Genomic DNA, 121,896 nt, shown 5'->3' on the forward strand with positions numbered 1-121,896 from the left:
TGTGTTTGTAGCGGAGTGTGTATAGTGGAAGGTGTGTGTGTCGTGGAGGGTGTGTGTGTAGTGGAGGATGTGTGCATCGTGGAGGGTGTGTGTGTCGTGGAGGGTGTGTGCGTGTAGTGGAAGGGTGTGTGTGTGTGTAGAGGTGAGTGCTCTAACCACTGAACTACAGGAATCCACCTAGTGGAGGTGTGTGTGTGTAGTGGAAGGGGGTGCGTAGTGGAGAGGAGGTGTGTAGTGGAGGGAGTGTGTGTAGTGGAGGGGGTGTGTGTAGTGGAAGGTGTGTGTGTGAGTGTAGTGGAGGGGGTGGGTGTGTGTAATGGAGGGGGTGTGTGTAGTGGAGAGTGTGTGTATGTGTAGTGGAGAGGGTGTGTCTGTAGTGGAGGGGTTTTAGCGGATGCCACACTTTTCTATTGGCCCAGTTTATAGGCCTTTATTGCCTTCACTTCACATATGCATCATGTTTTTCTCTTAAATACATTGATGCTTTTTGCTTCTACCATAGCTTCTGGGAGCAAGTGCCAAATTCGTATCACCATCTGCGTGAAGGAGTTCATGCTGAACTCCCTATCAGATTTACTGCCAGCTGTCTTACATTTATGCTTTCTTGGTTTGCATTTCCTTAAGCAACGCAATCTAGGAAGCTTCACATATCATTGCCACCGTAGCTTCTGCACTCCTCCAGAGCTAATTAATAATAAAAAATAATCCTTAGATTTATACAGAACCTTCCACTTCAGAAGGGATGTCTCAAAGTCCTTCACAGGATTTATTCTAAAGTGATTTTGTATTTTGTAGACAAATGAGGCAAGTGGTGCAGCACAGCCCCAGCATTGCATTGGAGGGTCAGTCTAGATCATCTGAGTTCAAAGTCCCAATGTGGGCAGTAAATCTTCTGAAGCTCTTTAAGATGTCTTCTTATCTCATTTCTGCCTATTAAGCATCCATTTTCACTAATCAAATGCCTCAGATTGTGCCAGTGATCTAATGTTAAACATTACAAAGAACTCATTGCAATGGTTTATTCTCATATTGTAGTTTTGACAGCTCATAATTCTTGAGTTTGATATAGCACCTTAATCACATTGTCAAGATGTCTCAAAGCCCATCACAGGTTTTAACTGTGAAGTGTAATCACTGTACATTTGTAGATGATACCATAGGCCAATTTGTGCACACAGTAATGTCTCACAAACAGCTAGGAAGTGAATATCCAATTTTATTTAATTTGGGGGTTTGTTGGGAGAAACCTTCTATAGTGGTGTGTGTGTCGTGGAGGGGGTGTGCGTCTAGTGGAGGATGTGTGTGTGTGTAGTGGAGGAGGTGTGTGCAGAAGCTCCCTTCTCTTTTCAAATCATGGCAGGGAATCTTTAACGTCTACTTGAACAGGCAAACAAGGCCTTGGTTGAAGTATCATCCTAAGAATAGTGCCTCCAACAATGTAGCGCTCCCCCAATAGTGCACTGGGTTGTCAGAGTCAATACTGTCGGTACTATCAGTTGGTACTTTTAGTTCACAACTGTGCCAAATTTGAGTGTGTTCAATAATAATTATAATAATCCTTGCATTTGATATAGCGCCTTAGCATATCTTTGAGATGTCTAAAAGCGCTTCACAGAATATACTGTTAAGTGAATTGACTGTATATTATGTGGGCAAAACGCGGCGCACAGTTATGTTCCACAAACAGTCGTGGATTGAGTGACCAATTTTTTTTAAAAAAGCAATTATTACCCCCGGAAACATGATCCGCCAATTGACTAACAGCCAAGTTCCTACTTACTGCTGGGTAAACAAAGGCTTGTGGTGTAAGGAAACTTGCCCATCGATTTGCCCTGCCGGGAATTGAACCCAGGTCTCTCGTTTGCGAGGTGAGTGCTCTAACCACTGGGCTACAGGACTCGGTTTAACAACAACAACACTACATCTGTATAGAGCCTTTCACGTCAGGAGGACGTCCCAAGGTATTGGACAATCAGTGTTTCGGACCGAGCTGGGGATCAGGATTGGGGAGAGTGGGGGAACGAGGGTGATTGAAGGCATGGTCGAAGAGGAGGGTCTTGAGATAGGTCTTGAAGGAGGAAAGGGAGGTGGCGAGTGGGACGGCCTGCGGGAAGGAGTTCCAGAGGGTGGGGGCAAAGTGGCTGAAGGCCCACCCGCCAATGGTGGGGCGGGCAAGGCGGGGGACAGGAGGCAGGCCGGAGTCCGCTGTTCACTCCTAAATTCGTCAATTGCAAGGCAGGAATACAATTTTCATAAATGTGACAACTTTTGTTGATGAGGGCTGGGGTAGTCATGCATTAACTTAAATGAGATTAGATGCTCACAATTATTCTTATGTCACTGATCCACAGCGTTACAGAATTTTGTATGTGCTGCTGCTCCTCTCACCTGTTGCTGACTTCTGTACTGTTTATCATAAGCATCTTTTTCTTTCTGGAAAGCAATTCTAGCTTGATTAAGTTCTGTTTTCTCACTGTGATAATAAAACACAATACGAATGTTATTGGTAAATCTGTACCTTGTTTTACATGACAACAGAAACATTTTTCTAGTGTTTATTACAAAACTGCTCAAATTTAGGCTTTTGCAAAGTTTTCAATTTTCCCCCACTTGTTTTACTTGTAGATCTGGTTTGCTTTTAAACCAGTTATTTGATGTTTTCATTTCAGGACCCAAATCTCCTGCCTCAGTTGGTAGCACTCACGTTTCAGAATCCGAAGCCTATGGATTCAAACCACAGGTCGGGACTCTGAGGTTGTATAATAATAATAATCTTTGCATTTGATATAGTGCTTTTCATGTCTTTGAGACGTCTCAAAGCGCTTCACAGATTATACTGTGAAGTGAATTGACTGTATATTTTGTGGGCGAAATGCGGCAGCCAATTGCATACAGCAGTGTCCCACAAACAGTTGTGGATTGAGTGACCAAATTATTATATTTTTCTTTTGTTTTGTTTTTTTCTTGGGGGATTATTATCAGGCATGTGGTGTAAGGAAATTTGCCCAAGGTTTCGCCCTGCCGGGAATCAAACCCAGGTCTCTCGCTTGTGAGGCGAGTGCTCTAACCACTGAGCTATAAGCGTATCAGCCTTGAGTATATATACTCCAATACAGTGCTGGGGGATCATGGCATTTTCAGAGCTGCTGGCCTTTACACAGAATGTACAGCAGAGAAACAGGCCGTTTTGCTCAACTAATACTATTATGTGTGTCAACCTATGTAGTGGTAACCGTCTAGCCTCTGAATCAGAAGATTGTGCGTTCAGGCCCCACATCGGACTTGGAATCCCATCATCTAAGATGACACTCCAACACAGTGCTGGGGGTTGTTGCATTATTGGAGGCGCTGCCCTTCAAATGTGACGTTATACCGAGGTCCCATCTGCCTGTCCAGGTGGATGTTAAAGATCCCATGGCACTATACGAAAAGAGAAGGGAGTTTCTCCCTGTTTCCTGACCGATGAGTTTCTAAAGCTTTTCATGATTTTTATGGCTTCTTGCTCCTTGAAGGGACGACTGCCTCATTATAAATTGTCATATATTAGACCCTTTTGACAGAAAGATGGATGAATAGTTGTTGTTCAATTAATAGATCAGTCATTAAAATAATTCAATTAATAGATCAGTCACATCAGACCGCTGAAAGACGACACTCTTACAATGCAACACTCCTAGACTGTGAGCTCAAAGACCTGACATGGGGCTTGAACCCACTTTCTGACTCAGAGGTGAGAGTGCTACCAACTGAGCCAGGTTGACACAGTTGTGTATATTTTAGAAGTTCAAGCTGCAGTAATTTTAGGCTTTTTATCTGAGTGCATTTATCTCTATGACTGAAGTCAGTTTTGGACTCACAACAATTCCACTAAAACATCATTGACATCACATACGTGTTCAGGTTTTGAAACTCAATGTCCAGCATAGCAAAAGCACGAGTGATCATTTCCACAGCTTGCTTGTGAATAGAGCTCAGATCCCGGGGTTCACTTGCCTACAAATACAAAAAAAAGAAAAATGGTAGTAAACTTTTGCTGTATTGTAGAATTTGATTTGAATGACAGATTATTTCTCTTATTTCGCTGTAGCACTGTTGTGTATTGGGTAGAGCACTCGCCTTGCAAGTGAAAGGACCCAGGTTTGATTCCCGGACAGGGCAAAACCTGTGTAAAGTTTCCTTACACCACACGCCTCTGTTTACCTCGCTGTGAGTAGGAACCCGGCTGTTAGTCGATCAGTGGATCACCTTCCGGGAGTAATAATCCCTTTAAAGAATAATTATAATTAATAATCACTCAATCCACGACTGTGTGTGGGACACTGCTGTGCTCAATTAGCTGCTGCATTTCGCCTACAAAATATACAGTCAATTCACTTTATGGTATATTCTGTGAAGCGCTTTGAGACATCTCGGTGACATGATATGGTGCCATATCAAATGCGAGGATGATTATTATATTATTATGCAGCTACTTGTGATCTTTTTGTGTTCTCCCGGAATCCCGACTTGGTGAGTTTGTGATTCCGCCCAGTTCATCACAAGGAGATACTTGGGCATCTCTGCATCAGTGGAGGAAACAAACCTATACTGCTCTAAGGTGCTTTCCATTCAGCTCATAAAGTGCTGAAGCAGTAGAGTGGGCAAGACAAACACTGACTTGTTATAGCATCAAAACTTCTCAAAGCACTATGATTTGTTCAACATGAGTTCTTCGCAAACGAGAGGACCCAAATTCGATTCCCAGGCGGGCAAAGCCTTAGGCAACTTTCCTTACTCTGTACGCCTCTGTTTACTTAGCAGTAAATAGGAACTCAGTTGTTAGTCAGTTGGCGGATTGCTTTCTGGGGATAATAAATCTCCCCCCAAAATTTGGGATACTCAATCCACGACTGTTGATAATTATTTTGGGAGGACAAATTTGCAGGGCTATGGGGAGAGAGCGGAGAAGTGGGATTGAATTGGATAGCTCTTTTCAAAGAGCCAGCACAGACACGATGGGCCGAATGGCCTCCTTCTGTGCTGTATAATTCTATGATTCTATGTTTGTGGGACATTGCTGTGCCCATTGGCTGGCGAGTTTCACCCACAGAATACTCAGTCAATTCACTTTACAATATATTCTGTGGAGCACTTTGAGATATGATAATGTGCTATTATTATTATAGAATGCACATTTCTGCAAGAGGGTAGAATAATAAATCACACTGGCAATTGAAAACAACTGTTTTTTTTGTTGCCACTGTGTTGAAAAGTGAAACAATCCATCTTTCTCTCCACAAAACTGCTCATTGTTCTCCTTTTCTTGTTTTGCATCCTCCCCCATCCTCTTGACTACTTTCACAGTTAAAAAGGAAAACTGCCCAGTTTAAATAAATAAATGTCCACTTTAACTCCATTCACCTACAAAATACACAGTGAATACGGTAAAAAAAACTGTGAAGTGCTTCAAGGCGTTTTGATGATTATAAAGTGCTATATCAAATGCAAAGATTATTATTATTACTACCACTATACTATTATTATAATTATTATTATTACTAACCCAACCATGCATGGACTTTACATCGTTCTCATTTTGCTCAACTGAGCTTTAACAGAGTGATTCTTTAAAAAAACTATGGTATTAAATAGTAGTATTGTAGTATGTTCTGCAACATTCACCCAGAGATAGTGAATCAGTCATAATGAGCTGTACTATCAACGTCACCAATGTAAATTTCCACTGGGTGGCAGTGGTAAGTGTGGGCTGTCACTTGTTTTTTGACTTTTTCCCCCTCTGTGATTGTAGACAGTAAGTGCAGCTGATCTTATCATCTGATTTTCCCCTTTCTTGTTTTGGACTAATGTTATCAGAGATCAAGGCAAGGCACATAACAGGCTAATCCCAACCACTACTAGGAAAACTGAACACAGCCGTACACAGAATTCTGGCTTTAAAATGAGAAGCTTTCAATGTGGTATCTCATTTTAAAATACTATCTTACACAATAGGTGGAAATGCAGGGTTCCCCAACAAAATATATAGTCTGATAGAATGCTTTACAGTATATCCTGTGAAGGACTTTGAGACGTCCTCCTGATGTGAAAGGCGCTATATCAAATGCAAGGATTAAGATTACTAAAGAGACATAAATAGAGTATTTACAGAATAAGTAAAAACACACTAAAACAACAACAACTTGCATTGATATAGCGCCTTCACTCAGGATAGTGTCCTGGAGTGCTCCACAGTTGCGGAGTCTGACCTTGAGCCGGGGGAGAGGGAAGGGGGAGGTGACTGTAAGTACGATCAAAAAGGAAGGTCTTTAGCTAGGATTTCAAGGTGGGGAGGGAGGGGACAAGGCAGAGAGATTAAGGGAGGGTGTTCCAGAGCTTCAGGGCATAATGGCTGAAAGCACAGCCACCAATGGTGGAGCAGAGGGGGCGAGAGAAGAACAGGAGGCTGGAGACAGCCGAGCGGAGGCAGCAGGTGATAGAGTGGGAGGTAAGCAAATCAGATAGGTAGGGAGGTGCAAAGGCATAAAGGGATTTCATGGAATACAGCATAGAGAGAAATACAGCATAGATGGAAATACAGCAAAGCACCTTTCTGGTGTGTTTTCAGCAGCAGAGAGGACAATCACAATTTCTCATTCATCAAGTTCACAATTGTTTTTGTCATTCATGTGTCTGACATATACAGAAACGTATTACCAAACTGTGAGTTCCATGCCCACTCTCAGTTTGGGTTGGACGCTCTGAAGCGTGGTGATGGCTTTCCACGTGTCAGACACTCGGCTGACAAAAGAAAAAGTTCAGAACATTAGAGTCCTATCAAATAGCACTGATAATGTACAGGGAGGTACAGGTAATGTAAACTGAAAGCAAAGTTCATTGACTGTTCCTTCCAAACAGCCTCTCCAGAAAAACACTGACTGCTGCCTGTGTTGCCTGCCTGGCCTCTCAGATGGGTAATGGTATGTGGCACAGCATAAATTCTTTCCATTTAGCACTCTTGCCAAGGTACCGGTGGCTCATTGTCCATCACTCCCATAGTCAGTAGAGAAGCCTGCTTGTTGTGTCAAGTAGACAATGTTGTTCAGCAGAACTGATAAACGGACGAGAAAATACCATGAAATATCTGCACTTATTTTTGTATTTTCCTGACCATTTCCATATAATTCCTTTTAGGGGCTAATTAACATGACATCAGCGAAAACAACCTACTGAATTCTGACAGCACCTTCAATCATCTTCCGCCTAACCACCACAGCCATTCTCCACCCAGCTTAGGCTCCCACCTCGCCTCCGTAAAACTGTCTGATACATGCTCCAATGCAAAAGGCTCTACATGTGTAAATTGTTGTTGTTGTCGCGGGCCAATGAGCTTGGAGGGCAAGTGGTCCAGGAATGCTACCTTGCATGAAGGGCGCTATATAAACGCAAGTTGTTATTGTTGTAGTTTGGGCTGAGTTTGGTAGCCTGGGTTCTACCAGTCATGATTTATGGCATTGTCCTGACCATGAGGGAGGATTTTTTTCAAAGTGTTGCTGTACTCACTTTTGAATTAATTTACTTTAAAGCTGCAGAGAATGCCCCTTTGCAAGTACTGTAGTAATTGACATTTCTATTGTGCTAAAGTATAGATTACACTGTTTTGATCTACAGCATAATAAAAGATTTGTTGCAATTAACAATCTTTATCAAAAGGCAACAGTTAAAGTTTCAGCAAAAGCGTTCCATGCAAAATACCATGTTCGCTGTATATTTCCCATTCAGCATGTTATTGTTTCTCCTGGCTGCTCTATCATCATCATCATCATCATCATCAGTGCCTGTCAGGTTTCATTTCATCTGTGGAGTCCTGTAGCTCAGTGGTTAGAGCACTCGCTTTGCAAGTGAGAGACCTGAGTTCAATTCCAGGCAAGGCAAAACCTTGGGCAAGTTTCCTGACTCCACACACCTAATAATAATCCCTCCAAAACCCAAAACAATAATAAATTGGTCATTTTCAATCTACGGCTGTTTGTGGGACATTGCTGTGCGCAATTGGCTGCCGCGTTCGCCCACAAATATAGTCAATTCACTTTACAGTGTGTTCTGTGAAGCGCTTTGGGACGTCCTCCCGACGTGAAAAGCGCTATATCAAATGCAAGGATTATTATTATTAATATTCATCTGGCTCAGTTAGTAGAATTTTCACTTCTGAGTCAGAAGGTTGTGGGTTCAAGCCCCGCATTGGAACTCGAAACTTGCACCATCTAAGATGCCACTAGGTGCAATGCTGGGGAAGTGCTGCATTGTCAGAGGTGCTGACTTTCAGATCTAATGTTATACTGAGGTTCTATCTGTCTGTCGAGGTAGATGTTAAAGATCCCAGGGCACTATTCAAAAAAAGAAGGGATGTTCTGCCATTCAATTAGATAGTGTCATCTGCAAACTTGGATATAAAACTTTCTATTCCTTCATCCAAGTCATTTATATATATATATGGCGAAAAGCTGAGTTCCCAGTACAGACTCCTGTGGGACACCATTTGTCACGTCCTGTCAATCAGAGAATGTTCTTTTTATCCCTACTCTCTGTTTCCTGTCTCCCAACCAATCACCAAGCCACGTCACAAGGTTACCTCCGACTCCATGCGCTTCTATTTTCGCTAATAATCTTTTGTGCAGAACCTTTTTCAAATGCCTTCTGAAAGCCTATATATAACTGCCATCCATAGACTCTCTCTTATCTACCATTTCAGTGACCACCTCAAAAAATTCAACTAGATTAGTCAGACATGACCTACCCTTCACAAATGCCTTATCCATGCTGACTCTCTTTGGCTAGCTCATACCTGCCCAATACGTTTAGGAAAAGATATTTTTCAAGACTTTACACTGGGCCCAAGTGTCCGACCTTCTCCCGATGTCCTGGCCAACAATCTCCCAATTGTCATTCACTTTATGGCTGTTTGTGGCACGTTACTGTGCGCAACATGGCTGCCACTTCATCCACTAAATACACAGGCACTACACTTGATAGCATATCCTTGAAGTGCTTTGAGCTTAGGGGTTGGAATCCCAGGAATCCCGAACCCAGGATCCCACATGATAAACATTATGCCAAAGATGGATGAGACAGGTGGTAGCTATTTACATTACAACATAAGAATTGCTGGACGAAAGAAGACCAAGGTCAGTCCAGTTTGTCTTCCACCATCCTGGCGGTTGCATGCACATGTTATGTTCCAAACTATATATTACATCCCAAGAAACTATTTCCTAAAAGAATGTTACAAACATTGCATGGTCTCAAAATAGTTTCACAAATAACACCCAATTAAGGTAAAACATAATATCAAATTTTACAAACCAATGATCTTTTTCTTTAAACCTCTATTTATTAATCCTGAAGTAAAGGAGATGGGTAGAAGAGAACCAGTAGCTTGTGAAGAAGTGCCACAAAGTGGATTGATTCACTTACTGGTACTTGGGGTGGAGAGTCTGTTCTGGCGCTGCTCAGGAGTTCTGTCAATTCATATCTCACCTTTGGGATCTTTGTAGGCGAAAACCTTTAGGAAAAGATATTTTTCAGGAGTTTAATTACATTGGCCCAACGAATTGCTCCTTCTCAAACACCCATGAAGATAATACCATATAAAGGCATCTCAAGCCCACACAATAACAGGCCAGTTATTTAAGTCTATTATAAGCAGGCATGTCTAACATCAAAACGCTTTAAGCTAGACTAATTCAAAAGTTGCAGAGAAGCTGAGGTCAGGCTGATTTTTCCCTGCTCTAATCCAGGTAATGTCTTAACTGCTGCCCCAATTGAGATCAGGCAGCTCACCCCAGATTAAGATACAATACTGCCTCCCTTCTATTAGTGTGGCTGAGTGCTCACCAACCAGTGCTTTTACACAACCAAGCCACCCAAAGAGCTTCTTTTAAATTTCCAAAGGCCTTAACAACCTGATGATGATCAAGTCATAAAATCTCCAGTTTAACTACGTAAACAGCACCAGAAGTACACCTCCACAGTTAAGAGGAGTAATTTTTTTAATTTTCATGGAACTTGTGAGAGCCGTAGATGATGAACGAAAATAAAGCATTGTACAAACCTCGCATCTCATTTCTGTCTCCGGTGGTGGGAGGGAGGGGTGGTGTGGGGGCAACACGCTGCTCTGGAACCTCAATTATCAACGGCATCAATGGAGCATGAAAAGTGCTACAATAAGGGTTTTCTTGTGTCAGGAGTGGGGAGGGGGAATGCAAAAGCTCATATTCCTGTCCGTTCACGTTGCCACCAAGGAGAGATGCGACACTGACGTGATGTTCCTATTTACAGATTTTGTTTTTTTAATTGCAATTAATTGGAGTTGGGTTTCCCAACAGACTGAGGTGCTGTTGTCTCTACTGGTTGTTTGTGGTTGGGAAACTGGGGGAGAAAATTGGCCCCTTAAGCTTCCTGTAGCATGAAGCCATTTCCTCACTTGTTGCTCACAAATAATTGCAGCACACCAGTATGAAAGCATGAAGGAACACATTAAATAAGTGTCTGAAAAATTATTCAGTGGGACAAACCTATGAATCACGCTGCAGGAATCTAGCTGTTTTTTTTCTTCCTTATTGTCCCTTCCTCCGCTCTCCTGAAGGGGTTTGCTTTTATTGGGCTTTGGTTTCATATGTAGTTCTCTCCTCCTCCCCACACTGGTGTGATCCCCAATCTCATCATCTGGCACCTCATCCATCCTTCAGAAGAAATGTTAAACTGAGACACCGTCTGCCTGTTCAGGTGGATTCCATAGCGCTATTTGGAAAGAGGAGGGAGTTTCTCCCTGTGTCCTGGCATTATTCAGAAAGGGAAGGGTGAATTGCAGCAGTCAGTTTGCGCATAACAATGTACCACAAACAACCATGGAGTGAGTAACCAATTTTATTGGGGGATTGTTGGCCAGGACACCTGGAGAAATTCCCTTCTGTTTTGGAATAGTACCATGGGATCTTTAACAGGACCTCGGTTTAACATCTCATTCAAGGATTATTATTTGTTTACGAATAGTACCAAAGGATCCTTTGGGACCAAAGTTTAACATCTTAGCTGAAGGACAGCTCCTCTCTCAATGTGATGCTTCCCCCAGTACCTCACTGAAGTGTCAGCATGAACTGTGAGCTCAAGTCCTAACATGGGGCTTGAACCCACAATCCCTGATTCAGAGGCGATAGTGGAACCAATTGAACAAAGCTGAGACCATGAAGCAATATGTTTTCAATGAGTCGCCTTGGACACAAGATTGGTATTGAATTTGGCACACACTGGGTAATAATCCAGGGGCACTATTTGAGAACTGCTGAATGTGTATTGCAGCTGGAGCAGTGCTGAGATAATTCCAGGCTCTCCTGCAGAAGGTCAGGGACTCCTGTGGATGGTCCTTGGGAGGAACCAAGAAGAAATTTAAGAAGTGTTCCCACATCTAGAAAACCATGAGATTGGGGTACAGGGAGCTGCCATCCTTTGCTGTGGGTGCTTCAACACACAGTTTATCTGATCTATTGGAGTAGAGCCTAATGAAGTCGATTTGTTTTCTTTACCAACTATGATTGGCGTCAACTGCTTCCCCCGTGACACTCCGGTTCCCCACCTACCTCCCCATACACCATACTGTGGGAATTGACATAATGCAAGCTATCCAAAGCCCATGAGGAAAATAGTGTAACCTGATCACACTTAGCAGCCACAGGCAGGAACTTTCAGTTCTGATAAACAGAAGAAACACGGAATATATGGGGACAAAATTGCCATGTTGTTATGTGTTACTTAACACATGCATGAAAATTTGTGATATGATAATTGGAACATGGGATGGTTCCCATGTGTGCCCCATGTGCCCCCATCTCCACCACCAATTCCCTTCGCCACAGTTCCTGTGAGAAGCTGGCTGTGGTGTGAATTGAACTTCTGTCTCAAGGCTCAAGGGCACTGGACTGCCAGTTAGTCAGATATCACATCAGCTTTACTTTGTTTTTGTTTAGTTAAACTGATATCTTGTTAACACTGGCTGGGATGGGATATCATCTTAACTAAACAAAAACAAATGTGAAATGTGAAAGTACAAAACACTCCCAACTCTGTTGCAATTTACATGTGCACCCTTGTGCATTAATTTAACTATGTACCATAATGTTAGTTAACACATCACAATTTTCGCCTCTCTTGTTTCTTAATTTTCACCTTCTTAATTGACAAATTAAAGTGGGACCAATTGCTTCATGCTGCATTTGGATAAATTGACTTTTCAACAATAATTGAAACAATATTTATTTCCTTCACCTTGTAGGTTGCTCTTCCTGTACATACCACAAAGGATTCTAAGCCATGAGAGATTAAGTGACCTGCTCTTAGTCCTCTCTTCAGCTAATCACTAAGTTAGTTGGTGAAAAGCTACTAACATTTGGGTGAAATTTGCAGTTTTAGATGGTTAAACACCACCAGTACCACACACTCTGGGGTCCCCAAGCCTTGGCTCTTGCCAACCTGCAATTAATATTCTCTGGAATTAGGTAAGCAGGTGCATCTTTCTGGGGGAAGAGTGCTTATTGCATGCTAGATATACGTATTGCCATGTATAGGTGGCATGCATGCAACTCTGTCTGGTCTGGATACTCCTAAGGATGTTGATGGGTTTCTGCATGTGTCAGACTGTCCAAAAAACAAAAGTGAAAAGTAACTCAAGCTAACTCATGATCTGCCTTTCCTGAGGGAGAGTACCTGTCTGCTGCTCTTTTGTTTCAAAAGTCAAATGGGAAATGTGCAAGTTCAAAACACTCCCAACTGCCTGTGGTGTTGCAATGTTGCTTTAATGACTTAATTGGCAATTGGACATTGACAATGAGAAGCAAGCAAATATAAAATAATTCTTGAGAAAGTGACTGGGCAGATTGTGGAAGTGTAACGTTTAAATAAAGGAACTAGTGAATCTAGACTGTGTTCTGGATTAACAAACATTACATGGAGCAAAGTTCCTTTCACACTAAAGTAACTTATACAGAAATGTTTAAGAATTACTTGATTCCACAACAACTAGTCCATCTCTTCACTCTCATATCTTCACACCTAAAATGTCACTGAGTGGAGTGAACCAGGAACTCCAACTGTTTTTTAGTTTTTTAAAAAAATGATGCCAAATTCTTTTTCTAATTTTCTCTCCTTTGGCATTGGCCTCTCTGCTCGCAGTCCCCATCTTCCCCTTTCTGTGAAGTAGTTCCATGGCTATGGTTGCTCTCTGGTACCCTGCACATGGCCATTGTTCATGTGTGAGCCTTTCTTGGTTAAACAGGTCAGTCTGTTTAACCAAGAATCACACTCGTGTTTGTTACCTGCACTCAGGAGTGAGACAAAAATATGTTGGCAAAGCCTTTGGCATTAACACAAATCCAGTGTCAAATATCCAGCTTTGCCTGTAATTTGTCTCTTATAAACACAGGAAACCCAGTTAATAGGTACATCTGGTCATGGAACTGAACTGAAAGCCTTGCCACTGCAATCTATAGATTGAACCACATGAATGGAATTCTGCACCAGCATCCACCACACTATACAGAATAAACCATATGGACTAAATATTGGGTTCAGGTTGTGCTCTACCCTGTACCAATAGATAGTGTTAACACATGTGCAACCCATGATTTTAACTTTTTAAAAGTTAACTTTTTGAGTGAGGGATTTGTGGGTTGAAACATACTGGACCAGTAATTTTGATGTCCATTGCGGGTAAAATTATGGAGACTTATTAAGGATAAAATCATGGAGCACATGGACAGAAATAAAATCATAAATGATAGCCAATATGGGTTCATGAAGGGGAGGTCTTGCCTCTCTAATTTACTGTTTTTCTTTTTCGGTGTGACAAGGGAGCTTGATAAGGATAAGGCTGTGGATGTTGTATATCTGGATTTCAGTAAGGCCTTTGATACAGTTTCTCTTGAGAAGCTGGTACTGAAAGTAAAGAAAGCGGGAATCAGTGGAGGTATAATTACAATGGATATTCAACTGGTTTACCAGAAGAACCCAGAGGGTGGTGGTACAGGGATTGTCATCAGACTGGCAAAATGTTACTAGTGGAGTTCCATAAGGGTCTGTTTTGGGACTTCTTTTGTTTAATATTTTTATAAATGATCTGGAACTAGGAGTCACAAACACAGTGGCGAAGTTTGCAGATGACACCAAGCTATTGAAGGTGGTAGATTGCGAAACTAAACAAGATAGGTTATGGAGGATTTGAACATAATGGGAATTGGGCAGATCGGTGGCAGATGAAATTCAATGTGGAGAAATGTAAAGTACTTCAAATGGGGACAAAAATTCCTGGAAGGGACTATTATTTGAATGGAAGGAAAACAATATGTATGGAAAATGAAAAGGACCTGGGGGTTCTGATTGACAATAAATCGAAGCTCTCCCAACAATGTTCTGTGGCAGTGAGTAAAGCAAACCAGATGTTGGGATGTATCAAAAGATTTATACAGTGGCAAGCCAAAATAGTGGGGCAATCCTACCACTGTATAAATTATTAGTGAGACCACACTTAGAGTACTGTGTACAGTTCTAGTCGCCGTAGTACAAAAAGGATATTGGAGAAATCGAGTAGATACAGAGGAGGGCAACCAAAATGAGGGAATGGAGGGACTGGACTATGAGGAGCGACTAAGTAAATTGGGCATGTTCACGCTGAAAAAGAGAAGATTGAGAGGAGATATGATTGCTGTCTATAAGATTCTAAAGGGGTAAAACAATATAGATCATGAAAGGCTGTTTCAACGTGTTCAGAGTAGTAAAACCAGAGGACAAGGCCTGCAATTGAAGGGGGGTAAATTCAGAACGAATCTACGCAGTGAGCGAATAGTAAACCTGTGGAACAGGCTCCCTAGGGATACGGTTGAAGCAGAAAGTGTTGATTCTTTCAAACACAGATTAGATAACTTTTAGAAAATAACATTATGATATATAGTACTTGGGTAGCTTGGGACATGTGTGCATGCGACCACCAGGAAGGTGGAAGGCGAACTAGATGGACCTTGGTATTTTTTTATTCTAGCATTTCTTATGTTCTTATGTAAACCCTATGTTGGGCCTTTGAAGTCGTGACCAAGGCTAACAATCCAATGCGGTGCTAGGGGAGGACGTTAAAGATCCCATGAGACTATTTGAAAAAAGAAGGGAGTTTCTCCCAGTGTCCTGGCCAACAATTCCTCAAATAAAATTGGTTATTCACTTTGGCTGTTTGTGGGACATTGCTGTGCGCAAATTGGCTGCCGCTTTCACCGACAAAATACACAGTTTCTTCACTTTAAGTAAATCCTGTGAAGAGCTTGAGACAATCTTCCTGATGTGAAAGGCACTATACCAAATGCAAGAAAAAAAATATTTTTGGTGGATGTGATCATTTTCACCTGTGATAATATCACATGATGGAATTCTGCCACTAACCCCACCCCAGCCCCACCCCCTTAATAACAGATCAAATAGTGTTAAACCTCAGCACACATCTTTTACCCTGTGCAGGGTTTTTCTAGGCAATGGAAGATGTAAGACTTGCTTGATTTCTACTTTGTGCTCTCCCAATCCACGGAGAGCTTTTCACTCAGCGAGTTGTTCGAATTTGGAATGATCTGCCTGAAAGGGTAGTGAAGTCCGACTCGATAACAGCTTTTAAGAGATAACTGGATAGGTATCTGGGAAAGACGGGTTTGCAGGGTTATGGGGAGAAAGCTGGTGATTGGGGTTAGTGAAAGTGACTTGCTCTGTCAAAGAGCCGGCACAGACTCAATGGGCCGAATGGCCTCCTTCTGTGCCGTAACATTCTATGAATCTTCTATGAATCTATGAAACATACATTGAGGAAATATTGAATTCCAACTGCAAAGAGTGCATGCGTCTGCGACCTTGAGACTGCTGCATCAGATTAAATGAGGCGCAGCGTGAATCTGATCAACAAACACAGTCAGCACCCAGGCAGAGCATGGAGCAGAACCAGGGCACTCTTGGTTTGACTGTGGTTAGGCTGGTGCAGCTGCACTTCCTGATGAGAATCTGGTGCTGAACTAAGCTCTGAACCTCTGTAATGATTTCCTCTCAAAATCCTGTTGTTTCTGTGTTACTCGTAATTGAATCTGCTCCTCAGTCGGGCCAATCTGACCGAAAGAGCCCTGAGACTGACTGAAACTGACAAGGCAATCGGTGGAGAGCTAACTGTGATCAGCATGAATTCTAAGCAGACTTCAAGAAATATAAAAGACATTTCAAGACTTGAATTATGTTTGCAGAACCAGGTTGGGCGTGTTATAATTACTTGTACAGGTCTCTCTACTGCTCTGAACGAAACAACTGGTTAACAGCCGCTATAACAGAAACTGAAGCCACAAAATACTTTTAATTGAAAACATGTATCCGTAAAATTAGTCATTTGTTTCATAGCTGTGTGCAATTGGACTGCTGCATTCGCTTACAAATATACAGTCACTCCATTTCACAAAAATCCTGTGAAGCACTACAGGACATCCTCCTGACATGAAAGGCACTATACCAAATGCAAGGATTATTATTGTTGCCTGCAGAGCATAAGGAAGTTCTCGATTCAAGGAAGGGGAAAAGGCCTTTAAGACCAGACTTAAGGCATAAGGGGTGAGAATAGCACATAGAATGTGTGGTGGAGCGACTTAAAATGTGCAATGAATAAGTGAATTTATGATTAGTACACGGGTCTGGTTTTTTGAACCCCTCAACTGCCACCGGTCTCTATGGCCACACAAAGCATTGAATTTCCCCTTGTAGACTGTGTTATTCATTGGTCTTCATGTTCACGGGATGCTGATTTAAAGGTAAAGCGGTGTCTTACTAAACAGCAAAGTTAATATGCAATGAAATGAACGCCACCTACCTATTGCTGACTTCATGGATGCCAAATTCTGAGAGAATCTCTTTCATAACTGAAATTAAAACAGAAACAATAATTCATACTCTCAGAACACATTGACCACTTTGAAAACTTGAGCATCTTAGAGGGGAAACACAGCAATAGTTAAGGTTGTGCACTTAGGCGATGATTGGCATAGCAAAGAGCAATAGGAAAGTTTGAGCAAGTACAACGAACTCCAGCACTGTTACAGCCACAAAGATGCTCTGAATATTATTATTCTCTAATATATAGAGTTTAGTTTGCTCTATTTTTGGAGCTTTCTCACTCGAGTGTTCCCATCGATGCTTTCAATGTCCCATCATCTCTAGGCATTATGTCACATCTTGCCATGTAACAGCTTCCTCCTAGACGGCAGGATCCCACACTAGTTACACGTGCCAAAAGCGCACGTGAGTGGATATGGGATAAGCTGTGGTGTCTAAGTTGCTGAATATCCTGCAGATACATCCTGTCTAGGTCCACACACTAAGAATGACCACTTGAGTAAGGTGCTCCTCAGTTTGAATCAGCGCTATGATAATTATAATAATAATAATCCTTTCATTTGATATAGCGCCTTATCAAGTTATTTAGATGCCTCAAGAGCTTCAGAGAATATACAATGCTGTAAAGTTAATTGACTGTATATTTTGTGGGAGAAACTTGGCAGCCAATTGCGCAAAGCAGTGTCCCGCAAACAGTCGTGGATTGAGTGACCAAATTATTATTATAGTAAAAATGTCTTTGGGAAGAATCATTATCCCCGGAAGCGATCTGCCAATCGACTAATAATTGGGTTCCTACTTGCTACTAGGTAAACAGAGGCTTGTGGCGTAAGGTAACTGGCCTAAGGTTTCGCCCTACCGGGAATCAAAACCGGAACCTCTTGCTTGCGAGGCGAGTTCTCTAACCACCAAGCTACAGGACTCCACATAAGAGAGGAGGGGAGCAATTGAAAGAAAAAAAAGAAACATCATAGAAGACTTAATGATCCATAATAAAGACAAAATCAATAACTAGATAATATTACAGGGTTCATCATGTAATCCAATATAGCCAAAGGTCCAACATTGTACATCTAAGTTATCCTTGTTTCCTAATTTGTTGAAATAAATAAGATTCATTGTCCTCAAACACACTGTTACAGATGGCTCTATGTCAGTATTCTCCACCTGTCAGTAACTTTACAGAGCATGCAAGTTCACATTTGGGATTTTCCCATTAAACTCACTTGCCAAGGTCTGCTAATTAGCAACCAGTAGCATTCAAAGACAGTATATTTACCAATAAATGCATCAGCCTAAATTTTAAAAAAAAATATGTGATAAAAAGTGCATATTGATTGAATTTAAAGGATTAGTGCAATGATAGAGATCAGATGTAATTATTAATTGCACGGGTATCATGTCTCTCTGGCTGGTGCTGTATCTGAGCTCCTCAAGGTCAGTACTGTAACACTGTGCAAGTCACTTGCACATGTTTGGAATCTTCCGCACAATGCAGCGAGCAGCAGACCTTGAGAATTACATTACAGTCACCAGATATTGTATCAGCCTCCTGTTGGCTTGACTTATTGTCCTTCAGGCCCAGCAAGAGAACTGTAGCGTGTACTTCCAAAGTGGGAGAAGCAAAATCTAAACGTCAATGTGGGTCTCTATGGCAACTATTATTTTTAAGAAGAAAATATTCTCATCACCAAGCAGACTTATCTCCTTTGAGGGATGTGTGATCATTTCAATTTATTTCGAAACAAACTGTTCCAAAAAAGACTCTACATGAAGTTATGTCATACCACGTACATTTTTCCGTATTTATGGCTGGGAAGTGATGGGCATCAGTTTTGAAGATGACACGGTTGGATTGGATGAAGAGAGCTCTTTGGCTCATTTGGTCTCATCCTTCCAGAATACTGACCCCATCACCTTCCCATCACTGTACCAAGTTGTATTTTTAAATGAGTGCAGCCTCCTGGCCTCAGCCACCCTTCCCTTTAAACTTGTTTCATTCATTAATTCCCCCTGGATAAAGAAATACCCAGAGTCCTTACTAAAATTGTCCTTTGCAATTCTGTACCTATGTCCTCTTGTTCAACTGTTTTGTTGCATCTGAAAATATTATTCTGGGTTTCGTTTATGCAAAAAAAAAGTGATGTGCATAATTGTACAAAATGTTGACAACACAAAGGACTGTAATCTTTCATAGATGGGCCACATTAGAATTTACAAAACATATTGATCCTTTTTTTCCCCTCTCTAACACACTAATGTTTAAAATCAGTAAATGGCTTAATAATGGGTTACTACCATATCTGGGGACTTTTGCTCGAAATTGTGTAGATGTGATCATGTAAACAAGATCTATGCATTCTCATTCTGTAAAGCTCCCATATTTGGTTGAATTAATAATATTATTATTTGCTTCTTTTGGTGCAGTAGTTTGAAAGGTTAAAGTAGAATCTTTCATTTTGTTAGTGAAAATAGACATAGCTATATCATAGCTGGCTGCCCAAGGGGAATGAATCACTGATAAATTAAACAATTTCAGGGGCTTTTCTAAGTCAATGAGCTTTAACGTAAAATAAGTGTTATAGCAAGCATCTTTATAATCATTCTGAAATATTGCTATTGTTAATGATGAGCATGAAATAGGTCTCAATGAGGCAGAATGCCTACTTACAATTATGAATTAGCTTGGCGATTTTAATCATTTTAGTTTTGACATATTGGTACTTCAACATTCCCATCACAACAAGGAGACTTACTCGGCTGACGGTCAGATGGATTTATTAACTTCATCACCCTTATATCATTGAATTCTTCCTCTTCATTGACTCCACCAAAAATGTAGAGCTGAAGAAAAGTTAGGCACAAGTTAGTCTTTCTTTCATTTCCATTTATATACTTATCATGGCAATGGCATGATATTCAATCTTAAAAAGTAATGACTCTGTGCTATTTGCTGAGAGTTATTTAGATGCAAATACCTCTTGCCATTATGAGTGTTATGAATGGAACACCCATTAAATCAAGGTCATCCAGTTATTGAAAAATATTCAACAACAATAACAAATTGCGTTTATATAGTACCTTTCACATCCAACAGAATAAAGTTCCTCTCATTATTAAGTGACATGTGCTTGAAATCTCGTTTTAAATGCAGATCATCATCACACTTTACAGCAAAGGGAAATTCTCCCCATGTTTTACCAAGAGCTACAATCTCATCGAAAAGGGTTGAATTTGTGGAATTTCTTAATATATTTATTAATAAGAACAGCTTGGTTATCAAATTTCAAAAGCATTGTTTATGCTGAGAAATGTTCTTCAGGCCATTTAAGTTTTTAGAAAATTGATAATCATGTATTTCATATTAAGAAATCTGTGGAGATATACCAAAAATTAGATGGACGATCTTGCTTGTCAAGGTTACAAATGACCTCTCTCTCTGCGACTAGGGATACCTCTGTCTCCTTGTCCTCCTGGACTTCTCCACTGCTTTTGACACAATGGGCCATGCCATCCACCTCAACCATCTCTCCTCTTCACCTCCCCTTCATCCACTTCAATGCAACCTTCCTGTTCAGGTTAAGTCCTACTTGACCCACCACCCCCATTATGACTCCGCTAATGGTTTTGTCCTCACCCGTACCAAGCTCCACAATCCCATCGCTTCTGGCATCTTGCCTGGCTCCACTGGCTCCATATTGTAGTACAGATTGATTTCAAGATCGGCATTCTCACTTTCAAATCACTTCACGCCCTGGTATATCCCTACCTCTCTGATCTGCTCACACCCACCACCTTTGTTCAGCTGGCTCAGGTCTTATGGATGTCTCTTGTCCCCTCTGCTCCGCAATTGGCAGTTGTGCTTTCAGTCACTATTCCTCGAATCTCTGAAACTCCCTGCCTCAATCTTTCCATCTTGCCCCCTCTTTGCCTGTCTTCAGATCACACCTGAATAGTTTCCTCCTGGACCGAATGTTCGGTCACGTCCCTTCTCTTTCCAATTCAGTGATAAACAACTCCGCTGTTAAGCCCTCCAAGGTGCTAACCACGTGAAGGGTGCTATATAATGCAAGATATTGTTGTTGCTTGAGCAATCTTGGCCTTCATTGGTCACTCCCCACACACTGTGTTCTTGATTTCAAACTTATCACTACAAGTAAATATCCAATGGAAGAGAGAATTAAAACTTAATTGGGCCTTTTCACCCTCCAAGTTGCATTCCTTATCTTCTCTTTCTGAAGAGCAAAGATGAGGGAACAACACAGTTGCTGTGGGACATTGACTGAAATGAAATTCATTGGAGTCCCAATGAGGGCCATAAGTAAAAGGGGAGGCAGATCCAAAATAGTTCCCAGGCTGCATAATGATTGCACTAAACACTGCTACCGTGTAAGTTGAAACCGATCTCCTAGTGTAGCTTTTATTGCATTGAGCACATAATGTGCTCTATTAAGTTACTTATATCACTGTGTAAACCATGTCAAATGGGTAACGCTCACACCAGTGTGATCACTTCACTAACACCACTGAGCTCTGCTCACTGAAGGTGGTCTTTCTGTCTGGACTGGCAACATTGGAACACAATCTTGACAAACAACAAATAAATAAAAAATGAAGACTCATTTCTGAAGTTAAAAACAAGAACCTCAGAATCACTGAGGGAGATTAAAAAAAATCTGAGCCCCATCCTCCTCATTGAAAGCAATTGTATTTAAAATATTTTTTCTCTCCATTGGCGTACACCTCCTCATACAGAGGTCAGTTCCAATGCACTGATTACCCTGTCCATGTAGACTTGAAGTGAGTGTTGGTAGCTACTCAGTACAATACAATTTATACAGTGCCTTTCAGGAGCAGGCAATCTCAAAGTGCTTAAAAAGCTGTCAAAGTGCCTTTCTATCTTCACTTGGTTGTTATACATGTGCATGGTGGTGAAGAGGGACTATAATCCAGTTGAATTTAAGCTTTCAGACCCAGGGAAAGACAAGGGCTAATTTGACCTTCCCATGCAGTCCCTGGTGATTGTGAGAGATTTTGAAAGAAAAAGAAAGGAAAGAATCTTACAAATAGTCGGTCAATGTACTCACATGACTGTGAAGAATAAATGCTGCATGGTTGTGCCTGCATGCAGGGGAAATTCCAACGTATAAAGGCACCTTCCATTTCATTTTTGCTGCAAAATAAGCAGTGTTAAACAACACCAACAACAACGTGTGATTCGGGCTTTTCACATAAGAAATTGTCTCAAAGCATTTTGCAGGGATTGAAAAATATTTGCTGTACCTCTTAAAATAGGCCATCATTTAAACCCTAAAATGGACTGCACAAAAGAAACTGAGGCCTGCAAATTCTGATGTCTTATTACCAATGTCTTGAACCTTAACTTTAAATTTGAATTCAGTCTTAATTTGAAAGCCGATTTCCATAGTTCTTAAAATACATTTTCCAAACTTCTGCATGACAATGCATGATCCTAAGGCTAAGAAAAGGATTTTCACACCTTGAGTATTTCGATTTCAGATATTGATTTAGTCGTCGACTGGGGAAAGACGAATGCCCAGTGCAACGATCAGAACGGATCAATCAGACAAGAAGGTTACAGGATCATAACTTGGTTGGTTCTAGGTTAGCTGATCACAGCCGAGCAACTGAGAAGCAATAATGGACCTCAGAGCCCCTGAATTAAGGAGGGCAAAATCAATGAGGAATCCTGCTCCTACCCAGAGACTCCTTTTGGAAATTGTAATATCACCTATGATACCTCTTTTGGTTACCGTTATTAGCTGCCAATCACTATCAAGGCTCGATGGCCATTTGCACGAAGTACTGGGGGGTGATTCCATGTCCTTTGGAGTACATCAAACTCTTTCAGACGAGGAAAATGTAGAGAAAAAATTGGCAGGAGAAAACTTTATTGACTTGTACAGCCACATGCTCTGAACATTCAAATCAGTTTTTAACATATTTGTATTATTTATCTATTATCTACTTAACTGAAAACAAATTGTACCATTGATGTATATTGTAACCAGGGGCCTGTTGACTAAGGAGGTATCCCACTTAATACATAGTCAATCCTCTTTCCAGTATATGTTCTATGAAGCTCTTTGAGACGTCTCGACAATGTGATAAGGCGCTATATCAAATGCAAGGATTATTATCCTACAATTCTATGGCTGTTACATGTTTACCAGTAGGGGGATAAGATCCTATTCTTTGCTGGTCAGAAAAATGTAGCCGTTCCAACCTGAGGAAACAATGGTAATTTTCCAGACAATCAGAGGATTACCTCACGTGGGAAATCTAAAGTTTGAATTCCCATTCTGTCATCTCATGACACCAGCACTCATCCATTCCCAATCACTTCAGTTTGTGAAGCACCACAAACAGCCTGTCTCCAATGAGCAGCAGTTTCAGGGATTAGAATATTGTATTGTGTTTCATTCACAGAAATGTGCTCACACGCAAACTATGCAGGGTTATGACAGGGTAAATAGTAACAGATTGTTTCCACTGGTCTGCGTGTGAGTAACAAGGGGCCACACGTTTAAGATAGGATAAATGGGAAGGCAAGAAAAATATTTCTATACACCGAGGATGGTCAAAATGGGGAGTTCTCTGCAATGCAAACCATTTTTGAAGCAGAGACCATAAATTCTTTCAAAAGAAAATTAGATTGATGCCTGGAAAGGATGCATACTAAAGGGTTCAGGGAGTGAGCAGGAGAGCAGTAGTAAATTATATTAGCTCATGTGGAGAAAAACACCAGCGCAAAGTTAATGTTTTTTGTATTGTAACTTTGTCTGATAGTTGCACAAGCCACCTTTTCTGGACTTCAATTTAAATAGTGACATTCTTCAGGTTCAGGCTCCTTATCAAAGTAATTAGGTTTGAAATAAACTAATCATAAAATTGTATCAACCAGGCGCTTACCAAGGCTCAATTTCACAACATCATTTAACGTTGTTTTGCTGCTCCCCTGGCAAGTGTAAGATCCTCCAAATGTGTAGATATCCTGCATTGAATAGCATTGTTACTGTAATTTTATAACATTTAATAATTTAGTTAATAATCTGGAAAAAATAACACAGGATGGAACAGTTTTCAATCTACCTTGTCGTGGTGAGGAGTGAAAGTGTGGGATACCCTGCCACAAGGTGCTTCACCTTTAATGTCACACTGGCTCCAAGTCAAAGTTACTGAAATTACAGAGTGCAATTTATTGACTGATGAATTGAATGTAAATATAAGTGGAAAAAAAACTTGAAATTGTAAATAAATTACTCTTATAGATGTTATACGTGTCTTAAATATGAACCCTACAGATTAAAAATTATATTATAAGATAGCTTGCTAACATTGGGTTGAAAGGATCAACTCCCATTAGAACAAGGTTTAGGCACCTAGCCAAAAATACAAGTAAGCTTGATCAGAATTTTCCATAATAAGAAATATTCTGTGGCTTGGTACATTTCTCTGATTCTAGACTGCAGGCAGAAGTACTAGTTTTCAAAAATATTTCCATCCTGTCAAAGATGTGAAATCTTTTGGGACAGCAAGGATACACAGCAATCACACCTGAAGCTGTTCACAATGTTTTATTAAGGAGGATAGATACTGAAGCCTGATGTAAGGTAGCAATCACCAAGGAATTCAGAGGATGCTGCTTGCCTCAAAACAAGTAGTGTCCCTGAAAGCTTCTTTAACCTGCACAGGGCATGAGGGAGAGGCATTACTCCATTATTTAAAACACTTTTTGTAGCATTTTTTCATTGCAATCATACATTGCTAAATATTGTTTTTAAATTTGACAGCACACAGGATAAGTATTCAGTGTTGTACGGAGCGTGTCTTACAGAGTGGCTGGCTTCTGTACAACGTTGGTTCTAACTCCAGAAGGTGGTATCAATGTTTGGAAATGTTGCTAAAACTATCTATCACCTCGGTACCTCGCCCTGCTGTTCACTCTGATGCTGTTCCAGGCCCATGGAGAGATCATTTCCAGCCAGCATCCTGTTCACATGCTTTTTTTTCAACTCGTATTTTCAGTGTTTCCAACTCACACTTGTTGATTGTGAGGCCAGATTTTGCTTGTCCTAAACTGACTACTTTTCATCCTACCTTAGAGCAGGTTCTCGGGCCTTTTTTCTACTTGCTCAATCTCATGGACCACTTTCTGTCTGCTTTCCTCCTTACCCCATTGTGGTCTTTCTCCCACTAGGCCCACTCTTTGGCTTCTCTCAATTTGCTCAGATCTCCACTCTCCTAGGACTGATAAAATCCTTTACCTTCATAGTTACCTCCCTTCTCTGTAATCATAGTTATGAGCTAGTGTTTTTTCTATTTTAAGGGGATTAACAGCACACTTAGGGATTTGTCCTAAACTAGGAAGTTTAGTTTGTATTGTATTATAAATCAATTAGATTTTTTAAAAAACTCACTTTGTTCCCTTTTCCTCAAAATCTTTTTATTCAGAATATCTTTTAAACGGCAAATGGGTGCCTGGAACCTTAGTGACCATGAGATCCAAGCTTTTGAACTGAAGTGATATCTCATTACTTTCTTCCAGAGGAACACTGCGCACTATATATAAATCACACAGCACCAACACACTTGGTAATTTTACTGCTGAAGAACAGCATTGAATTGAATACCTGTGTCAAGCACTTGGACATCTTTATAATATACATTCTCTCCAGCAGTGCCTCCAAATAAATATAGAAGTTCTCCCACTGCAGCAAATGTATGGCTATGTCTGAAAGAAATAAAGATGTAGGGGTAGAAATTCCAGTGAGGAAACATAAACAGAACTAAAGCATATGATGCATTTTTTAATGCAGAATCAGTTTATCAAGCAATCTGAACAGCTATTGAGTTCCAGCAAGTGGCCCAGGGGAGTGACTTGTTGTTATTTTCACACTTTGGCAGCTTTGGGAACAGTCTGTCTGTTCAGGATGACCGAGGAGGTTGAAAATAGCACTTCACACTTTTACGAATATTGCAAATTTTTAGACCCCAAAGACTAGGATGGTAAAAACTGCATTCCATGATAGTTGACCTGAGAAAGCAAAGACTAATGAATGCAGTTTGTTGTGCATTGCTTGTAACATAAGTAACCTTCTCTGCACCTTGACAGAGGAGCAGAGTATGAGCACACAATTTAATCAGATGAACGACAGAGATTTTCACATATTTCTGGGTTTAGGGAAAAGAGACTCACTCACGGTTCTGACTGAATAAACCCTGGCACATGAGGAATTCTATAAACTCTAACAATCCAACATTTGCAAGTCCAATTAAGAGTGAAGTGACAGTGAGGAGATGGAAAGGAGATAAAAAAAGACTTGTGAGCCTGAGTGTTTTTTATGGCCTTGACAAACAATGGATAAATCTGTTTGTTTGATAAGAGTGGTTTCCTACTGAGTATTTATTTTGCTGCTTTTACAATTATGAACTCGCTTCCTGAGACAAGCCTGGACTATCAGGTTAAATCCTGATGTGGAACGTGATCGCACATACTTCACACAAAATGTCAAGCATGTTTCCAATTAAATAAGTTGGTTCTTGTTACACATGGAAGGTTATGTGATCCAGAATCAGATGCAAGGTTAGCATGATTGTTAACAGGCATTTGGTGACTGTAGTTTTTGTGCCACTTTGCTGTGCCTGCAGGATCATATCTTCATGGAAGTGACATTGATTGTTGTGAGTAACACCTCACTCCAACAGGGGGCATAATGCTACAGCTAAAAGCTGATACACACCATTCTCTTTTAACAGCATCGTAATGTGACAGCTGGCTGCTATTTCTCCCCTCCCCCACCCAGATCAATATGATTACCTTACCTCATCCGATACCTCCCCCCACATTCAAGTAAATCCATAATAATAATCCCTCCAAAAAAGCAAAACAATAATAAATTGGTCATTTTCAATCCATATGACTGTTTGTGGGACATTGCTGTGCGCAATTGGCTGCCGCGTTCGCCCACAAATATACAGTCAATTCACTTTACAGTGTGTTCTGTGAAGCGCTTTGGGACGTCCTCCCGACGTGAAAAGCACTATATCAAATGCAAGGATTATTATATTATTATTATTATAAATCAATCAGATTAAATGGATATATTTCTACACTCTCTTACTCCCACTGAACTATTTCAGTATTAGGAACACCAGCCAGATACATACCTCATTTTGTCAAAATGATGTGCTTTGGGATGTGCTCAACACAGCAAACTCCGGATATCTCGACCTGGTTTAACTAATCACTATAACTTGTCATCATGCTGTAAATATCCCAGCTACTTCCTTATAAACTATTAATAATGGACATCATTCCACTTTACATGTAACTCGTCGCATGGTAGAAATTCTTGTGAGCACTTACAAGAATTGATTTTATTTCAAAGTTATCAGATAACTCAGCTTATAAGATGGTGTCTTGCATTGTAGATGCCTCCTGCACAATCCTTCGGCTTGTGTGGGCGCTCATCTTAGGTTCAGCGCACACAATGCCTCCGGTCTATTGGAGGGCCAAGTGCTGCTGAGTGAGCAAGAGGGAGCAGTGCTGAGCAGCCTGAGAGCTTCAGGTGAGGATCAATGGCTAACTTGATACAATCGTGCAGAATAACTTCTGATTTGTGAGCCGGTTCAGCATTTTGGTTTTGGATTTCACGTGGGGTAATGTCTTTGGGTGGTTTTACAAGTATGGGGTTGGACACCTAGCAAGGGAAGGGGAAGGTAGCCATAGGCACATTTGAAAAGGGAGGTTTTGAGGCAAGACCTAAAGAGAAAGAACGGGGCGCTGGGCAGCGAGGCAGAGGGATGGAGTTCCAGAGGTTGGGGCTTTGGACCTGATGGTGGTTTGGAGAGAGTGAGGACACACAGAAAAGCTGAGTTAGCCCAGCAGACAACTTGAATTTATAACAACTTGAATTTATATATTGCCCTTCTCCATATATCCATGTTGGATAAGGTCTCGAAGTGTGGAACAAATGGGGGTTCTGAACTCTAGCAAAGGCCATTTTTCAGGATTTCAGGCCTTTTCTCGACCAAAAAAAATCCTAAAATAAAATGCTGCTCGGAAGCGATTCGGCACGATTGTATTAAATAAATGGCCAGTTTTAACTTCACTGCTACTTATCATTTTAGTTAGCCTCTAACGTGGCGTGATTTATTCTGTCTTCAGCGAAACTCTGTTACATTATAATATATTCTTGCAAATACGGCCAATGATTTTCAGCGAAGATGTCCAAATGAACGTTACCATGGTAATGTGTCAATTAAAATCATTTTACCCTCCACGAAAGAGGCATAAAACGTGACTTGTAACTGATGGATGTGGCTGCGTTCTGGGCCTGAACTGGGGGCAGTGGCTCACTGCCAAGTAGACAAATACAATTAATTTCATGATTAATATCCATTCACTTCTGAGAAACAGGAATCATGTGTCACACTATTTCATTCGTGTGATTTGGCCAATAGGCTACTCATGGTTCTGCAGCCCCCTGGAACATAGAAACTTTTCTTAGCATTTCAAGTAGGTGCAAATTTTGAACAATTCTTAAATGCAGTCTTAATTTTGAAACTGATTTTCTGGAGTTTTTTAAAAGAGCCTACGGAAAATCACACTTCAAAATTAAAATTTAAGGATTGTCCAAAATTTGTACACTCTAAAATCCTAAAAAGTCTAAGTCTTGACCCAGGTTAAATTTCTTCCCCCAAATCCCTCCCTCAAGTTACCAGCAACTATTCAACCTTAAACATAGATATGGTGCCTCATTGAGGTCTTGTCCAGTCACAAATCAGGAAGTGTTTCTTCTATGAAAGCCTCCTCCATTGCATTACAGATCTAAGTCAAGAATTTGAAAACAATAATTGTCACTGACATATCATTACACCAACAAGAGTAAAATCTCCAATAGTCAAATATTGGTTGTGTTTCCTTCTCACCAAATTTCTCCTCTCCTGAAGGCATTTTGTCTACCTTTTCCTTCTGTTACATTCTAAGGTCACCTCTGGTATCTTACCCAACTAGCTATTATTTATATGTGAGCCTTAACAGGGATGGTTGATAGGCTATAAGACTGAGGGGGGAGAACAGATCACTGCTGATCTATAGTCTAGGGCAAGAGAGGTAAATCTTACCCAGAGTATCACCCCCCATCAATTGGCATGTGTGAATGTTAAGAAAGGACAGAAGCAGACTGTATTATAATGTCCATCCCCTGCATTGCTGCACAGCCTGCCAACATCCACAGCGCAATTTTCACACATGAAGGACAGGTATTTTAGAGTGATGCACAGGAGAGCTGCCAGAGCTTACAGAAATGTAACCCAGCCTGAGTCCCCACCTTCAGGAGAGGGTGAAAGTGCAGGAGGAGAGCAAGGAATGTACAAATCTAATGACCTGCTCACTTCTGGCAAGACTGCCCTATTTCATTCTGTAAGTGAGAGAGTCTCATTGCCATTTTTTAGGATTCGTCACTGCATGCTCCACATGTCTGTTTATTTCATATGAAAAGCCAGACACCATGTGCAACCGTCAGAATGTGGTGGAGGCTGCAGGGATGGTACAACCACAAATCCATCAAAAGCATTCAGACTGTTCAGTCTTGAAATTGCTCCCATGAGAAGGGTTTGCTTGACTGGTTCAATATACAGAATTCATTACGATCTTGACAGGTGATCAGTCATATGGTGAGATGTTAGGAGCAATTGGAACTCCAGATTTCACAATGAAAAGTTTTATATCTCAGCATTCTTTAAAATCTGCATTGTTCCAACACCAAACTCAACAACAAGGCAATCAGATTCTCTCAGCTTAAAAAAAAAGGCAAGAGTGGTGGTACAAAACAGAATAGGTGTTGTTTTCAAAATACTACTTTGGGAGCCACATGGCCCCAGATTTTCACTCTCTGCTCCGTGTTAAGCAAGCTGAACGCAGATGGAACAGTAGTGGAGTGACCTTGGTGCCTTCTAGGTTAAATTGGGGAGGAATAAAAAAATCAACCAAGGTTCTCCTTCCTGATGACCATATATAGAACGCTGAAAAAAAAATGTCTTAAGAACACTGGTCAGAGAAGTGGATGTGAATAATAAAATAACAAAAATAATCCTTACATTTGATGTCTTTCACATTGCGAGGATATCTCAAAGCACTTCCCAGGATTTACTGTAAAGTCTAATGACTGTATTTGCAGGTGAAATGCGAAGGCCAATTTGCACACAGCAATGTGTCACAAACATCCATTAAGTGAATGATCAATTTTATTTGGGGTGTGGCGTAGGGAGGTGGATTGTTGGCCACGACACCGGGAGAAGCTCCCTTCCCTTTTCAAATACTCCCATGGGATTGTTAACGTCCACGTAAAGAGGTAGACAGGTCCTCGGATTAACATCTCATCTGAAGGACAGATGTGCATCTTGATTGAATACCCTGCCAATGTTTAGACGTACACATTAAGAATAGCGATTCAGACGAGATGCCCATGGGCTACCGGCAGCTGTGAAGCCACATCCGAGGAAGGAGTCAGTGCTTGCGGGAGAGTAGGTAGGGACATAGTTGGCACTGAAAACAATCAGATTGGACTTGAATCTAGTGGAACAACAAACAAACAGCTCGGCTGGTGCTCAGCACTTAAAGAGTTCATGAGCCCCAGGTGAAATACCATCTGTATCACTCTGTGACTAATGAGACTCTGATACTATAGGTGACAGATGGCAACAAGATTCATTTTCAGATGAAACGGTAACTCCGCTGAGCCATCTAATAGTGCACTATGGCAACGTGTGATGAGACAGTGCACAATGAAAAAGGCAAGAACTATTTTTATATTCACAGCTGAAAAATAATTAACCACATGCAAATTATCAATTATAACAACATATTCAACAATTATACTTCAGGCACATTTCTAGTGAATGTGAGGAGTAGACTTCACAGAATGGTGGTGGAGTCAGATTGTGTCAGCAAATTCAAGACGGAATTAGATAGCTATTTGGCAAAGGAATCAATTGGACTGCATGACACAATAGTGCAGGATTATTATGTTTTATTTGGGGACCAAATGATCCTTCTGGTCTCATACATTCCTAGTCTCGTGCTTACTCCTATCATCACAACATCACAAAATTGGCTCAATTGAAGAAGGCCCTTCAGTCCATTTGATCTCATCCTTCCACGATAGGTTTCAGCCTTGCTTGCTTGGTAGCATTCTCACCTCAGGATCATAAGGTTGTGGATTCAGGCCCCAAGCTGGGCTTTGAGCTCATTTTATAGACTGATATTCTAATTGTCAGAGGTGAAAGGAGTGCTCTACTTAGACTCTTATTAAGAAATCCCATTAAAAAAAATTGCATTCTTTTGCAGGTTGCTTTTTATTCAAACTAACTGGTCTGCTTGCCTATATAACATGCATTTCATTTCTGATTATTATCATTTTGTAAAGCCCTTAAAGACAATCTTTTGAGCCCTATGTAAATGTAAATTATTATTGCTGCACTTGTCACATTTTGTCCAAAACATTTGCTATTTCTTCCCAGTTGCATTTTTTACAGCTTGGAAATACTGTGCCTGTTTTTTATTCTCTTCACTTTTCATCTGCCAGCTGTTGGCGATGCACTGAGGTTGTCTGGTAGTTGTTCTGGTAACAAGCAGGTGAGCTGTGAGCTGAAACCCATTTGTCTAACTTTGCTCTCACCCTGTCAGTTGCAGACAAACAGACATTTTCAGCGCATTAATGAGGCCTTTTAGCCCATCAATTCTGTGCCATTGTTGGCTACATTTCCAAATCAACTTCCTTTTTATTAATCCCACTCTCCACTTGCTTTCCACATATCCCCTATTGTTTTTTTTTAATCACCCAGCTGCTTAAATTGCCTTTTGAGTAGTTCTATTCATCTAACCTCAACAGCCGCTTGTGGCAGTAAATTCCAAACCCTATCAGTCCTCTGGGTGCAGAAATTCTGTCTAATCTCCCCCTTAATTTTTTTTGAGCAATCCCAAGGCTCCTTGTAACTGAATGGAGGATATGAAAAACTGCTGAAGTTATACAGAGGATTTGGCGGTTTGCATCCTATAAATCACTCAGTTATGCAATTGAATGATTCTCCCCCACTACAGGACCAATTGAGTTCTGTCGGCCAAAAAATCTGGATTTGTTTTCTTGTAAAAATACTCATCACAGAAATGTGTGCAATTTATGCATCTAATTCATATATATTTTTAAAAAGTTTAAAAATTATTTTGAAACATTCTAGCTATTGGGTGCTAATATTGTTGGTTACTAATGTAAGAGCTGGAGACACAGGGAGAATTGTGCAGAGTTATTGAGCAGAGATGCACATGTCTAGCTGAGGATGTGGATATAAGACAGAACTGTGGGGATGGTGTAGTTACTGAGCAGAGTTTGTTCACGTGTGACTGGGGACTGTGTTGGTGATGCATATTTCCTGTCATCAGGTTCATGACTCAATTGACACCTTCATCTTTACTGACACAGTTGGAGGCCCCATGAGTCAAGTAAAGTTCCAATGATCACTCGTGGCAAGCATAAGCTACCACACAAACAAACCACTAGTACAGGCCACAGCTATAATTCATCTTTTATAAAACAATTTCTGAAAAAGATAAATGCGTTGAGACAAATGAAATCTTGAGCATTGTATATAAGCCTTTCACAACAGTCATTTTTTTGTCAGTTTTTCTCTCATCCACAGTATCTGGAAGGATGAGATCAAATGGTCTGAAGAGCTTTCTTCATCCAAATCTCTCTTGTGATCTCTTTCAAAGGAAGGGAGGCAAGATCGAAAAACATGCAGACATCTCCAAAAGCACCATCAATAACACTCTTCATAAGTACTTCCACCTTATTAAATCTCTGCATTGTAATCATAAGTCCCATCAATAATTAATATGTTTTAAAAATATCACTTAAGAAATGTGAATCATATCATAATCTTTGTGAAACAATAACAACTTTTATTTACATAATTGCCTTTCATGTGAAAGAACCTGTCAAAGAGCTTGACAAAGGTAGAGGTGGACTCTAAGGAAAGCAAGAGATTTAAAGATATTGACTAAAGGCAAGGTTGAATCATAGAATCATAGAGTTATACAGCACAGGAGGAGGCCATTCGGCCCATCATGTCATACCAGCTCTTTTAAAAGAGCTATCCAAATCAATCCACTCTCCCGCTCTCCCCATAGCCCTGCAAACTCGTCCTCCCCAAATAATTATAATAATAATCCTTGCATTTGATATAGCGCTTTTCACGTCTTCTAGACATCTCAAAGTGCTTCACAGAATATACTGTAAAGTGAATTGACTGTATATTTGTGGGCGAAACGTGGCAGCCAATTGCACATAGCAGTGTCCCACAAACAGACATGGATTGAAATGACCAATTTATTATTGTTTTTTTTCTTGAGGGATTATTATCAGGCGTGTGGAGTAAAGAAACTTGCCCAAGGTTTCACTCTGCCGGGAATTAAACCCAGGTCTCTCGCTTGTGGTTGAAGTGACCAATTTATTATCATGTTTTAATAATAATAATAATCCTTGCATTTGATATAGCGTTTTTCACGTTGGGAGGACATCCCAAAGCGCTTCACAGAACACACTGTAAAGTGAATTGACTGTATATTTGTGGGCGAACGCGGCAGCCAATTGCGCACAGCAATATCCCACAAACAGTCGTAGATTGAAAATGACCAATTTATTATTGTTTTTGGTTTTGGAGGAATTATTATTAGGCGTGTGGAGTAAGGAAACTTGCCCAAGGTTTCGCCCTCCCTGGAATTGAACTCAAGTCTCTCGCTTGCAAAGCTCAGTGGTTAGAGCACTCGCTTTGCAAGTGAGAGACCTGAGTTCAATTCCAGACAGGGCGAAACCTTGGGCAAGTTTCCTTACTCCACACGCCTAATAATAATCCCTCCAAAACCAAAAACAATAATAAATTGGTCATTTTCAATCCACGACTGTTTGTGGGACATTGCTGTGCGCAATTGGCTGCCGTGTTTCGCCCACAAATATATAGTCAATTCACTTTACAACATGTTCTGTGAAGCGCTTTGAGATGTCTAGAAGACGTGAAAAGCGCAATATCATATGTAAGGATTATTATTATTATTAAATATAGCGCGGAATCCCATGTATTCTGTGTATCATCAAAACGACACCAAATTGTGCTGTGTTTTTATACTTTTAACATTACGGAGTTTAACAAAAAGGCAACCACTAGCTGAACGAAACTTTAAAGCTAAACATATAGGATTTTTTTTAAAAATTGAAAACAAGTTCACAGGAAATTTTCTGCAAGTGAAGGTAAGAAATCTTGTTAAGTATTATTTCCAAAGGTGCTGAGATATTGAAGGAAACGAGTTAAAAAGATCTCTTTGCTGCAAGCTCATGATTTTGAATTCTATGCACAGTATCGGCTAATGATCCCAGTCTGTCACAAATGCCGTACAATAAACCAAAAACTTACCTTGGAGCTGGAGTCAAGCCTGTGGTTTTGACGGGGGTCCAGGTCAGAGATACTAAACAACACAAACCATGCAATAGATCATTTAAAACCTAAGCACGAGGAAACAACGTTTTTTACCTGAATTTGACAGGAATATACTTTACTTCAACTTGGATTTATATAGCGACCTTCACGAGGGGTAGCATTGGAGCACTTAACAGGGGCAAAGCCTGATGTCGAGCCGAGGGGAGGGAGGGAGTAGGTGACTGTAAGCAAGATCAAAGAGGAAGGTCTTTATGAATGATCTGCAAATGGGGAAGGAGGGGGCAAGGCGGAGGGATTGAGGGTGAGCATTCCGAAGTTGAGTAAAAAGTTTTAAATTAATCTAAATAACATACACACACACACACATACACAATCATAGTGTACACGCAATAGTAATCAGGAGCATCATGATGCTTTCCGCATGTGTCAGACACCCAGCTGATTACCCGGAAATTGGCCATTTTTCAGCGCTTTGCTTATAACACAGAATCTGAGACATTGGACATGGACAACTGTGTTATAAAGGGGTTTGCTCTGTACACACATATAAATTTTTTTTTACTATTTTGCTACACCAACCTGTGCTGAACATGAAGAGATCATTAGAAACTGCTCCATTTTGTATTCCACCAAAGACAAAAATGTTGTCTCCAACCGGAGTGGCGCTGTGGCACAAAGTGCAGGGGGCAATGCCATTTAGCTGAAGCTTCTCCCAGGTTAGAGACTCTGAAGAATTCAAGAGAAAAAGTTTGTTTCTGGAATTGTGTAGCAGTTTATTACAAACCATGATGTATTTTGGTGTGTCCCTATGGCAGATCTTAGCTTCACAGTAACATCTGTGTGAAGGGAGCATCCTTTTCTCCTGGTCCATTTTCACCCTCATTCAAATTATTAGAAAAAGAAAACAGATTATATATGTGGGCATTGATCTCCTTGCTGTTTATAAAATATTATAGGGGCAGATTAACTGCTGCATTTGTCTATCTATGCAACAGTCTCTGCACTTCTAAGTAACTCATTGTGCACAGTGGTTTGAGATATCTCAGTGTCATAAAGTGCTACATCTTTCTCATTTCAAGCACAAGGAATCAAGTCGGAAGAATCAGTGGAAAAGCCTTCAATAAGCCTTCAATGTGTCTGTTTGTGTGCGCGTGTATTTGTGAGTATAAGCACATAGTCATGCTGGAGGCAACATTTATAATACAATAACAATCCTTGCATTTGATATATCATCTTACTTATCACATCGTTGAGACATCTTAATACATTTCATAAGAATTAACTGAGATTTGTAGTGACTGTATTTCTAGACAAACATGGCAGTGAAATTGGGCACAGCAATATCCTGCTTTGGTAAGTTCCCCAAATGCCAGCATCCAAGTGCCCATTCTTCTTGTATAAGCCTTGACATTGAGTGTCAGATGATTATTCAACCATGAAGTGCATCACAGTCGAGCTCAATACTGCCAGACACACATACACATGGCTTCCAACAAGAGTTACCATTGATAGTGATAAATTCTCTGTGGATTTTTAATTGTTTCTTCTTTAGTTGCTTTTAAGTCCCTAATTTGAAAAAAAAACTACATATGTTCTTTCCCCTCATTCAGATTTTGTAGCTTTATACCTCAACCAAGACAATGTGCTTGCTGATGGGGAACAGGACTGTGCTCAGCTGTGAGATACCACATGACTAAATAGCCTTCCAGCACTCACTGTACAGCTCACACATGAAAAATAGCCAAGGTGCTGGAGATTTGCTAGTAACAGTGGAAATCTACTACATAATATGTCACTGCCTCCAGGAGAGAAAAAGTAAAAAATTGGGGGGAGGGGGGCGCGGGAGGTTTGGAGTCAGGAACCTGTTCACAAGAGACACATTTTAACTGGCACCATCTGCCACATGAAAGTATTTAATGCGCTTTTCCTATCTAAGCTGTGTCATTTTATAAAGAAGTATATGTTTGATCCTTCAGTTACTTGTTGACTGAGATCATTCTGTGAGAAGATCATTAGTGTATATATATGTCAGCCTCTGGATGTTTGCAACTTTTAATTAGTCATTAAACTAAACGGATCTTGTTTACAGGGTAAAAAAGTCAGAAAATCTAAATTTATGTTTTAAATTTGTAAAAAAAATGAATATAATGCAGACTCACCTATGTCAAAACAATGCATCCCAGGTAAACATTCTTCTGCATTAAGTTGCCAACGGCCTCCAAACAAAAAGATCTTCCCTTTCACAACGCTTAAAAATAATATATATTTTAAAGTGTGTGGAAAACATTTAATTCTTAACTACTGTGCTTAAATTTGACAGATAATAGCGCACAGGGAGTTAGTGCTGCAAATGAAAGTGACAGCTTCAAACTAAAATTTTGAACTCAAGAAAATTAAAATGGGTGGAGTTCAAAAAGGATTTAAACATGTGCATGTGTGTGTGCGGGCGTGTGTTTGTGATCTGGATTAGCACAGGATAGGGTGGAATGGAGTAGGATGGAATGGAAAGAAGGGAGAAATATTGTAACTCTGTGTGTCACTGCTACTGATTCTACATTTAAAATAGTGAGGAGAATTAGCAAGGAGAACAAATTGGAGTTAATAACTAAATACATAATTACAATACTTCTCTGGGTAATCTTTTTTATACCCCTTCAATTTTTACATCTTCTCTCTCTCTCCCTTCCTCTCCTGAAGATGCTGAACCTTATTGGGGCACAGTTAATGGATACCACCCCCTCCATTATTTTACTTACATTTCACGTGTGACCTTAGCCGGGACATTTTGAGAGCCTATATGATCATGATGGCATCACAGTTGAGCCAATTTCTATCCTCACCAGACATAGCTACATACATGTATTTTCAATACTGGATGTTGGGTAGCAGACTGACTAAGTTCCCTCCATCCCCCTTTAGCTCAGAATGACTTGAGGCCAATTTTAATGCCCTCAGTGAGATCAGCTAACTCTGCACGTACGAGGATCCAGAGTCAAACCTGTGATCTTCCTCTGTATGGTTCAATTGTCACCACTGTTAATGGTGAGTCTTTGAGGAGTTACACATCATGTATATTAATTGATACATACACATTACATATCAGTCTAATATAAAATTATAATACATCCAAGTAGGTATAATTGAGCTAAAGATCCCTATAAACCTCTGTGTGAATCATTTTCGAAACTTCCCTCAATCTGTTTTGTGATCATCTTAAATGTGTGCCCTTTTGTTACTGACTCACTGAGTAATGGAGATAAACTATTACTAGGTATGCTATCATAATCCCTCATAATATGTAACACTTCCAGACAGTTGGATTTTGAAGGCAACACAGATCAATCTGCTCTAGTGCCTGTTGGTTACTCACTGACCGGGCCCCAAGTTCTACCTTACCAGATGGAGTGCCCTTCCCTGTGAGATGGTATACATCCGTTCTGTGGTATTGCTTCCCAAGTCAGATCAGAAAGAGTCACTATTGTAAAGAGAAAATGTGTTACAATGTTATTCGGTCTTGTACTAAAAAGAAACAATCGTAAGCAAAGAATGTATAACTCACTACCACAACGAATAGTGCATTTGAATACCGAGAATAAGTCATGTGGAGTCCTGTAGCTCAGTGGTTAGAGCACTCGCTTTGCAAGTGAGAGACTTGAGTTCAATTCCAGGCAGAGGGCGAAACCTTGGGCAAGTTTCCTTACTCCACACGCCTAATAATAATCCCTCCAAAAAACCAAAAACAATAATTAAATTGGTCATTTTCAATCTACGACTGTTTGTGGGACATTGCTGTGCGCAATTGGCTGCCGCGTTCGCCCACAAATATACAGTCAATTCACTTTACAGTGTGTTCTGTGAAGCGCTTTGGGACGTCCTCCCGATGTGAAAAGCGCTATATCAAATGCAAGGATTATTATTATTATTATTATTATTATTATTATGTTTTCCCAACCTTCCCTTCAGTCTAGTCAGTGAGTCAGTAACTAAAGCGGACACATTTAAGAGGATCACAAAACAAACTGAAAAACAAAATCAGTTAGATATTTATTCTCAGTTTTCAAATGCACCATTTGTCTTAGAACTGAATTATACAGGGCAGAAAATAATCAGGTCCCTTTCCCTGCTCTGTGCTTAGTTAGCTAATCATAACCAGGGCAGTTGTGTGGGCACTAAGCACTATATTCGGTGTTTATTTTCTCTGGGTTCAAGAGGGGAAAATGAGTCACTTCTGATTATTCTCCACTGATAAATCTACACATCTAACCCTCCCTCCCCACCCCACACCCCAGCAGAGTTATGGTTGCATGTGTGCGAGGCACCCTCTCACCCAATATCTCACCCAATAAATCATTTATCATGTGTGTGTCCGGGCATTGAGTGTTACCAGTCCATTGGAAAACATCAAAGCCAAACCTGATCATCTTGCCTCCTGTCCACTTTCCAGCAAGAACCACTTTCACAGACTTGTATGATTGCAGATATTAAGTTGAGGCAGGATTTGAATTGGCTAGGATGGTTCCGGGATCAAATAACTCACTACCTTACACTATGTTACAAGATACGCGGAATAATACGGATTGGAAGAGGCCATTTGGCTCAACTTGCATATATTTCTACTAACGGGATGTAAAACGTGATATTGGCAACCTGGATTTGAGTCCCTAATTGTAACTTCATTTTTGTGCACATCATTTTGCAAGTTTTGCCAAATACAACTCTCCACATGGCAAAGTAAACAATATTGCAATTAGTGACCAGTTTGCGAGTAACACATTTTAAACCTCCTTTATTGGAGTTACTGGAAACTACCCAAAAAGGAACAGATTAATATATAAATAGAAGAATAGAACATTCAATTAACCATTTGTTTCCTTTTTACAGTGGAGACAATACCATTGGAGTTGCATACCTGTAAGCATGTAGAAGTCGTTAAAATATTTAGGCTGTTGATCCTAAAAGGCACAAAATAACCATTATTCCCAAACTTAGAAATGCATTCGGATATCTCAGTGCAGATAGTATGGATACCACCGATTACTAGTGACAAATAACAGCTACAACATCTTTTTTTACTTGAATTCCTAAATGAGGTGTCTATAATATTAGATAAACTCTAAAACAAAGTAAAATACATTTTGTTTGTTAATTTTTAAAGCAAGAGCCTTGACATTTCAAATTATTTTACAAATTAGTTGCAAGAAATTATGATATCTGCTGATTGAACCTTTGGGATAATTCAAGTAAACAATTGACCAGCTCAGCATACTGAACATCTCAAAATGCTACAGTATGATCAATGAGATTTAGTGGCAATGCAGGTTGGCATTATGGGTTAAGCAAGCGCCAATCCATAAAATGTACTCTTAATCATATAATTAACCAATGAACAAATGAAACAAATTACAGAAACACCCAACAGGTAATTGCAAACTTAAGCCCATCTTTATGTCTGTCAGAACATGGTTAGCCCATGAACTGTCAGCCCAACTTTTATTTTAGACCACAATTGGGTCAATCCCTGAATGAGAGGTAAGTTTACCTCTCCCCCATCCCTCACCTGTATTATTTTAATCCCTCACTACTAATTTTATCCTTTAATTCCTCAGCAATCAGGGCTCTCCGTGTCATCTTTGATCTAGAAATAAATAACTTGTTTTGGATCATAGGAAAAGGAGGCCATTCTGTCTGTTCCCCCAGTTTATTACATTACAGAAGAGCTTTTAATTACATTTTTACCACATTTCCTCACTTTTTCTCCACACGCTGCTCCCCAAGTATTAATCTAACTTCTTTGTAATCATGCCAATTAATTCTGTGACAATGACCTCTTGGGACTGTGTAATCCACATTTTTGCAACTCATTTTTGGTCGGCCATGTGTCTGCTTAACAGTATACAGACCAGACTGAGAATTCCACATCTGTATGCTGCCTACACGTGGAAATTTCTCTCTGTCTGGAATGAAATGCACACTCTCTCCCTGGAGGGATACATCCTGTTTACCTAATTCTGGAGGGTATTAGGCGCAGGTGGCCAAGAGCCAAGGCTCAGGGACCCCAGAGCCCACAACTGTTTGTAAGCAAGAATTGCCTAACTTGTATTCTGGAAATGTCTAACCAAATTCTCCTTTGAAGTTATTATTAATAAGCTATAATTGCATAAAATTGCAGAGGTGTATTTGAGCAAGAGAGAAAAGCAATGTGTGCCCTAACTTGTGATGAATGAGTTTGATATAAAACTAATGATGACAGGGCTACTTACTTTGAAATGAATAGCACAGCCTCCAAATATGAATGCTACATTTCCAGCAACAGTCAGTGCATGACCGTGTCTAGAAATAAAAAAAAATCTGTTCAATTGCATTGCACCATAAAGAAGCTAAAATTGGAATTGAGATATTAATTGGAACTGGATAATACAATGGATTTGCAGTTACTTCATTAAACACTTACCTACTTGGACACACCAAGGGCAGCTCCACTCAGTAAAGCTTTAGCTCACAGCGCTGAGGGTATGTCTGTATCTACAAGTCTCACTGAGATCCAGTTAACCATCAACGATGCCCAAGGTGCTAAATTGGTCTCTGGTGCGCTAAAAAACTAAGAAACATCTATACCTTCTCATTATTGTCACTTGAATAACTTTGTTTTTATGCATTGAAGCAAAACAACATTGCGACAGAATGGAGATGTTTTCCTTTTTGTTAACTAAGCATGTAGGAAGCATAGGGTAGCATCCAAGTCATTGGAATATGAGGAGACCATTCAGCCTGTCAAGACCATTTCGTAATAACTATATAATGCCTTAGATACAACAGCAAAATTACATTTGTAAAACGCTTTTCATGCAACAACAACAACTTGCACTTATATAGTGCCCTCCATGCAGGGTAGCGTCTCAAAATGCTTAACAGTGGTGGAGTCTGAGTAGATATAACACCTTTACATCAGGAAGACATCTCAAAGCGTTCACAGAATTTACTGTAAGGTACAGTAACTGTGTATTTTGCAGACAAATGTGGCAGCCAATTTATGCACAGCAAAGTCCCCACAAACAGCCATGAAGTGAATGCTCAGTTTATCTGGAGGGGTTGGTGGCTAGGATACCAAAAGAATAGTGCCTTTTCGATAGTGCCACAGTAGCTTTAATGTCCACCTGAATATGAAAATGAGATCTTGGTTTAACATCTTATTGGAAGGTTGCACCATATTGGAACAGTCACCTAGGCTGTGAATTCAAAGTCCCGACTCAGAGTGAATGAGCTGCCAACTGAGCCAGGCTGACACTTGAAGTCATAGCAGATCTTTAATCCCATTTCTCTATTTTTCACCATATCTTCTAATACCCTTACTTACTTACATATCAATTGCTTCTTCATCCAGTAAAAAATATTAAAGTTCCAACTATTGTCTCTGGGGAATCATGAGGGTTAAGGTATGACCACCTATTCCATTGCACAGGATGCACATTCATTTGCAATGCAGATTTTGTTTTCATTGCCCCCAGCCATTTATCCTTGTAGTTTTGTCACTAAAGGTGGTTCTGCCATTACTTTTCTTGGAGTCTTCATTTTAAATATAGCTCAGAATAATTCTATATGAATATCAATCACTTTTTATTTTCTCTGTGTCCCACCTCACTTCAACTATGCATTGCTCCTCCTACTGGGAAAGCAGGTAGGAGACTTGTTCCCATACCTCCCTCATTGCTTCCAATCTCCCTCATGCTGTGGATAATAGTCCACCACTCCACTCAGTGCTGCACCTCATGGCACATTTGATAGCAGCGATTCACCACTTGGGGAATTGTTAGTGTTAATCCATGACCACCCATTCCATTGGCACAAGATAATAATAATACATGCATTTGATGTAGCACCTTATCACATCATTAACACACACCAAAGCACTTCACAAGATTTCAACCTGGTCAGCTGGTCCTCACCTTCAAAGCCCTCCATGTGAAAGGCACTATACAAATGTAATTTTGCTGTTGTTGTGATGACTGCAAATTGTAGTGACTGTATTTTGAGGCAAATGCCGGCAACCAATTTTGCACACAGCAATGTCCTACAAACAGCCATGAAATAAATGATCAATTTTGTCTGGGAGGATTGTTGGCTAGGACACTGGGAGAAATTCCCTTCTCTTCATGAATAGTGCCATGGGATCTTTAACTCCACCAGAACCAGTTTAAAATCTCATCCGAAGGACGGCGCCTGCAGTATTGTAACTCTGTATTAGAGTTCAAATTGCAGGCTTGACTGAGTTCAAAGTTCCAACAAGGGACATGAACACACAACCTTTTGACTCAGAGGTGAGAGTGCTCCTGACTGACTCAGATGGATGCATCTTCGGGCTCATGATCTGCAGGATGAATGTAATCCTCAAAAATAGTTCATTCATTATTGAAAAATAAAACTTGCTCATGGGATTTCTAATCTACAAGTCTTATATTTCCATTTTTTAAATTTCCAGCTCAGACATGACAGAATCAAGATTCATCATTGATGAATTGTAATTATTATTCAGAATTATTATGATTATGATACCCAATCAGATAGAAGTCAGAAATTGCAAAGACCAACTCATTTATCACCAACTTAGGTAATTTAAGTGTCCAAGCTGACATCATAATAGGTAATCATTACACTTGATATACTTCCACGCTGAAGGGATCTTTCAAAGCTTTTCACAGGATATAACAGATGGCATTGTCTACGGGTTACCTGGACCCTTTGTGCCCGCTGATGGGCATCTTGCGGAGTCCTGTAGCTCAGTGGTTAGAGCACTCGCCTTGCAAGCGAAACTTTGGGCAAGTTTCCTTACTCCACACGCCTAATAATAATCCCTCCAAAACAAAAGAATAATAAATTGGTCATTTTCAATTCACGACTGTTTGTGGGACACTGTGGTGTGCAATTGGCTGCCACATTTCGCCCACAAATATACAGTCAATTCACTTTACAACATATTCTGTGAAGCGCTTTGAGACGTCTAGAAGCGCTATATCAAATGCAAGGATTATTATTATTATTCAATTCTCTGTATGGGCATAATAATAATAATACTCCTTGCATTCGATATAGAGCCTTATCACATCTTTGAGACGTCTCAAAGCGCTTCACAGAATATACTGTAAAGTGAATTGATGTATATTTTGTTGGCAAAACGCAGCAGCCAATTGTGTACAAGTGTCCAACAAACAGTTATAACTGAGTAACCAAATTATTTTTTTTTGAAGGGATTATTATCCCCGGAGAAGCGACCTGCCAATCGACTAACAGCCGGGTTCCTACTTAGTGCAATGCGTGCTAGGTAAACAGAGGCGTGTGGAATAAAGAAACTTGGCCAGTGTTTCACCCCGCCTGGGAATCAAGCCCAGGTCCACTCGCTTGCGAAGGCTCCAACTACCAAGCTACAGGACTCCGAATATACTGTAAAGTGAATGTGTATTGAGATAAGCCAACTTAGCAGAGGCTTGTGATATAACTTTAGAGTAGTCTACAATAGCTCAACACCTCACCACATGGTATATTTACAAACGGAGATATTGGGGAGCCTCATTTTGTCGCTTAGAATTTACAGTTTATTTCTGCACAGAGAACTGAATGCACGTGCCATGCAAAGATTCAAAAGCAGGACATTTTGACGACAACAGAACAAGATGGATACTGTCTCTCTGTTAGGGTTACGAATGTTATCATCTGTTCAGACACCACCCATACTGAACTTGGTTGTATATTTGGGTGCTGTCTCTTTGTATAAAGCCAAACAGTATGTTATGCAGAGAGGCAGCATGTATATTGGTCTTGCCCTTCAAAACTGAGACTATTTGCTTAGGGGCAGGGCAATGTGTGTCTCCAGTGGAAAAACACCATTCATTTTAAAGTGTCGGATTGGAGGTTATTGGAGGTCTAGATAAACCATACAGAGAGCCAACTTCCATACTGTACTTGTCACGACAATATGAAAGTTCAACTCTCTGTATGGGCAACTGATTCTTCTCTCTGAAAAAACAGCCTAATGAATAATAACATAATAATCCTTGCATTAGATATAACGCCTTATCATGTCGTTGAGACTTCTCAAAGCACTTCACAGAATATATTGTAAAGTGTATATTGACTATATGTTTTGTAGTCATTTCCAGATCGTGCTCCTTTAAGACAGATGTTTGTGTTCGAGAGATGAGCTTTCTCATCCGAGAAGGGCCTTTCTGAAGCTGACAAAGCAGTCAGTTCTGAGTTTAACTCTTTGTTGTCCAATGGAAAATCAAACACTTTAACATTGCACTGCAGAATATGCCAACTACGTCAATTTATTCACTGTGATTTAAGTAAACATTGTAATGTTTACTTAATTACACAACAAACATATGATTATAGATAAGGTTGCTGGGCTAAGTCTTCAAGCAGAAAGCTGTGTTTTACATCAGGAGCTAAAAGGCTTACAACTAATTTAACCTTTATTACTGTATTTGCAGTTCAGCACATCCACTTTCTTATGTTTTGACTGGCCTAGGCACGCTGTTTCCCTCGTTTTTTGACTGGTATAGTATCACAGAGTAATCTCTCACGCCTTCAGTCTGGTTCCTTGGAGTGTCTCTTCGGATCTTGGGCCTTCCTGCCTTGACACTTCTTGACAAGTTAAGAAGGTAGCTTAACTTTTGATGATAGAGTTTATAATCTTTTATTTCTGCCAACAAACTCTCTTTTTTCGCTCTCCCTATCGTAAAAAAAAATCCTCGAGGAGTTTCTCCTTCATTTTCTCCTTTGATTCTCGTACATATCTTTCATAACAAATCTCCCATTTTATTAACTTTGTCTCGTATAGGACACCTCCCTTTGGGTGGAGGTTAGCTCATTAGCTTCAAATCATTTCTTTGTGAGCATTTTTACTTGCCTGGTTCATTTTGGCCAAATTGCCACTCAGCTCTAACCGGATTTCCTATTTATTGATAAGATTCCTTTTAATTGGGAAAACCCTAAATGTACAGGGTTGTACATCACTTCATACATTTGGTGGTTACTGTATATTGGATTCCTCCCTTTTATGAGGAGATGGTTTTAGAAAGTTACAAAAATAAATTGCAATTATTTTGCTCACAAAATATACAGTCAATTCACTTTACAGTATATTCTGTGAAGCGCTTTGAGATATCTTGAAGATGTGATAAGGTGCTATATAAAATGCAAGGATTATTATTATTATATAGTCGTTCAGCTTCCCAGAAACTTCTGCAGTTTGGGTACGTTTGACCAAAATTAACCCCTTCTGCACAATTTGAGCTGATGCTGGCCTAACCACCAATTTCAATGCGGGTAATTCCTACATCTGTAATGAGAAATCCCATGATAAACAAAATACTGTAAAGTGAAATGATTGTGTACATTGTACACTGAACAGGCAGCTGAACTTCGGTTTAATGTCTCAGGGTTTAACAGTCAAGGCAGATACTCTAGTGTAGTGCTTGGCAGAGTGCTGTGTCGTTGGGGGTGCCACCCTTTAGATGAAATGATAAATCGAGATACTGTCCGCCTGTTCGAGTGGACATTATAGATCCCATGGCACTATTCCAAAAGAGAAGGGAGTTACTTCCAGTATCCTGGCCAACAATCTCCCAGATAAAAATAATCATTCATTTCCTGGCTATTTGTTGGAAATTGCTATGTACAAATTGACTACTGTGTTCACGTATAAATACAGTTACTACACTTTACAGAAAATCTTAAAAAGCACCTTGAACTTTATTGGCAATGTGAATAAATGCTATATCAAATGTAAGATTTATTATAACCTGTGCCTAATACTCACCGGATTTAGGTGTGCAGAGTCCATCCAGGGAGAGAGCGCACATTCCATACACAAATAAATTTCCATGTGTAGATGCTACGCATATGTGCAACTCCCAGTCTGGGTAATTTTAAGCAGTGAATGGTTTCTGCATGTCAAACACCAGACTGACCAAACAACACACTTGCCCTTCAAGCATCCACACATATAGTTTCATACTGTTATTGAAGCGTGCAGCTTGTTTTATAATCTTATTGGCAGCTCTTCTGATGGTGGAGTATAAATTTGTCACGAGAGTAATTTAGAGATATGGAAATGTAATACTTGTCCAGACATAGACTTTATTCTAATAAATCAAAGTACTGCCTAGAATTGCAAACAAGTGTAATAACAGGACACAGCTTCGCTTTTGAGAGCAACTCTACAGTGTTAATTCACAGAACAATCGATAGGATGAATAGTACATCGCTGAACCAACAAATATTTGTTTTAAATGGCATGTGGTTACCTGGGACACGGAGGGTCTCCTTTGATGTCTTTCTTGATCCAGTGGCCACTCGCCAATGCCATGTTGGGTTTCTTGCTGCAAACAGATCGCGTTCGAGTCAAGTGTATCCTTTATGGAAACCTTGAAACCCAGGGGTTTTGTATTGCTCCCTTTACCGAGTGCTATTATAAAAGTCTGTCTCGGAAATGGCACTTTAAAAAACATATGCAAACCCACAGGTAAAGCTATGATGCTGCAGCTCTATCTTAAGGGTGCAATAAATGTGTCTTTTCACCCCCTGTCTCGGCTTTGACCAACTTACGGATTCTGATCCCTGGTTCTGTGCTATTTGATGACTCTCACATTGCAGGGACGCTGTTGCTATGGTATCTGTTCACCATCACATCCAAACAGCATTTCCGGGTTAATTTGCCACAGTAAGAAACCCAAGGACAGCAGCAGCAGCACTGCAGTCGGTGCACAGGGACAGGAGGCTGTGTTCACAGGGGTCTTGCACTGACTGCCTTCTCACCAGCTCATTGCCAGCAGCAGAGAGAATATATGAAGGAATATCATTACTACTGACTGTGCTTTGCTTTTATTTAATTAGATGTCCCTGCATTTATCTGAGTGCATGGGATTACATGCATCGTGCAAGTGTTTGGAAATAAATCAATGCCACCTTTTCACTACATTGAATCAGACACAGATTATCCTCTCAAATCATCATGTGTGACCTACCTGGTTTGATAAATGTACAGGGCCAAATGAATGGAATCCTCACTTAGCTGATAAACCGACTACCATTGAGGTAACTTTTGACATGATCTGGAATAAAGTTGATAGCATATATTTCTGCATGCATTTCCATCTCCTAAAGGTGGAGCCTCCATGTTGATAAATTGTACTGTAATACTTTTGTTCTGGTCAGCCTGTTCCTCCATTCAACTCTAAATCTTGCTGGTTGCTAATGACGAGTCAGAGTATCTCCATGGTCCCAACCCAAACACAGGTCACGACTTGTATAAATTTCAAGCCATGTCAATTTGGTTCTTGTAATCCCTGCCAATATTTCAGAACTTGATGGAGCTCATTTGGCAGTCCTCCACGAACAGCTGAAATGACCCAGAAAAGGATTTGATAAGGTCCAATTACCAATCTGTACATATATTGTATATTTGAAACAATAGATCCCAGCACACGTTTCTGATAGTATGTGGCTACATATAACCAAGAGCTGCAAGACAATGTACCTCTAGAAACAATAATCCTATCCCACCGTTGAGTTACTAAAACATTCATAGTTGGGGAAATGTGATTTTACAAACCTGTGCAAACACATGCTGGGTAGTTATGTTCCATTGGACCTGCTAAAAGCTATATCAAGTCTAAAGCTATCATGGTATTAGTATTTCCCACAACAGGTAGGTGAGTCGGATATTTTGAGCTGTTTTTAGCTGCCTATCTGAAGCCAAGAGAATCTGGTAAATGTAAATTTTGTATTGCATTGTACTTTACCACAGTTCAGGTCTCATTATTACCATGGGTCCAGTTGTCATTTTTGAGCATTGAAAGCAGCCTCTCTAGGTTTATCCACCGTATACCCCAACTCAGAAAACGTTAGGCCAGATTCCCATGAATAAGATCAAGAAAGGTTATTTTTGGTGTTCGAAAATGATCTCTGCTACATGTAAATCCAAGATTGTAGTACCAAGGATTTTTAAAAAATCTATGCATTTCACGTAGCACTTTATCATGCTATCGAAATTTCTCAATGCTCTTCACTGGGTCTACTCTAAAGTAGTGATTGTGTATTTTTTAGGCAAACGCGTAAAGCAAATTTGTAAATAGTGATGTCCCACAAACAGCCATGAAGTGAATGACCAATTTTTTTTCTGGGAGATTATTGGCCAGGAGAGAAACTCCCTTCACGTCTCAAGTAGTGCTGAGGGATTCTTAAGGAGGGAGGGGGGAATAGCAAAATGCAGCTTAATTTTGAACCTTCTATGGGAATGGAATGTGTTGAGGAATACCACAACACAGAATCTTTATATAAGGGGATTTGAAACCCAGACTTTGTGTATTAGTTAAATTGTCTCTGTTCAAAACCGGATTTATAATGCAGTAACATTCTAGCCTTTAGAATCTGTAAAATATGCACTCTGTACAATGTTCACATTGTGTTTGCCCTGGCAATTCTCTGTAGAACATTATCCAGATTATCTTGGGCAGCCTTCTGCATTTTTCCTGAGTTTTTTTCTTACATTAAGTAGCTTGTTTTAACCACATCCACCCTAGAAGCATCTTGCCAACATATGATTAGCAGCAACTCAGTCATCCGATACAAACTAGATCACATTTTACAGTCTAATACTGTGGGAAAATGGCAAAACCCAAATTTATATTGTGCACCAATAATTAGGCAGGAAACCTTTATAAAAACATGTACAAGATCACAAGATTGTTTTTGAAGAAGAAAGCTATATGGCCCATTTGATGTCACCCTTCCAGAATACCTACCTTAGAATATTCCAATCACAGCATCAAGATGTTTCCTAAATGACCCAATGGCCTTGGCCCCATTTCACTCCTTTTGGTAACCAATTCTGCCCTGCATCTGTGACTTCTTGTCCTGCTACCTTGCAGTACATAGACCATTACGCTGTGTGTGTGACCCCGAGTGTATATGAGAGCCAGAGCCTTGTATATGTGACTGTGCATATATGTGATAAACTGCTGTCCAGTATATGCAACCCTGCATATAGTAACCAAATGCTGCCCTGCGTATGTGCCAATGTGTATAGAACAAACTTTGCCTTTATGTGCAACCCTGTGGGTATGTGACATGGTCCTGCCATGTATAATAATAATAATCCTTGCATTTGTTACATTGTCTTTCACGTGATCTACATGTCTCAAAGAGCTTCACAGGATACACTGTGAAGCGGATTGACTGTGTGTTTTATTAGCGAAATGCAACAGCCAGTTGCACACGGGAATGCCCCACAAACAGTCATTGGAATAAGTGACCAATTTTATTTGGGGGATTATTGGACAGGACACTGGGAGAAACGCCCTTATCTTTTCAAATAGTGCCATGGGATCTTTAATATCCACCTGAACAGACAGATGAGACCTCGGTTTAACAACTCATCCAAGGGATGGCACCTCCGAGAATGCAACACTCCCCCAGCACGTTGTTGAGAAATCTCAAAGCTCTTCACAGAATATTGTAAAGTGGATTCACTGTGTACTTTGTGGGAGAAAGGTGGCAGCCAATTGCACACAGGAGTGTCCCACAAACAGTCGTGGATTCAGTGACCAATTTTTTTTCGAGGGATTATTACCACCAATTGACTAACAACCGTGTTCCTACTTACAACAACAACTAGCATGTATATAGCGTCCTTACTGCAGAATAGCATCCATGAGTGCTTGACAGTGGTGGAGTCTGATGCCGAGCCAGGGGGAAGAGGGAGGTGACCGTAAGCATGATCAAAAATTAAGGTCTTGAGGTGGGATTTGAAGTTGGGGAAAGAGGGAGCAAGGTGGAGGGATCGAGGGAGAGAGTTTTGGGGTGTAGTGACTGAAGGCAATGCCACCGATGGTGGAGCAGAGGTCACGAGGGACAAACAGGAGGCTTGAGCCATCTGAGCAGAGGCAGCGTGTGGTGGAGTAGTGGGTAACAAGTGAGAGGAGTTTGAAATTGATCCATTGCGTAATTGGGAGCCGGGAAACCTGGCAATTACTAGCGTGATGGGGGTAGTTCTGTAGCTCAGTGGTTAGAGCACTCGCTTTGCAAGCGGGAGACCTGAGTTCAATTCCAGGCAGCGCGAAACCTTGGGCAAGTTTCCTTACTCCACACATCTAATAATAATTCCTCCAAAAAAACAAAAACAATAATAAATTGGTCATTTTCAATCAATGACTGTTTGTGGGACACTGCTGTGCTCAATTGGCTGCCGCGTTCGCCCACAAATATATAGTCAATTCACTTTACAGTATATTCTGTGAAGCGCTTTGGGACGTCCTCCGGATGTGAAAAGCACTATATCAAATGCAAGGATTATTATTATTACAGAGATTTGTAGGATGAGTATCCGGGCATGGAGTTTTAGGTTAATTGAATTTTGTGTATGGTGGAGCTGGGGCGACCAGCGAGGAGAGCATTGGGAAGCCAGGAAGTGATGAAGGTGTGGACAAGAGTCTCAGCTGTGTTGGTGTTGAGGTACAGACAGAGGCGGGCAATGTGATGGAGGTGTAAAAAAGCAGTCCTGGTCAGGGAACGGATGTGGGATAGAAAAGAAAGCTGGGGATGGAACCTGATGCCTAGGTTGCGCATAGGTTCGGTGAGTCTGAGGGAGAGCCTGGGGAGTTCAGATCCACAGGAGAGAAGACATTGACGGGAGCCAAACACTATGGCTTCCATCTTTCCAACTTTCAGCTGCGGGAAATTTGCACTCATCCAGGCCTTGATGTCTGTCAAACAAGCTAACAGGACATCAGTGAGTCGCAGCTGGAGAAGTAGATTTGGGTGTCATCCATATACATGTGGAAGTTGACCCCCACTTCTACGGATGACATCACCGAGAGGGAGCATGTAGATAAAGAAAAGATGGGGACCAAGGATGGAGCCTTGAGGTACCCTCACAGGTAACCTGGCAGGACGGGAGTTGAAATCATTTGCCAAGATGTATTATTGGCAGTTTGTTAAGTAGGACTTGAACCATGCAAGTGTGGTCTCACTAAGAACAACAACTTGGATTTATATAGCACCCTCCAGGCCGGACGGCGTCTCAGAGCTCATCAGCGGACTGGGAATTGCAGCTGGAGGAGAAGTAGATTTGGGTGTCATCCGCATACATACATATCCACTAAGGTGAATAAGGGAGGAGAGGCAGTGGAGGAGGATAACATGATTGACCTTGTTGAACGTGGTGGAGAGGGCCAGGAGAACGAGGAGGCAGCGGGAGCCCTGGTCAGAGAGAGAGGACTTCATTTGTTACTTTGACAAGCGCTATCTCTGTGCTATGGGCAGGGCGGAAATCGGACAGGAGGGTTTGAGTAGGGAGTGGATGGAGAGGTGTGAGTGAAGTTGATTTGCAACCATGCGTTCCAAAACTTTGGCCAAGAAGGGCAGGGTTTAGATGGTTCTGAAGTTTGTGAGGTTGGAGGGATCGAGGGTAAGTTATTTAAGAATAGGAGTGATGACAGCAGTATTGAGGGGGAGTGGGACAGAATCTGAGGAGAGGGACTGGTTGAGCAGTGGGGATTGGGTAGGGGGAGTTGACTAACCAGAAGCTGAGTGGGGAGGAGATTGAGGCAGCAGATGGTGGGTTTCATCTGGTTGATGGTGGGGAAATGGAGGAGGGAGAGATATGGGCAAAGGAGTGTAGGGGTAGGAGGAGAGGCTGATGAAGGCGGTAGGGGGTGTTGATAGGCGACATGAGGGTGGGATGGGGAGGAGGATGCCGTCTATCTTAAAGATAAAGAAGTCTAGGACCTTTTTGGACTTGGCAACTTGGCATCGGATCACTACAGATGGAAGGCCAGAGGGAGAAGGTCCAAGGAGGAGAGGGCGTCTGTGAGGGACTTGGGTGGAAGCTTTTTTCATGGTGGAAAAAGATGGTAGAGGGCTTGGAGGAGGGAAGGTTGTCAAATATCAGGGGGGAGAGTTAGGAAGGATATGGATCAGAGAAGTGGGGTTTACCTGTCGGAGGCAGGCCTTGCGAGTAGGTGGGTGATGGGGCAGTTGGGGTGGCTGCTCTGGGACAACCATCACCGAGGATGCCCAAGCTGGAGCAGAGGGAGGCTGTGGAAGGGTCCAAGAGGGAGAGAAGATAGGGAGGGCAGGAAGAGAGGACTGAGTTGGAGTAACAAAAAATAGGAGTGGGGGCATTTTGGGAGGGGGTGACTCAGGTCAGGGGTCACTTAGGTCAGGGGTACTTCTGTGTACCTTACTGCCAGGTAAACACAGGCGTGTGGAGTAAGGAAACTTGCCTAAGGTTTCAGCCTGCCCAGGAATTCAACCCAGGTCTTCTTGCTTGTGAGGCGAGTGCGCTAACCATTAATTGACAGGACTCCACGGGAGAAAATGAGAGAGAGTAAAGAAAGAGAAGAGAGAGACAGAGAGGAAAGAGAGAGAGAGAGAGAGGAAGGACACACAGAGAGGAGGAGTGGTATCTTCTCTGATCTTCATGTATATGTTGTCTTCCACAGGTTGCTGGCCCTCAGATGTGACCACCAGCTCCCCCCCTCCTCCTTCTTCTTCTTCTCCTCCTTCTTCTTCTTCTTCTTCTCCTCCTCCTTCTTCTTCTCCTCCTCCTTCTTCTTCTCCTCCTCCTTCTTCTCCTGCTTCTTCTCCTCCTTGAGCAGTTGCTGCCATGAGCTTGTGTCGTGTGTGCATTTATTTAAATACGAGGGGGGGGGGGGTTGGTTGGTTGGTTGTTTGCATTAGACGAGTTGCTGCAATGTGGTGTTTGAATTTGGCGCCACTGTGGTGTGTGTGTGTGTGGGAGGGCTGGAGGGAGGAGGAGGGGGAGGGCTGGAGGGAGGAGGAGGGGGAGGGCTGGAGGGAGTGGAGGGGGGGGGGAGCTGCTTGTTTCTCGCGGTGCTGTGGTGTGAGTGAGTGAGAGTGAGTGAGTGCCTGGGGCTGAGTTGGAGCAATTGCTGGAGAGGAATACAATGTAACCCGCAACCACACACACTGACACATCCACATCCTCCCACACCCACACAGACACCCACCCACCCACCCAGAGACCAGCAGACAGACACACACACACAGACACACAGACACACACACAGACACAGACAGACAGAGACAGACGGACCGCTCCATGACTGAGTGCGCGGCCGAGCTCCCTCTGCAGACACTGAGCGGCGGCATCGACACCCAGCAGCCGGCCCGCAGCCCGCAGCCCCCCGCCGCCCGGGAGCGGCAGCAGCAGCAGGAGGTGGTGGTGGGGGCCGTGGCCGCCGATGCCCGACTGCCAGGCAGTCTGATAAAATGTGACAAGATGACCCAGGAGAAGAAGAAGAAGAAGAAGCAGCAGCAGCCGCCGCCGCCGCGGGCGAACCGCACCGTCATGTTGGCTAAAAAGATTATCATGAGGGAGGGCAGCGGGGTAAGCCACTGCTTCACTGGGTCTGGGTCTGGGTCTGGCTGTGTTTTATTTTATTTTATTTTGTTTTGTTTTGTTCGGCTCTATTGGGCTGTCATTGCAGTAGGAAAAAAATGTAGTAGTAGTTTTAATAATAATAATAATAATAATAATGATGATGATGATAATTATCCCATCCCATCCCCCGCGCCGCTTTGTTTTGGGTAGTTTTGAACCCCTTCTGCCACCATTTCTACCCCTCCCTCTCCCCTCTCCCCCCCCCAAAAAAAAATAAAATAAAATAAAATAAAATGACACCCCCCCACCACCACCACCGCCTCCTATCGCTGCTTAAATAAATCTGCGGAGAATTAACTACACTCTCAACGTGGACCTGAGGCCACAGTCCGGGTCTGTGCTCCCTCTGTTACCCCGAGACACCCCTCTCTCTCTCTCTCTCTCTTTATTAATTATTTTTAATAAATAATATATATATATATGTGTGTGTGTGTGTGTGGAGAGGGGGAGTCGTGGAACAAAATGTATCTTTGCATTGATGTGTGTGTGTGTGTATGTGGGGGAGAGGGAGAGAAAATAAAGTAAATGGCTTTATTGGCTGTGATTGCAGTCCGAAAAAAAATGTAATAATAATAATAATAATTATGATGATAATTTTTTCCCCCACACATCCCCCGCACCGCTTTGTTTTGTTTTGTTTTGTTTCCCTTCTCCCCTTCCTTTTCCTCTCACGATTTGTTTCACGTCGGTTCCTCGTTCCCCTCCTGAACGCTGTGGCCGAGCAGAGCGTTTGCAGTGAATTGGATTTATTTGGGGAGGGTTCAGGGACTCGTGTTTGTCGAGGTGTCATGTTTGGTGTTTGTCTGTGTTTTTATTATTTTTATTATTTTTTAATTAAAAAAAAAGCACATTTCTGGCCTCGCCTTATACCGACACTACCCCTCTCCCTCTCTCTCTCCTCTCCCTCTCTCTCTCCCCACTTCTTCCACCAGCACCAGCAGAATGTACCTTAGATATAAACGTAAATGAACTCTGATTCTTATTCATTTTCCAACCACTCCTTTCGAAAACTACATGAAGAAAAAAAAACCTGTATTGCATCACAGACAATATTTCCTAAGTGAGACAATTTCCTGTTTGACTTTTGAGCTGAGCCACTGCTGTGTGTGTGTGTGTGTGTGTGACATCCATAACCATTTGGATTAAATATTATCCAGCAGATTAGCAATTTTTTTTTAGTTTTTAAAAGAAAACTTAAAACTCAAATGCAAAGAAATTGCTTGTAAGCCCAAACCCGTAAAGGTACTCTTTGACACAGCTGCAATAGTGTCTCGTCCACCTCTGAGTGGTATGTGTAAACTAAAGCTGACTTGGACTGGCTTAATATGTTAGTTTATTGACCTGCTTTGAGTAGAGTACTGCCTATTGCGTGGTGGGTTCAACTCTTTTTCTCTCTTTTCCCCCCCAAAAAACACACACCCACTTACAAAGTTGCACACGCAGTTTGCACAGAAACGAAACAGAAAGAAACCCTCATACCACGTTTTCCCCAAACCTCTTAACTTTACTGTTTGGGTTCCTATCACCTCATGCACAATGATGGCTGGGCTCCAGTGACTCTTGACTTCATGTTTGTGCAATCTCAGTGGCCTACATTAGTTTCCTTGCTTGTATTCAAGCAAGACATCTGTCATTCAGTTGTTGCAAAGGGAAGAGATTTTTAAACTCAAAAAAAACTTTTGTAAAATGATAATAATAATCCTTGCATTTGATATAGCGCTTTTCACGTCTTCTAGACGTCTCAAAGCGCTTCACAGAATATGCTGTGAAGGGAATTGACTGTATATTTGTGGGCAAAACGCGGCAGCCAATTGCGCACAGCAGTGTCCCACAAACAGTCGTCGATTGAAAATGACCCAATTTATTATTGTTTTGTTTTTGGAGGGATTATATTATTAGGTGTGTGGAGTAAGGAAACTTGGCCAAAGTTTCGCCCTGTCTGGAATTGAACCCAGGTGTCTCGCTTGCAAGGCGAGTGCTCTTAACCACTGAGCTACAAGACTCCATCACATTGCTGGGGGTGGTAAAGCTCTTAAAAGTGGGGGGAAGGTTAATGTAATTCGATCTGATGTCTGAAACAAGAACATAGGACACTTCTTACTGTAGTTTTCTGCTGTTTGCACTGGCCAGGGCTGTGGACTCCAGATCAAGACAATAAAGACAGTTGAGGAGCAGAATTGTGCAGATAATGAGACAAAACTGATCCCCCTTAGAAAAAATCTAAATTTAAGTCTGATAACCCACATGTCTCATTTGAATCTCTTTTGAATTGCAGCAGGTTTTGAAAAACTATGTAATGGGGCAAGAATCAAATGGGCAGATGCTGGAAATCTGCATGAAGCGATTTTAAAGCTGGAAATGTACAGCAGATCAGTCGGCAGAGGGGGAAAATAGGTTACTGTCTTGGGAATAATCCTTTATCTGAACTTACTGAAGCGTTACTAAAATCTCACACATACACACACACACACGCGCGCACGCACACAAACTGACTGGTTATAATGTCCAAAAATAATAATAATCTTTGCATTTGATATCGCGCTCTATCACATCTTCGAGATGTCTCAAAGCTCTTCAGTGAATTGACTGTATATTTTTGTGGACCAATTGCGAACATGGGTGTCCCACAAACAGTCGGGGATTAAGTCACCAGCAATCAGCAGGGCAAAATCTACTCCAAACTAGGTTGGCCTATAGCTGTGGATTATTGAAACTGTGTCCTGTATTGTGAATAGTTATCTAAACAGGAGAGTGGCAGCAATGGAACAAATGTAAACTCAGGGTGACCGTTATGAATGATGCGAGTTTCACCTGCCCTGTCTTCTAACACCTTATTAAGTGACTGCCCTGCAATTGCTCCCAGATAGACCATCATTCTCTCACTACGTGAATTAATTACAGCTTCAGTGTGCCTAGTTTCCTAATGCACTGACTATTTCCTATTACACCAATGTTTTTTTTAAAAAAAGCTAATTTTGGATAGCTTTTAAAACTTCTGGCCAGTGTCCTGATAAGCCTAGTTGTAGTTTCCAGTTTCATCCAGACAAGGTCTGCTTGCCTCCTTCATTGATCTTTCCTCTGACAAGTTTGGGCCCCTACCTCAGGGGTTCCCAATTAGTTGTTCATGGTCCGGAAACCAATTTTCTGTACTGCACAGGGCAGGATGCAAGTAAATTGTGACTTGCCTGTGCTTGCTTGTTTTTTTTAGAACATATATTCCAAATAAGGTTTGTCTAACATTTATAGTCACTCACTACAGTATTTTTTAAATTGCATAAACTGATATTGACTGTAGTTTATTCTTTTGTTTCTTACTTATTGTTTTTCATTGTTAATGATTGCATTTGTAGTCAGAGGCCTACTTGTCTCCGGGCCACTGGCCAACTGTAACATCACATCCAAGTAGTATGCTTATCAGGTTCATAGATAAAAGCAAACTACATCCCACTGTCTTGTACTGTTAACTTTCTTTGAAGTTGTGTAATATGAAAGCTTCCTCCCTCCCCCATCATTTTGGACATATGTTGAGTGAGTAAGAGCAAAGAGCTACTCGTACACAGGGAGGGTACAACCTGAGAATGTGAACAACTCGTATCTTGTGCCACGTGGTTTGGCTGAAATAGTTCTGGTCTTGGGGCTTCCAACTGTAAAAATGCAACTCAGTACAGCACCAAACCATAGTGATTAAATGTCTTTCTGGTCTTGTTACTTTAGTTGGGACACTACAGTTGATCTCGGATCCTTGGGTTAGTGGGGGAGGTTTAAGAAAAAGTCCACCGAGGCTAACTATCCAGTAACTTTCTGTACAAGGTAGAAAATTAAGAGCAGGATTGGCCTTAAATATGTTTTTCTTTCACTGCTTTTCCTCACCTTCCCCCTCTTCCCCTCCCCCATCCCCAGTTGTATGGTTTTAATTCTTGATTGGTATACACCAAAATGAAGGGTCTTTTGAGTCAGATACCAGAGAACTACTGATGCCCAAGCAACTATAGGTGAGGTGGGGGAGAGACAGAATTGATGCTTAAAAGAGAGCCTCTTTTTACAATGTATATTAATGATGTCTTAACCATCCCACAGTCCCTTTGCCTCGCTCCATTCCTTGCCTTCTTCAAGGCCTGTCTCAAGACCCTCCTCTTCCACCGTGCCTTTGGTCACGCTCCTACCCCTACACTCCAACCCTCCTGATCCCAACTCCCTACTTGGGTCAAAATCTCCAGCGCCTTGGGATAACCTCATGACGTGAAAGGTGCTATACAGATGTAATTTGTGTTGTTGTAGTGTCAACTATTGTCTCAGTTGGGGAAACTTCTGCCATGGCAGAAGTTGTTTGCGACAGGAGATTAAGTAATGATCCAAATTTAAGTATTACTCAAGCAGATGAATTGCTCTCTGTTGCAAAACAGCACTTTTTGGGGGGAGTTGTTTTTGTATGTAAACTTGCATCACTTCTCAGTAACATAATATGCCTTTTGGAATTTAATGCAGGGTTCAGAATATAGCCTATATGTCTTAAATGTGTGATGGATAGATTTTTAAAATTGTGGAATGGAACACTCCAGGAGTATCTTTGGCATGTGCTTGAAGCCTCGGATCATACATGTCATACCTGTAGCTGTATAATATTTCCACACTGTTTTTGTCCTGTGGCATCTGAGTGAAACCAATTCATGCCATGTATTCTACTGTATGGTAGCAGTAAAGAAAACCAAGAACTGGGTCAAAGAGCAATTCTACTTTTAGAAACCTTTTTAGGTGGTGATGCCAGTTAGTGTGTTTGGTGTGGCTTCAAGTAGCAATATGTTTCTTTGGAATAGTGGGCCTGAGGTTCAATTCTTCTCATCTTTGACTCTACTGCTCCACGGGGAAAATGCTTACCTGTGGAGAGGAAGTTGGAAGCAGGGTTACCAGCCATGCTCGTCTGTCTCCTCTTGACTGGCTTGGAGTATTGGTAGAATTCTCCACTTCGCTATAGATGATGTATTGCCTGGAAGCGGGAAAGCTTGCCATACAGAGATATCAATGGCAAGCTATTCAGTTTTAGCTATTTAGACTCCAGCAGTACCCCAACACATACTCTGGGGTCCCCAAGCCTTGACTCTTGCTAATCTGAGTTTAATACTTTAGGTAAGCAGGATGCGTCGTTCCAGAGAGAGAGAGAGCGCACTCTATTCCAACAATCTATCTCTGGGATTTCCATGTGTAGGTGGGATGCATGGAATTCTCATTTTGGTTTGGATACTCATAAGCACGGTGATGAGTTTCCCCATGAGTCTGACACCCAGCTAACCAAAACAAATGGCCCGGAAGAAACTAAGAGGAAGTTCAAACCTCACAGCATTTATAAATCCTTCACCCAGGTGTCTGACATGTGGAAACTCATCAGCCTGCTTAAGAGTATCTAAATCAAATGGAGTTCCATGCATGGCTACGCATGGAAATTCCCATGTTTAAAATGGAATGTGCTCTCTCTCTCTCTCTCTCTCTCTCTCTCCCCAGAGGGAATGATTCTGTTTTATCCAATTCTGAAGAGTATTAGGTGCAGGTTGGCAAGAGCCAAAGTTTGCGTTGCGGGTACTGCACAAATCAAACCAGCTAAAACTCCATAGTTTGCCATTGAATGCGTTGGCTGGCAAGCTTCCTGCTGTTTGCCCAGCTAGGATCACCCTACCCCTTAAGGCTTTGACTTGTGGAATTATCAGGACCTGGGTTGGAATAAGAAGAATCCAGTAAAATTCAATCCTTAACCTTTGAAATAGCAGCTTGCACATCTGGAGTTTCTCAAAGTGCTTCACATAATTTACTGTAAAGTGTAGTGAATTTGTTTTAGGTGTAGCAAAGAGCCATTTTACACACAGCTGACCCTGCCTGATGCCTGCCAATATCTGATTGTAAAACCCAAGGCTTTGTATTTAAATTTTCCACAAAAAAAATCACCCACCTTAGATTTATAACAAATCCTTCCTGTTGTTAAATTTGTCAATTTATGAACCATGAGAAATGTAACTTAACATCTGAGTTGAGACTACTTAAAAACTACAGTCCACTGGAGCATTCATCATGGTGCATATTTTGAAGAATTACGTTTTGCTTTAATTTAGAATGCAGATTAAAATGTTTTTAGGCTCTTATCTAAATTCTTTAGTGTATCAGTAATATCTTTGAAATTTTAGGAATTCAAACCCAAACTTTAAACCCATCTTGGATTTTAATGGCATTTTGAACGTTGCTTGTTTTGTTGAAGGGTGAAATTTAAAATATTAGACATTTTCAATTCTTTGCATTCATTGTCTATCAAACTGCCTTCCAGCTTTGACATTACATTTACAATTTCACCTTCCTGTATTGCTATGCTTCAATTCTCAATCACCCTTACTTTGGTCTCTTGTGTAGGTCTTCATGTCAAGACCTAGGTGTATTTTTGCATCTTATAGTAACTGTCAAAACTTCCCAGAGGGACCAAATCAATCTGTTTGAACAGTATTGGAACCCAGATTCTGAATTGTGTGTGTGTAACACTTGACTCATTCCACCTCCAGTTTCTTACATGCCTATTATTGTCTCTTGTAGGTACAATGAAGGATACATTAACCCTAATTTGTGCTGCTGCATAAGTTGCTAATATTTTCTGACATTACATTTCTAGTGCAATATGTGGTCTCTTCTGTTCGACAGCTACTGTAGTTTAATACAGCATTCAGCAATTTAACAGAATTCACTAAGGAAAGTATATCGTGCTGACCAACTCAACTTTCTGCAGATAAATAATAAAGTATTGCATTTGATATTGCACCTTTCTTGTCAGGGGGAAGTCTCAGTGTTTTGGAGGATTTACTGTAAAGGCGTGAAAGGCGCTCTATAAATGAAATCTTGTTGTTGTTCCTGTAAAAGGAGAGTGGCTATTCATAATTTGCCTCGCTACCACATCCTTTCTCTTTCTTCCCCTACCTACCACTATCCACAGCAATATAGGATGTTCACTGTTTTTCTACCTCCCTTGCTGCTAAATCTCCAGTGGGTGCTTGGATAAAGAGCACTTTGGAACGTCCTCCCGATGAGAAAAGCGCTTTGTAAATTGTATTGTAAACCAGTGAAATGCCGTAAAGAACTATCTGCGGGTTGCTATGGGAAACTGTTTTCTGGCTCCCAATGGGCATTTGTTATAGCAAAGCTGCTTGTCCTAGGTGCAGGATGTGTTTCATCCAACAGAGGAGGGAAAAGATGCCTTAAAAATTACACTAACAAACTATTGTACCTGATACAATTTCTGCTGAGTGACTGTAAAATTATCCATTTTCTTAAGTTCTTTAATATAGGCCAGTTTTAAATCGTAATCAATTTGCTCTTGATCGCTCTAGAAATGAATGTTAATTTTTAAAATGTGCATAAATCATTTTTTTAAAATTTTGCTTGAAGTCTAGGGGTATGAGCACAACATTGAGCTAGTTGGGGGAAAAGGGAAAGTCCATCTGTAAAACAAATAATTTTTCAAGAAAAAAATCTCTGCTGCCTGATGTCCTGACCAGGATAATAATTCCAGCTCTGTGTCCCAAGGTTGGAGCATTGTCTCGCAATGCCTTTTTGCTTAACCTTGGCTTACAGCAGATCCTGCCGCTCACTGCTTCAGTGAAGCAGTAGGAGGGGGACGTGGTGCTTCAAACTGAGGTTAAGAGAAGAAATGTGTCTTGTGTGTGCTCTTGCTGCAGATGTGGAGGCTGACCTCCTCAGGGTATTAATGAAGAAAAGTCACTTTTAAGGCTTCTCCCAGCATATTCTTTTAAAATTTGATAGGTGCTTTACATGATTTTAAAATGACCAAATGTCAACATTGTCCCAAGAACTGACTAGATTTAGGACAGCTCGTTCACTCGAGTACATTGCAAACAATTTGCATTATTTTTGCTCTCCACATTTCGTCACTAATTTAAACCTTTTCATCATAACTGTGCCACATTTCAACATTTTATTCCAATAGTGTACTAGATTACCTGATCCATTACTATTGAATCTTCACCTTTCCATTTATACCCCTTTTTAATATCATGTGTATTAAAAAAATGCAAAGTAGAAACCTCTACTTTCTATATGTCAGAACCAAAGCAATAAAACACATAGTTAAATGACTGAATGGCAAGCGATGCAGATGGAAACTGACTACTTTTAACTCTTTGTGCAATCTCAGGTGAAATGAAATGCTTTAAGTAAACAAATGGGATTAACCTCTATGGTGCAGCTATGGTCTTGCCATCAGCAGGCCTTGGATTTGAGCTACTTCATTATGTTTTGAGTTCTTTCACAGTGGGCTATTTGACCCAGACATGTAAATAGATTAAAGCTGTGGTTGTCTATGATTGCTTTCTCTACTGTGTTTCTAAAAGGCAAGGCTTGGTTTGGTATTGGTTCAAAACTCCTTGCAGAGGAGATTGAATTCCCCGGTTTGAGATTGTTTGTTAGAAGCTAGTGGTGCCTGGCTCTGCAGTTTGCAGAGTGAAAGGCAGTTTGTTGTAAGGCAAAAGCTGCACTGTTCAGGCTGCTGCAAACACTCATTAGCCTATTTTCACAATGGCCTAATTTTCCTGCTTTTGTTGGCCTTGCACGTGAAACTGAGAAAATCAGAAAATGTGATTTCAAAACCCGGTTTTGTTTCATTATCATTTGACCACAAATTTCTTTGATCAACGCTGAAACTGGGACGTCCTCCTGACGTGAAAGGCGCTTTATAAATGGAATCCTGTTGTTGTTGTTGTTTATTGCTTGCAACATTGAGTTTTTTTTTAAAAAGTCTTATTGTAATCCTTGAATTTTGATACAACGTCTTGACATCATTGAGCCATCTGAAAGTGCTTCAAAGGGTGTGGTGTAAAGTGGCGTGACTGTGTGTAATTTGTGTGTCTGTTTTAAAAGTGATCCAGATTATATAATTTCATGAAAATCAGATGCATAAAGTCTGAATTCTATATTAATGGAATACAAAGATTAAGTGACTGAAATAATACATCATAGGATTTTAAGGTACAACCCTATTATGTTTATTAACCCACCCCCTTCCCAGTATAGCATTGGGATCCTGTGGACCAATACTAACCAGAACTGTGGTACATCTGGTTCTGGCATTGACTAGCTAGCTTCCCACATTTGCCTAAAAAATAGTCACAACACATTATTATTATATTATGGTTAACAATGTAAATAAAAAATGCAAAGATTATCAAGTGCAGAGTATACGTAAATTAGATTCATAGATTACTCTGAGTAAATTCTGTGAAGCACTTTGAGATGTCTTCCTGACGTGAAAAGCACTGTAAGGAATGTTAGTCAATGCTGACTTCAGGGTGGATCACGGGAATGCTGCTGACTTCACTTGCTGCATCCTGCGACTCGGAAGTCAGCCATTGTTTTCCGCGCTTCGCTTATAATGCAGCTTCTGAGCTATTGAATTCAAATGACCATGTTATTGGGGTTTCCCTGTACACACTTAATGTTTTTCTACCTTTTTCTCCCCACTTTCTCTCCCCCCTCCCCCCACACACCCTGGGTTTTAAGGGGTGAGGGTTGCTTCTGTTTGATGCAGACAAAGCACCTCTCCATTCACTATCCTGTATGCTTAATTAATAATAATAATAATCCTTGCATTTGATATAGCGCTTTTCACGTCGGGAGGACGTCCCAAAGCGCTTCACGGAATATACTGTAAAGTGAATTGACTGTAATTCTAATGAAATTCTGCAAAGTCTACATAACATTTACATGAAAGTAAAATATAATTATGCTTTTAAATTGCTATCTTTATAAGTAAGCCCACAAAGACTAATTCACCAAACATAACAGAACTTGCTCATCTCACAAACACTGAATGCACAAAGCAAAACAACCCTAGGTTACTGTACTTGGAAGAAGGCGGGCAGAAAACTCAAATTCACCGCCTCTTTGCATTTCAAATGCTTTTGCAGATGGTGTTCAATTCAGTATTTTTACACCCATGTACACACTAAGTTATAGACTGTGCCAATATGTTTTTTCAATTTCAGTATAAAGCTTACCCCCCAATGGGTTAATTTTTAAAAAGTTGTTCTCCCTTCCAGCAATTTTTTTAAGACATAAAGCTGATTAGATGGGTGCAAACACCTGCCAGTATAATAATTTGGTCAAGGCACCTATAATGTTGAATGGCTCAAAGTGCTTCACCAAAGTTTCTGTGAAGTGTAGTGATTATTTGTAGACTACAATGACACAAACAGAAATGAAAGTAAATGATCAATTTATCTGTAAGATTGTTGGTGAAGACGCCGGGAGAAATTACCTTCTGCTTTCCAGTGATGGCATGGAATCTTTCAACACCAACATGAACAGGCAGCAGGACCTCAGTTTAACTTCTTGTCCAAGCATCTTGGTGAATAGTTCCTTCAGAACTGCATTGTGTTAGATTACTAGGCTGTGAGCTCAAAGTCTAGATTGAAGGCTTGATCCAAATCCCTGACTGTCCAGCGCCTTGGGATGTTCTCCCAACGTGAAAGGCGCTATACAAATGTAACTTTGTATTATATTGAAGCCCCAACTGTCTGACCTAGCATTTTGTAAAACCAAATGGGCCCGGCTACTATACATACATGTACCATAGATACAGTAGCTCCATCTGGTATGCACCAGGGAATGCAATTCTATATTTTGACTTGTTTTATTGCACTGTGCATCCACATCCAGGAAGATGCTGTACAGGCTTGTTAATGCATGAAGTACCTCTAATAGACAACATATCAAACGTTTTTACTGCTGCTTGACAGACTGTAAGTCACCTATTGGTGCTCCTCCACCCACGCTTCCACCCCCTCACCACCCCGCACTAAAGTTTTGTGGCCATTACCAAATCGTCTTGAATAATTCAGTAGAAGTCTTGCATCCTATGCATTCTGGCATCCAGGATTTTGCTGATCAGTATGAGAGATTACCAGATTCAAGCTGAAGCCAATAAACACCATGCTGGAGGCAGTGGATTTTGTACCTTCAGCCTTCCTTGGAGATTTGTGCATCTCCCTAACACTTTAAATTCAGAAGCTTGGACGTTTATATTATGTTTTGATCTGGTAAAGATCAATTGGATCTGATGTTTTGCAGGCTTCACAACAAACTGCTTTAACTTTCTGTTAAATTGTTATTTGCTGGTTAATTCTAAATTGACACAAGATTTAAAGTAATCATGTAGTTTATAGTTTAACTTAAAATTAATGAACCCGTAGCAGAAAAATGTCAGTTGCTTTAAAGTCCAGCTAACCTTTGCCTAATTACAAATTTTTCTCAATGTACAAACTCCACTTGCTGATGGGTCATTGGCATTTTTCTTGAGGACAGAGCATTGGTAGCTTACCCCATTCTTAAAGTATTATTTACTCTAAGACAATTTGTAATGTAAAGCACTTGTGTTTCTCTTGAGCATATAGCAGTTATTTATACAGATTACAAAAAGAGATTGGACACCTGGGAGAGTGTGCAGGTGGCTCAGGTGTGCAGCCTGGGACAATACTAGAGGAGATCAATTAGTTTATAAATATTACCTGAGCTCCAAGTGACTGACCATGTTTGAGCTATTATCTCGAAGACTTGACTGGTTCAGGTCCTACCTTTCTCACTGCCTCCACTTCGTCGCAGCAAATGGTTTCTCTTCCGGCCCCCGGACTGTCTCATGTGGTGTTCCTCAGGGCTCTGTCCTCGGTCCCATTCTCTTCACCCTCTACATGCTCCCTCTTGGCGATGTCATCCGCAGACATGGGGTAAATTTCCACATGTATGCAGATGACACCCAACTCTACCTCTCTGCCTCCACCCTGAACTCCAGGACTACTGTGGTGCTGACCGACTGCATGTCCGACATCAAGTCCTGGACGAGGGCCAACTTTCTCAAACTCAACGTCAGCAAGACCGAGGCTCTCCTGATTGGCTCGTGCCAGTGCCTCCGCACTTCAGGCACTGGCCGCATCAGCCTCCACGCTGCACAGTCAACCTTACTGAGCCATTCAGGAACCTGGGTATCTTGTTTGACCCTGAACTGTCCTTTCTCCCCCACATCCGCGCCATGACTGGCACTGCCTACCACCACCTCCGCAACATTGCCAGACTCCGCCACTGCCTCACCCCTCAGGCTGCCGAAACCCTCACTCACGCATCCATCACCTCAGGGCTCGATTACGGAACTCCCTCCTCATCGGCCTTCCCAACTCTTCCCTTCACAAGATGCAGATCATTCAAAACTCTGCAGCTCGTGTACTCTCACGCGCCAGGCTCCGCAACCTCATCACTCCCACCCTCGCCCGACTCCACAGGAGGAGAGGATCGCCCCAGAGGATCGAGTTCAAGATTCACGTCCTCACCTTTAAGGCCATCCATGGCCTTGCCCTCTCCTACCTCTGTGACCTGCTGACTCCCTACCAACCTGCTCGCTCCCTCCATTCATCGGGCTCCGGGCTGCTCCATGTCTCCCGCCCGACCCGCCCTACCATCGATGGCCGGGCTTTCAGCCTCTCTACCCCCACACACTGGAACTCCGTCCCACGGTCCCTTCACCTCGCTTCCTCCCTTGCCTCCTTCAAGTCCGCTCTCAAGACCCTTCTCTTCGAATGTGCCTTTGGTCTCCCTCCCACCTCTCTCCTTCCCTCACCCCCACACCACCCCTCCCCATGCTCGGGCTCCGACACCTGACTGTTCAACGCTTTGGGATGTCCACCCGACATGAAAGGTGCTCTATAAATGTAATTTTGTTGTTGCTTATTATAACGTATGCTTCAAATGATCAATTTTCTAGTCTTGACTAAGTTGTGAGTGATCTTTAAGAGTGAAGGAAAGGGGAGAAATAACTTAATAGCAATTAGAAATGTCATTAAGTATTTCAAGTGAGTGCCCGCATCCTCTTTGTGTTTTGTAGTTGGCCAGTTTATTTTGACGTAAAAGATGGTTTAGTTTTACGTGATTTTTCCGTGGAACAGAATGAATTTGTTTCTGGTGAAACTCTTGTAATGATGCTCTGCTTTTTTTTAAAAAAAACTCCACTGAAACTTCAAAGGATAACCTCGGGCAGTATTTAGTAATCCTTAAGAGCGCCAAAGGAAATTCTGCGGAAATTCTTGACTTGTTGAACTTGTAGGAACAGTATTCAGCTTGTGTACGGAACGTGGAACTAACACTCATGCAAGCCTGTCACTGTGATTAACCCTAAACTAAAATACTTAATATTTGGCACAAACAGCTCACTCTGTTCAATATTTCCCGATTAACCCATCCTTTCTAGTTTTTAGATTAAAAAAAACTTATTTTTTCCCACTGTTCATTTAGGACGTAGGAGAAAGTTTAATGAAACTGTTTCGATTGGAAAAAAACAGTTTTAGGGAATTGGCTTGCGTCAGATTAAACACCAATAAACTTGTTTATGCAGAGTTTAAAAAGTGCGCTTACAGACTTCAGTTTTCATCTCCACTGGAAGCCATCCAGGACTGACGTGGCACACTCTGTATTGAGGCAAGAAAATTCATCACTGTGTGGAATATTATATAACTGTTTCAGTTGCATCACTTATCTGAATGAAACAATATAGTCTAAGTGTTGCCATAACCAAACCAATGTGATTTCTAAGGGTTAATAAATTAGATGATTTAGGCATAGGCCATACACTTAAATAATATAATAATAATCCTTGCCTTTGATATAGTGCCTTATCACGTCTTTGAGACGTCTCAGGGCTTCACAGTATATGCTGTAAAGTGAATTGGCAATCTGCCAATCGACTAACAACTGGGTTCCTACTAACTGTTTGGTTAAATAGAAGCGTGTAAAGTAAGGAAACTTGCCCAACATTTCGCTCTGACGGGAATAGAATCCATGTCTCTCACTTGCGAGGCGAGTGCTCCAATCACTGAGCTACAGGACTCCACCGTTCTGGTGACTAGGCACAGATTCCACTTTTTTTGTTTTCTTTGATGCTTTTTAAGAGTAATAGTACTTTGGTACAGTCTAAATTTTAATAGCTTGTTATAGCGGAAGTCTCTTTCCTTTATCAAGAATTTTCATTAGCAATCATGATCGGGGAGGTAGATACTTTTGAGGGGTACAGGATAAAGAATGTATAAATAGATTTATTCAGTCTCGAAGATAGTGTATTTATGTACACCAAGTGCATTGTTCATCCTGGTGCACGGCATAATACAAATATAACCTTGAGGTTTGAGTCCTTATTACAGATACATGTCCATCTGGTGCTTAAATGTTTCTCGCTGTCCTATGATTCACCCTCAGTGTCTCTGTTATGTTTAGCAGCTGGTTTAACATACTAATGTTACTTTATTTCCTTTTATTACAAGACGTGGCTATATATTATATGGCAGCTCCAGTCAGGAATTTATCTAATTTATTCTGTTGTTGGCAGTGACTGTCCCCAGCTACACAATGACATAGTTATAAAGGCAAGCTTATCTTTATATATTGGTAAGTTGGTATTGTTCACATCGGCCAGGACATCTGAAAGTATTTGACAATGTTGGATGGGAGGCCTGGGTGGGTGGGGAGCCAAAGTAGTTGCTTGGCAAGTCGGTGCCCCTGATGGAGATTGAATAACTTATCTCAACATTAGCCTAAAACCATCTTGTGAAACGATCATCAGAAGTCAGCGCATCTACCTCTACACTTTGAAAAAGGATACATTAAATTGGCCTGCAAGGGTTGTTGCCCTTTCTTGCCAATGGCAGAGCACCATAAAGAACTCTTATTCTGTTCTTAGAGAACCTGCATTAATGCAGAATTATTTAGTGAATCTCAGATGGGGATATTTTTAGGTAGCCTCAATACTGCTGCAGTGCAGTGCTATTAAGTTTTTTGGAAGTTTTGCAGTGCAATATGCACTGACCTGATCATATTGATTAGTTTTACCGCATTTTGTTTAAAGCAAATGGCAATAACTGCATCTTGTGGAAATGTTTCCTGACAAGTAAATGTTAGTTTGTACAAGGAATATCTAAATCGCATTGGCTGAAACTCGCATGCCAGTTCATACTGACAGTAGCAGTAAATGTGCAAAGGTGTTTCTTTTCATAAATTGAACTTGAGGAGCAAAGAGGTAAGGAGAGATAATCATTGTGGCAACTAGATATACTAAACCACGAATGACGGTTTGCCTACAAATAATCACTGCACTTCAGAGTCAATTCTATAAAGCGCTTTGAGGTGTTTCGATGACGCGATGTGCTACAAAGCACAGAAATGTAATTGTGGTGTTAAGTTTCAAAGATTCTGAATTTTAACCAGTAGAATTTTACTTCTGATACACAAGCTGGGGAACTAGTGTCCATTAGTGAGCCATTGCCCACTTCAAGTGCTCAGGCACTATCTCGAATGAAGTGCGTTATATAAACCCAAGTTTATTGTTGTAGAAAATTTGCAAACCAATGGGACTGGTATTGATTTCTTTTTAAAAAAAACTGCCTAGAAGTTGGAATGATGCATTTTGCAATTTGTAAAGTGTAAAGCAAAGAGTAACTTTGCTTACACTATTGTTTGATGAATGACTGACATTGATATAATGTAGGATTTCTAGGCTTTTTTAAATGATTTTAGGTAGTTAAAAATATGGCTAGTGAATTATAAGTACTTATTATTACTTGTTTGCAATCTATTAGCAAAATAAAATGTTTTGGGGTTGTCAAGGTATTCAGTTTAGATAAGAATTTTAGGTTCAGTACAGGAATAAACAAATCTATGCTTTGCAATTAACATTTATTATTTATCTAATGCAGTGTTCTGGTCCCATTAGGAACTGCCTGGAAACTCTTTCAGATTGACCTGCTGTAGCTAATAGTTGTATCACTAAGTGCAGTTTAAAATTCACTCCATAACAAGTGTGGTGGGTGTGCATGCGCACCACGGCTTTGTTGTAATTCACAATTTCCTTGTATTTAATTTTTGCTCACTATACAATATACACTTTTTATGAACTGATTACATATTTTATGTATTATCTACAGCATGGAAACTGGTCATTTATCCCTATCCCCCCCAAAAAAAAGAAAATCTGTTTTGCAGTAATTTGTAAATGCACTCTTAAGATATTTATCATGGATCTACATGTTTTAAATAGTTTGGGAAGGGAGAGAAAAAGGTTTGCAAAGGCTTTCTCACTAGGTTTCCCGTAACTTCCCCACATAACAACAACAACAAGATTCCATTTATAAAGCGCCTTTCACGTCAGGAGGACGTCCCAAGGCGCTGCACAGTTGCGTCATGACCCGAGCAGGGGGGAAATGGTCAGGGTGAGGGGAGGGAAGGGAGGGAGAGAGGAGGGGGGAAATGGTCAGGGTGAGGGGAGGGAAGGGAGGGAGAGAGGAGGGGGGAAATGGTCAGGGTGAGGGGAGGGAAGGGAGGGAGCGAGGAGGAGGAAGAGAGTCGAGAGGGGAGCTGAAGGCACGGTCAAAGAGAAAGGTTTTGAGACCGGCCTTGAAGGAGGAAAGGGAGGAAGCGGCGAAGGCACTGGGGGATGGAGTTCCAGAGCCTCGGGGCTGAGAGGCTGAAGGCCCGACCACCGATAGTAGGGCGGTTGGGGCGGGGGACGTGGAGCAGACCGGAGCCAGAGGAACGGAGGGTACGGGCAGGTAGGTAGGGGGATAGTAGGTTGGAGAGGTAGGAGGGAGCAAGGCCGTGAATGGCCTTGTAGGTGAGGATGAGGATCTTGAAATCAATCCTCTGGGGGATGGGGAGCCAGTGGAGGCGAGCGAGGGTGGGAGTGATGTGGTCCTGGTGCGGGACAGTACACGAGCTGCAGAGTTCTGAATGACCTGCAGCTTGTGGAGGGAGGTGGCGGGAAGGCCGGCGAGGAGAGAGTTCCCATAGTCCAGCCTTGAGGTGACAAAGGCGTGAACCAGGGTTTCAGCAGCGTGAGGGGTGAGGTAGTGCCGTAGTCTGGCGATATTCCGGAGGTGATGGAAGGCGGTGCCAGTTGTGGTGCGGATGTGAGGGAGAAAGGACAGCTCAGGGTCGAACAAAACGCCGAGGTTCCTGACTGGCTTTGAGAGGTGGAGAGTGCAGCCTTGGATGCTGATGGTGTCAGCGCCTGAGGTGCGGAGGCGCTGACGTGAGCCAATCAGGAGGGCCTCGGTTTTTCGCACGTTGAGCTGAAGAAAGTTGTCTCTCGTCCAGGACTCGATGTCGGACAGGCAGGCTGTCAGGACATCGGTGGTCGTGGAGTTGAGAGTAGAGGAGGAAAGGTAGAGTTGGGTGTCATCCGCATACATGTGGAAGTTAACCCCATGTTTGCGGATGATGTCACCGAGGGGGAGCATATAGAGGGTGAAGAGGAGGGGACCGAGGACAGAGCCCTGAGGGACACCACATGAGACAGTACGGGGGGTGGAGGAGAAGCCATTCGTTGAGACGAAGTGAAGACGGTGGGAAAGGTAAGAGCTAAACCATTCAAGGACAGTGCCTTGAAGGTTGAGGTGGGAGGACAAGCGGTGGAGTAGGATAGCGTGGTCGACCGTATCGAATGCTGCCGATAGGTCGAGGAGGACGAGGAGACAGAGGGAGCCCTGGTCACAGATGGTCAGGATATCATTGGTGACCTTGACCAGGGCAGTTTCTGTGCTATGAGCAGCACGGAAACCTGACTGAAGGGGTTCAAAAAGAGAATGGGTGGAGAGGAAAGAGCGCAGTTGGGAGGCGACAACTCTTTCCAAGACCTTGGAGAGAAAGGGGAGGTTGGAGATGGGCCGGTAGCTTGATAGCTGCGACGCATCAAGGGAGGGTTTTTTCAGGGTGGGCGTGATGATGGCAGTTTTTAATGGAATGGGGACAGAGCCAGAGGAGAGGGACAGGTTTATGATGTCAGTGATGTGTGGGGCAAGAAAATGGAGCTGGGAGATAAGGAGTGGAGTGGGGATGGGGTCAAGGGAGCAGGTGGTTGGTTTTAGGGATAGGATGAGTTCAGTGACAGAGGGTGGGGAAACGGGTACGAAGGTGTGTAGGGGAGGATGGGTAGGAGTCGGAGTGTGGGAGGGAAGGGGTGGGTGGTGGGTGGAAGTTGGAGGGGAAGTGACCGCGGAGCGGATTCCCTTGATCTTGGATTCAAGGAAATCCAGCATCTCCTCGCAGTGAAGGTTGGAGGAGATGACCTGCGCGGGGTGGCGGGGGGGACGGAGGAGTCGGGATGTGGTGGAAAACAGTAGCCTGGGGTTGTTCTTCGCCTCCAGGATTATCCTGGAGTAGAAGGACGACTTGGCCGAGGCTAGAGTGGAGCGGTAAATTTTGAGGAGGTCCAGCCAGATTTGTCGGTGGACCGTTAAGCCGGATTTGACAAAGGTGCGCTCAGCAGCCCGCACCTGGCATTTCAGTGAGCGGAGGTGGGTGGTGTACCAGGGGGAGGAGCGGGAGTAGGAGACAGTGCGGGAAGTGATGGGGGCAAGAGTATCGAGTGTGGAGGAGAGGATATTGTGGAGGAGGGAGAGAGGAGAAGAGGGGTCGGTGAGGGTTGAAGGCCAGAGGGAGAGGAGTTCAGAGGACTCCAAGGCATCGGTTAGGGATTGTGGGGGTAACTTCTTCCAAGGGCGGTAGAAGATGGTGGTGGGTCTGGTGGAGGTGGGGAGGGGGGTGGAGGTGGTGAAGGAGATGAAGTAGTGGTCGGAGATGGCCGGGAATGTCGGACATAAATGAACATTCCCACTATTGTTTGCTCACAAATCACATAGTGCCTCCACTTCACAGGAAATAGATTGTAAAACACTTTGGGACATCGTCCAGAAGTGAAAGGTGCTGTACCAAAATTCGAGGATTTTCTTTTTTAGCAACATGGGGCTTAAATATTAAGATTTAGACTGTCATTTTAGTTCTCTGCTGTCTCCTTTGGGTTATATTGCATCTACAAATGGGGTTAAATTGGCTCCAGTTGTACTTTGATGATTTATTTAGATAGCTTCCCATGGTTGTTAAACAGCTCCCCGTTGCAAATCAAAGTCCCGTCTGGACCATAAATCCTAAGTAACCTCTTGAACATCCAACTTGTTTGGATTTATTCACAAATACAGTCATTTCACTTTGCAGTATATTCTGTGAAGCGCTTTGAGAAATCTAGAAGATGTGAAAAGCACTATATTAAATGCAAGGATTATTATGAATAGTTTGTCTTCATGTGCACTTGATTATCTTCTGCAGTGCGGAAGTGGACATAGTACTGTTGTAAAGTGGGAAGTGTTCAATTACTGTACTTGCATTGGGATATCTACTGCATGAGGCCCGTTAATTAGTCTGGTGTTAAACTTTGAAAAAAGCTTTCTTTTACTGTAATTGTGGCTTGTTTATCTGACTGCTGGATAATCCAATAATTAATAATCCTTACATTTACTATAGTGCCTTTCATGTTGGGAGGAGGTCTCAAAGGCAAGGATTATTAATATTTTATTTTTCTCTTGGTTGATGTATACAATAATCCTTGTATGATTCACATCATTCATTTTCCTAATGGACAATGATTCTCTTGCCCATGGATTGCTACAATATGAGATTGCAATTTCCCCACTTTGTTCTTGTAATCAAGTGGAGGGTAACAAAGATTACATGAGATGACTGATATGGTAATTGTTTGACAATCAAGCCCCAGATAACCAGTGTTAATCCTAATATTTAAATTGAATAAAAAATAAATCATCCTTCACACTTAAAATAAATAAAAATGAATTTAAAATGAATAAGACAACAATATTGCATAGTTCTGTACTTGCCACTGATGTGATGAAGCTGCGGTTTTGCCAAGGGCACCATCAATCAGTGCCAAGCTGTGGGCTGCACAGTAATGGTCCAGAATTGGCATCAGTACCGGGCTTTGCCACAAGTAGCTATTGAGGCTTAAACCCATAACCTTTACCCGGGCTTTAGAAGAGAAAACTTAAGGGTATGATGAAAGTGTGGGAAATTAGGATTACACTTGTAATTAACAATCCTTGCTTTGGATTTAGCACCTTATCGCATTGTCGATGTCTCGAAGCGCTTCACAGGATTTTACTGTAAATTGTAGTGACTGGCGGTGAACGCCACAGCCAGTTTACACACAGCAATGCCCCACAAACAACCATGAAGTGAATGACCAATTTTATTGGGGAGATTGTTGATCAGGACACTGAAGCTCCCTTAGAGTTAGCTCCATTGGAGAACCTCCATTGGTGATGACCTGCTAGTTGGCTATTTTAGCACAAAAGAAGCTTGGGAGCAAGGAGTGAGCAGGTTGGCTGCTGCTTCTGCAGTGATTGAGATCCAAACTGCACCTGTTAGAACTGAATTTGCACTATTTAAAGAAAAGTGTTGCGCAGGACTGCACTGTCATTTCTAATTTTCAACTTTTTATTAAAAATGTGTTGCATTTGTTTTCAGACTCCATGCAAGCCATGCTAAGATCTTTTTCTGCCCCTCCCTACTATATGCCTTGAGTGTCGCTTTTTTAAAAAAATGTACTTGATGCAACGTGAGGTTTGTGAAAAAAAATCTCCACGAATAAAGGTTGCATTGTACACGTCTTGCTGAAACTTGACTAGGACCTGCTCAGTGTGTACTTTCTGACTTTTCAATGCTCTTATCACCACGCAGCTGTCTGAAAACCTTGATACCATCTTTCTTTATTTCAGATTGCTAGCTTGCTGATTTGTTTTCCCAGTGGATTTCTCCGGTCACTGGTTTTGTAATGAGAGAAATTCTCTTGTGTTATGTCAGGTATAGACTTGAAGCTGATTGCCCTGCGGTCACTTTGCATTGGTGGCAGGTTAAAGACTTGGTATTGTAAATGTTCCAGTTATGAATTCTTAAACTATAATTTGTTCCACTTGACTCTGAGGCTCTTTGGTGTTAAAGCTAAGTCATGGGCAAGTGTTTTGCCTAATTTATTTTTTTCAGAGGAAGGGGATTGCTAATGATCTCCTGTATTCTGACAGCACGGACTTGTATTGATTTAGTGCCAGTTGCCCTCCTGTATCTCACCGTGTGATTTTTCATGTCCCAGTCGAGGGAGGCAATGTTGGCAGGTCAATCAACGCGGGGAGGCATCTCAGCCAACCTGATACGTGCCTGTAATCACATACTTAAAGTTGTCCTGGAGAGGTTACTGATCGATGCTCAGGAACTGAAACTTCTCTGGACATGAATGTGCCCACTAGCCCCATGGTGAATAGGTTTCAGAAACTACCTCCTGGGATTGCACTTTCTTCAGTGCCTGGCTCCAGATATCTTCACTTCATTTCTTCTGTATGCTTCATATCCTGTTCATGCACAAATCACCCGCATTTACCCAAGTATTGGATGCTATACTTGTTAGACTATCTATAACGCTTCCATGAGGTAAGTTTTTTTTCCCCAACTCTTTGCTTCCATCCTTAATTTCCAGGAACTATTGCTTTTATGACCAACTATCCTCAGACACCAAGTCTTGGATGGCCCTTCAGTTGAACATGAATAAAATAAAGTTATCTTGTTCAGTTCTCACCAGCACCACTTTGCCTCTGACTTACAAATCCCTCTGTGGTCGTGCCCTCCATACCTATGCCATCTTCTCATGCCCTCAAGTGTATTGTTCATTCCTCACTCCAATGGGCTGAGCTTTCATTCTCTCTGTCCAGCTCTTTGGAAATCCCTCCCAAAATTGCTTTGCGTTGATCTTTCTCTCGGCTTCAAAACATTTTTTTCTTTGTCCATGACTTTGGTCAAAACCCTTACATTGTCTTGCCTCTCCTTCAATACTCTTTGACATCCTACACAGAAGATGATGTACAAGGACCAGTTCTAGAGCAACTTGCTAGATAAGAGCTCGATTGTTGTGAGGGGGTTCTTGACTGGTGTTGTTTGGTTTTAATTATGACCACTTCCCTGATACTTAAATCACAGGCCTGATGATATTAATAAGTTGTAACATTATTGGATTTTTAATTTGGCTCTGTTCTTTCCAGGTGAAGCCCGAGGTGGCTGTATAGATATTGTGTAGAGGGCATAACCTTCCAATCAATAATGGGATTCACTTCACAGATTTGCATTTAATGTTTTGAATGACTTGGTTAACTTCTACCTTTCCATGTTTTGTAAATAGTTCTTAAAGATTCTCTTCCGCCTTCTCCCTCCATCCCAACCACCTTGAGTACTTTGACACCTCTGAATATCTGCAATCTAATTTTAGAGTCTTAATATTGCTTACAGTGTGAGAATTTGGTGGAGCATTTCAACTGAAGACTAATAATAATAATAATAATAATCCTTGCATTTGATATAGCGCTTTTCACGTCGGGAGGACGTCCCAAAGCGCTTCACAGAACACACTGTAAAGTGAATTGACTGTATATTTGTGGGCGAACGCGGCAGCCAATTGCGCACAGCAATGTCCCACAAACAGTCATGGATTGAAAATGACCAATTTATTATTGTTTTTGGTTTTGGAGGGATTATTATTAGGCGTGTGGAGTAAGGAAACTTGCCCAAGGTTTCGCCCTGCCTGGAATTGAACTCAGGTCTCTAGCTTGCAAAGCGAGTGCTCTAACCACTGAGCTACAGGACTCCACGAAGGAGAGGCACCATTATTAAATTAGTTCTCTTGCCTTGAGTCGATGATGTGATCTCTTGTACTGATCCATTTTGCTGTGCTGCCCATCCTGTCAGTTAACATCTTAAAACTTGTTTTTGGCACCTCTTAAGGTACCATTTCCAGTAATTAGCACTCGTTTCCAGATAGTACAGAACGTCTGTCAGACATCAAGTCCTGGATGAGAGCTAACTTTCTACAGTTGAATGTCAACAAGACCGAGGCTCTACTGATTGGCTCCTGTCAGGCGCTGACAGCATCGCCATCCGTGGATGCACACTCCACCTCACTGAGCCAGTCCAGAAACTAGGCGTCTTGTTTGACCCTCAACTGTCCTTTCTCCCCCATATCCGTGCCTTCCCCCACCTCCGCAACATCGCCCAGCTCTGCCACTGCCTCACCCCTCAGGCTGCCGAAACTCTCATCCACGCATTCATCATATCTAGGCTCGACTACGCCAACTCCTTACTTGTCGGCCTTCCCAACTCTTCCTCCCACAAGCTGCAGATCATCCAGAACTCTGCAGCTTATGTTCTCTCCCTCACCAGGCTCTGTGACCCCATCACCCTCGCCCAGCTCGACTGACTCCCCATCCGCCAGAAGAAAGAGTTCAAAATCCTCATCCTCGCCTTCAAGGCCCCCACTGTACCTTTGTGACCTGCTGACCCCATATCAACTTATCCGCTCCCTCCACTCAGCAGGCTGTGGCCTGCTCCACGTCCCATGCCCTGCCCACTCCACCATCGGCGGCCAGGCTTTCTGCCCTATCCTTTGGAACTCCATCCCACATTCCCTTCGCCTCATTCCCTCCAGTGCCTCATTCAAGGCATGACTGAAAACCCTCCTTTTTGACCAAGACTTTGGCCACCCTCCCTGCGCTCCACCCTCCCTGCGCTCCACCCTCCCTGCGCTCCACCCTCCCTGCGCTCCACCCTCCCTGCGCTCCACCCTCCCTGCGCCCCACCCTCCCTGCGCCCCACCCTCCCTGCGCCCCACCCTCCCTGCGCCCCACCCTCCCTGAGCTCCACCCTCCTTGATCCTGACCCCCACCTTGAGTCCAAATCCCTGACTGTCCAGGGCCTTGGGAAGTCCTTCCGATGTGAAAAGCGCTATACAAATGTAATTTGTATTGTTTTGTATGAGTGCACATGCAGAATTATCCATTTTGGTAACTTATTACGTTATTTTCATCTGATGTGGGCACTAGCTTGCTGCATTCACTTTCTTATGGAAAGTGTTTTTCTTCTTTACCCCTCTTACTCCAAACACTAAGCAGATTTAGTAACCTTTAGTAAAGGTCGCCACATTTTTATACTAATTTCAACATCTGTTAATGACTAGCAAAAATGTTTAGCAGAAGGAGCCCCTTCGGTTGTCTTTGAGATCCCTATGAGCTAGTGAAGGAGAAAACTGACCAGAGTTGTGTCCTAGTCTCCACGTATTCATCTGTGGATTGTTGTCAGGTGACACTCACTGTTCAGTCTCACTATTAAAGACTCTTCTGGAGAGTAGATGTTGACTGTGAAGCTGTCGACTAGGGCGTTCTGTTTGCGGTCAGAAGGTGATAAAGATGACTTGAGATTTCCAATTCCTGTACAAGAGTAGTTTATACTCATGGTTTCTCCACAAAGAGAATTGTTGTCCTCTGCCTTCAGTTGTGCGTGATCAGGAACCAACTGGAGATTTGGGTACTTTAACACTATTGTAGCTACTGATTTTTATTTTTGAGGGTTTGGCAACAGATGTGGAAATATATTACATAAAGGAAATCTTTTCTGGAGGAAACAGAGGGGAAACTTTTTTATTTGAAGGTTAATGACTGCATACAGGTCATACAGGTCAAACTGAAGATCCCAGTTATTGTTGTATTTACCCTAAACTATGAAATGCAGAATATGGGTTGCAGACTTACTTGCATGACCAAGGCAGTGGGACAAAAGATCAAAGGTTCAGGAGTGTGCAGACCAAGTTTAAGTCATCAGCAAATATTTCTTTATAAAAGATGGTAATAGATGAGTTACAAGGAAGCTAGGACAGTTGACTCATTTAACAAACTGCTTTATACCATAAGGGGAAGAAGAAAGGATAGATCTTCTAGAAGGATGAGTAAATGGCTGAAGGCCCTTATTCCAAACCTCTTGTGAACTGTTCCTACACTGATAGCGGGCAACAACATGGATTCTTTCTCACTGATTGTCGGTGTAGTTGCAGCCGGTGCAGAATGGGTTAGGCTTCTTGTAGCTAAAGTTATTTAAGAATTATATGCAGAATTCTAGAGCGCTGGTGACAAAACATTAAAGGATTTCACCAGTAAACAACGAGGAAGGTTCAGGCCAATCTCACAAAGCATTGCATTTTCTGAGGTGACCACTTTCTTCAATTTGCTGCAACACAGTGAATACAAAAGGAGGAAACTTACTATTTTAAGCAGAATGAACTTTTGTGTTCTCAAATGGAGTTGCGTGTTATTGCCATGTTATGTCAGTTCGGTTGCATTGGAAGTGTAGGAGTAAAGTGTTCAGAACTACAATTGCGCTACTGTTCTGAAAGACTACAGAACTGCTACTTGGGCGATAAAGTGTACATCACTTTGACGTTTTGTGCAGTGAATTTTGAGATATTGATCTGGAGTTTACACCAAAAGTTTGGATGGACAATTTCAGGTGAATGTGCTTACCTCAATCTTTTGGAAATAAAGCTGGATTCAACTCCAGCAAAATCTACAAAGAGAAGAAATAACTAATACTAAAGGGCCTAGATTTCTTTACGTTATGTTTTCAGGATTTTAGGTTCCAGAATAAGACCTTGATCAGTGTACTTTGTTACATTATGAATTGTTGGGCTGTTTAAAAGAGATCATTGAATCTGTAATTGCTGATCATAGAGTCATGCTGCTGTAATCTGAAGGCAGATGCTTACGATGCTCACATTGATGTTTAAATTACATTTGTGTGACATACAAGAACAATACAAAGTATCTTGTTAGTACAAAGTGCATTGTGTCATTCTTTCAAAGGTTGGCTATCTCTCGTGTGCAGCAGTGTCAGAGGAAGAATTGTTGGCTGTAATCTCTTTTCTGGTATTGTAATTGTTCTCGACTGCTCACTGGAACTCCATCCCAGAGTCCCGCCACTTCACCCCTTCCCTCGCCTGTCTTTAGATCTTTCTTTTCAACCACACTCCCCTTCTCCCCTTGCTTTCTACCTTCTCCCCCCAGCTAGGGTTCACAGCAGATTCTGTGAAGCACTGAGACATCCTCCGGACATGAAAGAAACTACTATACATGAATGTAATTATTACAGTGTAGGTTAGGAACTACATTCATTCCCTCCAGCAATTACATACCACTCTTCTCAACAGTGCTTTGATTTCCATCTCCGAGCACCTTTCTTCTTTTTTCCATCTCCCCTCCTCCCAGCACCTGCACCACAATTGCCCATCATTCCATTTCCCATGGCAGCCCGTAGGGCCTGTGAGCAAGATTGGCAAGTTAAGGGGAAAAGTACTGTAGATTGCCTCTTGAACAAACTAGTAAAATTCACTACTCACGAGGCTTTCAGCTGGAAGAAAAAAACATCCCATCAGTCTGGGTCAGATTCAAATTCAAGTCCTAGAATGGAAACAGCTGTGCTGCTCATTTTAAAAGTAGTTGAACTGACTTGAGTTTTTGTTGGTTTTTTTATCCCCTTTAATGTTAGGATTGCCATGCTTATCCAATATCAATATTTCTCCAACCAGCTAGAATTTTTTTTATTCATTCCCCCTTTTTCTGATGCTTTTATTTTTTTTAAAAGTTCGTCGAAATGTTAAGGTAATTCCATCTTACAGCAGCTGTACAACCTTAAACCTTTCAACTAGGTCTGGACATAATCCTCTACATTTGACCTGTTCTCTCATGCTGGAAAGCATCTCTGTGTCCAGTTTTGAGATTTTGACCACCCTGTGATAGATGTAGTACAAAGCCACAGTAACATTCATTTTAAGTTTGTGGGGTGGGAGGAGGAAATACTTCATTTATACTTTCAGGCATGTATTTAAACCTAAATCCCTAGGTGAACATAACATTTCCAAAACTCAACACTGGCAAGTTACATGGTATTTTTTCAGCTGAGGCCACCATTTGGTGTTTGTGGCCCAAAGGGTTGGGTTGGAGTCTACCCCTACTAGGTTGTATTGGAGGGCTAGTCAACTATGGATCAGGATTACTGCACCCAAATGTAGCCAGACATGTCTCTTTAAATAAAAAAAAATTAAAAATTCAACAAAAGAGACTTTCCTTATTATCGTTCTTGATTTCTACGTACGTTTATTTTCAGAAATTATATTCATTTCACTTTATTTTTTCTGAAGTGTTGAGTGGACTCTCTGGATTTCAAACCTTGAAAGAATTGCCTTGTCTCAAGTCTCGTGCAACCCAACTGATCGTAATGGGTTGTGGATGAGCATTCCTGAACAATTCAATTTAATAGTGTAGATGTGTATAGGTTCAGCATAGTTGAGTTCCTGAATAGACCCCTAATCTGACAGCTTTGTTGAGACCATGGGTGCCCTGTGGTAATGTGGCCATTTTGCACTTTTTTCTAAAAAAAAAACAATGATCTGGCCAACTTCCAAATTGTCTGTTCCAGCACGCAGGAGGTTACAGCAACAACCTGAGCACCTGGAAATTATTTATTTTTAGTGCAGGGAGCCAGCTGCATCCTAAGGCGCCTGATGTGGCCTTCTCGACCTGTTTATAAAGCTGGTTGGGATTTTATGAACTCCCCAAACTGCTGCATTATAACTAAATTAGGCTCTACAGTAGTATTAATATTCATTGGAAAATTTGCTGCTGCAAGATGATGGCTCCAAAATAGTTCGCTAACTACAGCAACAACTTGTAGTTATATAGTGCCCCTCATGCAGGGTAATGTCCCAGAGCGCTTGGGTGGGTGGGGGAGGGGTAGAGAAAAGAGAAAGAATAGAAAAGATGATTAATGTAACTTCTATCACTCTCCTTCGCCTGGTGATCTGATATGCTGACTCTGGTAGAGGAAGTTTGCATCTAGTCTTAAAGAGCTACTAATAATTGATGAGGTGGACCTATAAACCAAACATTGACTGACCTTCTTGATCAATAACCTGCTGCTTTGAAAACTCTGTGGCTTTGGCTGAGGACAGGTTTGGTTTTGACTGTTGTATCCTGTTTTCTCCCACTTGCCCTTTAAATCCAATAGCAGACTGATGCTCTGATGCTGTATATTAGACTCAGACATGATGATATCCTTCTCGCACTGGATTTTTTTCAGTACCGTAACTGGATATTGTAATTCATCACAAAATGTACCATTTCAAAATTATAACAAATCCTGTACAAAGAGCTCATTGTTGGGTATAAAACACTTCAAAATGCATTGTAATTAATAGTACATTTTGTTTTTCAGCAACAAGGAATTGGACGGCCTAGTGTTTATCATGCAGTGGTCGTCATCTTTCTGGAATTCTTTGCCTGGGGACTGTTAACCACTCCAATGCTGACAGTAAGTACAGGACAGCATATTTTAGAGTAAGTCTGCAATAGATTTGCTGCATCAAGACATCTGGTGCAACCACTGAAATAGCTGACTTGTTTGTTGTAAGGATCATCCTGTCAAAAAGGCCTGACCACTGTGGTATCTTTGAACTAAAACCCACCTGCTGCTTACTGAGGGGCATGCCTTTGTATCTCAACACTTTGTCTCTATATAAATCTGGCGATTCAAATGGCTGTTAGGGTAGATAATGGCAAGAAAGCCAATGGAGTTTTTTTTTGTCCATGTTCTCTAATAACGCTGTCTTCTGATACTTTTATAAATTTTTTAAAAAAGTCTTATGTTGCAAATTCAGAGTAATTACATCTTAAAGTAACTGGGTTACAGCAGCTGTAGAACCTTTATTCTACACGATTCTTTATTTGTGACCCTGAATGTTCTTTATTTTAAAAATGAAGTTTGAAAGGATTGAGAATAATGCAATAATAACAGCTGCATTGCCTCTCCTACTGACTACAGGCTTGGCAATTACACAAACAAAGCTCTGGGTTTTATTTCTTGATGCTGCTACAGTGCTCTGTTATGAGTTGCATCTTGTCTCAAGAACCCAGCAAGTTCAAACCAGGTGGTACTCCCTTCTAAAAGTATTTTGACATTTTTCTTTCTTACTTTCTAACCAATACACTTACTGTATTTGGAAGGTCAGGACATGTATGGATCATTCTACGTATACGTGTATGCTAATGTGTGATTGTGCCATGCATTGAGCAGCCAGTGAAGTGGTATATTCTTCTGTGCAGGTGCTTTGTTGTAGGTGTATCTTTCCTCATCCCAGATGAATTGCTATTGAAAATCATTCCTGAGGCTCATTTTCATGCAAAAATCAACAACAACAACATTTGAATGCTACCTGAGTCTTGTTCGTTTTTGATCTGATCATCTTTGTGTGGGGTCTGATGTGGTCCATAGCGGTTTCTCGTCCTACACCTTTTTTTGAGAATATGGTTAATGAGAACCACACAAGTGATAGTAATAGAAATGTGTGAACCCCAAAACATCACCTGCCTTTGTCCCATCTCGCCCGCAATGCAGGTGAAACCTTCATTTATTCCTTTCTTACCTTCATACTTCATTTTTGGAATGGTCTTGATATTAGCTTGTGTCTTAATCTTTACTTTTAGATTTTCCTAAATTATCTTTCTCCATATATTCTAGCTTATCTAGACCTCTGCAACCATATTCTCAAACCAGGCTTTGTGCGCCAATTGCACCTCCTCCCCAACCCCCCCCCCTTCCCCATTCCTTCCCTGGCTCCCATTTTTCCCAGAGGAATCAACTTCACACTTGTTCTGACTTCAGGCCTGCTCTCTCATCCATTTCTGCTGCACAAATTCTGACCCGCTGCACATCTCCCACCCCCTCTACTCAATACAAATTTACATTTATAAGGCGCCTTTCACATCAGAGGGACTTCCCAAAGTTTGACATCCCTATGCTAATAACATTATGAGCCATCATGTTTCCACTCCTGGAATCTTCCACAATCCCTCTACTTCACCCCCTCCCCAACCACCTTGAAAAAGCTACCTCTTTGATCATACCTTCGGTCAATTCCTTCTCCCTCCCTTCCTAATCCACATTGTCTCTCTAATGTGCTTTGAGTTCAACTACTGAGTGAAAGGTACTCTGTAAGTGCAAGTTATGTGTTGATTCCCCGTTCTTTTGGGGGACTTCCTGCTAGCAGGCTGACCTCTGAGGAGTTGGGATTGAAGCTCTGAATGTTTTGTGCACGGAGAATCTTTCTTGTTAGTTATTGTTAGTCTTTTTGTAAAAGGATGGGTTAGCTAGCTCCTGTCAGCAGCACATTAGTGAGATCCACCTCTTGTGTATATTCTTGGAATGCCTTCTTCAAGTTGATCAGGAAATCTTTTAATAAAATCTAACTGGAAATGTGCACCAGGTGAATAAAAATGATAGATAAATGAGCCCACCTGAAATAACCTCATGATAAATAAATTAACCTGAAATAACCTCTTTCAGGTGATTTTTTTTTCCTCCATCTGTTTTTTTGTGAGAATATTAATTAAAATCTTGCCTGGGGTATTTACCTTAGCTTCATAATTGTTATTTTTAAACTTGATCCTGATGAAACAACTACAATTTATCTTCCTTCATTCCACACATTCCAGAACCACAGTTAGCAACAGTACTAAATATTTCAGTCTTCACTATGAGCTTGTAGTTCATGACTTAAGAAAATAAATGGTTAGGAGAATATAGATGTTCAGGCACGTTGGAATGAATTCTTCAATTGGTAAGGTGGTTGCTCACAGCACTAGATTTTTGCTTCTTTCAAACCTTCTACCAGGTGACATTGTTCCATAATCTTTTTTATATCCGTCATCCCATTTTTGGTGTACAAAAAATACAATTAAGTCGCCAAACTAGGAAACCTTACCAACCAGAGCAGATTTCTGGGCTAAATCTCATGTATTTTGTTTACAGATTAGTTGAGGTTGAACGCAAGGCCTAAATTATTAAAAATCAGGACTATTTACAAGTGAAAAAAATAGTTCTTTTTAGCTATTTATAGTCCTTTACACATACTTTGTAATAACTTCTAAATTCAGAATTTGAGTTCTGCATAACTGAATTTGTGCAAGAAAACTATGCAATATGGAAGCTAAAGCTGTGTTTAACCTAAATATTAGAAAAATTCTGAGCTAGCGTTTGGTTAAACCCACTTATTATTGTTTTGATATTGTTTGCTCAACAGACAATTTGAGTGTATCACTTGCGTCAAACAACATTACATGGAGATGGATATCTTGAGGTCATTGTACAAATGTCATCAAGAGGCCCATGTGCAAACCAACATAGCGGAGACTCTATTTGCAAAATACATCCTTGCCAAATGGTGGCAGATTTACACAAAAAACTAATTTCTATTGTCATTTAATAAGAGCATCACCAAAATAACTTGGTCCTGCTATGCATTCCTCATCCCACCATTGGCAGCTGAGCATTTAGCTTCTCTGGCCCCACTTCCTCTCAAGAAAACCGGCCTCTTCAACCATGCCCATGATCACCACTTTTTCCCCCCTTTCTGTTTGGTGTTCATCACCATCTCTGTAAATGTTTCGGGACATTGCCCTATGTAAAGGACACTGTATGAATGCAAGCTGTAGTATTAATACCGAACTTTTGAGATTTGATTAAAAAGATGCAAAGTTGGACATTAATATCCCAATAGTTCAAGTAAAACAGGCTCAATCGTATAATTACTAGTTTGCCAGTGTTACAAGAAAATAAAACTCCAGATGCATTTATTTTTTTGCAATTGATTATGGTGCAAGCTGAGGCCAAATTTCTGTTATGTTGTGAATGGTGGGAAGGGATGAGTATGCAGATATGGGAGACTCCCTTCAGTGGCAGCGATTAACCCTGAACCAGCTTTCAAGGCAAGTTAAGGGACAAGGTACTTTCTCTTTCCTATTCCCATCCCAAAACAAAACTGCCTCTGTATTTAGCTAAAGGAATCCTTTAATCGCTTGGATCGTTAGCATTTTGAGAGTAACCATCTGTTTCCTGTACAAATACATGTCTGGCTTTGAGTGTGCAATTCACTCGCCCTTTAACTTCCCCTTTCGATGCTTCTTTCCAATACAACCACAATTTTTGAATGACAAATTGCTTTGTTATGTTACCTTGTCACTCTGTGTTTTCATCCTAATAGGGATTGAATAATGCCATTTAATAGTAGAAATTCCTCAAATGTTGAATAGGAATTACCTGGATGTGTTGAAGGTGGATATCTGACTGTATTCAATGTGGATATCTGAACCCTGGTTGTGTTTTTGACTTGTGGCGCACTGCTTTTGTTTGCCAGTTAGTGGGATTGCAGCTTTTTGTTAAACAAAACACTTAAGAGTAAGGAGCAATCTCACTAACCAGCAGCTAAATGTGGACCACAGCCTCACAATGATGTTTAGGATTGAGGGTTTTTTTTTATTTGGGGAACAGATAAATGGGATTTTGCCTCTGGATTTGGTCAATTCCCACTTGATACTCAGGTGCCCAGCTAGCATTGTTGACTTCTTTGAGACGTTCTCCTGCTGTAAAGGCACTATGTAAATAGCATTGAACCCTGGTAAAACTTGACCGAGCACAAGGCCTGCCCATCATTTGCAAAGTAAATTTCATGAAGCCTCTATTCTCATTGTTTGACTTTGAAACATCCTGCTTATGTGTGTGGGGAGAAATCGCTTCAAAGAATGTGTACTTGTCCTCTGTTACCCATAGCTGATCTTCAGGTGACTGGGGATGCCCAGCTGCAGTAAAAAAAATCAAATTTCATCTGTTGTGGTTTGGCCAGAGTATTGCGCCAGGTACAATTCAGAGTAGTGATTAAAGGCTAGAAGTTGTATTGGCAAACGCTTCCCTGGTCACAGAACAACTTGTGTTTAAGCTTTGCTTATCCAGCAAAATACAAAATACTGCAGATGCTGGAAATCTGAAACAAAAGCAGAAGTCACTGGGAACACTCAGCAGGTCAGGCAGCATCTATGGAGAGAGGAAAATGAGTCAACATTTCGGATCCACGACCCTTTGTCAGAACTGCTCTGGCGAAGGGTCGTGGATCTGAAAAGTTGACTCACTTCCGTTCCCCATAGATGCTGCCTGACCTGCGGAGTGTTCCCAGCGACTTCTGCTTTTGTTGCTTATCCGGCATTGGTTATGTGCCAACTCTTCTGGTTTAATTTTTCCTCCCTCCAGGAAGTCCATGCTTCCGCTAGCCTGATGATTTGGGAACTTGAAAGGAACAAATCTTGGCCTTTAAGTTTATCCGTGGAATTGTTTTTCTTTGGCAGGAGACCAGGCTCCTTGGCATTCATTTCGTTTTCCTTTTACCCCTTGCTCTTCCCCCCCACCATGCCTATCTACATACCTTGACACTCTTCACACAGAAATAAAGCAGAGATTGTGCCCTGCTGGGTGCAGATCACAACTGTGTAATGTGCTACTGTGCCATCAATTGTTCCAGCGTTCAGTGCCATAAACTATCTGAGTGACTTGTAGGGCTCGATAGCCCACAGATTAGACAGGACTAAGTCAACCGATCTCAACAGGGGCGCAGTTGGGACATTACAGTTGACTTTGGTGACCCTGGGACCACGGCTTATGCTCCTGATGATTATTTTCTAATTACGGTTCAATAATTCATGACTTGAATGAATAGGAGTCATCTCAGTAACCAACAATCTAACTAGTACATTATAAAGGAAAGTTAACCTCTTCACCAGTGTTGATGACCACAGAACTTTAACCTACCTCAACAGTGAGCATCACAAATTGGTGACTTAGAGGTCAATGTGTTAAATCTTCCATCTTGCTCATAATGAGAATGAAATCTAGTTGCGTTTTCCAGGTTGATATTTGAATACTTTGCTATGCATCATCTCAAAATATACAAAGTAGTTTTGCTATGTAGTTTGTAACTATGAATTTCTCTGCAGTCAAATTCCCACAGGTAACTTTATAACGCCCTATTCAGCGTTGTGGTTGTGCTATCCCAATGTCCGTTTTTATAATCTTTATTGTTTGGCAAGCTGAAATGGAACTTGTTTCAAGTCTCATTGTTTTATACAAGGAAATCCTCTATTTCTTGCAATTGTGCCCCTCGCCTCCCCCATAATAATTCAGCAGTGTAAATTCTGCTTAAAGAAAGTGATTTATAGATGTGCAGAATGTGTGTTATGGATCAATGTTCCATTTAAAAATTTCAATGAAGTTGACTAACTAGAAGCAATTTGGGCAGAAGTGAATTATGTTAATATGAGTGGTTTACATAAGTTTTTCTTTTCTCTCTCTACCCCTCACTCTTTCACTCCACTGAAATACATGAGTGCTGGGTGAATTGCAAGTAGCTGTTTTCTTGTTCCACATTCCTTTTATGAGAATTTGTGGGTGGGCAGAAATCATTTTGGAGGAGCTTACCCAGCAAACAATGTAGTTCTAGTGGATCTGGTGAGAAGAAAACGGTATTCTGCTTTTAATGGCAGTGGAAAGTTGTACAGCAGGTTTACAGTCTTTCATCCATAACCCTTTCTGAGGGTTGAATGACAAGACTTTACAATAAAACCAGTCCAGACCTGCAGCTGGCAGGTGTGAAGACTAGATGAGAGAGCACTGACTGAGCAGATGGTTCACAAATGTAAAGTAACTATAATTTACAAATGTTGCAGCTTTAACGTTTTTTAAAAAGCCTACAGCTCATGACTGGCAGCTGTTTTGGAGGACATGGCTTTTCCAGGAGGAAGCGTCTAATATGGTTTTAGATGCCAATTTTGTAATGCAACTAGTAGCAACCGTAAAAGGTATGCACTGATCACTTATTATTATAATAATCCTTGCATTTGATATAGCTCCTATTCCCGTCTTCGAGACGTCTCAAAGCACTTCACGGAATATACTGTAAAGTGAGTTGACTATTTTGTGGGCAAAAGGGGAAAGGATGTAAACTACAGTCGAAAATTGCAGGATGGGATTATGAATTGGAACAAAATACTGGAGTTGGGGAATTTAATGTTGTTGAGGCAAGATGGCACTTTTACTGTTTTTATTTTTTTTATTTCCTCAGTTCCCCCCATCACCACCACACACACACATTCTAATCATCTGACCTGACGTTTATTGGAAGGATAGAGTTTCAAAAACACCAAAGTAAATTTTTGGCTTGTGTACGTGAAGTGTAACGATGGTTATAAATTGGTATCTGCTTGTAATAATCCAGTACAGGTTACCAGAAGTTCCAAGACATTAGCTGAGAGCCAGCTGAGTCTAGCTTGATTAAGATTGTTGGCTAAGTGAAGGGATGATCAGTGGGTGACCGCCTTAATAAATATAATAGTGCACTAATAGTGCACTAACCTCTATAGAAATAAGAAATACCGTACTATATATTTTATAAAAATGAGGTGGCTGCCACAAACCGTAAAAGGGTATCGCTAATAAATGTTTAACTACTCTCTGTTGAAACTCACCATATAATCAATTGATTGCACAAAAAGTTAATTGTTGATTATTTATGACACTTTTTCTGTAAATCTAACATGCTACGTGCGGATTCACTGAACCCATTTTTCATGTTTTTTTTTCCTTCACAGGTTCTGCGTGAAACGTTTCCTAAACATACATTTTTAATGAATGGTCTTATTCAAGGAGTAAAGGTAAGTTGGTTTTGTAGAAATAAGCCGCGTAACTACTGTAGTTCTGATTGGTCCAGCAATCTGGTTTAAAGATAACTATTTGTGATATTGCATATAATGTGGGTCTCATTTTCAAAACTTCTCTCATCAAGGGTGAGTTCTGAATTTCTTTTCATTTTTTATATTAAGGCAATTGACAGATTGAGCAATAAATCTGCAGAGGTGAACTTCAGAGCTCAAACTGGACACCACCTCTATTGCTATATAAAATAGTGTTTTAACCAGAGGCTAGGTGGATTGGGGTTATATTTCTTAGAGCAGGGTGACATGATTGAGGTATTTAAAATAATGAGAGAAATTGGAAGGCTCTTCCCTTTAGTAGAGGGATCCACAAGGGGACACGGCTTTAAAGTCAGAACCCAGACAGCTAAAATTGAGGTCAGGAAGCATTTCTTCACATAGAGAGTTGAAGATGCGGAATGCTCTGTCCCAGAAAATTGTAGAGATAGAATCAATGGAGCTATTTATAGAGAGCGACATACTGGGGTAGTAGAGAAATGAAGGTGAATGGAGGATTAAAAGATCTGATGAGATCTAATAAACTAGTAGAACAGGCTCAATGAGTTGAATGGTCACGTCTGTTCCTTATGTTCCTAACTGTTACGATGAGAGGTTTTGATCCTTGCAAAAAAAAATGAACTGAGTACTTTGCATTTCGATCCTTTATTTAGAGAGTTTAAGCAACGAGTGGTGTAAACTTTTCTCTCGTGTTTTATTATGGAAATAATGGAAATTATGGAAATAATAAAACATTTTTATATTTATAGTGGTAAACTTATGGAACAGATTCCCTGGGGAGATAGTGTAAGCACAAAATGTTGTTTGTTTCAAGAACAAATTAATAGATTTCTGCTAGAAAATAATATCTCGGCATACAGTATATAGTTTGGGACACAAGATGTCAAGCGACTACCAGGATGGTGGAAGGCGAACTAGGTGGACCTTGGTCTTCTTTTGCCTAACAAATTCTTATGTTGTTCTTATTATGGGCTGATCAATTTTGAAGACATTTGTTTGTCCTGGGCTACAGTTCTGTTGATGACTGCTGCCCTCCTGTAACTTGCTTAAGTATCCATTCTTCATATTGGAGGCCAGATTGCCAGAAGACTGCTGAGGTTGATCCTGCCCTCAACTGCCCATATTCGCATTTTCTAACAGAGTTCAATGGGGAACAAGGAACTTTGGCTATTTTATTTTACCATACATCTGTAATACCTCTCGTCTCTCCATGTCTAACTTGGAAATCAGCAATAACATGCAACTGTTTTAAGGAAGTAATTTGATGTTCTCAGATGAAATCTGATTTGTGCTTAAAGAGCTGAAAACTCATTCCACCCTTCTCGAATAGTTTTTTTAATGGTTTCAATTCAAATCTCTGTTCATTTTTGTAATATGCAATATGGGCTTCAATTTGTCAGCATTGACTTGACGGTGACGGTAACCATTTGAGAACTCTTTATATCTCATTCTTCCATTAGGATTTGTCCTAATGTATGAACCCATCATAACTTAATCATTGGTGCATGCATACTTAATGATGGCACTAACAGTGAGGTATTTGTACAAATTTAGAATCTTTAGTAATACTTAAATATTAAAGAATTGAAGCGTAGCATAATGGTAGATGACTTTTGAACTGAGGAACAACAGATTGGTTCGTTGAGGCAGTGCAAATTGCTCCATTATTTCAATTCCATTTTAAGATCTTGATGGTACTTTTTTTAATGTGGAGCATAGAATTATGGAAAAGATTTAACTCTTCAAACATTGTTTTAAATATTCTGGTGTTCACTTAAATAATTAGCTGTAATGAAGCTTTTATTTAACTGTTAATTCTTTCAGTAACAATGTTGACCTTGTGTCCCTCTTCCTTTTTTGGGGGTGGGGGGGTACGTGTTTTTTTTAACTATTTTCTGTGTGGTGGCAGTATGCATCTTGTTGAGTGGTGAGTACCTGGAAAAAAAAGCGAAAACAAATGGTTTTCCTCTCAATCGGCTTCAGATTTCCATTTATGCATGGAACTGACTAGCTGAATGGACAGATGGTGCAAAGATAGTTACTTGCCTCATGGCAGATGAGTAGTTGCATGAGAGTACCACCTTTTGCCATCTTTCAATCCCCGTGCCTCTTGTTGGGATACAGTTACATGGCTGCCACCCATCAGTACATCACTTTGTAACTCCAGAAGGTGAATGTTGGCAACTACTGGACCAGGAAGAGCATTGAAGCACATCCTGTTCTTGCCCGATAATGCAATCCCTCTAGCAGTACGAGTTAGTGATCAAATGTAGAGATTCAGGCTGATCATTTTTTTTCTCTTTCTAACACAAACCAATGGAAGTACTCCTGGCTACAACAGCTGGCTCAGATTGGGAATTGTTCCAACTTAACTGAAATCATTCAAGTCAATTTAGAACTACAGTTCAAACCAATTTAAGTCGACTTGTCAGAACTAAAATTTTGAATAGGCCACCTTCAGTCATGCTGATCCATAGTTGGATCTATCAATATGAGTGCGTTCTCATGGCTAAGAGATTGTCAGGTAATTTTAATTTGCATACATTCTAGTAACACTATTCTTTATTGTGATACTCTTGAAATCCTATCAAGTGCTTTTTACATGAAATGTTACACAGGGTAAAAGGTAAACATCCAAGATTTACACACAATAGGACACGGGTTTTATAAGGAATCCTTTGCTACCTATTGGTTCTTTTTGTAAGGCAACATTTTATTTCTATATTACAGCTTTTACAGTAGTATTCTGCATCTTAAACTCCTTTTTATAGTGGCAGTATGTGAACTATTCTGACAGATTTTGTGTCCTTCAGATTTTGAGTGAGCATCGAGTGAATTTCTGCCTTCTGTATATTGTGAGATTGAGGCTTAATATGCCCTGACACTGCAGTGGGTTGGTGCTGAAAATGTTCAGTATTTTCTATTGAGTTACTTTACACACAATCCTGTGGAATAACTGAACAATAAAATCTTTGTCTGTGCATATTTAACTGGTGGTAACATTCAACAAGCAGTAACTAGTGTTTCCAATAAACATGGCTTATTCAGCGCATTGGGACATCCTCCCGACGTGAAAGCCGCTATACAAAGGTAATTTGTTGTTGTATTGGACATCCTATTGCAGTTTTGAATTCTAAACGCCAGTTTTCATTGGTGTCTTATCCTGTCTGTCTTACCTTTATAGGATTTTACCCAAACCCCTTTAATGCCTCAGAAGTCGTAGGTATTCTCAACTGTAAATGATGGGACTTCGATAGTAATGAGCCAAAAGATACAAATGACACTGCTAGTGGTATAATTATAGTTGGCTCTTAGACATATTGGTTGTCAATTTTCTGGGAGATATTTTAATCCTGTAACTGGGTATGAACTGCAGGATTGATTGTTTTTTTTAAGTGAACCGAAAGGTGTCCTTAACTTGCTTCAATCGAAATGATCAGTTTCGATAACTGTGGCTACAGTACTGCAGGCACACAAGTGAGACGTCTCCCCTAACATCTGGCCAGCTCCCAACTTGACATATATATGTAAGCGTGCTTTAGTTAGATACTGACATCATTTTCAGCTTTGTCAGCCAAATAAGGGAGGAAGTGTGTGTAATTTAGCTGTAGTATTCTTCCACAGATAGTTGGTCACCATGCTGTATGGTAATTTACCCGTGCAGCACTTTTGAGACATTGACATTATACATTAGAATACAATCAGAATATACAGCACAAAAACATTTGGCCCAACTGGTCTACCCTGGTGTTTATGCACCACATGAGCCTCCTCCTGTACTTCCTCAACTAAGCCTTCAAGCATAACCTTCTATTCCTTTCTCCCTCATGTACCTATCTAGCTTTCCCTTAAATATATCTATGCTATTTGCTCAACAACTCCTTGTGGTAGCATGTTCTACATTCCCTCTACTCTCTGTGTGAAAACATTTCTTCTAACTTCCCTATTTGATCTATTTGTGACTATTTTATATTGATGGCACCTGGTTTTGGTCTCCCCCACAAGTGGAAACACCTTCCCTATGTCTACCCTATCAAAACCTTTCATCTTTTTAAAGACCTCTATCAGGTCACCCCTTACCCTCTTCTCATGAGAAAAGAGTCCAAGCATGCTCAGCCTTTCCTGATAGGTATAACCTCTCAGTTCTGGGATCATCCTTGTAAATCTCTTTGCACCCTCTCCAGAGCCTCTACATCCCTTCTATAATGTGGGGACCAAAACTGCACACTAAGTGTGGTCTAACCAAGGTTCTATAGTCGCATTATAGTCTCCATGATATTATATTAAATCAGCTCATTATCCAAGAGGACAAAATCCCCACTGTTTAACTGTTAGTGCTACCACTGAGTGGTCCTGACAGTGTGGCTAACAACTGGAGCCCTGGGGGGATTGGGAGGAGGCCGTGGGAAACTCAGGCATGAGTTTGTGTCCTGGGTGTGTTAGTGTGCCAATGAGCTGAATGTTCTTTTTCTTCTCCTCTACCTTCAAGTTACTTTTACTACTTTTCAACATGATATAATTGTAACAAAATACAAGGTAGAGGGCCTAATCGAACCTGCACACCCTTTATATGGAATGACTGACCTTAGCTCACTTGAAGATTATTTAGTTTGTCTAATTGTGAGCCATTTCATAGCTTTCGTAATGGGTTGTGGCAATCCTTTACCAATGTGCTAATGTTGATGGGAAGGTCAGTGTAAATACAAGAACATTGGTTCCTTTCAAAAGATTTATTTCACAGAAGCTTGACAGTGAAAATGCTTACCTGAAGAACTGTAGGTTATCTGGTTAAACCGAGCCAAGAAGAGCCATTGGCATTGTGTTCAAACGGAAAGCTGCAAATATCTAAGAAGGAATCATACTCCAGTAATTGGAGCTGTTTTTTTGGGGTCAGCTGGAAAGGTGTCTGTAAGAGCATCAAAACCAGTTAAAGTACAACTACACTATGTCTCAAAAGGAATGTGCACTCTCCAAGGAGAGGAACACACTACTTACCCAATCCTGGAGAGCATTAGTTACAGGGTGGCAAGAGTCAAGGCTTGGGGCCCCAGAGTGAGCATTAGGGTAACTGCTGGATTATTTCAAAGTTCAGGGAGCTATTGTAGGAATCGCAATAACCTGCTGTAGTATTTAGTTTCAAAGTTGTGAGTTAAGAACATAGGAACAGGAGAAGGCCATTCAGCCACTTGAATCTGTTCCACCACTCTATTAGATAATAGTTGATCTGTACCTCAACTCCGTTTACCCGCCTTTACTCCATATCCCTTGATACTCTTACCTAGCAAACGTTCTGTTGCCTGTCACATGGAAAAGTATCTCAGTGTTCTCAAGGCTTATAGAATCGGCATCCTGATGCACATTAAGAGTTTGCAGTTCAAACCCTGATTATTGTCAGAAGAGAACCTGCTGCATAATTCCTCAGAAATCTTTTTGTTCTAAAACAAGAGAAACCAGGTATGTCAACGTCAACATCTTCTGGACAGGCCGAGATATTCATTATTGAGGCAATGTATTCAATGATTGTAATTTAAAATGCAAATGAGGCTTTTCATGCCTGATCTGAAGGCAAAAGCTGAGAGCTTGTTCATGTCATCCATCATCCAGCGCCTTGCTCAAATGGTTGTTGTAAATGTGGGGAGGACACTGGCCTTTGGAAAGCATTACAGTCTAATTTATCGCACAATCGTTGCCTTCCAGCTGTATTGCTGCGTCAGGACTGGGAGCACTGTGAATTTTTTTAACATTTGCCTTCCATAAACAGTCTCTGTGGCCTCATATTCCTTACTGAGTGATGATCGATCAGTGAGTGAAATGGAAGCTTTAAAGTGGTTTGGCTCATCCGAAGAAGTTTTTAGTTTCATGGAATGACTGGAAGCAGGTTACTTATTCCATGTCGGTATGCAGTTTATGGGGAAGATACTGATCAAACTTTAACTAAGGTATTGAGATGATGTTTAGGTTTTCTCTTTCCAAGCTCTCCTGTTTCCTCCAGCCCTGGTTTTGTTTCTGAGCATTATTGGATGCAGTGCAGATCTTGCATTTATATAGTGTTCTTCATAGAAGATCTCTGATTGGTGTACAGGGTTGTGGTTGGACCCTGTGCAAAGGGAGAATGGGGAGGACTAGGTGACCATAGGCATAGTTAAGGAGATAGATTTTCAGGTGGGGTTGAAAGTAAAAGAGAGGGAGATACTGAGGGAATGAGGCAAGGAGATCCAGAGATTAATGGTGTGATGGCCAAAGGCTTAATCACTGATGGTGGCATGGAGCAGTCCAGATGTGCACCAGGCCTGTGTGAGCTGAATGAAAGGGGCGGACAGAGGAGTTCGTCAATAAAGGACTTCCTACACACAACTTTATTGAAGAAATATGGGAACTGCAGTTGTTCTTTTGCTCCATTGAGCCTTCTCTGCCAATGTTTATTGGTCCTTGGCAACTCTATCCTTTCAATCCCGTTTCCCTGCATGTGTCGAGTGGTAAAGCTTTGAAATCTATGCAAACGAATGAGAAAAATCGATCCATTAAATGAACTATTATTGAAGGCATCTAGTACCAGAGGCAATTCATGCACAAAGGAGGTCCTGCTGTGGCAATGAATAGTACAACTGGCTATAGGTGAATCAATTTGCACCCAGCAATAAACTAGTTGAGGATGAAGAACTTTTAATCAATCGTGCATAACCTCTGCCGCTAACTTATCGCTTCGATTCGCCTTTGTACCATTTTCAGATAACGTTTCTTCATCACAGGGCTGTGGGGATAAATGTAGAATACACAATACCTGAATGCCTTGCATGCAATATCAACAGAGATGCTGAAAAGGGAGTTGGTATTGCCCCCCCCCCACCCCGACATTGCACTGTGAAAACTGTCCCAATCACTGCTACCAAAGTGAGTTAGTAGAACTTGTAGGATAGGAAAGGGAGCATAAAGTCATATTCCCAGCATTTCAGTAAAGATTGTGATATTGAACTGTATGTGCTGCCACAAATATCTTGTGTTCATCCCTTCTGGAAGTGCAGAGGCAACCCACTAAGAGTGAAGGGTTGAGCAAAGCAGAGTTGAGCTGGATGATCAATCGTGCAGTTTAGCAACAACTTAAGTATCTAAACAAACCAGGATTCCTGGTTTCGCCATCATCTTTTCTCACCTCTCCTTTGTGCGGTCACAGAACCTGCTGGTACAAAACCACTATTTTCATAAGTGAAAATTAGGTGAGTTGTCAATGGTGTCTGGAGCCTGTAAAACTGTACTCCAGTGTGGTGAGGGGAGGCAAGGCAGATATATAAATAATTTGAATCTAACACTTATTTTATTTGCCAGAAAGCAAGATGATGAAATTGTATTGCTCAACCAAAAAGCTGGTGTGAAAGGAAATCTGGTTTGTTTGTTGGCTCAAGTGCACAGGATGTGGGTTCAAGACTCATGTCAGGACTTCGAGCTAACTGATCTAAGCTGACGCTTCATTGCAATGCTGGGAAACTGCATTGTGGAAGGTGCTACTGTTTGAGACCTAGATTTACATGGATTGTACAGAAACAGGTCATTCAGCTCAATTAGACTGACTGTTTTTATCTTCTTGAATCCCCATCTGCTCCTTACTCCCTCCCATACCCTTCTATCTCCTTCTGCCTTGTGTGCTTATCTAGCTTTCTCTTCAATACATCTATACTATCTGCTTCAACTAATAATAATAATAATAATCCTTGCATTTGATATAGCGCTTTTCACGTCGGGAGGACGTCCCAAAGCGCTTCACAGAACACACTGTAAAGTGAATTGACTGTATATTTGTGGGCGAACGCGGCAGCCAATTGCGCACAGCAATGTCCCACAAACAATCATGGATTGAAAATAACCAATTTATTATTGTTTTTGGTTTTGGAGGGATTATTATTAGGCGTGTGGAGTAAGGAAACTTGCCCAAGGTTTCGCCCTGACCTGCCTGGAATTGAACTCAGGTCTCTCACTTGCAAAGCGAGTGCTCAACCACTGAGCTACAGGACTCCACTGTAGCCACTGGGAGCAAATTCCACATTCTCTTCCCTCTGCATGAAATAATTCCTCCTAAATTCTCTTAGGGTTACCATGTTATACTTTGTGTCCCCTGGACAAAGACCCTAACAAGTGGGAACAGTTTATTCATGCTAACTATCAAACCCTTTTGGAATTTTAAATGCCCCTATTAGGTCCCATTTTAAACATCTCTTCTCTAGTTAAGAAGAAACTTTGGGAGAAGAGAGATTTTCACAGATAACCATCATCCACTTTGTTTTACCAGCTTGTTTATTCACCTCATGGCTGATTGTGGGAAATTGACTGTTGTGCTTGCCAATGTCAGTGTGGCTCACTTGGTAGTTTTGCTGCATCTGAGTCAGAAGCTTTGTGGGTTCAAAGCCGCACATTGGGATTTGGTACACATAGGCTAAGCTGCCACTGCAATGCAGTGTGGGGGGTATGCTGCATTGCTGGACGTGCCATCTTTCGGTTGAGACTTTAAACCGAGGCCCCATCTGCCTTCTCATGTGGACATAAAAGATTCCATGGCACTACTCAAAAGGAGAAGGGAGTTTCTCCCGGTGTCCTGGCCAACAACCACCACCCCCCCAAATAAAATTGGTCACTCATTCCATGAATGTTTTTGGAACATTGCTGTGTGTAAACAAGCAGCCACAAACTTAATTCGCTCACAAAATACACAGTCACATCACTTTACAGTATATCCTGTGAAGCGCTTGAGACATCTTGATGATGTGATAAGGTGCTATATTAGATGCAAGTATTATTTTATTTATTCATCATTAGATTTCACAGTAAATTTCCTGTGAAGCTTATGATAAAGTTAGCATAAATAAGCTATTCCCACATTTAAAAAAAACTAAAGGACAGATAGGCTTGTACTTGTGAAGACTGACCAGTTTAGTTAGCTTCAGTACGTTTCAAACTGCATTTTTTGTCTAAATCTCTTAACTTTTAGTGTCGTGCTCTGCATTGTGCAGCTTCAGCAAACTCGTTATTATAAACTGGCGAGAATTCCTGGTATTCTTGGCATACATACGATTGACTGCTCTCTATGCACTGATCCTGCCTCGGCTGAACTTCTATGCAGTGTATAACAAGAGCCAATCGCTACACACGTGGCCAGTGTGGAATGCTGAAAGGTTCACATCTGCTTGTCACACTCGTTCCATTTGCATTTTGAGCAGCAGAATGTTTACTTTGTTTTAGATGCTCGGGCCAGCTCAGTTTGCTGAAGCTTGCCAGAAGGCTATGAAAAGCAAAGCAGCATTTCAAGCTTTCTTTTATTTTTTCAAGTGGAAAGATTTGCACCTTGCACTATCCTGTGTTTAGTCTGTACAGGAAAGCTGGGTATGGATCTAGTACATTTTCTGCCCTACTGAATCCTGATGTGACACTGAGCTACAGAGAATAGGAAAGTATCAGGTTCAATCGCTGTACCAGACCTCTCTCTGTGTCTCAACTAGTTACTTAATACAACAAAGTCTCTCTTGGCTGTTTAAAAGATATAGAAATTTGTGTTATTGAGAGTTATGACGAAAGCCCAGAGCATGAGGATGTTTCATTGCCACGTTCCAATAAATTACAACAGACTTGATGGCCTGAATGTCTTCCTCTTATTCTTGTTTTTCTATGTTTTGTATGACACAATAGTGAGGGAATTTACAAGTTTCAACACCCCGACACAAGGGAAGGGGAAATCAGCGAGGGTTCTTACTCTTTATCTTTACTGGCCAATGTGCATATGTGAACAAGGATGGCGTATCACTCACTAATACTTTAATCATCCAGCTTTGTGTGATCACTGTGTATAACGTACCAGAGTTCTGCTGTGTACTTGTACCATAGCATGAACTTGTACCTTAGCCTTCAGGAAAGATGAGTAAAAATACACTGGAAGAATGGTTAGGGGATAATTCTACAATGAGTCTATAATCCAATGTTTTCATTCATTTCCAATTTCAGATCTGTTTCAGAAAATACGTTTTTTTACTGTTTTCTACATGCTCCCTGTGCCTCTGTTATGTGACTTGTCTGTCCTTGTATAGCTGGACATTATGTATCTATATGAGATTTATACCATCAATTTGTATCTTGGTGGTAATCTGCTTTTCTGTAAATGAATATATCCTGTTGGAACACATCGCAAGCTTTAGCAGAATATTTTCCTTGGGTGAAATGAGTATCCTTTCTACCTTGAAGGTGACTTCCATAATTTTATGCTGTTCACTGCAGGCATTAAGTCAAGATGATGGCAGATGAAGCTATTTGTTTGTAATTGATAGGTTGTTTGTTAATCCAAGTGGTCTGAATTCTTTGCTGAATCCTTATATTTGTATGGGATTAAAGCCACATTGTCTAAAGCCATTTTTTTCCTTTTGTTTATGCGTCTGAACAATTTGCAAGTTATACTGTTCTATATTTTTCATCGGTAAATGTGAATTGGAATCAATTTGTAAACTCAAAACATTTGCAGTAGATCTGTCTGCATTTTTTTTCTGATTTGTCATATTACTTGAATGTCCTTGGGCACCTGGGAAACCAGTCCATTGATGGTTTCAGGTAATGACGTTAACTTCAGGTGCAGACTTCTTTCAATGAGATGATACAAAAGGGATCTGAAAATTCCTATCTGCTGTAAAGATCAACTGTGCAAGAAGACTTTTGTAATCCTAGTCTGTTGGGGAAGAAAGGGGCTGAAGAAAGCTAGGTAGATGCTCCATTTACCAACACCTCTGGTATTGTATTGGAACTCAAACTAGCGCCTGAGAATCCAGCTCACATTTTATAATATTCACTTTTTCAGATCCTCTCATGATCAGTTTTCAGTTTCTCAGTTTCTTTCAGTAACTTTCAGAATGATTCAGCTGCCACTTCAGATCCTTTTTTGAGTCCAGAGAACCATGCACTCATTCCTGTTCTTTCACCAATATGCTGTTACTGTATGCACCCATTTTAAATGACTCTTGTTTTTATTTTGTCTGACCTCCAAGAATTCTACAGTTTTTTTGAAAAGAGAATCATAGAATTATACAGCACAGAAGGAGGCAATTCAGCCCATCGTGTCTGTGCTGGCTTTTTGAAAAGAGCTGTCCAAATCAATCCCATTCCCCCGCTCTCTCCCCAGAGCCCAGGAAACTTGTCCTCCCCAAATAATTGTCTATTTCTCTTTTAAAAGTTGTTATCAAATCGTTTTTCACCACCCTTTCAGGCAATGCATTCCAGATCCGAACAACTCACTGTGTGATAAAAATTCTTCTCGCCTCCCCTGTTTCTTTTAACAACTACTTTAAATCGGTGCCCTTGGGTTACAAACCCACCCTCCAGTTGAAATAGTTTCTCCTTGTTCACCCCATTGAATCCCTCATAATTTTGAAAACTTCTATTAAGTCTCCTCTTAGCCTCCTTTGCTCCAAGGTGAATAATCCTCGCTTCTGTAGCCTCTCCTGATAACTGAAGTCCATCATTCCTGGTATCATCCTGGTAAATCTCTGTTGCACCCTCTCCAATGCCTTAACATCCTTCCTAAATTGTGGTGCCCAGAATTGAACAGTCTCCAGCTGTGGCCTAACCAGTGTTTTATAAAGGTTTATTATAACTTCCTGACTTTTGTATTCTATGCCCCTATTTATAAAGCCTAGTAACCTGTCCTGCCACCTTCAAAGATTTACTTATAAAGAAAAGCAGTAAAGGAAAGAAGAAAGCAGTTTGAGCTATTAGGTTTGGTATAACTTTTAAATTAAAAAAAAACTTTAAAGGTTTGCCACAAAGGCAATCACAATTCATTTTTTAGTTTGTCACTGCTATTTAAGTCATCATGCAGTCAATATCCCATCTGCATTTATTTATGTATTCATTAATGTGCCTAATTCACCACTCTGGCTAGCACATCACTGAGCCCTTTTCTTTTGGACTGATGAGTTATCAGGAGTTTGCAGTAATTCCTGTTGAGCTCTTAACTGTGACATGTTTTAAGCTCTACAGGGTTTGCAGGAGGATGTGAGAACATGTTCTCTCTTAGGCACAAGTTCTTCTCCATTCTGATGTACTTAATAATTATTGTGGTCATGTCCCCGACTTCCTGTTTTATACAGTCATTTCCTTTTGTGAACTTTTAAGTTCCCTAGAAGCAGAACAAAAAGGGGTAGAGACTATTGTTAGTTAGCCTAACATGATTAGAAACGGCATGAATTGGTTCTTTTGTGCGGCTTTCCTTGTGATGTAGCCAGTGACGATTATTTTCAGACTGTACAAGTCAATCTGTTTGAAACGTTGGGTAAGCGACTTACACAGCAATTCTCCCGCCACCCCTTCCAACTGCAGTCAACTCCCTCTGTTATGATCGTAACAATTCCGCTATGCTGCTGCCATCCCACATTTCAGTTATGAGTGTCTTGTTACAGTTCAGTTCAACAATGAGTAACCAGTATTTTGGGATCAATGTTTGTAGTTAGCAGAAGGAAATTGTTTCCCACCAAAGTCTTCCTCTTGCTGAAGCTGGGCAGCCCGGGGAGAGAAAGCTGATTTCACAGATCACCATTATTTTGCCCACAAAATATACTGTTAATTCACTTTATAGTATATTCTGTGAAGCACTTTGAGACGACTCAAAGACATGCTAAGCGCTATATCAAATGCAAGTATTATTATCCACAGGGGTGGTTTTCTTGTTATTAATAAAGGAAAATCTCTATGAACTAGTGGTGAAAGCTATGAATAATGTACCCCCAAAGCAGGGACGGGATAAGAATTGACATTTTAGGACTGGAGTGGTTTATTAGTTCAAATTAGCTGGGAAGATTCTTGTCGATGAGCATGTTTGCGAGTACCTCCCACTATACCTAAGGAGATTCAGGTGTCGTCTTGGGGTTCTAGCAGTGTCGTTCGTAGTAGCCCCATCTTTCCAAGACTTGAGCGGCCATGTTACCCTGTACTGCAATATTAACCTCACTTCTGGAGGTAGAGACAGCCGTCTTTTTCTGGCTGACAGAATGCTCAAATGCTCAACCTTACTTGCAGGTCAGTGTGTGTGTTAACCACAAGCTGGTGAAGATCTTTCTTTGTACACTGGGGACTTGCCAAAGTCGTGTTAACCTGGCTCAATTGGTAGCGCTTTCACCTCTGAGTCAGATGGTTGCTTATTCAAGCCCAATGTGGGGACTTAGAATCACATATAACACTTATATACGACACTCCAATGCAGTGCTGGGCATGTGTTGTATTGTTGGATGTGCCGTCCTTCAGGTGAGACATTAAACCAAGATCCGATTTGCCTAATGTTCAGGTGGACATTAAAGATCCTATTGGCACTATTTGAAAAGTAAAGGGAGTTTCTCCCGGTATCTTGACCAACAATCGCCCAAATAAAATTGGTCCATCGTTCCAATGGCTGTTTGTGGTACACTACTGTGTCAAACCAGTTGCCAAGTTTGCCCACAAAATACAGTCAATCCACTTTACAGTATGTCCTGGGAAACGCTTTGAGACTTCGCAATGACTAAATAAGCTGCAATATCAAAGGCAAATATTATTATTGTTATAGTAAAGTAACTGCTCCCAAATTTTCATTTACATATGTCCGACCTATCTCTTCTGTTACAAAAATCCACACCGTTGTATAAATGAGGCACATTGTCAAAGAGCATATTGCTGTTTGTAAGCTAAATACAACATTAAATTGTGTGGCTTTAGTAACCACCGTGGGTTTCTAGACCATATATATTGGAGAGGTTTGCCCACTCTCTGAATTACTCAAAACTTTTTTTTTCTGTTTATAAATGCAGCCTCAAGATGTGATTAAACTTCTTTATGTGAATTGTCTTCACCCTATAGTGAACTCTCCTTTTACAATTTTTCACCTTATGATTGTTTGTGGAATGGAGTTTGTGAGGTGCACAAATTAGCTGCCATCGACAAAATACACAATTCTACATTAACTTCTGTGAAGCACTTTAAGACATCCTGATGTGAAAGGCGGTATATCAAATGTAAGGAATTTTATTTATTTAAAATTGGACTTCAGGTTACCTGATTCACTGATTTCCCAATGATAACCAGGAGTATGAATACACAAAATAAAGAATATTGTACTTGGTTTACCGTACTAAGTTTGTCATTTTTTAGGTGCTTGTCCTGATGGCTACCATTTGTTTTATGCCTCACTCTCCATGCTTGTTTGTTGATTCCACAACAACTTTTAAGCAAACCTCACCCACTGGTCTTCTAAACCATAATAATAATTTGATATAGCCCCTTATCACGTTGTCTAGATGTTTCAAAGCGCTTCATGGGATGCACAGTAAAGTGTAGTGACTGTATTTTGGGGGGCAAAACTGACGCTGTTTGTGGGCTTACTTGGAAATGTGATGATTTTTGTGATAGTAATGAACATTTAGCTCCTCAATGCATTTTGCACAAAATGTGTTTGTCGTAATATATGGCTTAAATGTGGTCACAAGTGATGTCGGGAAACCTGGAAGTCAGTCAGTGTTTAGAATGGGAAACCGGCTATCGGGGCCTAGTTGAAACATGTGTCAATTTTTAAAAAAAACTCATTTCAAATGTTACTTTTTTAATAATAAAACCTGGATACTCCTGTATAGGTGCAGGCATCCAGTATTCATAGAAACATTTACATTTCAAGTGTTTTTTAAATTATTATATGTAAGATTTGTAATTTCCTATTTACCTTGTGCACAACAACTTGATATGTGTTTAAATATTGCAGTGATGTATAAGTTACCTATTGCAGCTTGATCTAACCTTGTGTTTTTTTCTCTTTCCAGGGTTTTTTATCATTTATGAGTGCTCCACTAATAGGTGCTTTATCTGATGTATGGGGGAGGCGATCATTTCTCTTGCTTACAGTATTCTTCACTTGTGTCCCAATTCCTTTAATGAGGATAAGTCCATGGTAAGAATTGCTGGCTGGAACAGTTGGATCACATGGGAAAATAGCTGAGTGGCTTGTGGAATGGAATGTGAAAATACTTTGCTGCGCAATTATTGTAATTGTAACTGTTATGTACGAACTGGCAGAGGAGCAGACCCCTTAATGATGGTAGTTCAGAATGGAATCAAATTGACATGCAACATGGAATTGTGATGTGTTCTGCCCAAATTTATCATGCATTGGAGAAAACCATGTCAACAAGCTTTATATTAAAGTATTTTATTGAGCAGTAAAGTCGAATTTGAGCTTTTAAAGCAACTAAAACTGTTTAATTACTGTAAGCATCGGTGTCCAAATAACAGGGTAAATCTCTTCAAATTGTGACCGTAAGTTTTAGCTTTGTGTGGTGTATGTATAATCTGTAACCTAATTTACTGAAGCAAAATATATCTAAAATTTATTAATTGATGTAGAGTATTATTATTAGATTGAAATGCAAATTTTCTAATTTTCCTGCCCTGGAGTTGCAGAGAAACTTGATAAATCTGATCCAATCCCTTTCTGTTTCATTCTTGTAGGTGGTATTTTGCTGTTATTTCAGTATCTGGGATCTTTGCTGTCACATTCTCGGTGATATTTGCATATGTAGCTGACATCACGCAAGAGCATGAGAGAAGTACTGCATATGGACTGGTAAGACTGTGTGTGTGTGTGTGGGTGAGAAAAATCAATGCACATAAAATATTTTGGGATCCCATTGCACCCTCTTTCTTGAATAATTTCTGCAGGTCTTGTGATGTCAGTCAACAAAACTTAGTTCTTTTTTAACCCCCTTTTCTTAAACTTCACTTTAATGCGCCTCACATGTTCAGCTGTGCCAATGAGCTACAGAAACCTTGAGATTAAACTTTTAAAATACCCAAAGCTTCGAAGCAAGAATGCTGAATTATTGAAGTGCTAATTAGAAGTGGCCTATTCTCCATTACTTTTTTATAGTGCAATGTCCTGAGAGAGACATTATGGGTTGCAGCTCCTAATTCATTGCTCAAAATGTACTGCATTTAGCTAAATATAAAAGAAGCCTTGAAATCCATCTGTGGTATCTACTAACCGAGTATAGAAAAGGCTGAAAAATGGCAGCACTTATTAACCCAACTCTGTTCAAACAACTTTGGTTTTAAAGGTTTGCAAACACCAATGCCTCCAGTTGGTGGTAAATATTAACATCAAATTGCATTTATATAGTACCCTTTCATATTGGGATGTCCCAAGGCACTGAAATTAACCAGATTAGCCCCACAGTTCAGAAAATAAAGACAACTGTTGTACTGCGATGATTCTAGATAATTTGTGCCTTCGGTCGCCCTCCCACCTCTCTACCTTCCCCCACCCCATCCCACCCCTACCCCATGCTCGGGTTCTGACCCCTGACTGTCTAGCGCCTTGGGACGTCCTCCCGACATGAAAGGTGCTCTATAAATGAAATTTTGTTGTTGCTGTTGCACTATGTCTGTTCTCCTCCCCCCACCCAGGTATTTCACTCTTTAAAATAAATAAAATCCCTGATGCGAGGTTTCTTGTGAATGAAGATGCTGTTTAAGTTTATAATGATATAATGTCTGCAGTTAGTTTTCAGTCTACCATGTCGATTGCGCATTGTTTTAAATTGGGCAGGTTTTTTTAAAGCTTTCCAAACTTGAGTCAAAACATGGTAGAGAACATAGTTGTCTTGCATGTGCTAAGGTTGCATTAGATATCTGTCCCTTTTGTCCTAGTTTAACAATGGAACGTCCCAATCAGTTGTACAGTACATTCAAACACTGCTTATATTGACTTATTACATGGTTACTTTAGAGGCAGCGACATCATGCATTGTCTTTTTAAGTTTATTCTGATAACTTACCACACCTCTCTTGGGAATCAAATGAAGGTTCAGATGCAAAGTGGAGCTGACTAACAGCAGACAATGTCCTCACGGCACTGCTCACATTGTTTCTTCTATTTACAACAACTTATATTGATATAGGGCCCTTCACGCAGGGTAGCGTCCTAGAGCCACCGTTTAATGTAGTGATGATAATTCTTGCTTCTGATACTTGTGTCACATCCTTTTCTGCACTTTACTTAGTTTTTTGCAGATGAACATGGCAGCCAATTTTCTCACATCAATGCCCCACAATCTTCCATCTCGTTTGAATTCAGATTCTGTAAGATAGTTGAACCCTCTGTGCCCTTGTGAAGGTTTCAGTTTGATCATGCTGTTATTTTTAAACTTATCCCTGTTCATTATCACAGGTAAAATTTATAATGATTTTTTTTCTCTTGCACACCATAACCCTTCATAGAATTATTACATTTTGATACAGCTTTAATTGCATAATCAGATGCTAACATTGCCCTATTAACCACTGGATTCTATACATCCGTGTCCATGCTATTTTAGTCCAATATAGATAGCTATTTAGTATGTAATTTAATTACAAATTCCGTTCTGATTATGGTAAATTGCTAGAATATTTTTTAATGAAAATGACGGCATTGTTTTTTTTCCCACCCCAGGTAGATTCCTACCTGGTCTATCAATGTCAGCTAACAACTTTAATCCCAATGCACTGCTCTTTCTCCCATGCCCTTTTATATCCCTCAACAATGTGTCCCAATTCTCTTTCAAATGATCGGAGAACGGGTACTAGAAGAATTGGGTCTATTTTCTCTGGAATGGAAAAGGCTGAGGGGATATCTGATATGATCATTAAATTTGAGCGGTTTTGATAGTGGATGCGGTGAAATAATTTCTGCTAGTAATAGAACAATTTAGGATTACCAAAGGGGTCATGAGATATTTTTTATTTAGAGTGTGAATGGCCCCTGTCAGATGCGATGGTCTACATAGGATTCATATTAGCTTTCAAGAGGGAACTAAATGGATATCTAACAGAGAAGTAATTTGTAAGGTCATGGGGAAAATGGCAGATAAATTGGACTGAATGGGATTCTTTGTTCACAAAACCAGAACAGTTGTGATGGACCAAATGACACCTTTCTATGCAGTAAATTTCTATGGTTCCAAATGTTCATTTGACTGCATTCTTTATTGCAATTTGCCCAATCTTCCCTAAAAGATTGAAGTAGAAATCTGACCCAGAAATATAACTCTGTATATACTGTTATGGACCTGAAGATGATTTCTCTCTCTGTTTGCAAAAGTGCTTTTACCCCACATCGGATCAGTTTTCTTGAAGTGGATTACATTTACGATAAAGGGACTTGACAGAATTTGCCTTTAAGAAGTAATTGTTCACCTAGTGTTTAGAAGTTCAAACTTCTGGAAGTTTATGGTTCGTTTTGCTAGTTCCTTTGCCAAAAAGTTGAGTTGTTCAACATGATCGACTGCTCTTAGAACAATGCTGTATTTACACCGAATACCCAGATTTAGAGCTTCCTTGTATATTGTAATTGGAATAAAGAGATGACTGGTCCATGCCTTTGTCACCTCTCGGCTGGACCTCTCTAATGCCCTCCTTGCTGGTCTCCTGTCCACTACCATCCATAAAATCTAAATCATTCAAAACTCTGCTGCCCACATTCTCACCTGCACGAAACTCCGCTCCCCGATCACCCCAGTCCTTGCCAGACTGCACTGGCTGCCTATCCCAGAGAGGATCGATTTCAAGGTTCTTGTATTCAAGTCTCTGCACTCCTTTGCACCCCCCTACCTCTCTGACCTCCTCTCTCCTCAAAACAGTACAAGTTGCCTCTGTTCCTCCGGGACTGGCCTCCTCCTCGTCCCCCGAGTCCTCCGCTCCACCCTCGGCGGCCGTGCCTTCAGCCACTATGGCCCGAGGCTCTGGAACTGCCTGTCTTACTCCCTTCGTCTCGCTCCCTTCCCATTTTCAGGTCTCTGCTGAAGACCTTTTTTTTCGACCGCGCTTTTGGTCACCTTCCTCCCCCTCCCCCTGGCTCGGTCCTGGGATCTGTGACTGTAAAGCGCTCTGAGACGTCATCCAGCATGGAGGGCGCTATATAAATCCAAGTTGTTGTTGACTGTATCTTGAAATATTTTGTTTGTGGAAATTAAATACTATCTCATAACTTGGGTGTCGGTCTGAATCAGTTAGCAGCTCTCACCTCGGAGTCAGAAGCTTGTGGGTTTAATTCCCATGTCAGGCCTTGCAATTCACTTTGGAGAAGTCCAGTGGTGGATGAGTACTGAATTATCAGATGTCATCCTTCAGATGAGACGTTAAACTGAGATCCTGTCTGCCTATTCGGGTGGCAACTGTTTTCTAAAAGATGTGGGAGTATCTCCCAGTGTCCTCACCAACAATCCTCCTGATAAAATTGACAGTTTACTACATGACTGTTTGTGGGCCATTGCCGTGTGCAAATTGGCTGTTTTTTGCCCACAAAATAGTCATTTCACTCTACAGTAAATCCTGTGAAACTCTTTGAGATGATTCAACACTGTGATAAGTGCTATACCAAATCCAGTTGTTGTATGAAGGCAATTTTCCTTTCAGCGACATCACCATTCAACCCAGGTTTATTGTGCAATGAGAGTTTTAACAAACTGTCTTGAGGGTCAATGGCATTACTGTCGCTCGAGTATATGAACTGGCACATTGCACATTTTCTTTTCAATTCCAATCTTCTTTGCCTCTTGAAGGTGTCATGCAGTTGACTGAATTGTGTCTCGCTGAATTAACTGCACTCCATAATAGAGCCAGTTTATTTTTTCTTTAGTCGACAATCTTGTTCCTTACTATAGGAGTGATGGGAGTTCTTCCTGGTAACCTGTCCACTAATTTCCCCAAATAAGATTGGTCATTCATTGCATGCCTTTATTTTGAGAGTGGGGGTGGGGGTCAGTGATGTATGCAATTAATAGCTGTTGCTTCACCTACAAATACAACCTCTGTACTTTACAGTAAAATCCTTTGAAGTGCTTTGAGATGTTTTGATAAGATCATGGAGTGTTCTGTCGAATGCTATTATTAGTAAAACTGAATAATTCTGCATATTCTGCAGTCCTATCGTTTCGGTTTCTGGAGATTTTGTCTTTAATATATCTTTTCTCCTCTTTCAGGTTTCGGCAACTTTTGCAGCGAGTTTGGTAACCAGTCCTGCCATTGGTGCTTACCTTTCAAGTAAATATGGTGATAACCTTGTAGTGCTTGTGGCCACTATAATTGCTGCATTGGACATCTGCTTTATCTTGGTGGCCGTGCCAGAGTCTCTGCCAGACAAGATTCGTCCAGCTTCACGAGGAGCAGCTTTCCAATGGGAGCAAGCGGACCCTTTTTCTGTAAGCATCTCTGTATACCCACAATTTACCAGAATGCAAAAAAAAAGTACAATATTATTATAAATGCCCAGTTTTAGTCATCCCACTTGCATGGTGAGTCAATTTCAGGTGTCAATTTCAGATAATTAATGAAGGGAAGGTTAAGAGTTTTTTTTTTTGAGTTGTCAGGATGTGGAATTTCTTCCAGGTGGGGTTGTTATGTGAGGACCAACATTAGCTTTCAAGAGAGACCTAGGTAGATATTGTGAAGCAGTAATTATCAGGGATGTGGGGGAAATGGGACTGAATTGATTGCTCCTTCAGTGATTATGATGGGGCGAATGACCTTCCATGATGTGAATGTCTGCTGCCTTTGTATTTTAAATCTATGAAACATTTATGGGCTTGTGGTTAATTCCATCAAGATGCTCTGAAACCGTTTCTTACTTTACATATAAACATTGCATATTTGCAACATAAGCTGCCGAACAGACAGTCCTGCCCATACGAGAATGCCAAGAACATGACAGAACTCTTGTGAAGAGTATCACAGAATTGGATTAAACAGTTGCATTCTTAATGAGTTGGATTCTGTACTGTGCAATGAGTCAAGATACACAAAACCTTTGATTACAACCAACTTTGCACATAAAGGGACTTTTCATACCAGTTCTACAAAGATTGTCCACGTCAGTAGAATAAATTGGGTTATTCCATTTTCCTTTGTGCATTCAGTTCCTACAACTGGTGGTTTTGTTCGGCAAAGATCTTTGAATAAAAACTGGAGGAACAATTAAGCAATTAATGTTGCCTTTCACCCTTTGTGCTATTAAGATTCAGAGGAAAGCTCTTTTCTAAAAGATAGAAATGTAAAGCAAAATATTCAGTGACTTTGTTTAAAAGGAAATTTTATGAATTTATAATTTGAAAAAAATAAAAAGTTTTTAAAAAAATTAGCTTACTTCAAACTAATTGAGGTACAGTTTAGAGAACTCAAAATGCCCAGCAGATTCTCTAGGCTGGAGACGAGTGCTAGGAAATGTGTCGAAAGCCATTGTCAAACTAAAGGAAATTTTACTTGCATTTGCAAAGCGCAGATTAGAAACTGTTTGGGGCATTTTGGGAAACGGTTTTTGATATTCTTTTGGCTCAACAGTTTATAATGAACAGACACTTGATCATCTAAATCTAACCAAGAACAAAATGTCTGAGAAATTAATCTTTTTCTAGGATTTGCATGAGAGATGTGGAAATTAAGATTAGTGAATAGAAGTGATATGTGGAGAGGCTCATGGGGTGAAAGATGAGGAATTCCTTGGGATTTGAGCTTTAAAGGATCATTGGGTAACTGAATGAGTAAACTCACAGTGTGATATCGGACTGACCCAGACTGTTCTTTGGTCTGTGCAGAGTTGGCTGCACAAAGCTGCCATCAGGCAGGACATTAGTAGGAATACCAGTGACCTCATCTTGAAAATGGTCTGATGTGAATTGTCAAAGTAGTCTAGATCCATTAAAAATCTACTGAATCTACTACTGAAGCTACACCCTAATGGTATATTCTGTATGCAAGTGTTGCTTGATGTGCAGTCACCATCATGTACATGGTGTCCACAAAGTTCCTCTTATCCCCCTGTTACAAAACAGTGATATGAGACTATGGAGGAGCTGAAACAAGCTGTTACATCATGTTAAAGAAGATGTCAAACTGAACAGGGTCACGGATCATTATCTGCCATAAAATTATGGCGCTCACACCGATCTCCTGGACGTCTAAATACAGTTAAACACTTGTACTGAATACAATTAAGTACTTGTAAATACAATTGCCATCATTCATCCATAAGTTTCAGTTGTTGGTCGGTGAACTGTAAAAAAACACTTTGGGGTAGCAGGACTTTGTGGAGACCTTGGACAGTATTTGAGTTCCAGCCATGCTGTCTCAAAGCTATGCCATGTGAATTGCTTATTGGAAAGCTTTTTAATCCAATTTCTTAAAAGCCTAAGCGTAGAAAATCTGTTAATTAGCTAAAATAAGTCCCAGATGAGCTCTCAAATATATTGATGTTTACTGAATCTCATTTTTACTTTTTCTTATTAAATTGCAGTCTTTGAAGAAGGTTGGAAAGGATACCACTGTATTGCTCATCTGTATAACGGTGTTTCTCTCGTACCTGCCCGAGGCTGGACAGTACTCCAGCTTTTTCCTTTACCTCAGACAGGTGTGTGTCAGATTTTCCACTGCTCGTTCCCTCCTCCGTTTGTTTAGTTGCAGTCTGTTTAATCAGCCGGTTCACTGTGGGCTTTTTTGCAGCGTTTGTTTTGTAATCTTGTGAGCGTGTTTGTGGGGAAACAGTGGTTGTGTAAGGAAGGTTTTTTAAGTTTCTAAAAACTCTAATTTTCAAAAAATGGATTTTTAGAAGTCAATAAATTGTCTACATTGTGTATTATTTTTCAATTTTTGAGGAAAATTGCTAACAGGAAATGTACCATTTGTTGTGTGCTTTTCTGTGGATATTTTGCTTATCAGTCGTTACCAAGGGAAGCCCCCAGACTGGTTCTGTTTCTCAGTCCACTGCACTTTTTAATGGCTGTTTCCTTTCCTCAGGTTATTGATTTTTCTCCTGAAAACCTGGCAGCTTTTATCGCCGTGGTTGGGATCCTCTCTATAATAGCACAGGTGATTGTCGAATGATTGACTCGTTTTCATTTTCCCGCCTTGCAATCGGTTATTCTAAATACCACCAGAACAAAACCATGTCATGATACGTGCAGACCTCATATACCTGTGATTCATGTGGCTGATAATAATAATCCTTGCATTTGATAGTGTCTTATCACATCATTGAGACATCTCAACAACGTGATAAGACATTATATGAATGCAAGGATTTCTGTAAAATGGCTTGTTTATTCTGCAGATGTATGACAACTTTTCATTCTCATATCAGCACTGTAGGATTAAACCCATTTAGATGCAGACTTGAGTATTTCAAAGTTGCCCTTTTAATAAACTCTGGTGTCCTTGTGCCATACATTGTGAGCATCGGATTTCAAAGCTAATTGCATTAATTGCTTGCATTTTACAAGTTTCTGACAGTTGATTTTTGCCAATGACATGTTCAAAATTTAATCTGCTTCAGTTATGTAGCACATTGGATCATCTATCATTAGTTTATTTTCACAGACTACAACTACAACCACAAAATTACATTTGTATAGCGCCTTTCACATCGGGAGGACGTCCCAAGGTGCTGGACAGTCAATGTTTTGGACCTGAGCTGGGGGTCGGGATCAGGAGGGTGGAGGGCAGGGGTGGAAGGAGGGTGATCAATGGCACGGTTGAAGAGGAGGGTCTTGAGGTGGGTCTTGAAGGAGGCAAGGGAGGGAGCAGGTGGAGGAACTGCGGGATGGCGTTCCAGTGGGTGGAGGCAAAGTAGCAGAAGGCTTGCCTGCCAATGGTGGGGTGGGCGATGCAGGGGACGTGACGTCAAGATGCCAAGGTTACGGACTGTCTTAGTAAGGTGGAGTGTGCATACTTAGATGGTGATGCTGTCAGCGCCTGAGGTGTGGAGGCACTGACGGGAGCCAATCAGGAGAACCTTGGTTGACGTTCAACTGAAGAAAGTTACCTGTCATCCAGGTCTTGATGTCGGACAGACATTCTGTCAGGACAGCAGTGGGACTGGAGTCAAAGGTGGAGGCAGAGGGGTACATCCACATACATGTGGAAATTCACCCCATGTCTGCGGATGATGTCACAGAGCATATAGATGGTGGGGCGGGCGAGGTGGGGGACATGAAGAAAGCTGGAGCCCGCTGAGCGGAGGGAGCAGGCAGGTTGGTAGGGGGTTAGGAGGTCGCAGAGGTAGGGGAGAGCGAGGCTATGGAGGACTTTGAAGATGAGGACCAAGATCTTGAACTGTATCCTCTGTGTGAAAGACTAATTGAAAGAATGGCTAATCTTCTGTTATACATATCTAGATTTGTGCAATTACTCACAGGCTAAGCTTTGTTCGTGTGGATTATGATAAGTAATTCCTCCTATAAAAAATCTTGTTAAAATTCCTATAGCACTATGACATCTGCAAGGGCTAGCCTGTGTGTTCCTTGTGTGGTTGTACACCCTATCCTAACAATCAAACAAATATAACTCAGCTCAAATGAGTGATCACAAGTAACTTACAAAAGATACTTGTAAATTGTATTGTGACAAAGCACATTTTGCAGGAACAGAATACACATGAATGGATTAAATGTGCATTTCTCATTGCCTTGGATAAACTTTCACTTCAAAAATCGAAGATCATTAACTTTGCACAGAAACTGGCTTATTCTCTGGCTCTGGGAAACCTGAATGACATACAGTTCACTCTTCCAACGGTGCTTACTAAGCCAACAGTGCTTGCAATACTAAATTGTAAACCTGACGCCATCTTCTGTGCATGAAGTCATCTCTTTTAAACCCAGATTGCTGCTTTTTTTTAAAAACTGACTTTTATACTTCCTTTGGTCCATATTAAAGGAAGTGCCAGACAGTCTTGTTGAAATTGATTTGTTTGAGGGATTTGTTTATGCAATTATTTTGTGATCACATTTGATTCGAGCAATATTGTTTCCCCACTTTTGTTCAGAATTTCTTTGCTTATTGGCAGTGGGTTTACTGAACTTTAACCATAGAACTGGAGTTCATGCCATTCAGTATATTAATCAGTTGGCCTTTTCACTGAAAGTTTCAATGTTTTTCATGCTCTGATTTACTAAGTTTGAATAATATTGGTTATTGATATGAGTTATAATATTAGCTACATTAGTTATCAAAATAGCATGCGATAGTGAACTTGAGTTGGTAGTAACACTTGATCTTTCTGCTGAACTGAAATGTTCGCATTCTAACCATCAAGCATTTGACAATTTAATTTCCAAGCAGATGAGCAACTTCATTTCTGAAGAAAATGGGAATACGGCCTCTAATGGATCCTTTGTTTCTGTATTTTTAGACTTTATTTCTTAGTATCCTAATGAGGTCCATAGGGAATAAGAACACCGTTCTCCTTGGTTTGGGATTTCAGATGCTGCAGCTTGCTTGGTATGGCTTTGGATCACAGCACTGGTAAGCAAACATCCTTTACTAGACACGTATTCAGTGATGGATAACTAAGATTGTGTTTATCTACACAATATGCAAAGGTGCAAACTATTTTGAATTGTTACCTGTGTTCAAGCTATTGTTCACGTGTACAACATATAGGTTGCATTGCAGAAAGGTGAAATGGTGAGGGGAGGGAAGAGATGTAGATGACTGACAGGATGTTAGCTATGCATGTTGCATTTAGTTTCTGAGACTTTCTGAACTCCTGAAAATTTGAGATGAAATGTGCTGCGTATGGTTGTGCTCAGGGCTTCTTCATTGATTGATGCGGTTGAAACACAATAGGAATGTGATTCCCCTGCACGGTGTTTGATTGCCTTTCGTTGTCCTAGGATGATGTGGGCAGCAGGAGCTGTGGCAGCCATGTCCAGCATTACCTTCCCTGCAGTGAGCGCTCTGGTTTCCAGAAACGCTGATTCTGATCAGCAGGGTGAGTCCTTTTGGTTAATGTTTTCATTCTCTGTCAACTGCAAGAATCTAATCTATCAAGGACTAACTTGTGATACCACATGAAATTGTCAGCTCTGCTTTCTGTAACTTTTATTTTGAAAATCTTTTCCCGATGCACATAAATTCCACTTCTTATAAAAAGCTTACTATGATCATGAATGTTAAAAGTTTTAAATAATAATAATCCTTGCATTTGATCTAGCACCTTATCAAGTTGTTGAGACTTCTCAAAGGACTTCACAGAATATACTGTTCAAGAGAATTGACTGTATATTTTGGGACTCTACACTGCCCCCATCTCATATGCTTCCTACCATTGAATTTGGCTCTTTGGATATGCAAAGGGTTTGAGTAGAGTACGTGCCAAGGGCATGTGGTTTATGGAAAATTTCTGCATGAGTGCCAATTGGTGCAAAATGATTTGCAGGAATAAATGACTTATTTCCTTAGTTTCCATAAAATGTCAGCCCGTGGTGTGTAAAGCACTTGGTAATATATTTTTAAGTAATTTCATATCTAAATAAAAATCATTTTGTTTTACCTTTTCTAGAATTCTCACCCGTTGGCCACATATTCCTGACTGAGAGGGTTGGTTGGTCTGTTCCCCGACTTTCACAGTTCTAGTTCAGGCCCACATAAGGAGCACTTGTGGTAACTCCTCCACAGCTTTCATTGGAAACACTGTCCAGCAGCAGTCGCCCCATGCCTCAGAGTTTCCTCATCAGAAATTCATAAGGCTAGCAACCTTTCCTCGTAGCTCTGCCTCTAAATCCTGGAATTCTAGTATCCCTTCTGTTTCACTACTCCAATTTTTTAAAAATTAGGAGACCAAAATTTCACACGGTGTGTCAAATGTTTGGTACAGTTTTGAAAGCTTATCCCTCGACTTCTGTGGTTAAAAGCTAGGTACACTAATGGATTTAATGACTTTTTCACCTTGGACATTTTATTCTGCTTAATCTCATTTCTCTATTATCAGGCTCTTTGTGCCCAGATCTTCAGATCTCTCTGAATTGTATGGATCTGATTTCCATTTTATTTGTGGTCTTGGAAATGTGAGCTTTGAGGTTGCCGTCAATTCAAATGAACAAAGATACGTTCTAGTAAAGGAGCCTCCTGTTGTGTGCCTGTGACCACACACTGTCCTCTCACTGCAGCCTCAGTTAGTCATTATTGTCCCTCCTTTCAGGTGTCGTACAAGGAATGATTACAGGAATCCGAGGGCTCTGCAATGGGCTGGGGCCAGCTTTGTATGGCTTTATTTTCTTCTTGTTTGACGTGGAGCTGGATGAAATCACTGATAAAACAGTTGATGTGCAAAATTCCAAAGTTGAGGTAAAATACATTAATAAGCCGTTGATGTGCCTTATGCTCTTTCATAGGTGCTGTGCGTGTTCGTTCAGGTTTCCTTTGACTCCTCCACAAATGTGGATCTGGTGCACTGTGGGCTCGGACGTATAATGTGTAGTGGCTGTGGAGTGTTACATATCCTGTCTGTGCCACTATCTTTTTNGATGAATCACAATTTCCAGCTCTTTCTCCATATCTTAATGTTTCTAACTGGGTTGAATCACACCCCTGTAGACAGAAGAGAGTCCAATGCCTTGAGGAGGAAATTAATTGGCAGCAAAAAATAAAATGAAAACTTTCTATCTTAAATTCTATTAATGGGTGGAATGTTGTTACTGTTTGGATATGAAGCAGCTGCCCATATTTTAAGATGGGATTCTTGGAAAACACTGATAATTACAACACTTGACTGCTAATGACTTTAATGAGCTTTCTGACACATGATTGATAGCCAATCATTCATTCCAGATTTATTTTTTGAATATCGAGCAGGTAGGGGAAAAAGTAACTACTCTGGTCTTCCTCGCTTTCACTGAGCGACCTATGCCCCAGGCTGGGAATGTGGCTGAAATCCACCTTTAACGTGAATTGATAACATGAATTATGCACATCAGTCTCTTTTGATTTGGGTACAAATCACATCATCTGTCTTGTGCCGCTTTGCCTTTTTAATATCGCTTCTGATACTTTCAAGGGGTATCTTCCAAAGTTTCATGTAAATCCATTGAACCTCCTTGACCATTGTGCCCTCTCTGAGCTGCTATTGGTGGTGACAATCTCACTAGTTTATTTGAAGCTTGCTGAATTAATTATGTTTTGTGAAGTCTGACTCACTGAATTGACTCTAGACTGTCTGTATTTTTTTTGCTGCTGAAATCAATACCTAGCACACAGTGAGCTACTGTAGTCCTGTATCTCTTAATAAATGTTAGGTTAATTTTAGCTAATATTCCATTGTTTTATTTATAATTAATCAATTATTGTTGACGTTTCACAGGATATGCTGTAAAGTGGATTGACTGTATTTTGTGGGCGAATTTAGTGAAATAACTACACATAGAAATGGGGCACAACTGTGCAGCTGCTAAAAGCCCATATACTTGATGTCTCCATACAAATTATTCTTTTGATTCCTCTAGGATTCCATCATCCCCGGACCACCTTTTTTATTTGGAGCCATTTCTGTCCTCCTGGCATTTATGGTTGCCTTATTCATCCCTGAGCACAGTATGACTGGGAAGAGCAGTAATATGAGGAAGCACAGCGGCAGCCTGAGCAACACCCCGCCCACCCCACCTGTGGGCAGTGATGAAGACCATGAGCCACTGCTGCAGGACAGCAGCGTATGAGGACACGAGCTCCAACAACAGGCAAAGAAACAGCAGATCTGAATGAAGAACCAAGACGTGTTGATCACCACGGAATCTAATGGTTACCCAAAGGCCTATAAATATATCTCTGCCCACTCAAAAGAAACACACTTGTGAAGGAGGACCTTGGGATCCATTGTAGCAATGTGCCAATTGACTTTGGTTACTTTTTTTAAAAAATACAAGCTACTTGAACGTGTGTAACCAGCACTGCCAGTTCTTCAAAGTACTGTCCAAAGTGCAGGAAGTTCCAGGTGATGCTGCAATCGGCACTTAGTTTGGAGAAGACTCGTTGCAGAGCCACATCTCAGGGTTGTTAACTCATCAATCGGTGGAGAGGGTAAAGTTTTTGAAGGTCGATCTAATCGATTTTCTTTCCATCCTCCAATAAACCCTTTCCTGATTAGATTAATTTGGGTGCTGTTGTTCTCTTCCGTTCTCTCCCCCACCCCTTACAAAAAAGTAGCATCCGTTAAATTCACTCAGCCTTCTTACAAATATCCACAAACATTTTGGAAGGGGAACAAAACAACTTAAAGTACAGTGGTATGGTAATGATCCGTGGGACGGTATCCCAGACTGTTTAAAAGATGAAAAGGCCAAATTTCATTTGGAATATTTGTTAAAAAGTCTGTTTTGTTTTTAAGCGTGTCTAATACATATCTGACAATATCTTTTCTCCATTTTGTAAGAAGGCTGTGGTTGAGGTATCTGCTTAAAACATCTTTTTTTTCTCTGATTTACCTTTCAGGTACAGGTAAACCTAACCTGTGAAAGTAACAGTAGTTTTTGTGTCTAAGGATTATGGGTTACCTAGTATTTTTTGACGTGAGTTTTTATATTCGAATTGGCTTCTGCTGGACTTTAACAAAACCTTTAAATGAATCAAACTGAAGTGCAGAAGTTTTCCATTAAAGTCAAAAGGGTGTCAGTGAATGGTTTTAGTTTGGTATAATTAGTATAACCACTTCCTTGTTCTTTCCTTGCATTTGGATTTAGCAGCTAACAGTAGCACAACCTCAAACACTTTAATCTGCTACCTCAGCTCCAGCCTATAGACAAGCAACGCTGCAGGCCTGCTGTCCTTTCACATCATTAATTATCCATTCTGCTTTGCTGAAGTGTGCATCAGAGTTAGCCTGAGATGTTCATTGGGACCAAATCCAACTTCGGGACACTTTTTTTGCATGTGTGAGTGTGTGTGAAATTTCTTCATGCATGTACACCCAACCCCAACCTCTCCTGGTGTTTATCAGCAGTAATGTTCTGTTTGTGGAAGAAGCACATTCCAGTTGTGCATTGTTACCTGAATATGCCTGGGTGGTTGAACTCAATGTAACCATTTTCATTCAATTTTGTAATCGCATATAGAAACTTTAATTTGCTTAATGTACGATTCATGGAGATTTCTAGTTGTTGCACTCTTCACTTTGAGAGAGTTGTAGTTTTTTTTGTCCTGAAGATGAATTGGCCTGAAGTGTTTTAAAATGGCCTGATATAACTTGCAGAAAGCTAGTTTTCCTATCCAAAACGGAATGTTTTTCAAAAGAAGCTATTGTGAGAAAGTGGTGTACCCTCACCAAACCTTGTATTTTTACGTTATCTGCAATGATCTCTGCCGTCAATACTAAGTCAAATGCACTGAACAAGGTGACTCTTGAGGGTCCATTTTTGCCTTAAAGATAAGGTGATTTACTTTTTTTTAATTCTGTAACTTCATAATGTCATGGTATGAAGATATTGGCAATAAGTTGTTGGGAAATGAACAGATCTTTTTCATGGATTGTATTGAAGTAAAGGCTGGATGAAACTGCCCATCTAATCAATACTTAAAGTCGATCTCATCCAAATTAAATTTAATATCAACTTGCATTTCAACACTGGTCCTTTTGCAAAGCAGAACATTTTATCTGACTCCTTTCTCCTCTTTCCCCCACCCCCCTCCATCACACAGACTTCCCTCTCTCACTTATTCACACACAATTTAGTGTTCCCATCTCAAACAAATTGTTTTGGCCATGTGTTCTGAAAAAGTTCTTGTTTTGTCACGGTGACTTTTCAGATGTGCTATGAATTAAACTGATTTTTTTTCATTGACCTAAAGTTTAAAATTTCTAATTCAAGTTAATGAAGTTGTTCCGCAAATGTGGCCCGTCTGATGTTGGATTATTTTCTGGAGTTTGGTAATGATCTGTATTCACACCAATTCGTGCTCAAGTGCAATGTGTTTGTTGTGAAGAGTATTCATAGAAATTATTTTGAATTTTAAGAAAAGGTATATTATAAAATATATTTTTCTGAAATAGCAATTCACAAACTCGAAAGGACTTGGCACCGAGGCACTGGTGTTTGTCCTGTTTTACAGTTACATTACCACTTTCTTCAAATGTGCCTCATCTGGAAGTGTATAAAATGTACAGATAAACAAACTTCATAGTAATTTATTAAAATAACTATATCCAGCAAACTGATCGTTGTGGTAGTTTTTCTATCCAACAGTGTCTTGTCTAAAGTGACAATTCAATATTTTAAAACATTTTTCAGCGTTGCTAAGTAGTATACAACACATCAAATCTTCATGCAGGGTGTGTAGGGTACATGTGGAGTCCTGTGGCTCGGTAGTCAGAGCAATTACCTCGCAAGCAAGAGGACCTGGATTTGATTCCCGAGCAGGGTGGGCATTGGGCAAGTTTCTTTGCTCCACACGCCTCTGTTTACCTAGCAGTACGTAGGAGCCCGGCTTGAACTTGCTTTCAAGGCCCTCCAAGGCCTTGCCCCTTCCTACCTCTGTGACCTGCTAACCCCATATCGATCTGTCCACTCCCTCTGCTCAGCGAGCTGCAGCCTGCTCCACAGCCCCCACCATCGCCAGTCAGGCCTTCAGCCTCTCTGCCCCCACCCTCTGCCCTCTCCATCCCACATTACCTTCGCCTCACTCCCTCACTTGCCTCCTTCAAGGCACATCTCAAGACCCTCATCTTGGACTGCGCCTTTGGCTGCTCTCCACCCCTTCTTATTCCCAACTCCTCCGGCTCCCTAAATTATTGGGGGAGAAGGGTAGAGAAAATACAGAATACAGCATCTAAACCAGTGGTGGCTGTCGTTTACGGTTGACCAACAAAATACATTTTCTTGATTGAATATTTCTTGATTTATGGCATTCAATCAATCAAGAAAGAAAAAAACTAAAACACAACCAGTCAAACACTGGCTGACCTAGACTTGTCTGATGTTCATGGGGGTGGGGGGAGTGGTGTGGGGCCCATCCAGAGGTTGGTCAGCACTGATTGATTGGATGGGGCTGTGGGGGAAAGGTTTATTGGGAGGAGTGGGACTGCTGTTAGTTCAACTGCCGAACACGTTACAACGGCCTGTAGTAAGTGATCTCATGCTGGCTTGGGCCTTCATTTCTACTTCATTAATAGGATGCTTTCATCTTCTGAACATTGCACTATAATCCACAGTGATGGGATGTTCTGATGTGTCTGTGTGGCTTGTCTGGAAATATAAAAACTACCTTTGCATTTTTTGACTACTGCTGTCTTTTTCCTTCCCCTGTGTTGAGCTGTTGCTTCCAGGGAGCCTTCCCTGTGGATTGCAGGTCTCTGGCGACTGACTTTGCTACAGAAGTATTGTATGGAAAAGGTGTTCATTTATCAATTTAAAAATAGAGCGTCTATTTTAAAGCTATGAGTTTCCTTCAAACAAAAATCTTAACAAAAAGTGTGACTGTAATTGTTTTCTGGACACGTTGCTATTTTGGGGATTGCAAGTATGAATATGACACTGACGACACTTCATGCATTGGGGAAATCTTAGTAAATCAGATGACTATAATGAGTGACTATTTTTGCCAAACTGTGATGCATAATAAAAAAGTAATTTTGTAAGATATGCATGAGTTAATTGAAAACTGCTTCAATTCACATGGCAAAGGGGCTGTTGAACCAACGTCAAAACTTTATCAGTTAAGGCAACAGCACAGCTTTCCTTGCAGCTCAGCTAGCAAAGTTTTGCCTTGGTGGAACAGAGTCATTTAAACCAGAAAATCCCAAGTGTGATGCTTAACTCATTGAGGGAGGGGATCCCTTGAGGGTATCCACAAAGTCCT

General features: G+C 40.9%; 2 protein-coding genes across 2 annotated transcripts in view; one reads left to right on the forward strand and one right to left on the reverse strand.

The window, feature by feature from the left end:
• Nucleotides 1-20,453, reverse strand: part of zmp:0000001301 — a 23,969-nt gene extending 3,516 nt beyond the window's left edge. The window contains exons 1-6 of the mRNA XM_042346862.1: nucleotides 20,382-20,453; nucleotides 19,683-19,770; nucleotides 16,904-16,952; nucleotides 9,451-9,538; nucleotides 3,893-3,993; nucleotides 2,389-2,473 (exon numbers count right to left, since the gene is read on the reverse strand). Of these exons, the coding sequence (XP_042202796.1) occupies nucleotides 2,389-2,473; nucleotides 3,893-3,993; nucleotides 9,451-9,538; nucleotides 16,904-16,952; nucleotides 19,683-19,770; nucleotides 20,382-20,453 (483 nt within the window). The remainder of the gene's footprint in view (nucleotides 1-2,388; nucleotides 2,474-3,892; nucleotides 3,994-9,450; nucleotides 9,539-16,903; nucleotides 16,953-19,682; nucleotides 19,771-20,381) is intronic.
• A 33,213-nt stretch (nucleotides 20,454-53,666) lies between these two features.
• On the forward strand, nucleotides 53,667-120,252 carry LOC103182867 (hippocampus abundant transcript 1 protein). The gene is made up of 12 exons (XM_042333265.1): nucleotides 53,667-53,851; nucleotides 81,896-81,991; nucleotides 89,149-89,211; nucleotides 104,073-104,200; nucleotides 104,758-104,872; nucleotides 109,266-109,484; nucleotides 111,572-111,685; nucleotides 112,072-112,143; nucleotides 114,464-114,576; nucleotides 114,948-115,045; nucleotides 116,255-116,400; nucleotides 117,555-120,252. The coding sequence occupies exons 1-12, from the start codon at nucleotides 53,744-53,746 to the stop codon at nucleotides 117,762-117,764; spliced, it is 1,482 nt and encodes a 493-aa protein (XP_042189199.1). The 5' UTR covers nucleotides 53,667-53,743; the 3' UTR covers nucleotides 117,765-120,252.
• Nucleotides 120,253-121,896: the final 1,644 nt, after the last annotated feature.

Source organism: Callorhinchus milii, unplaced genomic scaffold (assembly GCF_018977255.1).
Source record: "Callorhinchus milii isolate IMCB2004 unplaced genomic scaffold, IMCB_Cmil_1.0 Scaffold1, whole genome shotgun sequence".
Classification (NCBI taxonomy): Eukaryota; Metazoa; Chordata; class Chondrichthyes; order Chimaeriformes; family Callorhinchidae; genus Callorhinchus; species Callorhinchus milii.

Coding starts and splice junctions, on each gene's coding strand:
- LOC103182867 (XM_042333265.1), top strand. CDS start 53,744: ATGACCCAGGAGAAGAAGAAGAAGAAGAAGCAGCAGCAGCCGCCGCCG. Junction 89,212..104,072: donor GTCTTATTCAAGGAGTAAAG/GTAAGTTGGTTT, acceptor TTCTCTTTCCAG/GGTTTTTTATCATTTATGAG. Junction 114,577..114,947: donor GGCTTTGGATCACAGCACTG/GTAAGCAAACAT, acceptor TCGTTGTCCTAG/GATGATGTGGGCAGCAGGAG.